Consider the following 144,179-nt stretch of genomic DNA (forward strand, 5'->3'; position numbering starts at 1 on the left):
TCCCAGTTTATCCCTCCCCCCTTTTGCCCCTTGGTAACCATAAGTTTGATTTCTACATCTGTAACTCTATTTTTGTTTTATAAATGAATTCATTATACAATTGTTTTTAGACTCCACATATAAGCGATATCATATGATACTTCTCTTTCCCTGTCTGGCTTAATTCACTTAGTATGATCATCTCTAGGTCTTACTGAGTTCTCACTCTGTACCAACCACTAGGCATGTAAAGATGTATCCAACACACTACAGTCCCGGCTTAAAGAAGTTTACTTAGAGAGGGAGGCAGTCATGTCAGTAACAAGAATGGAAGTTTCACAAGAATGAAGACTTTTGTCTGTTTTGTCCACTACTGAAGCCAGATTGCCTGCAACAGTGCCAAGAACATAGTTGGCACTCAAGAGATGTTTGTTGAATGAATATATAAATAAATAATCTATCAGAAATGTGCATGGATGTACATACACCTATGTGTACACATATGCATATACATGTAGACATGTATAGATAAATATAGACAAATGATATAAACAAAGTCCAATAAGATTTCAGACGAAGGAAGACTTTGCTGAGTTAGGTTCTAAATCATGAATTGCACTTTGCCTGACAAAGATTCTACTTGTTATAGTCAAGGGTTACACCTTAATTTTTATTTCCCCATGTTGCCTGCAGTGAGCTTTACACAGCATGGTAACTCAGTAAATGTTTGTGGCATTGAACTGAAGCTCTGGCCCCTCACTGCTTACCTGATTTGCCTGGCCTGTATAAAAAGACACACTGATCCGAGTACTGATGCCTGATCTCCTGCCCCCCACACCATCTACTTCCTCCCTGGGCTAAGCCCAGGGGATTTGGAAAGGCTCTGCTTATTATAAAGGTGGAACCAGGACTGTCCACACTGCATGGCCTCTGCTGCCAGAGCAGGCTCCAGGGTATTTGTCTGGAATGGTCCAATCTGGCAATGTAGCTTTGCCACATAGCTGCTCAAACTGGTGGAGTTTGATTCTCTTGCATACAGCATTATTTATCCATTTCAGTATACTCAAAATGTGGCTTTTGCTCTTAGAAGTGCCTGGATTTGCTTCTGTGTGAGGTTTGTTAGGCAGTTGAATGGAAATGGTTGGATTGATGGAGCTTCTAGAAGCTTCTCAGTAATTAATTTAACAGTTCTTTCTTTTTTTTTTTAAACATCTTTATTGGAATATAATTGTTTTACAAGGGTGTGTTAGTTTCTGCTTTATAACAAAGTGAATCAGTTATACATATACATATGTCCCCATAGCTCTTCCTTCTTGTGTCTCCAGCCCTCTCACACTCCCTATCCCACCCCTCTAGGTGGTCAAAAAGCACTGAGCTGATCTCCCTGTGCTATGCGGTTTCTTCCCACTAGCTATCTATTTTAGGTGCGGTAGTGTATATATGTCCACGCAACTCTCTCACTTTGTCCCAGCTTACCCTCCCCTGTCCCTGTATCCTTAAGTCCATTCTCTAGTAGGTCTGTGTCTTTATTCCCATCTTCCCCCTAGGTTCTTCATGACATTTTTTTTTTTTACAGATTCCATATATATATGCTAGTACATGGTACTTGTTTTTCTCTTTCTGACTTACTTCACTATGTGTGACAGATTCTAAGTCCATCCACATCACTACAGATAACTCAATTTTGTTTCACTTTATGGCTGAGTAATATTCCATTGTATATATGTGCCACATCTTTTTTATCCATTCATCTGGGTTCTTTTTACATCTTTATTGGAGTATAATTGCTTTACAGTGGTGTGTTAGTTTCTGCTTTATAACAAAGTGAATCAGTTATACATATACATATGTTCCCATATCTCTTCCCTCTTGGCATCTCCCTCCCTCCCACCCTCCCAATCCGACCCCTCCAGGCAGTCACAAAACACAGAGCTGATCTCCCTGTGCTATGCAGCTGCTTCCCACTAGCTATCTACCTTATGTTTGGTAGTGTATATATGTCTATGTCTCTCTCTCGTTTTGTCACAGCTTACCCTTCCCCCTCCCCATATCCTCAAGTCCATTCTCTAGTAGGTCTGTGCCTTTATTCCTGTATTACCCCTAGGTTCTTCATGAAATTTTTTTCCCTTAAATTCCATATATATTTGTTAGCATACAGTATTTGTCTTTTTCTTTCTGACTTACTTCACTCTGTATGACAGACTTTAGGTCTATCCACCTCATTACAAATAGCTCAATTTTGTTTCTTTTTATGGCTGAGTAATATCCCATTGTATATATGTGCCACATCTTCTTTATCCATTCATCCGACGATGGACACTTAGGTTGTTTCCATCTCCGGGCTATTGTAAATAGAGCTGCAATGCACATTTTGGTACATGACTCTTTTTGAGTTATGGTTTTCTCAGGGTATGTGCCCAGTAGTGGGATTGCTGAGTCATATGGTAGTTCTATTTGTAGTTTTTTAAGGAACCTCCATACTGTTCTCCATAGTGGCTGAACCAATTCACATTCCCACCAGCAATGCAAGAGTGTTCCCTTTTCTCCACACCCTCTCCAGCATTTATTGTTTCTAGATTTTTTGGTGATGGCCATTCTGACTGGTGTGACATGATATCTCATTGTAGTTTTGATATGCATTTCTCTAATGATTAATGATGTTGAGCATTCTTTCATGTGTTTGTTGGCAGTCTGTATATCTTCTTTGGAGAAATGTCTATTTAGGTCTTCTGCCCATTTTTGGATTGGGTTTTTTGTTTTCTTGTTATTGAGCTGCATTAACTGCTTGTAAATTTTGGAGATTAATTCTCTGTCAGTTGCTTCATTTGCAAATATTTTCTCCCATTCTGAGTGTTGTCTTTTGGTCTTGATTATGGTTTCTTTTGCAGTGCAAAAGTGTTGCAGTTTCATTTGTTTGTTTTAGTTTTTATTTCCATTTCTCTAGGAGGTGGGTCAAAAAGGATCTTGCTGTGATTTATGTCATAGAGTGTTCTGCCTATGTTTTCCTCTAAGAGTTTGATAGTTTCTAGACTTACATTTAGGTTTTTAATCTATTTTGAGCTTATTTTTGTGTATGGTGTTAGGGAGTGATCTAATCTCATACTTTTACATGTACCCGTTCAGTTTCCCCAGCACCACTTATTGAAGAGACTGTCCTTTCTCCACTGTACATTCCTGCCTCCTTTATCAAAGATAAGGTGACCATATGTGCATGGGTTTATCTCTGGGCTTTCTATCCTGTTCCATTGATCTATCTGTTTTTGTCCCAGTACCATGCTGTCTTGATTACTGTAGTTTTGTAGTATAGTCTGAAGTCTAGGGAGCCTGATTCCTCCAGCTCCATTTCTCATTCTCAACATTGCTTTTGCTAAGTGGGGTCTTTTGTGCTTCCGTACAAATTGTGAAATTTTTTGTTCTAGTTCAGTGAAAAATGCCAGCGGTAGTTTGATAGGGATTGCATTGAATCTGTAGATTGCTTTGGGTAGTAGAGTCATTTCCACAATGCTGAATCTTCCAATCTAGCAACATGGTATATGTCTCTGTCTGTTTGTATCATCTTTAGTTTCTTTCATCAGTGTCTTATAATTTTCTGCATACAGGTCTTTTGTCTCCTTAGGTAAGTTTATTCCTAGATATTTTATTCTTTTTGTTGCAATGATAAATGGGAATGTTTCCTTGATTTCACTTTCAGATTTTTCATCATTAGCATATAGGAATACCAGAGATTTCTGTGCATTAATTTTGTATCCCGCCACTTTCCTGAATTCATTGATTAGCTCTAGTAGTTTTCTGGTAGCATCTTTAGGATGCTCTATGTATAGTATCATGTCATCTGCAAACAGTGACAGCTTTACTTCTTCTTTTCTGATTTGGATTCCTTTTATTTCCTTTTCTCCTCTGATTACTGTGGCTAAAACTTCCAAAACAATGTTGAATAAGAGTGGTGAAAGTGGGCAAACTGGTCCTGTTTCTAATCCTAGTGGAAATGATTTCAGGTTTTCACCATTGAGAACGAAGTTGGCTGTGGGTTTGTCATATATGGCCTTTAGTATGTTGAGGAAAGTTCCCTCTATGCCTACTTTCTGGAGGGTTTTTTATCATAAATGGGTGTTGAATTTTGTTGAAAGTTTTCTCTGCATCTATTGAGATGATCATATGGTTTTTCTCCTTCAATTTGTTAATATGGTGTATCACATTGATTGGTTTGCATTTATTGAAGAATCCTTGCATTCCTGGAATAAACCCCACTTGATCATGGTGTATGATCCTCTTAATGTGCTGTTGGATTCTGTTTGCTAGTATTTTGTTGAGGATTTTTGCATCTATGTTCATCATTGATATTGGCCTGTAGATTTCTTTCTTTTTGACATCTTTGTCTGGTTTTGGTATCAAGGTGATGGTGGCCTTGTAGAATTAGTTTGTGTGTGTTCCTCCCTCTTCTATATTTTGAAGCGTTTGAGAAGGATAGGTGTTAGCTCTTCTCTCAATGTTTGATAGAATTTGCCTGTGAAGTCATCTGGTCCTTGGCTTTTTTTTTTGTTGGAAGATTTTTAATCAGTTTCAATTTCAGTGCTTGTGATTGGTCTGTTCATATTTTCTATTTCTTCCTGATTCAGTCTTGGCAGGTTGTGCTTTTCTAAGAATTTGTCCATTTCTTCCAGGTTGTCCATTTTATTGGCATAGAGTTGCTTGTAGTAATCTCTCATGATCTTTTGTGTTTCTTCAGTGTCAGTTGTTACTTCTCCTTTTTCATTTCCAGTTCTATTGCTTTGAGTCTTCTCCCTTTTTTTCTTGATGAGTCTGCCTAGTGGTTTATCAATTTTGTTTATCTTCTCAAAGAACCAGCTTTTAGTTTTATTGATCTTTGCTATCGTTTCCTTCATTTCTTTTTCATTTATTTCTGATCTGATCTTTATGATGTCTTTCTTCTGCTAACTTTGGGGTTTTTTTGTTCTTCTTTCTCTAATTGCTTTAGGTGCAAAGTTAGGTTGTTTATTCGAGATATTTCCTGTTTCCTAAGGTAGGATTGTATTGCTATAAACTTCCCTCTCAGAACTGCTTTTGCTGCATCCCATAGGTGTTGGGTCAGCGTGTCTCCATTGTAATTTTTTTCTAGGTATTTTTTGATTTCCTCTTTGATTTCTTCAGTGATCACTTCGTTGTTAAGCAGTGTATTGTTTAGTCTCCATGTGTTTGTAATTTTTACAGATCTCTTCCTGTAATTGATATCTAGTCTCATAGCATTGTGGTCGGAAAAGATACTTGATACAATTTCAATTTTCTAAATTTACCAAGGCTTGATTTGTGACGCAAGATATGATCTATCCTGGAGAATGTTCCATGAGCACTTGAGAAAAATGTCTATTCTGTCGTTTTTGGATGGAATGTTCTATAAATATCAATTAAGTCCATCTTGTTTAATGTATCAATTAAAGCTTGTGTTTCCTTATTTATTTTCATTTTGGATGAACTGTCCATGGGTGAAAGTGGGGTGTTAAATTCCACTACTATGAATGTGTTACTGTTGATTTCCCCTTTTATGGCTGTTAGTATTTACCTTACTTATTGAGGTGCTCCTATGTTGGGTGCATAAATATTTACAATTGTTATATCTTCTTCTTGGATCAATCCCTTGATCATTATGTAGTGTCCTTCTTTGTCTCTTCTAATAGTCTTTTTTTTAAAGTCTAATTTGTCTGATATGAGAATTGCTACTCCAGCTTTCTTTTGTTTTCCATTTGCATGGAGTATCTTTTTCCATCCCCTTACTTTCAGTCTGTATGTGTCTCTAGGTCTGAAGTGGGTCTCTTGTAGACAGCATATATATGGGTCTTGTTTTTGTATCCATTCAGCAAGTCTGTGTCTTTTGGTGGGAGCATTTAATCCATTTACATTTAAGGTAATTATCGATATGTATGTTCCTATAGCCATTTTCTTAATTGTTTGGGGTTTGTTATTGCAGGTTTTTTCCTTCTTTTGTGTTTCTTGCCTAGAGAAGATCCTTTAGCATTTGTTGTAAAGCTGGTTTGTTGGTGTGAACTCTCTCAGCTTTTGCTTGTCTGTAAAGGTTTTATTTTCTCCATCAAATGTGAATGAGATCCTTGCTGGGTAGAGTAGTCTTGGTTTCAGGCTATTCTCCTTCATCACTTTCAGTATGTCCTGCCACTCCCTTCTGGCTTGTAGGGTTTCTGCTGAGAGATCAGCTGTTAACCTTATGGGGATTCCCTTGTGTGTTATTTGTTGTTTTTCCCTTGCTGCTTTTAATATGTTTTCTTTGTATTTAATTTTTGATAGTTTGATTAATATGTGTGTTGGCATGTTTCTCCTTGGATTTATCCTGCATGGGACTCCCTGTGCTTCCTGCATTTGATTAACTATTTCCTTTCCCATATTAGGGAAGTTTTCAACTATAGTCTCTTCAAATATTTTCTCAGTCCCTTTCTTTTTCTCTTCTTCTTCTGGAACCCCAATAATTCGAATGTTGGTGTGTTTAGTGTTCTCCCAGAGGTCTCTGAGACTGTCCTCAGTTCTTTTCATTCTTTTTTCTTTATTCTGGCCTGAAGTAGTTATTTCCACTATTTTATCTTCCAGGTCACTTACCCGTTCTTCTGCCTCAGTTATTCTGCTATTGATCCCATCTAGAGTATTTTTAATTTCATTTATTGTGTTGTTCATCGTTGCTTGTTTAATCTTTAGTTCTTCTAGGTCCTTGTTAAATGTTTCTTGCATTTTGTCCATTCTATTTCCAAGATTTTGGATCATCTTTACTATCATTATTCTAAATTCTTTTTCAGGTTGACTGCCTATTTCCTCTTTATTTGTTAGGCATGGTGGGTTTTTACCTTGCTCCTTCATCTTCTGTGTGTTCTTCTGTCTTCTCATTTTGCTTATCTTACTGTGTTTGGGGTCTCCTTTTTGCCGGCTGCAGGTTCGTAGTTCCCGTTGTTTTTGGTGTCTGTCCCCAGTGGCTAAAGTTGGTTCAGTGGGTTGTTTAGGCTTCCTGGTGGAGGGGACTAGTGCCTGTGTTCTGGTGGATGAGGCTGGATCTTGTCTTTCTGTTGGGCAGTTCCACGTCTGGTGGTGTGTTTTGGGGTGTCTGTGGCCTTTTTAAGATTTTAGGCAGCGTCTCTGCTACTGGGTGGTGTTGTTTTCCTGTCTTGCTAGTTGTTTGGCATAGGGTGTCCAGCACTGTAGCTTGCTGGTCGTTGAGTGAAGCTGGGTGTTGGTGTTGAGATTGAAATCTCTGGGAGATTTTCTCCAGTTGATATTATGTGGAGCTGGGAGGTCTCTTGTGGACCAGTGTCCTGACGTTGGCTCTCCCACATCAGAGGCACAGCACTGACTCCTGGCTGCAGCACAAAGAGCATTTCATCCACACGACTCAGAGAAAAAGGGAGAAAAAGTAGAAAGAAAGTATTAGTAGAAGTAGAAAGAAAGAAAGAACGAAAGAAGGGAGGAAGGGACGGAGGTGGGGAGGGAGGGAGGGAGGAAGGAAGGAAGAGGGGAAGGAAGGAAAAAAAGAAAGAAAGAAGGTAAAGTAAAATAAAATAAAGTAAGAAAAAGTATAATAAAGTTATTAAAATAAAAAAAATAATTATTAAGAGAAAAAAAACGGACGGGTAGAACCTTAGGACAAATGGTGGAAGCAAAGCTATGCAGACAAAATCTCACACAGAAGCATACACATACACACTCACAAAAAGAGGAAAAGGGGAAAAAATCATAAATCTTGCTCTCAACGTCCACCTCCTTAATTTGGGATGATTCGTTGTCTATTCATGTAATCCACAGATGCAGAGTACATCTAGTTGATTGTGGAGCTTTAATCCGCTGCTTCTGAGGCTGCTGGGAGAGCTTTCCCTTTCTCTTCTTTGTTATCACAGCTCACAGGGGCTCAGTTTTGGATTTGGCCCCACCTCTGTGTGTAGGTCACAGCAGGGCGTCTGTTCTTCGCTCAGACCGGACGGGGTTAAAGGAGCCGCTGATTCGGGAGCTCTGGCTCACTCAGACCAGGGGGAGGGAGGGGCATGGAGTGCGGGGCGAGCCTGCGGCGGCAGAGGCCAGCATGATGTTGCACCAGCCTGAGGTGCGCCGTGCGTTCTCCCGGGAGAGTTGTCCCTGGATCCCGGGAACCTGGCAGTGGCGGGCCGCACAGGCGCCCCAGAAGGGGGTGTGGATAGTGACCTGTGCTCACACTCAGGCTTCTTGGTGGCAGCAGCAGCAGCCTTAGCATCTCATGCCCATCTCTGGGGTTTGAGCTTTTAGCCGCGGCTTGTGCCCGTCTCTGGAGCTCCTTTAAGCAGCAGTCTTAATCCCCTCTCCTCGCGCACCAGGAAACAAAGAGGGAAGAAAAAGTCGCTTTCCTCTTCGGCAGCTCTAGACTTTTCCCTGGACTCCCTCCCGGCTAGCCGTGGCGCACTAACCCCCTGCAGGCTGTGTTCATGCTGCCAACCTCAGTCCTCTCCCGGCGCTCCGACCGAAGCCCAAGCCTCAACTCCCAGCCCTGCCCGCCCCGGCGGGTGAGCAGACAAGCCTCTCCGACTGGTGAGTGCCGGTCAGCCTTGATCCTCTGTGTGGGAATCTCTCTGCTTTGCCCTCCGCACCCCTGTCGCTGTGCTCTCCCCCGCAGCTCCGAAGCTTTTCCCCTCTGCCACCAACAGTTGCCGCCCGCGAAGGGGTTTCCTAGTGTGTGGAAACCTTTCCTCCTTCACAGCTCCCTCCCACTGGTGCAGGTCCCGTCCCTATCCTTTTGTCTGTGTTTATTCTTTTTTCTTTTGCTGTACCCAGGTACGTGGGGGGGTTTCTTGCCTTTTGGGAGGTCTGAAGTCTTCTGCCAGCGTTCAGTAGGTGTTGTGTAGGAGTTGTTCCATGTGTAGATGTATTTCTGGTGTATCTGTGGGGAGGAAGGTGATCTCCGCATCTTACTCCTCCGCCATCTTCCCGGAAGCCCCCACATTAAATGTTTTGACATCATATTTTACATCTTTTTGTTTTGTGTATCCCTTACCTACTTATTGTGGATATAGATAAATTTATTACTTTTGTCTTTTAACCTTCCTGCTAGCTTCATAAGTGGTTGATCTATTACCTTTACTGTACATTTGCCTTTACAATGAGATTTTTTCCTTTTGTAATTTTTATGTTTCTAGTTGTGGTATTTTCTTTTCTATTGATACTTCGAGATGTCCCTTTAACACTTCTTGTAAAGCAGTTTTAGAGGTGCTGAACTGTTTTAGCTTTCACTTATCTGCAAAACTCTTGATCTGTCATTCAAATCTTAATTATAGCCTTGCCAGGTAGAGTGTTCTTGGTTGTAGGTTTTTTCTTTCATCACTTTAAATATATTGTGCCACTCCCTTGTGGTTTGCATAGTTTCTGCTGAAAAGTCAGCTGAGAGTCTATGGGAGTTCCCTTGTATGTAACTAACTGGTTTTTCCTTGCTTCTTTTAATATTCTCTCTTTATCTTTAAGTTTTGCAATTTCAATTACAATGTGTCTTTGTGTGGATCTCTTTGGGTTCATCTAGTTTTAGACTCTCTGTGCTTCCAAGATCTGTTTGTCTGTTTCCTTTCCTAGGTTAGGGAAGTTTTCAGCTATTATTTATTCAAATAAGCTATCTGTCCCTTTCTCCCTCTCTTTTCCTTTGGAACTTCTATGATACAAATATTAGTATGTGTGATGTTATCACAGAGATCCCTAAAACTAGCCTCATTTTTTAAAAATTCTTTTTTCTTCTTTCTTTTCAGCTTGTGTGATTTCCACCACTGTCTTCCAATTTGCTGATCTGTTCCTCTGGAAGATCATATCTACTGTTGATTCCTTTTAGTGTATTTTTTTTTCAGTTATTTTATTCTTCTCTTTGGTTCTTCTTTACATTTTCTAATTCTTTGTTAAAATTCTTGCTGTGTTCATTTATTCTTCCTGTGAGTTCATTGAGCATCTTTATGATCATTACCTTGAACTCTTTATCAAGTAGACTGCTTATGTCTCTTCACTTAGTTCTTCTTCTGGGGTTTTATCTTGTTCCTTCATTTGGAACATATTTTTCTGTCATTTATTTTGCTTAATTCTGTGTCTTTATTTCTATATATTAGGTAGGTAAGTTACATTTTTGATATTGGAGGAGTGGTCTTATGTAGGAGATGTCTTATGGGGCCCAGCAGCACACTTCCTTCTGGTCACCAGAGCTATGTGCTCTATGGGTGCCCCCTATGTGGGCTGCATGTGTCTTTCTGTTGTGGTGGGGCTTACTACTGGCCACACTGGTAAGAAGGGCTGGACTCCAGGCCAGTTGGTTGCCAGGCTCTGCCTCATGCTTTTGGGCAGGGCTGGGTCCCCAGTGGCTATTTGTGGAGTCTATGGTGTCCAGAGGCTTGTGCCGGCCTGCTGGTGGATAGAGGCCGGTCACAGGTGGCTGGCTGCAGGGTCTCTGTGCCTGGGCCTGGTGTTGACTGTCTGGTGAATGGGTAAGTCCCCTGGCACTAATAGGTTAGACGGAGGAATCTAAAATGGCAGTAACTAGTACCAGTGTCCTTGTGGTAGAATGAACTTCCTAAAATCACTGCTGCTGGGATGCAAATACTATTAATATACTAAAACACATTGAATTGTCCACTTTAAAGGGTAAATTTTGTAGAATGTGAATTATATCTCAATAATAAAATTAATGAATAAGTAAAATATATGATATATTAGAATATGATGAGTATAGATCTGAAAGTCATCGCTAACATGATTCAGCCAATAACTACTGAGGATCCTCGATTTCTTCCTTAGCAAAATAAGGGTTTAGTCTAAATGATCTATAGGGTGACCCCCAAATCTAGTTTCCAGTGATTCCCTCAGTCTTCCCACATGATTAGAAATTTCAAAGTAACCGCTGGAAAGGTCACCTCTAGAATAAAATCCAGTCCTTATACCTTTGGTATCTCATTGAAGGTATCTCTATTTTTGAGTATTGGTTATTTTATCTATTTCCCTATTAATAGAGAACAACTTTGACTTGGTGGAATTTCTGTAAGATTGTAAATTCCCATGAAGATTTCTGATTGTGTGCTCATGGAGAGAAATACTGAAGTTAAAGTAATTTATAAAACTGGGTATAACCAGAAATGAGGGAACAGTTCTTACAAGGGTTTAATGAAGAAAGAAACATGGGTAGCTGTTGGATTTTTGAGCCAAGTTGTGAACATATAAAATAGTCATTGTTGACATGAAAATAGATGGTTAAAAGTAGTGGCTACATAAGTTCTGAGTCCAAAGATTTTGTATAAACCTCATGGCACAGTGGTTAAGAGCTTGGGGTCTGTGATCACCTTGTCTGGGTTAGGATGATGGATCCATCACTTACCAAGTCACCTGTGCCTGTTTCCTTATCTGTCACATGGGTATAGTAGTTGTACCTCCCAGTAAGATGGTTGTGAGGGTTAAATAAGATAATGCTTAAAAAGCACTGAGAAAAGTATCTGAGCCATGGCAAGCACTCAGCAAACATTAGCATTATCTATTGTCAACAAATACTCAAACTCTTGATGAATGTTTTAAACACTACTGGCATTATTGACTAATACAGTGTTTACAGTGTATTGTGCTCTAAACCAACTTTCCCAGTAGTTATTTCTTGTTAGACAATGAGATTTTTTTATATTGTAAATAACATTTTTTACAGAGTAAAAGCAAGAAAACGTCACTAACAAAATGAAGATCCTGTTTATTGTATTTGTTCTCATCCTTTGGACTGAAACACTGACATATCAGAGCCCAGGTACCAGTACATTTTATGCTTATTATTATTAGGAAAATAAATATTTTATGTCTCAACAAATCTTTATTTTAATAAATAGAAACAAGGAATTTATTTCTTTACTAAAAAAATCAAAGCAGACAGCATTTATTTGTAGTTGGCAATATATTCTATCAAGCAAATTTAAGCTCTCGAAGATGATGGAAAGCCATGGGCAAAATGCATGAATTATGCTACACCTGGCTAGAAAAACTTTAATTATTCATTGATTTGCTGAAGTCCTGATGTTCCATGTCTGTATGAATAGAGTCAACCCATATGTTTTGTGGGTCAGTTTGCACCTTGGCTTTAATAAATGAAAGAAAATGATAAAAGGAACACCACAGAGGAAATTTTATATATATATATAATAAGTAATATAAAAGCTTTCATATTCCATATATGCATATATGGAATATGAAAGCTAGGTTTTTCTGTAATTACTGAAAACATCATTCAAAGAAGTATTTTTAACCCTGCACTGTACTACCCTAGGACTTCCTAGTGAATTTCAGGGTCATTTTGAAAGAAATGTCCTGCTTAGTTAAACATTTACCAGTAGATCACTAACTGGGTGGATGGAGGTGGCTGACCATGACTGCTAAAGTCAATGCTCCTGGTGCCTCCCCTTGTCCAGACTCTCTTTATGAGGCAGGTACACACTCCTCCACTCCCAGCTGCTGTGAATATTGCCTGCAATGGTAATAGCTCATGGCTGTACCCCACTTTCTCAGGACATTTTCCCTTGGCTTTCCCAGAACCACCTTACCCGTAACCCTCCACTCCTTCTCTCCAGTTCTTGGGAGAAGTCTGCAGCTGATGACTGACTGATAGGTGGGTACAAAAACTGTCCCTCTTGACCCAAAGGGTTTGTTGTCATTTTATTTTGATAGGGCCAGGCCCTGAGTATGCCGACGTGGTATTTCTGGTGGATAGTTCCAACTACCTGGGAATTAAATCCTTCCCATTTGTGAAGACATTCATCAACAAGATGATCAGCAGCCTCCCCATAGAGGCCCACAAGTACCGTGTGGGCCTGGCCCAGTACAGCAACGTGCTCCACAGAGAATTCCAGCTCAGCACTTTCAAGAGCAGAGGCCCCATGTTGAACCACCTCAAGAAGAAATTCAGGTTCCTGGGCGGTTCCCTGCGGATTGGGAATGCTCTCCGGGAGGTGCACACGACCTACTTCTCAAACGGGAGGGACAGGAGACAGTTTCCTCCGATCCTGGTGGTCTTGGCTTCAGCCGAGTCCGAGGATGCCGTGGAAGAGGCCTCCAAGGCGCTGCGCAGTGACGGGGTGAGGATCATCTCAGTGGGGCTGCAGGGGGCACCTGAGGAAACTCTGAGGGCCATGGCCACAGGCCAGTTCCACTACAGCCTCCGGACGGTCCAAGATCTCAGCATGTTCTCCCAAAACATGACGCAGATTCTCAAGGATGCAGCTCAGTACAAGGAGGTAGCAGCCCACTCTCATACAGTAGGTAAGGAATCCGTTGGTTGAAGAAGTGTCCCATCCCCATGTAATCTGGTCCAGAGAGCCATCTCCTATTATCTCTATGGTGCCACTCACCAGAAATCTCAGTATTTCATGTGGAAATGCAGAAGACCTCCTTCTCATCAACTTTCAGTCTTGATCGCCTAGGCTGAAAAGAGGGCTACTTTTACCCCCATGACTTACAGCTTCTCATTTGAAAAATGCTTTATTTATGTCTTAAGCAGGTTCTCCATGAAGACCTGAAACAGAAGACCCTTGAGTACAAGTAGTTTATGTGGGAGGTAATCCTAGAAAGCATTAGTAAAGAAAGGGTAAAGTGAGACAGGAAGCTACGCATGCACTGTTGATGAACAGACGAAACAGGCCAGTACACAGTCATGGGAGGTGCCCAGTAAGTGTGCTGCACTAATGAGGGGCTCCAGCCATTGTCTCCAGAGTGATGTAGAAAGAGCCCCTAGCAAAATAGAGCTTCCTGGCTGCCTCTGTGCTCTATTGTTGATGAGGGGCTATTCTGAGTGGGTGCTATTTAGTTCTAAGACTTGAGGAAGCCTCCTGGTTTGGTACAAAGTGCCCTGACCACAGGTCAAGAGGTCCAGACAATACCACTAGCTGACTGTGAACTTGAGGAAGTGATTTTATCTCTCTGAGCCTTGCATCAGCATCCTCCTTTGTACGATATGAGAGTTGGAATGATCTTGAAATTTTTTCCTGCTCTATCATTCACCAATTCCTTGGCTATCACTATGGGTTGATTTTGCAGTCAGACCAGCCTAGGCCTTAATAACAAACAGATTTCCTGAATCATAAGAAGTTTATTTATTTCCCTTGTAATGCTATAGGGCCAGTGTTCAAGTTGTCTTCCTTCTATTTAGATAATTATGTTGGTGGTGGCTCTTTCATTTTCAAATATTACTTTCAAGGTGCCTTGGGAATTGGTATAGCGCTGGTGGAAGGGAAAAAAGATGGAACATCACTCAAGATGTGGTTTTATGGGCTAAGCTTGGAAGAGACACACACTACTTCTGCTCACATTTCATTAGCCAGATCTTAGTCCCATGGCCACACCTAATTGCAGGTGAGGCTGAGAAATCAGGTCTAGGCCTATGAGCAAGAAGAGGAAATGGGTTTGGGTAAGTATCTAGAAGTCTCTGTCACAGTTAGTGCTGCCCCTGAAGCATCAGGGAGTACTTTTACCTCCACTCTTCCCATCCCTCACTCTTCCTGCCTTGGGGAAAATAGCAAGTTCTTACAGCACATGTGCTTCTCTTCCCAGAGAAAAAAACTTTCCTGTGACCCGTCACCCTGGGGACCTTGGAAATCTTACAACCCTGTAGGTAGCCTGAGCTCTCCAAGACCATAGGACTTTACCACCTTCTTAGAAGGCTTTGTGTACTGATCTGTGTTTCTCTCACTCCTCCTAATTTATTTCACAGTAGTATACAGTACAACAAGGTTTTGTTTGTCAAGACCCTATCCTTGCCTTTAGAGGTTAAGAGTAAGGGCTTTGGAGCCTGCGTTCAAACCCTGGCTTGGCTGCTAAAGACCTTGAGTAAGTTACTTAACCTCTGAGCTTCAGTTTCCTTACTTATAAAGTGAGGATATTAATATCTACCTTACAATATGGGTGAGATGACTTGTATGGATTTTGGCAGTTTACTGTCATTAATAGTAATAGCTCTTTGCAAATAAATACTGAGTTGAGTGGGCCATGCTGTAAGTTTGTTTTAGCCAACTATGTGAGGTTCAGAGTACATTGGTAGATTTATGAGAATTATTATACTTCCACAAGTATTTCTGAGCTCCCACCAGGTACCAGGTACTGGAGAGATAGAGATAAGTAAGGCATGCCTTCTGGCTTCTAGAGCTCACAATCCTGTGGATAGTTCTTGACAAGATTGAGCTTATCTCTTGGCTACACCCCCCACAGTTTTGGCTCCTCCACCTGTTCCTGGAGGGGGCATTCTGTGCGTGTGGTATACTCTCCTGTGGATTCCAGATTTATACAACCAACTGCTTACCTGGCATCTTCAATAGTATCCCAAACTTAGCGTGTCTGAAATGGAGCTCTTGACTTCTCCCTCCAACCTGTTCTTCCCACTATCTCCCCTATCTTGGAAAAAGATACCACCAGTATCCACTCAGTTGTTCAGGCCAAAAACCCAGGAGTTTTCACCACTTCCTTTTTGTCTCCCAATACTCATATCTAATTTATCATCAAGTCCTCTCTGTTCTGTCTCTAATTCATGCATCAAAACTACTCTTGTCGTTCTGTCTTACCTGCTTTATTCTTGTCCAAGAACCATTATCTCTTTCCTGGACTAGGGCAATTGTTTTTTAATGAATTCATTATCTCCCCTCAGGCACTAGGGTGATATTTAAAAGATTTAAATAAGATCATCTGAGCCCCATATGATTGGGCCCTACTTCCCTCTGACCTCATCCATCACTGTTCCCCTCACTCATTGGCTCCGGCTACTCTGGGCTTTTGCTTGTTTCTATTTCTCGCTTTTCTTTCTGCCAGAATTCTTCTTCCTTTCACACAATGTGTAGGTCAATCTTTCTCTTCATCTTTCTCAACCCAAATGTAATCCTTTCAGAGAGGTCTTCCCTGACTTTTTATGTCTCAGATCAATTAGTTCTCATCCCACATCCCCAACATAGGGTAACTCAATTGATTCACCTATTTTATTTCCTTGTTAGCATTTATTATGGTCTGAAATAGCATAATTTATTTATCTGTCCTCCCCATAGAATGTGAGCTCCCTGAACTCAGGTATATTTCTACTAATTTATGCCTATATTTCAGCATTTGAAAGTGGTGGTGGTGGTTCATACTGGTAGTGGTGGACTTGGAGGTGGTGGTGGTGATAGTGTTGGAAGTTCAGGTGGTGGAGTTGCTGAAAATGAGGGGTAGTGGTGGTAGAGGTGGTGGTGGTGGTGGAGGCGATGGTGGTAGTCATACTGGTGGTGATGGTGGTCATGAAGACCATGGTGGTGGCAGAGGTGGTGGTAGAGGTGGTGCAGGTGGAAGTAGTAGTGGAGGTGGAGGTAGAGGTGGTAGTGGTGGTGATGGTGGATGTGGTGGAGGTGGTTGCTGTTGGTGGTAGTAGTGGTGGTGGTAGTCATACTGGTGGTGATGGTGCTCATGAAGAACATGCTGATGAGATGTGGTAGGAAAATCATAATAAGCATTCTTCAGACAGAGGGAAGAGCATTGCAAATCCTCTGAAGTCAATGGCCAATGTAAATTTTGCTGAGAATTTTTATCCTTTTTTCACTAAAAAAAATGCTAACTGCATCCATCATGACTGCCTCTATTTTCATTAATGCCTTCTGACAATCTGTAGAGTGCCTTTCTCATTCTGGGCCAGAGGTGTGTACTAACATTCCTACTTTTTCTCCCTCCATAGTCCCCTTCCCCAGGGCCTGTCATAAAGATTCGCTTGCCGATGTCATGTTCCTGGTGGATGAGTCTGTTGGGACCAAACAGAATCTAAGGAACCTGCAGAACTTCCTGAAGAATATCACCTCCTCCATGGATGTGAAAGACAAATGCCTGCGGCTTGGTCTTATGAGTTACAGTGACAGAGTTCAGACTTTTTCTCCTCTGAGCTCAAGCACAACCCAATCTGAATTTCAGAAGCAAATCCAGAAGCTTTCTCTGCGGGCTGGGAAATCCAATGCTGGTGCTGCCATTGAGAAGATGAGGAGAGAAGGCTTCTCAGCATCAAGTGGCAGCAGAAGGGCACAGGGAGTGCCCCAGATTGCAGTCCTGGTCACTGACAGACCATCAGATGACAAGGTGCGTGAGGCTGCACTGAATCTCCGCCTGGAGGATGTAACTGTGTTTGCCATGGGCATCCAAGGGGCCAACAAGACCCAGTTAGAAGAAATAGCGTCTTACCCTCCGGAACAGACCATCTCCATGATGAAGTCCCACGCAGACTTGGAAATTTACAGTAAGAAGTTCTTGAAAAAGCTCCAGAATGAAATATGGTCCCAAATTTCAACTCATGCTGAACAAATGGAACTTGATAAAACTGGTATGTCTTTAAAAATCCTTTTCATAGTATAAAAGTAATATGAGCAGTTGTCTAGGGCTGGGGCAGGAGTGAGGACTTGTTGTAACTGGGTAAGGGAACTTTAGGAGTTATGAAAATGTTCTAAAACTAGATTTTGGTGATGGTTGCACAACTTTATGAATTTCCTAAAAATCATTGAATGATTGCAGTGGATGAATGTTTTAAGCACGTAAATCATACCTCAATAAAATATACAAAATGTTAATTATAAAATAATTTGATAGTGTTGATGAACATAAAGAAAATAAAATCACCTGTGATCTTATCTTTCAGATAAAGCCATTCTTATCATTTATTTCTCTTATCTTTTAGTCTATTCTCTGTCTCTACACTCATGTACACACAAACACATGCATACACATTTCTTAAAAAAGATGTAACATTATGTGTATCAGTGCTGTCAAACAGAATTTTCTGTAATGATAGAAATGTTCTTTATCTTCACTGTTCAATAAGGAGACCACTAGCCAATCTTGGCTATTGAGCACTTGGAATGAGACTAATGGAACTGAAGAACTGTGTTTTAATTTTAATTTAATTTAATTTTTATTTTAATAGCTATATGCTGATGGCTGTCATATTAGACAATGCAGGAGCACACTGTTGGGTAACTTGTATCAGTTACAATTACTTCTGAGTGTGACTAACAAAAGAAAAAATAACAACGATTTCAATAGGATAAAACTATTTTTTTTTCTGTTTCACAAATAAGTCCTAAGGTAGGTATAAGGAGCTGGGTAGTACAACACCGTGTCAGGGACCCTGTCTCTTTCTAAGTTATTTTTCTGCTCTTTGTGGTCTCTATTCCCAGCATTATAATCCAAGATAACTGCTCCTGGCCTTACATTCACATCCAGCAACAAGAATTATGAAAGAGAAGGAAAAGGCAGGTTTCCCCCTCTTTTTCTTCAAGGATATTCCCAGGAATTACACTCACCATCTTTGCTTACATCCTATTGGCCAGAACTTAGTAACATGTCACTCTTCATTGTAAAAATGAGAACTAGAAAATGTAGTCTTTACTTGGGGCAGCCAAGTACCTAGGCAAATATTGGGGACTAAATTAGTGTAGAAAAGAGAATAGATATTGGGGATAACCGGTATGATATGCCTTATTCACTTTTCTATCAACCTTATAACATGAACTTTTGTCCATCTCCTTAAATTTTTTTGGCAATATTCTTTTTAGGTTGGGAATAATATTCCGTCCTATGGATATAACATAATTTGTTTAACATATCCTAAATTGTTGGATATAGAAGTCATTGCCAATGTTTTGCTCTTATAAAAGTTTTGCAGGGATCATCATTGTACTTATATCTTTGTACACAACCGAATCTGCTATAGTTTTACCAAGTTCTTTTCAAAGGTACCAGGAAATACTGCCAGAAGATACTTGATGTGACTTTGAGTTTATCAAATTCTGAGATATCTGCTGACATTTCCCTGCAGATAAAATGCTTCCAAACAATAGGAACTCAAATTTGGCAGCACTCACATGGAAAAGAATCCTCCAATGTTGTTAAAGACTAATTTTAAATTCAGATTAGCCGATTGAAAGTTTAAGGATGCAATCCTGGGCCAGCCGTTGATTTCCTCTTGCATATATACATTACAAGGCAGCAGCAAGAAACCAGTCCCCTATTACCTCCTGAGTGATACAGAGAGGAGTCTCTCAGAGTGGCAGCTGCCTTGGTCTAGTAGCAACTTTTAGGGCATAGGAGGGATGTGTAGCGTGGTCTCTCTCAGGGAGTTTGAAATTATGTGACAAAAAACTATTATTGTCATTACAGAATTTCTAAATGGGAAGATATGGGACCAAGACTAGGACAAGGGCCATCCTTATCTTCCATAAGGCCTCAGTAAGTGCCTTCTTATTAATTCAGTGGCTCTCTAATACTGGTACCTGACTTAGATTGAGTTCCTCAGATATAGATGTCAGATAAGGATTCATGTGAAACTGATATATTAAAAATATACCCAGGAAAAACTGGAGATTGGTAGAGAAGGGAGGATATGGGACCAGGAAGGACAGGATGATAAGCCCCATGATAAGTCCCATGGAGGGTCAATTCCACAGGACCATTTGAGAGACAGTGTGGGTTAAACCTTAGATTTGTCCTAGACAGAGGTCAATGTAACTGGAGAATTTATATTCCAGCACACAGAAGGGAATGTACATTTCCAGACACCTCTGGTTTAATACCAAGCAAAAAGGGTTTCAACAACCCGAGAGCAGCCCACCCACCCACAGACACAGGTGCTAGCTATTTGAATGAAAGTGCTGGGAACTTGTTACACAAAAATGGTAAAGGGTTTGAGGGGATACGGGCAGAGCACCAAAAGTGTCTGCTGTAAATTTATCAGGACTTCCTGAGGAGCTTGCTAATAATTCAGTGGCCCAACCCAATGACTCAGCCTCTGTGAGTAGGGCCTAGGCCACCTGGATTTTAGAAAGCTCCCCAGCAAACTCACTCTAGCAATATCTGAGAACCACTGCCTCAGTGAATTTGCCATGGTCTACAGTGGGGTGGCCAGCTTTGTAGTTTCAGAACGGTCAGACACAGAGAACCAGTCTCTACTGACTTAGTCCCTGCTGTATCCACCACCTTCGGCACCACTAGGTATTCAATTTATTAAATAGAACTTCATTAAAGCAAGGAAAGACTCACATTAACCAAACCAAGAGGCTATGCATAAAAAAAGATTGACGATTATCTCTGCAATGGAACTATTAGTGCCCAGGGACCTTGACATTCATGTCCTCTGAGCAACATAGTCTCTCCCTGTAGACATATAGACAAGTCAGAAGCTAAAATGTGATCAAAAGACTGCTGGATGATGTGGAATCAGAGCAAGGGAGTTAGTTTTATGACTGAAATCTCTAGTGGTATTTAATCAGTGGAATGACTATTTTAAAATCAAATATATAGATCTACATCTCTGTCTATCTCTCTGTAAAACTGCAGGTGAGGCCTTGTGCCAGGAGACACCTTTCTCTTCAACCCTGTCCACTTGAACTTTTTAGATGGATATATTCTGTAATTACACTGTCCAATATAATAGCCACTAGCCACATGGGACTTTTAAGCACCTGAAATGTGGCTTTTGCAACTGAGGAGCTGACTTTTAAATTTTATTTAATTTTAATCAGTTTAAGTTCACATTTTAATAGCAACATGTGACTCACAGCCCCAGGCAGAGTTGGATGGGTATTGCCATGGTTACCCCCGACTCGAATTTTTCTCTTCCACATTACTGACCACCATTCTTCTTTATTACATATATAAGTCAATTCATTCTGGTTGCTGTCAAGTTTTTGTGGCCTGGCATCACCCCTGTCTTTTACAGATAACTGCTTACCTTTGCCCTAATATTTTTTTAAAAAATAAATTTATTTATTTATTTTTGGCTGTGTTGGCTCTTTGGGGTTTCTCTAGTTGCAGGAAGTGGGGGCTACTCTTCGTTGTGGTGCATGGGCTTCTCATTGCAGTGGCTTCTCTTGCTGCGGAGCACAGGCTCTAGGTGCACAGGCTTCAGTAATTGTGGCTCGTGAGCTCTAGAGTGCAGGCTCAGTAGTTGTGGCGCACGGGCTCAGTAGTTGTGGCGCACGGGCTCAGTAGTTGTGGCACACGGGCTCAGTAGTTGTGGCGCACGGGCTTAGCTGCTTAGCGGCATGTGGGATCTCCCCGGACCAGGGTTCAAACCCGTGTCCCCTGCATTGACAGGCAGATTCTTAACCACTGTGCCACCAGGGTAGTCCCTGCCCTAATACTTTATATGTAGATTTTATAGTTTAATTCTCAGGGTCAAGCTTATTTCCAGTATTTCTGATTTCTTAAGGACCAACTCTTCATAGCCTGAAGTAGTGTCAATAGCCATATATTGCCAACAAGCTATCAAGAAAGAAAATATTTCTGAAATGACTAAATTGTGTTGTATTTTAAAGACCTTTTCACATACTCAACCAGGTAATTGTGCACATAAATAAATTTTAAAGGTATGCTTTTCCTTCTACCCAATTTCAAAAATGGTTAAATAGAGTTGTAAATAGACTATTATGAAAGTTAAAGCACTTTTTCAAAGAAGCTGCTCAACAAAGGAAGGAACAGTTAGAGCTCCTTTATTTACAATTTTCTGTTGAAATCCTGTGATATACCAGGCCTACCGGGCAGAAGCAGAAAACTAGGCAAAGTCTCACCCTCATGGAGCTGACATTCTGTGACAGGAGACAGGCTGTGTCTGTCTGAATAGGTAATTTCAGAAAGTAATGGGCATCATAAGGAAAATAGGTTAATAGAATACACAGTGATTGATGTGCTTTAGCTGGAAGGGAAGCCCTTCTAAAGAGCCGACATTTGAATTGGCATGTCCAGGAGGTGGGAAGGAACCAGCCATGAAGATTTTGGGGGAAAAATATTCCAGGAAAGAGGATAGGTGCAAAAGCCCTGGGGCACATTTAGAGTACAGTAGAAGCCCAGTGTCGCTGGAACACAGTGAGGAAGATGAAGAATTGCTGGAAATAGGGTCAGAGAGAAAAGAAGGGGGAAAGATCAGCTGATTTTTCATTTTTAAATTCTAAATACAATGATAAATCGTTTAAGCAGAAGAGTAATATGATCTGGTTCTAGTTTTAAATACATTATTCTAGTTGTTCTGGACAGAAAAGGTTATTGGGGAAGTAAGAACAGAAGGTCATTTCTCAGGAAATGTTAAGGCATAAACTAAAAAGCTAGGTGTCAATACGAGAAAAACGATTTTAACTAAAAGCCTGGAGACTTGGGAATCTTGTCCTTACTCTTTAATTCACTGGCTGTGTGACCTCAGACAAACCACTAGGCCTCATTCAGTTTCAATTTCCTCAGAAGGCTGTGGTAAATTTCAAAGGAGAAAATGGGTATGAATGTGCGCAGCGAAGTGTCCAGGCTCCGTGCAAACCTGAAGTGTTCTCATTCTTTAGAACCTTCGCAGTCTCATCCTCCTCTCCAAACCCTCCTGCAATGTTCTCTCCAGATTCTCTATAGTTAACAGAGAATGCAATTTCTGCTTTCCATTTTTCTTCAGGCTGTGTAGATACAAAAGAAGCTGATCTCTATTTCCTCATTGATGGCTCAAGCAGCATTCAGAATAAACACTTTGAGCAAATCAAGGAATTTATGCTGGCGGTGACAGAGATGTTTAGCATCGGCCCAGACAAAGTCCGAGTTGGAGCTGTGCAGTATTCCCACAAGAAGGAGGTGGAATTTGATATCAATGACTATCCTAATGATGTGACATTAAGAAAGGCTCTTTCTAACATCAAGCAACTTGGAGGCAGAACTCTTACTGGAGCAGCCCTGGATTTCATTCTGCCACTAATAAGGAAGGGAAGGAAGCAGAGGATGAATGAGGTACCCTGTTACCTCATTGTGTTGACTGATGGGAAGTTCATGGACGATGTCCTGGGACCTGCTGAGAGACTAAGGGCTGAACACATCACCATCCACGTGGTCGGCATTGGTGAGGCTGACAGAACACAACTGCAACAAATTGCTGGGGCAGAGGAAAGGGTTCACTTTGGGCAGAACTTTGATTCTTTAAAAGGAATCAAAAATGAAGTTGTTCGCAGCATCTGCACTGAGAAAGGTAAGCAAAAGTAAAAGGCTTTATTCTCTGTACTTCGTTGGTTGCTTCAGGCAGATTAATAGGCCGAAACAAGGAATGACGTGACCAGTTGTCTGGCTCACATTTTGCTAACTTCCTTTATAACTGTGGAGGGATTCAGCCCCTCATTTTAAGCCAATTGCCAAGGTTGGAGAATCCCTATATAGACAGCTGCCCTAAGGCCATCTCGAAAGCCATAAGTGTGAAGGTTGCTAAGAATGTTGTTGCTTTGACAAAGCCCACTGCTGTGGAGGATAAGAAACTTTTATTTGTGTATGCGTGTGTTTGTGTGTGTGTACACACTAATTCAGGCAGATGAGGACAGTGGAAAGAAAATGGGCGCTGGCTTTAAGTAGATTAGGGTTCAACTCACTTCACTGCTTGAACCTTGAACTTCCTTGTCTGGAAAATGAGGATAATACCTACATCAGAGTATCTGTATAGGTTTAGCATAATAAACACCAACCATTATTTCTCTATTATGAATGCACACCTAGGACATATGTAACCCTTGCTTATTTTTATTTATAACAGAAACACGTATTTGCATTTTTGTTCTGACCAAAAATTAAGTAACAGAAGTAAGGAAGAACAATGTGCAAATTCCTGCACCTGATTGTTATTTCTCTTATTAGTAATAGCCACTTATCTAAAAAAAAGATACAAATGAACTTATTTACAAAACAGAAATAGACCCACAGACATAGAAAACAAACTTATGGTTACCAAGGGGAAAAGGGGAGGAGGGATAATTTAGGAGGTTAGGTTTAACACATACACACTACTATATATAAAATAAACAACAAGAACCTACTACTGTATAGCGCAGGGGACTTTTACTCAATATTTTGTAATAACCTATAAGGGAAAAGAATCTGAAAAAGTATATATATATATATATATATATATATATATATATATATCTCTGAATCACTGTGCTGTACACCTGAAACTAACATGACATTTTTAATCAACTATACTTCAATAAAATTTTAAAAAATAACAATAGCCACTTACTAATTGAAGATGGGTGTGTGTTGACTGTGAGTATTAGCACCTGAAAATATCGTCTGCCAAGAGTCATGTTACTTACTGATTAAGATAAAGGATGATGGAGTCAAAGCATCAAAGTACACAACCCAGATTTATCAATTATTGGCTGTGGACCTTGAATGGGTTACTTACTGTCTACCTGCCTTTGTCCCATATGTGTAGGCATATTGTGAAGCCTAAATGTACTAATACATGCAGGCACTTAAAAGAGGGCTTAGCCCATGGTAAGCACTACATAAAACGTGGCTATTTTAAAAGTTGGTCAAGGTGTTCACTGATGTGGAAAGGAAAAGAATTCTAACTTACTTGAACTTACAAAAGTGAAAATGTGTTAGAATTTTTTCTAAGTCACTAAAAATCCAAAGAAAAATAAACCAGCAAATAAGTAGCATTAACAGTAAAATCCTAAATCACAACTTTATTGATTTTTTTCTTCCTTCCACAGTAGTGGAGTAGGGTTTTCAGGATGTCTTAGAATGAGTGTAAGAGTACAGATTCCCTGACGTTTCCTGGAGTTTATGCCAAGGAAAGTAAAAGGGTTTCAGGAAACCTAAAATAGATTGTACTTCAGGTCTTCTCAAGGGAGAAAGTCATGGACCAATCTGAAGAAAGACAGTACGTTTTTTTTGTTGATCAGGTAGTTGCAGTTCAGGTGCCAAAACCCTGGCACACCTGAGGGAGGAGACAAACTGTGGACAAGGAAATGAGCCATAATATGGTGAATAGAGAGGCAGGAAAACTAAGGACCCTATGCTGGAGGGCCTGGAAACCACTGACTGGTCTCAGAGCACATGTGGATGGAATGACACTGTGTATTGGTTCAGGAGCAGGTTAAGTGGTTCTAGCAAAAAGACCCTAAACTACACAACATAGAATATTGTTTCTCTTTTCTGTAATAGTCCAGGGTAAGCAGTCCAGGTCTAGCAAAGAGGCTGGTTCATTACCCTGCATTTGTGGAAAGGGAGATAGGGCCAGGGGAGCCCACCATGCTCAATTGTTTTATTGTTAAGTCCCAGAAGTGGCCAAATCAGTCCTGCTAATATCTACTAGCAAGAACTTAGTCACAGGGCCACATCTAGCTTCAAGGAAGCCTGGGGAATATAGTCTTTACCTGGGCAACCATCTGCCTAGTTGAAACTCTTTTATTGACGTGGAAGAGTGGGAGATGGTAGAGGGCCAGAGTGGCTTCCATGACAAATTGAGACGAGGAGGTAGATCCTGTGAATACTGAACCACAGGTAAAAGTCTCCTCTTTTGACATGTGTTTATGGAAAAGAACCTTCCACACTTCGCAGAGCTGGGGCTTTGCCAAGGCCACAAACGTCTTCGGGAACTTCCCTATTTACAACTTTCAAAATGGGTCCAGGGCAGCATGGATCTCAAATGATGGTTTTAATACCCTCTGGTGAGCCTTATACAAGTTATTAGAAAACAGATAGCATCTTTTAATTCTTCTATGGCTGATACTGTATCATCGTTTTCAAATGTATCATCATTTGAAAATGATGATACATTTTCAAATACTATGGGATAGATTCTGTGAGTATTGAGGGAGGGGCTGGTAAAAGAATGGCAGTGATAGCAGATAGACAAAAGGGTTAAGACTAAGGAGATACATGCTAAAGAAAATATATTTACACTATATATAGAATATGTAATATAAATATATACTATGGTACATATATATGTATATATATACACACACAACTCCTGCACCATGAATTAATAACACTTTTTTATGGCTGATAGAAATTGGTCTTCTATGTGTGTATATATGTACAGATACATATATATGCATATAAATGTCCACTTCCAGTCAGTAGGGTATCTACAAATTTTATGTATAAATAAAGGAACAGTCCATGTTGAATGGATATGTGCTTACTAATGTACTTATTATCTCTAGTAAAAGCTTTTCACCTAAATTTCTAATATTGATTTGTAGAGTTTATCAAATCACTTTATTTTTTTTAACATCTTTATTGGAGTATAATTGCTTTACAATGTTGGGTTAGTTTCTGCTGTATAACAAAGTGAATCAGCTATATATATACATATCCCCATATTCCCTCCCTCTTGCATCTCCCTCCCACACTCCTTATCCCACCCCTTCAACTGGTCAAAAAGCACTGAGCTGATCTCCCTGTACTAGGCAGCTAATTCCCATTAGCTATCTATTTTACATTTGGTAATATATATATGTCAATGCTACTCTTTCACTTCTTCCCAGCTTACCCTTCCCCCTCCCAACATCCTCAAGTCCATTCTCAGTGTCTGCATGTTTATTCCTGTCCTGCCCCTAGGTTAGTCAGAAACTTTTTTTTTTTTAGATTCCATATATATGTGCCAGCATACGGTATTTGTTTTTCTCTTTCTGACTTACTTCATTCTGTATGACAGACTCTAGGTCCATCCACCACACTACAAATAACTCAATTTCGTTTCTTTTTATGGCTGAGTAATATTTCATTGTATATATGTGCCATGTTTTCTTTATCCATTCATCTATCGATGGGCACTTAGGTTGCTTCCATGTCCTGACTATTGTAAATAGAGCTGCAATGAACATTGTGGTACATGACTCTTTTTGGATTATGGTTTGCTCAGGGTATATGCCCTGTAGTGGGATTGCTGGGTCGTATGGTAGTTCTATTTTTAGTTTTTTAAGGAACCTCCATACTGTTCTCCATAGTGGCTGTATCAATTTACATTTCCACCAACAGTGCAAGAGGGTTTGGTGGTACTGAATTCTCTTAACTTTTGCTTGTCTCTAAAGGTTTTATTTTCTCCATTCGAATCTGAATGAGATCCTTGCTGGGTAGAGCAATCTTGGTTGTAGTTTTTGTTCTCATCACTTTAAATATGTCCTGCTACTCCCTTCTGGCTTGCAGAGTTTCTGCTGAAAGATTAGCCATTAACCTTATGGGGATTCCCTTGTATGTTATTTGTTGCTTTTCCCTTGCTGCTTTTAATATTTTTTCTTTGTATTTAATTTTTGATAGCTTGCTTAATATGTGTCTTGGCATGTTTCTCCTTGGCTCTGGACACGCAGGCTCAGTTGCCATGGCTCACGGGCCTAGTCACTCCACGGCATGTGGGATCTTCCCAGACCGGGGCATGAACCCATGCCCCCTGCATCGTCAGGTGGACTCTCAACCACTGCACCACCAGGGAAGCCCCCCATATTAGTGAAGTTTTCAAGTTTTCAAGTATAATCTCTTCAAGTTATCTTCTCAGACCCTTTCTTTTCCTCTTCTTCTTCTGAGACCACTGTAATTCAAATGTTAGTACATTTAATGTTGTCCCAGAGATCTCTGAGACTGTCCTCAATTCTTTTCATTCTTTTTACTTTATTCTGCTCTGCAGTAGTTATTTCCACTATTTTATCTTCCAGGTCACTTATCCATTCTTCTGCCTCAGTTATTCTGCTATTGGTTCCCTGTAGAGAATTTTTACTTTCATTTATTATATTATTCATCGTTGTTTGTTTGCTCTTTAGTTCTTCTAGGTCCTTCTTAAATGTTTCTTGTATTTTCTCCCTTGTAATTCTAAAATTTTGGATCATCTTTACCATCATTACTCTGAATTCTTTGTCAGGTAGACTGCCTATTTCCTCTTCATTTGTTTGGTCTGGTGGGTTTTTACCTTGCTCCCTCATCTGCTGCATATTTGTCTGTCTTCTCATTTTGTTTAACTTACTGTGTTTGGGGTCTCCTTTTCACAAGCTGCAGGTTCATAGTTCCCGTTGTTTTTGGTGTCTGTCCCCAGTGGGTGAGGTTGGTTCAGTGGCTTGTGTAGGCTTCCTGGTGGAGGGGACTGGTGCCAATCTTCTGGTGGGTGGGGCTGGATCCTGTCTTTCTGGTGGTCATGGCTGCATCCAGTGGTGTGTTTTTAGGTGTCTGTGAACTTAGTATGATTTTAGGCAGACTCTCTGCTAATGGGTGGAGTTGTTTTCCTGTCTTGCTAGTTGTTTGGCGTGGGGCATCGAGCACTGGAGCTTGCTGACCGTTGGGTGGAACTGGGTCTTACCATTGAGATGGCGATATCTGGGAGAGCTCTCGCATATTGATATTATGTGGGGCCTGGAGGCCTCTGATCGTCCAATGTCCTGCACTCAACTCTGCCACCACAGTGGTCCATGCCTGACACCAGGCGGGAGCACCAAGATCTTGTCAGCCACATGGCTCAGAAGAAAAGGGAGAAAAAGTAAAAGAAAAAAATTTTTTAAATAATTTTAAAAATTATTCAAATAAAATAATAATAAAAAGAAGAGAGAAATAAAACCAATAAACCAATCCACCAATGATAACAAGTGCTGAAAACTATACTAAGATAAACATAAAAATCAGAAACCAGTCAGTTGCAGACAGCAAACCCAAGTCTACATTTGCTCCCAAAGTCCACTGCCTCATTTTTGGGATGATTCATTGTCTATTCAGATATTCCACAGATGCAGGGTACATTAAGTTGATTGTGGGGATTTAATCCACTGCTCCTGATGCTGAATGGACAGATTTCCCTTTGTCTTCTTTGTTCGCATAGCTCCTGGGGTTCAGCTTTGGTTTTGGCCCCACCTCTACATGTAGGTCACCCTCAGGAATCTGTTCCCACCCAGACAGGACAGGGTTAAAGCAGCAGCTGATTATATGTCTCTGGCTGATTCAGGCTGGGGGGTGGGGGCGGTACGGTAGTTATAATTGGAACGCAGGGCGAGCCTGCAGTGGCAGAGGCTGCCATGACATTGAAACAGCCTGAGGCGCACCATGTGTTCTCCCAGGGAAGTTGTCCCTGGGTCATGGGACCCTGGCAGTGGCAGGCTGCACAGGCTCCTGGGGGGCTGTGGACAGTGACCTGTGCTTGCACACAGGATTCTTGGTGGCTGCAGCAGCAGCATTAGCATTTCATGCCCAGCTCTGTGGTCCGAGCTGATATCTACAGCTCGCACCCATCTCTGGAGCTCATTTAGGTGGTGCTCTGCCTTCTGTGGGCAGACAGGGAAGGAATCCTCTCTCCTCGTGCACCCCAAAACAATTATCTCTTGCCTGTTAGGCAGGTCCAAACTTTTTCCCAGACTCCCTCCCGGCTAACTGTGGCACACTAGCCCCCTTCAGGCTGTGTTCATGCAGCTAACCCCAGTCCTCTCCCTGGGATCTGACCTCCGAAGCTGAAACCTCAGCTCTCAGCCCCCACTCATCCTGGTGGGTCAGCAGACAACCCTCTCAGTTTGGTGAGTGCTGGTCAGCACTGATCCTCTTTGAGGCGATCTCTCCTCTTTGTCCTCTGCACCCCTGTTGCTGTGCTCTCCTCCGTGGCTCCAAAGCTTCCCCCTTCCACTCCCCATCTCTGCCAGTGAAGGGACTTCCTAGTGTGTGGAAACTTTTCCTCCTTCACAGCTCCCTCCCAGAGGTGCAGGTCCCGTCCCTATTCTTTTGTCTCTGTTTTTTTCTTTTGTCAGCATTCAATAGGAGTTGTTCCACATGTAGATATATTTTTGATGTATTTGTGGAGAGCAAGGTGATCTCCACATCTTACTCCTCTGCCATCTTGAAGGTCCCCCCTCAAATCACTTTAAATTATCCCAGAAAATAATGCTATATAAGGATTACCTGGAAATTTGTGTTTCAAGAATATACATAAAACCCTGGAATATTAGTGCCAAAAATTGCTTACTTTTCTCTGTCCTTTTTTGATCACCATTGCATCCTTAATGTATAGCCTGATGCTTTCTATTTCATAAACTTCAAGAATTATGAATGAATAAATGCATAATGCATATATGCATAAGTGAGTGAATGAATATATACTTTTGAAGTTGTATTTCTTCTCTAAAACTTCTTAGGTAATCTTCAATGAATTTCTGATTTAGAGTTCTAGTCAGCAGGCTTCTACAAAAGAAGCAGATAAAATTTTCAAATGCAATGGAAGTTGCTTGAGTTAATTTTAGATATTTTCTGATTAAAGGATTTATTTCTGCTTTACTGTCTTTTATACATTCTGAGAACAATTCCAACCTGGTTTATTTCTGGTCTTTTTGATTACATGCAGGATGTGAATACATGAAGGTCGATATCATGTTTCTGGTGGATGGTTCTAGCAGTATAGGATATGAAAATTTTGGGAAAATGAAAACCTTCATGAAAAACCTGGTAGCTAAGGTTCAGATTGGCCCAGACAAAACCCGAGTTGGTGTCATTCAATTCAGTGATGATAATAGGGAAGAATTCCAGCTTGATAAATACTATACACAAAAAGAAATTTCTGATGCAATAAACAGAATGTCTCCCATCAACAAAAACACTTTGACTGGAAGAGCACTAACCTTTGTGGATCCATACTTCACTGAGCCCAAGGGGGGCCGTTCAATGGTCAAAAAGTTTCTCATCCTCATCACTGATGGTGAAGCCCAAGATGATGTGATAGACCCTGCAAAAGCTCTTCGGGACAAAGGTGTGGTCATCTTCTCTGTGGGGGTGTACGGGGCCAATAGATCTCAGCTGGAGGAGATCAGTGGGGACGGCAGCCTTGTCTTCCAAGTTGAGAACTTTGATGATCTAAAGGCAATAGAGAGTAAACTCATCTTCCGCGTGTGTGCTCTTCATGGTAAGTGACCCTGTTATCCTCCAGGACTCAAGGGTGTGAGCTGTTGACTTTATAATGGGGTGAACAGTGACTTGGACACTGGGCTTGGCCTCCAACTGGACTTTGATATTAAATTTTGATCTTATCTATGCTATGTTAATATACCCATGACCTCAGGAACATATATACGAAATACCAAGACATATTCTAGAATAACAGTTTTGTCAGCTAATTTGGCAAAATGTACTCTGATTTTGATGACTTTAAATATATTCCAAGAAGGTCTCAGAATTTTACATTAAATTTCCAACTCTTTAATACCTACATACCTAGATTTTCCAGAGCCAATTTTTAATCCCAAATGATTCCCCAAATTGTTTCTTGGCTACCTATAACCATTGTTAAGCAGTAAATAGAAATACAAATTCATCTTCCTCTTAGTTAAATTAAAACCAATATCCTAAGCACAGCATTGCCCCAACAAAAACCCTCTGTATTTTAAAGTTATAGTGTATATTTTCATTACTTCACATTATTCTCTTACCCTCTATCAGCTAAGTATCATGTATCAGCTGTTTGTGTGTCTATCCCTTTGGAAAATTTTAATTTGCTACTTTTTTTAAAAACAATTGCTTGGAGTCATCACTTTTATCTGACAAACTGTAATCCTTTTCAAATTGAATTGAACAACCTTCAGTTTGAGCCCATCAATTTTAATGACTCGAGTAAGAGCTTGCTATAAATCCACATGTAAGGTTAACAGCACCTGTGCTTTTAAATCTACCATGTGCTGTTGTTATCTGTGTTTTGGATACAACTAAGGGAACAAACCAAAGCATTAGTAATTGTATATTGTTCCTCTGGCAGCAGAGGCCTCCTCTGGACTTCGTTCTTCAGGATTATGTGTTTCAAAATTTCAGAAAGTTAACAAATAAGATGTCTTAGTATAAACTCTGAGCTTTAGGCAGTAACTCTAAGATTTCTCTTGGAACAGCTTAACTGGAATTTTTTTTCTTCCTCCAAGAATGGCAGTGATTCCCAAACCCTTGGGATTGTAGACACATTCTAAGTAAGGCTTACCTTAAGGCCACGGCCCCACCTTTGAAATCCAAAGGGCTCTTTCCGGCCTTTCTTCATTTTGAGAAATGTAATGTTTGTGGAGACCTTCTCTATAGCATGAGGTGAAGTTTTAGCTGACTCATACATTAGATCAATTCATAAATATTTATCAAGTTATGACTAGTCACCAAATCACACTGAGTTGTTTTTCTGACGTAGCCTGGGCTCATCCACAGTGGATGAGACTTGAAATTTTGAGGCCTCATTGCTAGAAATAAGTATTGGAGGTAAGATAGGCAGGTGGAGGTTGAACCTTTAGGAAACATGTGCTTAAGTTACTTAGGGAAGGAAAAGAGTGGAAACAAGCTCACACTTTGGAGACTGAGCCAGAGTGGTTGCTTGGCTTCTAATGTGGAAGAGGGCTTGGGGCTGGGGTGAGGTGAAAGGAGACTTAGCTCTCCCCCTACATGGGCTTTTCTGGGTTCCAATTTGAGAAGTCAGGGGAAGGAATACATGTAAATTCAAAGAGGCATGGTGCACATGGGAAAGTTTATCTACTAGAAGATGAGGAGACAGCTGGAGTCTGAAGGAACAGGATGAAACTCCCAGTTTATCCACTGAGCCCCTGACCCTTTCAAAACTACAGGCCAGTCTGGCAAACATTGGTCGTGTCTCGCCACTGAACTACATTGAATTACCTTCTGACATTCCCTTCCAGTTGAAAGCCTGCTTAGCAAAAGGGGTTACACGACCTGATGAAATTTAGCAGAATAGAGTCGGGAGGCATGAGGAGCACCAATCTGATCACAGAGTTACATAGATAAGGGTGCCAGTGTCCTTGGAATCATGATGTGGGCAAGTTCTACATCTCTAAGCCCTCAGCTTCTTTCTCCTTAAAATGGCAACAGTAACTAAGTGAACTGCAGTATCTGGCACGTGGGAGGGACGTGGCAAACGTAGTTTGCTTCCCTTCTAGTCTGTGCAGAACACACTGCAGGAAGTTTGTGATGCCTACTCTCTTCTCCTTTCAGATTGTAAAAGGATTAGACAGTTAGACATTGTGTTTGTGCTGGACCATTCAGGCAGCATCCTGCCCCAAGACCAAGAAAGCATGATCAATGTCACTCTCCATTTGGTGAAGAAATCGGATGTTGGCCCGGACAGAGTTCAGTTTGGAGCACTCAGATACTCGGATCATCCTGAGGTTCTCTTCTACCTCAATACGTACTCAAACAGGTCAGCCGTCATTGAGCATCTGAGGAGGCCCAGGGACACGGAAGGGAATACCTTCACTGCCAGGGCTCTGCAGCATGCAAACAACCTGTTCATGGAGGAACATGGCAGCCGTCTCAAGCAAAACGTGAAGCAGATGCTGATCATCATCACAGATGGGGTATCCCATGACCGAGATCAGCTCAGTGATGCGGCTTCAAAATTAAGAGCCAAAGGCGTCATCATCTATGCAGTGGGTGTAGGAAAGGCCGACCAAGAAGAACTGGAGACTATGGCGGGGAATAAAAACTATACTATCCACGTCAGTAATTTCGACAAACTGAAAGATATTTACCTGCCTCTGCAAGATAGTATGTGTACTAATGCACAAGAGGGTAAGTTGGGCTGTTAAAGTTTCTACAGGGATAGCAATACAAGTTTACACAAAAAATATATGATGACTTGGCTTCCCATTACCTGGGTGTCACAGGATGAACATTTCTCTGCTCAGGCTACCAGTTTTCTCATCTCTGAAAGAAATGCATTATTGATTAAGCAAGAGTCTAAAGGTCCTTTGTCACCATATTGAAGACATTATACAAGAAGGTTTCAGAAGCAGTCCTTGCTATCTGGCCTCCCTGTTTCCTTTATCTTGTCAGAAAGGACTCTTCTTAGGGCAATATTCACCTTTCCTCATTTCACGGCTGCCTGTGCTGCCCATTTGCTTAATGGCCCCAAGTGCAACTACTCGGTATCAGTTTCAGGCCAAACTCAAGTGGAGAGTTTCATGGTTTAAACAGATAGACTTTTGTCTTCAAAGTTCCATGGGCCTCTAAATGGGATTCTCAGCATCCTGTAGGGCCATTGGAAGTCCAAGTGGTATAGTGAACTTTTCTGGATAAAGGCCAGGAATGGGATAATAGAGACTGGCTGCTAGGAACCAGGAGGGAAGGGATCAAAGCTTATCCATGAGATACCCCAGGGCAGGAGGGGCTGGAGGCATCACATCTGAGGGAGGAAAGGGTGAGATCTGCCACCTGACCTCAAAGCAGCAGATATTGGCAAGTCATCTAGGAGATCTGTGTACCTCCTTGGAAGGCTGGAATCCTGGCCAGATATTAGCCCAGGCCTCCTGACATGGCAGATGCATCAGTCAACCAGCTAACTTCCTTTCTTCTTTCCTCTTCCCTCCCTTCTTCTGACTTCCTTCTCTTTTTCCTTTCCTCCTCCCTTCCTTCCTCTCTACCAGTTTGAAACCTACTTTTGTATCCAACACAAATCATGTTTCTATGACTGACATTTACTCACTCTCATCTCTGTGAAATAGTCCAACCCCAAACAAAACCTCCCCCCATATCCTGTGTCGGACCAGCATTTGCTAGGCTGGGTGAAACTACTTCTGACCTCCACAGCTCTACTTTACTTAAGTAAGCAACAAATTCAGCTTCTTGGTTTCAGATACTGAATAATGGTATTTAAGAAAACATGACTTTTCCCAAGAGAGTGGGGCCAGCTCAATTCTTGCATCTGTCTGGTCCTTCCCTGGACTCCCACCCTTGCCATCTGACCTGCTGCCTTCCAGACCATCCTTAACACGGAGTGATCTTTCTGATACACACTGGGCTGTATCACTGATCTGCTCACAGGTTACAGTTTCTAAACTTCTGAGATCAACTTAGCCCCTGCTGACGTCTCCCACCTCATCTCTTGCCCCCCATTTCATAGCCTTTCCCATCATCCTGAAATTCCTCCATCTTTGTATGCATCATTCCACCCACCACAAGCCTGCCACTTCCCTTGGCTGCACCTAGCTTGTCTGTCACATCCAGCCTTTGTTTGCCAGCTTCCTGACCCAGCACCCAGCAGTGTCCCCACCATGTCCCTCAACTCCCGCACCTTCTATTTCTCCTGGTGGTAGCACTTAACTCATACTTGCTGTTTCATTATCTGTACCCATCACAAGACTACAAACTCCTTGGGCAGGCTTGGGCTTTTGTTTATCACTGGGTCCTCACCAAATCTAGTACATTACTAGGACTACAGTCTTTTCCTAGGAATATGGGGACTGCTTTCTTCTCATCTCCCACACCTGTCTTTTTGGAGGTAGATGCTGAGATGGAGTTTGGGATGCAAGAAGTTTATTAGGGAGGCACAGCTGTGAAAGAAAGGAGGGAAAGAAGAACAGGCAGTAGAAGTCAGTGATGCATGCTCCATCCTCTCAGTTACTTTCAGTGATCACTTTAGTGCTGCCCCATCCCAGCCTTTGCCTTTGAAGGGAACCGAGCATCATCCCTTGGTTATGGACCATTTCACGCTAGACTTCAGGGAGATGACCCTGTACCCTGTTTATTAACACTTGTCCATGAAATTTTAATATTTGGGTTATGATATTATTAAAACAATTTGTAATATAAAAAAGTGCTGGATTTAAGGATAAAAGGGACCTAGGTACCAGCTCCTCTGCATAGTAATTGTGTATTCTGAGGCAACTTACTTAACCTCTGAATTCCATTTCTCTACCTAACAAACAGAATAATTACTCACAAGGTGGTCATGAATATTAACCATTATTGTATGCTAAACAGGTTTTTTAAATGATAACTTTCAACACAGATGTAAAATGGTAACATTAATAGTAACAGGATTACTAATAATAGTACAGTGGTACTTGGCTTGGGTGAACATTCCAGTATGGGTATGTTGAAGAGATTTCAAGCCTTTGTAATGACCTTTTAATGAATATATTCAACCTAGTCAAATGTCTTACTTTCTTTCTCAGAGTAGTGTTCAGTGTCCTTTCAAATGAATCATGTAAATAATTAAAATTTGAAACAAAATCTATTAGCTTTCTCCTCCCCACTACTTTTTCTTCTCTTTGAGGGCCAATCGTGGTTCTCTCATCTGTTACCTTATCTCAATTTGCCATGAATGTGAGGATTTAGTAAAGCAATTTAAATATTTGAGCAAAGGGAAAATTTAGAATGACTCACAAGGACAGTAACTGATTTATCTTTTCAACTGCAGTCTGTAACATTCAAGAAGCCGATGTGATTTTCTTTTGTGATGGCTCTGACATGGTATCTGATTCAGACTTTGTTACCATGACAACTTTCTTGTCAGACTTAATTGATAATTTTGACATTCAGTCTCAAAGGATGAAAATTGGGATAGCACAATTTGGGAGCCGCTACCAAGAAATTATTGAGTTGCAAAACTCTCTGACTAAAACCCAGTGGAAGTCTCGAATCCAAACTATGACGAAGAGCAGCGGGCCTCCACGAATGGACTTGGCGCTGAAACAAGTGAGCGTTATGTTTGAGCAATCCGCTGGTGGGAGAAGGAAGGCTGGTGTCCCTCAGACTTTGGTGGTTATCACATCTGGGGGTCCCCGCTATGATGTGACAGAGGCAGTGAAGACCCTGAGAGAAGATGGCATTTGCATTCTGGCTTTGGGCATAGGAAAGGTTTATAAGGAAGAGCTCTTGTCGATAACGGGCAATTCTGAAAAAATCATCACTTTTAAAGACTTTGATAAACTAAAGAATGTGGATGTGAAAAAAAGAATGGTCCGTGAAATCTGCCAGAGTTGCGGGAAAACCAGTGAGTGCGCCCTTGCTCTTTCTTTGTTATTATTTGATTGCAGCTTCCCAGTTGTCCATTTCCCAAGGTGTCTGTGGGTGAGTCCAGCAGAACACGTGTGTGGTGAGAATAGACATCTCCTCTGTTTCCAGAAATTGAGATTGGTCAGCCTCCCTCAGAGACAGGGGAAAGGGTGCAGAGGCTGGAGGAGGCCCTGGGTTGTGTCCCCTGGTCAGCCCTGCCCCCCAATGTAATCCAGTGGTTATGCTCCTCTAACACCTGGAACTCAGCCTCCTATTTCTACCCTCTCTGCTTCTGGAAGTCCTAGAGCAATGCCCTGCATCCCACAGGAAGTAAGTAAAATAAACATTTGCTGACTGGATGTTTTCCTATTTTAGCTTTGTTAAACCATCTTGTAAGGGATTCAGTGTGCGTGTGGGTGTGTGTGTTATCCACCTGTGTCAGATGTGTCACACATCTGTACATTTTCTTCTTTGAATGATGGCATTCATATAATCATAACATAGTAAAGATTTGAATTGTCCTTGGGGATTATTTAATTTCCAGAGTTCACCAATGCTGTTGGCTACAAAGGCCGAGTGGGTCATGGAAGTGAGTCAAGTGGGCAGGGAGTGAAGAAAATGAATGCAGAGCCATGGCTCACCTGATGAGGATGTCATTCTTTAGCTCCAGCTGCGAGTTGCTGTGTGGGACTCAGGTTCTGTACACCTGGGGCTGGGAGTTGGGAGGACAGAGCAACATTGAAGGATAATATTTTGTGGAATTTGCACAACAGGCAGAAATTCCCCAGAGAGCTTCTGTTTCTAGACTCGTTATGATGAAAGCGACTTCTTTTACAAAACACATTGGTTTTTCCAAGCTCTCTATTGGGGTGCTCACTGGGGGCAGATGACAGTGGTGGAGGAGCCTGGGACTGGAATCAGAACGCCAGGGTTCCCACTCTGGTTCAGCAGCAGCAACCTCCATGCATGACCGTCTCCTCGTGTGTAAAATGAGCAACTGGACAGGGTCAGGGGTGACCAAGTGGCAACTTGTAGCTGAATTGAGGTTGTCCTATTTGGTGTTGACAGCTTCTTAATTAATTGATAACTTTTACAAACTGGAGATATAGCATTAAAATGCAGATTTCAGGTTTCTTTTTGAAAAATCAGACAATGTAACCACATTAAAGCCCCATTTCCCACATGGCTACTCTCAGCTGGAACTGAATGGTGAACAGATGTGTCATTGCTCTGCATTCATTTTCTTATTCCCTGCCCACTTGACTCGTTGACATTACCCTCCTGGCCTTTGCCAGCATCTGAGTTGGTGGCCTCTGGATTAAATAAACTCTAAGGACAATTCAAATATTTAATGTTATAATTATATGAATCATAATATGTCATCATTAAAAGAAGAAAATATGCATGCACACGCACGCACACACACGAGGCCAGCCACTGAGAATAAGACTAAACCATGATTAGACTTCAAACAGTCACTGAAACATGTAACATTTGAACAGGACATGCAAGGGTGGGGAGGGGGAGGGTGAATCTGTGCTACATGTTGACTGAGCAGCCAGTATTTTCCTTCTTGGACACTTTTGGGTCCTAGAGACCCTCCAGCCCTAGACCATGACTGCTTCCCCTTTTCCTGCCCCATCTGCCCTTCCTTGCTCCTGTCTGCTCATTAATTTGGCCTTATTTCCCTTGGTCTCCAGACTGCTTTCTGGACATAGTGGTCAGCTTTGACATTTCCACTCACCTGATGGGGCAGCCATTATTCCATGGCCACCCCCAGCTGGAGTCATACCTCCCAGGCATCTTAGAGGACATTACCTCCCTCAGGGGTGTGAGCTGCGGGGCAGGCACAGAGGTACAGGTGAGCATGGCCTTTAAGGTGAACAGTGACCAGAGTTTCCCTGCCAAGTTCCAAATCTACCAGGAAACAATATTTGACAGCCTACTGCAAGTCACCGTCAATGGGCCAACTCACCTGAATGCACAGTTCGTGCAGTCCATGTGGGACACATTTAAGGATACGTCTGCATCCCGAGGACAGGTATCCATGTCACATTCTAGCTCCCATCTCCATACTCTTGTATTGGTTTCTCCCTCCCAGTTATATGTTTTGTTCTCATGTCATCCCATTCTATGCTTTCCTCTTTCTCTAGGTATTACTCATCTTTTCAGATGGTCTTGGGGGTGAAAGCAAAATAATGCTTGAAGATACATCGGACAGGCTCAGGGAAGCAGGTAAAGTTGAAATTGAAAAAGTAAATGATGAAGCATGGAATCTGCTGAACAAATCTGTACCTACTAGGGAGCTCTGGAACTTGGGATTTGCCTGGCCACTTGAAGCAACTGCTGCTGGTGTCCTGCCCAGACCCCCTTGACCAGCTGCCCACTTATCCCCCAAATGCTGCAAAAGCTACAGCCAAGTTCTTATACCTGTGACCTTCTATAGATGTGTGCCCTTGGCTGAACCCAACAGTGACCTGATGCTTGGAATGGGGGTTGGGGTCACACATCCCACCTGAGGGATGGGAGTAGGGGTAATTATTGCAGAGGGATACAGAAACCCAACACTCTTGGTTGAAGTGGGTCAACTCTGGTATAGCCTACACTCCAGGGACCCTCAGGAATCAGACCCAGGTGAGGACTTTACTGAGACACATCCTTGCTCACAACCTCCCCTTCCCTTTCCTGCTTCTCTCTCTCCCTCTGTAAGCCACTTACACACAGATTCCTGTCTCAGATTCTGCTTCTAGGGAACCTAAGACACTTCCTACTGTGTCTGATTTTCCATGGGAAAGATTGCAACATGGATTTTGAAAAGCACTTCTCACCATACCTCCCCTGTCCATGTCACAGTTTCAGAAGAGCTGGGAGCTAAGTGCAGAAGCGGAGAGTCACATACAGAGATAGGAGGCAGGCAGGTGACCGGCAGGTGGGGCATGTTATCGGAGGCTTCCTTGGTGTAGCCCTTGTGGCTTCCAGTGTTCAGCTTCCATGGAAACTCCCAGGGGCCATAAATGTCCTGGTTGTGTCACCTTCCCTTCTTGAATCCCTACTATACATTCCCACTGTTCTTAGAATATCAAATTCCTTCATATGGCCTGTGAGGCTTTACAGGATCTGGCCCCACTTCCCACTCAGCTTTACATGGCTGCTCACACTCTGTTCCAGCATCAGAACTTTTTCCATTCTCCCTCCAATGTCCTTTTCAACCGCACCCTCCTCACCCTTGCATGTCCTCTTTCCTTCTGCCTGGGACTCTCCCCACTCTCAGCTTCCCCCAAGTTCTTCTCACCACCTCCCTTCTCTGGTTCTTTCCCTTGACCAACTTCCATTCATCCTTTAGGATCAGTCTAGACATCAGTTCTTCGCAGAAACCTTGTGTGACCTTCCAAAACCGAGTTAGGAGCTTCTTCTTCAGACTTTTGTAGCATCCTGACCCTCTCCCTGGTACAATTATTAATACATAATAGGCTCCTAATAAGCAAATATTTGTTTAATGAAAGGAGAGAAAGAGAAAATGGACCAGCGAATGAATTAATGAGTGAGTGAATGGGTGAATAAATGAATAAATGAATTCCTGGGTATGGCCAGGAGTTCAGTTGAGACTGGACTCACCCTGGGCATTCCTCAAGCTTCCAGGGCCCACCCAGCTGCCAAGGTGTTTGGCAGTGGAGATGATTTAAGAGCTATTTACATTCTATTTACAAATTTTGTAATTAATTTACATTCAGAAAAATTCATAGTTCATAGCAGCACTATTTACAATAGCCAAGACATGGAAACAACCTAAATGTCCATCAACAGATGAATGGATAAAGAAGATGTGGTATATATATGCAGTGGAATATTACTCAGCCACAAAAAAGAATGAAATAATGCCATTTGCAGCAACATGGATGGACCTGGAGATTATCATACTAAGTGAAGGAGATCAGACAGAGAAATACAAATATCATATGATATCACTTTTATGCAGAATCTAAAAAAATGATACAAATGAACTTATTTACAAAACACAAATAGACTCACAGACATAGAAAACAAACTTATGGTTATCAAAGGGGATAGTGGTGGGGGAGATAAATTAGGAGTTTGAGATTAACACATACATACAACTATGTATAAAATAGATGAGCAACAAGGACTTACTATATAGCACAGATATTGATCTATATTCAATATCTTATAATAGCCTATAATGGAAAAAAATATATATAACTGAATGACTCTGCTGTGCCCCTGAAACTAACACAACATTGTAAACTAACTATACTTCAATTTTTTAAAATGGTGTAAAAAATAAATTTAAAAAAGTTACTAACTACCATGTTAAAAATAAATTCAGAAGAACTGTGAAGATGAACAATATCCTTTCTTAAAAAATTGCTTTCAAATGCCCCAGAACTGCATTAAGATTGGTGGTAAGGAATTAAACACAGTTTTCTGCTAGTGTTTTTCTGTAAGATTTCTTAGATTTCAGGCTGAGGTCAGGAACCATTGCCTCATGTGTGTACTGAAGATGCAGACAAAGAGCTGTTGGGTTCTTCAGTATCAAGAACACTCCTTTCTCTTATTTTTCACCCCTTTTTGATTCTTTCATTCATGTTCACTGAATGGAAATAAGATGGGCTTTCCTTCTTTTTTGTGTAAAATTCCTGGGGTTTTATATCTGTTGTATTTACTGCCTAGGACTTGACGCTTTGCTGGTGGTTTCCCTAAACTCAACCTCTCATGATGAGTTTTCCAGCTTTGAATTTGGAAAAGGATTTGATTACAGGAATCACCTGACCATTGGAATGAAAGAATTGGGCAATATGTTATCACAGTATCTGGTGAGTTGCTGAAGAAAAAAAAAAAATTATTCAAAATGCCCTGGGAACATTGGAATTGGAATTGGAATCCTGATGAGTATTCCCAAAGATTCCCTCGTTTGCCCTAAATTCAGTTACATGTTCTTTAGCATATGAAAAATTGTGAAAGCCCAGAGCATTGTTTTTTGCTTCGCCATGCCCTTTCATCCCTTGTCATCTCGCCAAATGAATGCAGAGGAAGCTAAAATCCAACCAACCCCTAATCAAATCAAAAGCCCCCAACAGTTTATGCTGCAGAAATCCCAGGAGACAAAAGCTGTCAACTAGGAACCAACCAGTCTTGTGCACACTTGGCCTGTGGCCATCTGTGTAGTGAGTGCCTCTTCTATAAATAGAGGTCATTTCCTTGGAAAAGGTATGTCGCCAGTGCAGTTGCTGATCTGGTGCTCTCTCTTCAGGGTTAAGTCAAAAAGCACCTCTTATTCTCCGCAGCCCCTCACCCAATGAGAGAGGACAGGCTGTAGGTGGTGAATTATGATTTATGTCAATTCAGTTCTTATGTGATGAAGTTCCTCACCATAGTTGCTCACTCATTTTTTCTTTTTCCCAGGGAAACATTGCAGAGAGGACTTGCTGCTGTACGTTTTGCAAATGTTCACAGACTCCAGGACCTCAAGGGATCCCAGGACCAAAAGGCTTAAAGGTGCCATTGAGTTGTGACATGCTTTTATCTAATGGGCTTTGATTTGGTGTAGGTGGAGCTGAGATTGAGTAGTATCAACCTTTGCTTGATACTGATGTAATTACTTTGGGCCATTTGTGTGACTTCTATGGTGTAGGAGCCAGATCAGAAGGGCTCACATTTTTAAAAATATATATTTTATTGAAGTATTAATTTACAATGTTGTGTTAATTTCTACAATACAGCAAAGTGATTCAGTTATACATATATACACATTCTTTTTCATATTCTTTTCTATTATGGTTTTTCATGGGATATTGAATATAGTTCCCTGTACTATATAGTAGGACCTTGTTGTTTCTCTGTGTTATACAGAGTAGTGTGTATAAGCTAATCCCAAACTCTTAATTTATCCCTTCCCTCCTTCCCCTTTGGTAGTATAAGTTTGTTTTCTATGTCTGAGTCTATTTCTGTTTTGTAAATAAGTTCATATGTATCATTTCTTAGATTCCATGTATAAGTGATATCATATGATATTTGTCTTTGAGTTACTTCACTTGGTCTGATAATCTCTGGGTCCGTCCATGTTGCTGCAAATGGCATTATTTCATTTTTTATGGCTGAGTAATGTTCCATTGTATAAATATACCACATATTCTTTATCCACTCCTCTGTTGGTGGGCTTTTAGGTTGCTTCCATGTCTTGACTATTGTGAATAGTACTGCTGTGAACATTGGGGTGCATGTGTCTTTTTGAATTAGAGTATTTTCAAATATATGCCCAGGAGTGAGATTGCAGAATCATATGGCAACTCTATTTTTAGTTTTTTGAGGAACCTCCATGCAGTTTTCCATAGTGGCTGCACCAATTTACATTCCCATCAACCGTGTAGGAGGGTTCAGAAGGCTCACTTTTGTTGCTACTATTAAGAATGATTCCCTTTTCTCTTATGTATCCTTGGTGGTGTTGCTCCTTGGCTTTGCAGTTTACACTTTTGCACATTAGACAGTTTGAAAGGTGTCAAGAGGTGTTAGAAATGGTGGGGAAAGTTGTGCTTCATCAGCAATAATACGTGATTGAACTTCAAAAAGAACATAGCACTGCAGATTAATAGCCCTTAAAAAAAGATTATGAAAGGTCAATTACACAGCAATAACATAGATAAATATATCGTGGTATTTTCATTCAGTAGAATGCTCTAAGGTAGTGAAAGTGAATGAACTACAGCTACACATAACAACAGGGATAAATTTTACAAACACAATAATGGGCAAAAAAAGCAAAACACAGAAAAGTACGTATGGTATGATTTCATTTACAAAAAGTTTGAAAAGAGACAAAACTAACCCATAGTGTCTAGGGATGAATGATTAAGTAGTGAAGTATTTTTTTTTAAGTCCAGGAAATATTATCATAAAAGCAGGAGTGTGTTCCCAGGGGAGGAGTGAGGAGTTGTTTGTGACTGGGGTAGCTGCTGTGTCTGGGTACCAGCCATGTCCTATTTCTTGGCCTGGGCGGTGATGACACAGATGTTCACTTCATAATAATTAAGCTGTACCTTTATATTTTATTTACTTTTATGCACTTTTTAAATGCATTTTAGATATCACAATGAAAAGGAGCCTGGGCTATTTTATTTTAAGAACTCAAACACAATTCTTGCTCCTCAGTGCTGCATTGTCCATCCTTGTGAAAGGATAATTGATCAAGGACCTCCCTTTAGGTCCTTGTTGTTTATCTGCTTTATACACAGTAGTGTGTATATGTTAATCCCAAACTCCTAATTTATCCCTCCCCTTGACTTTTTACTAAGTTACAGTGTTTTGTTTAGCACAGTTTTGTCTCTTATTATGTTGCTTGGTACTAGAATTCTATTCCAAGAGCAAAACTCCCCAGTATACTGAGCAGACAGTGCGGACCTGTGTTAGAGGGTGAGGAAAGCAAACCTTGAAGGAAATCCTTGCCAAAAATAAACCACGAGGCAGTTAAACACAGAAGGAGAGATGATAGCAACTTAAATATGTGTAACCTTGTTGTTGAAGGGCTTATTCTTTTTTAAGCTCTAAAAAAAGCAGAAGAAAGTAAAATGATCTCTTTGGAAATGTTATCAATTTGCCTGCTGAAAGGGTCCCGGTGGCCACCACTGTCCTCCATGCAACCCCCCCTGGCACAGGGCTGACCCTGAAGCCCTGAGCTGCACTGGGTTCCAAACTCAGCCTCCTGTAGGTATCAGGAGGCCACCTCTGCAGAGGGCTTCAGAGCCAATAACAAGGACAAAAGCCAGCCCTAGAACTTGTCCGACTCTCTTCACACTCACAGCCACACCTGCAAAAACCACAAACAGGTTGGAGGGAGGGTCTTGCCTAATGTACCAAGTTTGAGTTGATGGAAGATGACTAAGATTGAATTTTCTCTCTTTCCTCCCAGGGTCTTTCAGGTTTGAAAGGCAGCAGAGGACACAGAGGAGAGGAAGGAGACCCTGTAAGTTTTTGTGACCCACTGCCCACCATACTTACTGATTTCCTTTTTTCATAAAAGAAGCTTTATTTTCCAGAAGGGATAATGGGGTTTTGTTTATATATTTTTTGTAGTTTGGGGGGAGGGGGAATGGGTTACTTTTCTTTTTTTTTTCCTTTTCCTTGTCTTAATCATGAGGCACTTGCTAAACCTACTTTTTGGGAGAAGGAGGGAGCAGGCTCACCTACATTTTGCCTGGCACAGTTTTGTGGGTGGCAGGGAGCTGGGCATCCTCTTTCCTGCCCCTGCGCAGGGTGAAGCTGGATTATTTGCAAGGGGCTCTCTCTGGACCTGCAGCCCAGTGCTTCGGACATGGAAATAGAAGCCGGCAAAGCACCCCCTACACATGGTGTTGTGGTTCCAAGCCACATGTGGTTTCTGAATCTCAATCTTTGGCCCCCAAACCAGAACTCTCACTTGGTTCACCAAATTATAAAAATGGATTTGGAGGAACTGAAACCACTTAGGTGGCTCCATTGGGATAAGAAAAGCTTAGGAGACATCCAGCCTGCATCTCCATCCCCTTAGAATCCTTATCTGCACAGCAATTTGTGATTAAAAGTATAGGCTCTCAGGGCTTCCCTGGTTGCACAGTGGTTGAGAGTCCGCCTGCCAGTGCAGGGGACACGGGTTCGTGCCCCGGTCCGGGAAGATCCCACATGCTGCGGAGCTGCTGGGCCTGTGAGCCATGGCCGCTGAGCCTGTGCATCTGGAGCCTGTGCTCCGCAACGGGAGAGGCCACGACAGTGAGAGGTCCGTGTACCAAAAAAGAATATATATATATATATATATATATATATATATATTCCTAGATTAGCATTGACATACATACACTAATATGTATAAAATGGATAACTAATAAGAACCTGCTGTATAAAAAAATAAATAAAATTCTAAAATTCAAGAAAAAGAATAATAAAATCATTTTTGAGATCTGAAAATAAATAAATAAATAAATGTAAATAAATGTATTTTATTTATTGACTGTCCCAAATCAGACAGTCAAGGGCTGATCTAGACGTGAAACCTTAACAAGATATGTAACTTCTTGACCCTCAGTTTCCTCCTGTAAAGACTTATAAATTCCTCTAAGACTGTAATTTACCCACCCTGTACCTGCAGAGGGGTCATGGAGCCTACTGAGCCAGCTAGGGTTTGAGTGAGGGGAAGTGTCACCCAATGCCTGACTGTGAGCCCACAGCTGGCTCTCAGCAACTGTGGCCATAGGTGAGGCCTCCTGCTTTTACTGGGAACAATCCTCAGAATAAAGAAAGCAAAGCAGCAAAAGGAAAATCACCTCTCCCCTCACCTACCAGGAAAGAAAGAACTAAGTTAATTGCTAGATGAGTATTTATCCACACAGCCAACCATTAGCACCTTCTGTGCACCCAGATCTGAGCCAGGCACCAGGGACACAACGGGAGAAGAGACAGTTGGGGGTTCCTGCTCTCAGGAAACACAACATTGTTCTTCTCTTGAGACTCTTTTATTGTAGCCCTTACCTGTATTTAAATATTTCCTGGGAGAAGGCAGACTAACGGGAGAGGCACATGTCATTGACCTTGAGTGCTCTTCCCTGTGTGGATGATCTAACTTTGGGGATCTTTAACCTGGTGGTCCTTCCCGTGAGCGCTGGCTTGGGGCAATGTCATTTCCTATCAACTGCTTCTGCTCAGTTCTGGTCCCCTGACACAAACTTTCTTCTCTGCCGTGAGCAATTTTGAGTTTTTCAGGCCAGCATTAGGGCCTGGGCAAGATGTTAGGGCCAAGATGTATCAGTGGAGCATTGGGAATGTGGCTGCAAAGTGAAGTGACTTTAAACCTTTGGCTGTGCTTTCTGATAAGGGCAGGGAAGCAACTGAGCCCATCCCGCACCTTCGTGTGATCTTGGATCTGTAGGAAAGCCCTGAAGGGAAAATTCTTGAATGGAAGGGAAAACCAGAGTTAATTAATGAATTTGCAGGAGAGTTTGCTTTGTCTAGAGCTCAGAGTGTCCAGCTGCTCTGGCTTCACTCTTGAAAAGTAAACTGCTGGCAGCTTCTGGCAGAAGAGTCACTTTGGATACCTGTTTGGGTACCTTTTCTTAGGGAAGTCAAGGAGACACTGGACCCCAAGGAAATAGAGGGATTGAAGGATGTCTAGGGGAGCGGGGTCAAAAGGTAAGTATTGTATTTTAAATTCTCTATGGCATCCTCTCCGTCTCTCCTCCATCCCCTCCCTCTTCTGTGATCTCTCTTCCATCCCCCCTCCCACTTTCCCTTTCTCCAATTACATGTTAGTTTCCTCTTCTGCAGAGTAAGTCTATTTAATCATCCCAAGAAAATTTGAGCATTATTAAATTCCACCTGTAACCTCTTTGTGGTTGGAAACCCAGAAGCTACTAAAGAAATACAAAATCACTCTCTTAACGGAGGCAGCCCCTTCCTGCCCCAATAGGCTGTGAATCCACATTCTCCTTGACATGCCAGTGAGAGATATTTAATCTTTTACAGGGAGCCAAAGGATTTGATGGATATAAGGTACTGTAGTTACTTCTTCAGTCAAATTTCACTTCCTAATGGGCTTAGTTTACTGATAAGCACGTGGCAGAGATCTCCCTTGACCTGATTGCTGCCCATCTTTGTCTTTCAGGGAGAACATGGAGACGATGGGATTGATGGACTCTATGGGGAAGAGGTAAAGCCATTTTTCCTCAAGTACCATAAAATCGTCATGAGGTTTATGTATTTCTTTAATGGGAATTTTGTTTGCCTTTTCTTCTTTTAGGGCTTTCATGGACTTCCTGGGAAAAAGGGAGAAAAGGGTGATCCAGGGTCCCAGGTAACACTTTTCAGTACATCAAAGAAGGAGAATTTGGTGTTAGAGATAGTCTTCATTGTTGTGTGTCACAGGTTATGAGGAATAAAGTTGACAGTAATGAAGCCTATTACCACGGAATAGATGCTACATCCCCATTTGGGGCAAGTGGGTAACTATGCAGTTTTCAAGAATTTCCAGCTAGAAAGATTCAAGACTTGCAAGGATATTCTATGAGCATGTTTTTCAGAAGTCTGCAAATGAATACATTTGCCTGTTAGCAGCTTACTTCTTCTCTTTATTGTATCAGAAAAAAATAAAAAGCAAGAGAAAGAGACAAAATTATTTTGGTGGCCTTGGTGTAGCAAATCACAGAGAAAACCTTTTTTATTTTCAATTCATTTTGACACTCATTAATGTGTGCCTCCTTGGTTTCAAGCGGCTCTCCTTTTATGTTCTGATTCACTTATTTATCAAATACTTCTGAATACCTGGCATGTGTCAGGCACTGAGTTATGTGCTAACGACTCAGAGATGAACCACACTGTCCTTGTCTTCAAGGATCCCCTAGTGTAGTTGGAGAGACAGACATATCAATAGCTAATGATGACACAGTATGTGGTTGGGGGTCATGTTATAGGTAACTAGGTGGGAGCCCAGAGAAGGGCACCTAACTCTGCAGGGTGGGGAGTGAGTGCAGGAAACCTTCCTGGAGGAAATGATCCCTGAGCTGAAGATGGATAGGAATTAGTAAGACGTGGAGAAATGGCAGTCCAGACAGAGGGAATAGCATAAGCAAAGACCTGGAGGCTTGGGGGCCCTGCAAGTTGTTCTGCTTGGTGTGAGCTTTAGGGTACAGGTGGAGGGAGGTGAGGTTCAAGAGCGGGTGGGAAGAGCTGGTGAAGGTACTGGTGAGCCATGGAGGAGGAGTCTGGATTTTAGCCATTAAGGAATGGGGAGCGTTAGAAAAATTGTAAGTAGGGGGGTCACAATCGAATTTGCATTTTAGAAATATTCCGTGACAGTAGTGTGGAGGATGCATTGGGGATGACATAGATGCAAGGCAAATATGAGAGGCAGATCTGTAATAATCAAGGTGAGAAGTGATGAAGCCTTCAAGTAAAGCAAGAGACACAAGACCCATGAAGGTTGTAACAGGGTCCAGGCTGGAGTGAGGACCTAGTGTGCAAAATTTAAGGAAGCACTCATTCTCAGAGTGAAGCAAAGTGTGAGTACCTGCCTAAATTTTGCACCCTAGGTACCTTGTTTGTCTCACCCTAGTTCTGACTCCGGGATATCAGATCTCCAGGTAACCAAAGAAGCAGGGAATGAGAAGCCAGTCAAAATGCCTGCAAGGATCCCAGCTTGGGCAAGTTTAGTTGGGAACAGTTGAGTTTGAGATGACAATGGAACATCCCAGTGGTGGTTTCCAGTGGACAATTTAATTACAGATGTCAGAAGTTGCTAGGCTGGCTGGGATGTCCAATACGATACCCACTAGCAATATGTGACTACTTAAATTCAAATTAACTAAAATGAAAAATTCTGCTCTCAGTTGTATTAGCTGCATTTCGTGTGCTCGACAGCCAACAATGGCCAGTGGTTACCATATTGGACAGTGCAGATGGAGAACATTTCCATCTCTGCAGAAAGTTCTGCTGGGCAGTACTCTGCTAGACCATGAGAAGTTTTCCCTTTTCCCAGCCTTTTTATAAATAATCCTGACTATAGGCTTAAACCTGGACATTGTACTGCTTGAGAGGTCAAAGGGAATCTGGGTGGGATAGAGGAACATGGATCATTTTGTCTGATTGATTTTCTCCCCTCCAAACGCCACGACCCTTGACATTTTAACACTCTCCTACAAGCTAACTCAGAAGCTCATTTTATTTTTTTCAGGGCAGCCCAGGTTCCAGAGGCCCTCCTGGGGGATATGGGCAGAAGGGCTTCCCAGGGGATCCTGTAAGTTACTGGGGCCCAAGTGGCTCTTAATTGTGTAGTTTACTCCACACTTCTTGTGTCTCCTGCTAACCTGTAGGCAAAGGCATGTCTTGGGAAGGGGTGGTAGGTGTTGACTGAGGCTTATTGGTTTGGGGAAAACCTGCATCTGATTTGGGCTGATTATGTCAAAAATTCAGAGATGGGAACTAAAATTCCATCTAATTCATCCTTATGTATCTTGAGACTTTCAAGTTCCTTTGGGAATGAAATTTCCATAATTTTGCTTATTGGGTTTCTAACATTATTGATTCCCTATTTGAAGATTCGATTATAGGGGAATCTTACTACACCTTTGAGAGACTGGCATAAGCATGTTTGGATGAGTGCATCAGTGAAGCTGCCAGTACAGAGAAGGGAAAATTGCCATAGCTTCAGCAAGCACTCTTTTAATTCTTCATTTATCACTAAGCCTCCTTCAGACTTGGAGAAATATTGTTTCTTTTTTTTTTTTTTTTAATTTGTGAGTTTCAAATATGGAGAATTTTCTCACACCTCTCGTTACTTAACCCAAATTAGTTTAGTTCTTAATATTGTACCATTTTGAGAGAAAAAAAAAGCTGATATTTCTTGATTCTAAAGTACTTTTTATTTAAATCTTCCCCTAGGGTAATCCAGGACAAAGCGATAACATCAAAGGACAAAAGGGCTCCAAAGGAACACAAGGAAGACAAGTAACTGGATCTATTTTACATATATGAGTTGATTAATTCTGTTATCGAGCTGAGGCTTTCCTAAAGTCTAAATTATTTAGACAAATACATAACAGTTTTTCTAACTGAACAATCACCCCTAATTTCCCATTTAAGAGAGCCTTATTTTCTTAAAATAAGGTATGCCTGTAGTAGGTTACACCTCAATCGGCAGTTATTAAGTTTCTAGCAGGTGATATTATTATATGGGGAAATTGGTCATTAGCAGTGCGTGTTGCTATACCATTTTCCTCTTTAATGGATATATACCCAATAGGGTTAATATGCAGAAACATTCTGGCATGACACATTTGTTCTTTTTAATAGTGCTTGAGATTTTTATGCTGATGTCTTTGCCATTTACTCAGAATCTTTTGCCTTATGATCTTGGGGGAACAATTGTGTTTCTAGGGTAGAACCGGCCCGAAAGGGACACAAGGCAGTCCTGGTTCCAGAGGGAGCAGTGTAAGTATTTCCGTGGACGTTTATTTCCCCTCCTTATCACCCGGAGATGCCAAGAGGCATTCAGAATATGTGTCGCTGCAGTTAGCTGATCCAGGGCAGATACACTGACACTGTTGTCTTTTGGGGCCAGGTAATTCTTTGTTGTGACGGGCTAGCCTGTGCATTATAGGATGTTTTGCAGCATCCCTGGTCAGTAGCACCCACTCCTCCCCAGTTGTGAGGTCCAAAAATGCCTGCAGATCTTGCCAAATGTCAGTCGGGGGTAATGGGGATGCGGTGGTGAGGCAAATTGCCCCTGATTGAGAACCACTGTGACAGTCTGCCTTTCCCTTTCCACCTTCCAGAGACTTTTAAATGTCTTTGAAGAGAGCCAGTGGTTTTCACATAAAAACCTTCCTCCGGTAGCTTAGCATATTTGAGCTTCTGTAGAATATTAAGAAATAGGTAAATGTGCTCTCTTCCTCCTCATATGTCACCAAAGGGAAAGAAGAATTACAGATAAATTCTTCCTGAATAAACCAAAACATTGGCAATTAGGGTCAAACCAGTGGCAACCTGAAGATGCTGTGGTAATTTTACAGCATCCCATGTGATATTAAGCCTGAAACAGAAATGTTGGATTTCTGCTTCTTTTTAAGGAACAACCAAGAAATCACCTTTCCCTTTGTGGACTACCAAAGTTAGAGAGGATATTAACAATGTGTTAGAAACCCTTTCATCATGCACTCAGAACGGAGATCATCAAAAGAGAATAATGCCCAAATGTAGATTTGGCCCTGAGTTTTGTTCACGAGGACACTGAAAATACATGGCTTCCTTTTCTGTCACAAACTTGGAATCTTCTCTCCACTTTGAAAGCTGTGGCTGATTGCCTCCCCCTCTGGGAGAGATAGTGGATGAATGTTTTGGTTCCTCTTGCCTTTGTTTATCTTGACTCATAGTTCTTAAGGGAAAGGGTCTGCAGTTGGATGACTTAGGCCTCCCAGTGCTTCTGGTGAAATTCTTTGGGACTTTGCCCACCTCTCCATAGAAGAGAATTAAAATTAATCAGAGGAAGTAGGAGAGCAGCAAGATGAACTAAATGCTATAAATTTTAAAGATAAATATGTAGCTTTGTTGGTTTAAGAGAAAATACTTTTAGTTTGAAATAGCTTTATAGCTGTCATCATCCATCAGGCACTTTTTAAAAAGGAGTGGGGTGGGGTAGGGGATTATTACTTGGACAAACCAGCGAATGACTTTAAGTCACTCCATGCACAGGAGGCTCTCAGCCTCCCTCCCCCATCCTCACCCACTTTCCTGCCCATCTCCTCCTTTGTAATTAAACAAATCAATATGGATGGATATAAAACAATGGCTTTTCTACCCCCTCCTTCACCTTTCCAGTGAAGGCTAGAATTCTCTATGATGGTCAGAGGATCTTAAATGGATGACAAATTCTAAAAACACAAGCAAACCTAAGACATCTCCTCCCACATGACAGAATTTCAACCTGTGTAAATTAATTGTTGCCCCAGCTATTGACAAAGCAACGGATCCATGTACTAAGAACCAGAGCATTTCAAACCATGTTCCAGGCCCATTGCCTTTGGCCTGTCAGGCACAAGGAATACATATAAATAATAGTATTTATACTTCTAGAGCACATATTTTGTGCCAGGTCCCAATCAAATCACTTTCAAATATTACTTTGTTTAATCCTCATAACAAATCTATCAGGTAGATACTATTATTATATCCATTTTACAGATGAGAAAAAGCAAGAAACCTTGTTGCCCAGGATCAGGATAGGTAAATGGTAGAGCTGGGGTTTGAACCCAGGGAGTCTCACTCCTAATCAGCCAGGCTTAGACCTATTGTGCAATTGCTCTGTGCCACCCAGGCTTTACAGGGCAGGGGTGAGCTCAAGGCTGTCTGACTTCTGATGACACGTCCCTAACCATTGTGCTACTAAAATAGGAATGCTATTTTGTCCTTGGTTTTTAATGTAGACAGAATTATGACATCATGGAAACAGTGGCTTCAAACTGTACTGTTTCTGCTCTTCTTTCATCTGTCAAGAGTTCTGTGAGTCACATCAATGTACAAACGGCTGACAAGTTACAATGGGTAACTTCTCCCAAAGGGTATTTGCACTTTAAAAGCAAAGAGTACCTGAATCGAGGGGTAGAACCTCCGTGGAAGAATTCTAATCATCAGCCAAACTGGTGGAGGTGATATTTGGTCAGGTGTTTTATTCTAAGGAGGTTCAGAAGCTGGGCAGTTGAAAGAAAACAGCTGCTCTGAAATCATTTCCATGGCTACCTTTCCAAGTGAACGTAGGAAAACGTTTTAAGTATTTGTTTTGTACATAAAATAATCATAGTTGTTTATCACTACACCAAGTAGATCAATGGATGAGGTGTTCTGCGGCTCTCTCAACGAGGCAGAGGTGGGAGGTAAGGGGTGAGAGTAGACTCACCATTGCTATTTAGGGAGAAAGTTAGGATCTGGGGCTTGGATCTTCTTCCCGCTTGGCTACCCTCTGGAAAGCAGAGACAGCCACTAGGTGGAGAGCCTGCACTGGCAATTTGAGGTAGCTTCTGGAGAGGTGCTGACAGATTTTAGCTTCAGACCAGCTTTTCTGGTGGCATTTGGACCAGCACAGAGCTGACCTGACCCCATCAGCCATTTCCTCCTTGGAGAATTCCATGGAGTCTAACCCCAGTGGGCTCATGGGAAGCACTGTGTATAACGAGTTTGTACTCCCCCCTAAGATACGATCAGGGACCCAGGACAGAGAGAGATGGATATGGCACAGCTTGTTCTCACGCAGGAAACCTCTGATCAGCAGACAGTACTTTGTAGGATTTGCTGGAGAGGGGAGGTATCAGACAGGTGCTTCAGGATGATTTCATTCTCCAGACAGCCTCCCGGATAATTGTCAGGGTTGTCAGACTGGAGCTAGGTCTGTAATGAATTTTGGATTGGTTTGCGATCAATCCTCCAAATGTTAGTTGGTAATTAAATGCCCAGTGTGTAAACTTGTCTTTGGAGAGCGATTCAGGGAAACCATTTCTGCGAGCTGCTCGTTACTCTGTCTGTCAGGGACAAGACAGGTCGGGTTGCCTCTAAGGAGTCTCCATCCAGACACTCACACACTAACAGTTTGTCTTTTCTGATCCAGGAAAGAGAAGGCCAGAGGGGGGTCCAGGGTGCCTCGGTGAGTATCCTTTCCTCCACGTCCTCTGTGGGAGGTGAGGCCAAGGAGATGTCCCACAGGCAGATGGTACTGCCAATGAGTTAACGTTTGATGCGGCTGCTGTAGGAAGGACTGAGCACTGGACATGAGCCCCACTGACTGGGGGATCAGTTAGACTGCCAGACACAGGACAGGCCTGACCTAAGGCAAGCCTCCTTCACAGACATTTCAGAGACAGGGGACCTGTGCAGCCCTGAAGGCTGTGCTATTCACACACCCTGGGCATTGACTGCAAGAGAGTGAAATTCTGTCTTAGAGTAAGAAATTACCTGGAGTTCAATTCTCAGACAGTTTGGAAGAGTACAATCCTAGGCCAAGTAGGGCATGAGCCAAGAGTCAGACAAGATAGTTCCTGGGTACCATGCCCTGAAGCTCTGAAGCACTAGGTACTATGAAGAGGAAATGTATATGGAAACCATGTGAAGAGAATCTTAACACTGAAAACTCATCCATCAGGGGGAACCAGGGAACCCTGGACTTAAAGGTGCATCAGGAGCCGAAGGATTACAAGGCTCACAGGTATGTTGGAATATTTGTAATACTGATAATGTTGTTATTCTGATGGGAAGATGTAGTTCTGTATAAAAACAAATAACGGAGACAATTTGAAGCTGCCCCCGTCCTCCTCCATGGTACATTTCTCTGGGATTCTACATTTCCCATTGAGGGTGGGTGATTTTGCTCTGTCAAAATTTGCAGCTCACTGATAGAAGAAAGGCTTGCTCTTGTGTATACCTGGCATCGTGTCTGCCTTTTAGTCATAGTGAATTATTGAGACCTTAATACTATGTTAGTAATCAGTATCCAGATCAACAAATTGATTTTTCTTAAGTGAGGTTCTGCACGCAGACTCCAATGAAGGAAAGTTAGGAATTGGCAACTATTACTCACCTCTTCCAAAGCTGACTCTATAGGGGGTGACAGTGCTCTGGAATATCACCGATAGGGCTCTATGTGAGTCATCTGCATTTTTTCTTGGTCATATCATTAGTGAGATGGGCACTGGAATTAGGACATCTCTGTTTCTTTTCCATGTCAGAAATATGCCAGGGTCATCCTAGAGAATGGCTTGCAACACATGGGTACATAGTTACCTGACGGAGTATACTTTAAGCCTGAACTTGTCTGGAAGGACCTGCCTACATAGATGTGTCCATCCTAAGACCTTTCCAGGAGTTCATTTTTCTTCTAGAAAGTTCTAGATTCTTCATACTAAGCCTGAATTTGGAATTCTCTTGAGTGGTTCTGGTGTCCTCTAGAATGAGTAACCATGGGACCAACCTAAATCCATGCACAGACTTTGTCAGGAGAGGGGTGACATTACTTCAGCCCCTCCAGGGTCCCTTTGATGCTCAGGCTGTGAAACAAGGCCAGCCCAGGGGCTGTAACCACCATTTGCACTGGGCAACCAGGACATCTTACAGCTGCTGCTTTGGTGATGAGAAACAATACCAGCACCTCTAGCTTTTCTTTCTGTGTGAGAGAACCATATGAGAACCATGCATTTGATGGGAAATATGACAAAAAATTATATGCTTTAATTCCTCTCATAGGGATCTGCTGCTAAAATGTCCTTTTGTGCTAACTTGCTTTCTCTTTTACACATTGATGCACTTTGGCCCAGGTAACCTGCCCCATCAAAGGAATCCATCTGCCTATTGTTTATGTCTCACTTCCTTCTTCTATGGGCTTTATTTCTCCTTTTAGTCTCTTTTCCATTTCTCCCTGCCACAGAGGGATGAGGTCTTACACCCAGGCAGGATATTCCTTCATAAGAGCTGCTCCACTGAGTCTGGGTCTCCTTTCAACTCCTCTTCTGAGACATGCTTAATCGCGGTGTTAAAGCTGCTTGAAGGGCTGGATAGATGCTTTTCCGTGCAGGTGTTTCAAAAGCACTAATGAAGAAAGTCAGTTTTTGGGCTTCCCTGGTGGCGCAGTGGTTGAGAGTCTGCCTGCTAATGCAGGGGACACGGGTTCGTGCCCCGGTCTGGGAAGATCCCACATGCCGCGGAGCGGCTGGGCCCGTGAGCCATGGCCGCTGAGCCTGTGTGCCTGGAGCCTGTGCTCCACAACAGGAGAGGCCACAACAGTGAGAGGCCCAAAAAGAAAGTCAGTTGTCATTTACTTCATTGCATTGTGTTTCTTTTGTTACCACCAAAGGGGTCAAATGGACTTCGCGGCAGGAAAGGAGAGAAGGGAAACGAGGGGCACAAAGGACCTCAGGTGCGTGACTCAGATGGGACCTCAATGGTCTCCAACCTCCATTTTCCTCTTGCTTCAAAGATGTCTTCACGTAGAGTTTATTTTATATTATCTAGTATGGAGTATTTCATTTGGGGATTAACTTGGGACCAATCTTTAGCACAGCTCAGATTCCTTGTACATTCGCCTTTCTCCTTCCCAGGGGTTTGACTTGGAAAGCACAAACCCACTTTATCCGCCTGAAGGAAGCCTTTAGAAGAATGCACATCTTGCTGACTCATGAACATTTCAAAACCTGATACATTATTCTGCTTTTTCTAACTTTTAAAAATTATCGGTGCCATGCCTATCTCCATTGACTGTAGATATTTGAAATGGACTCTGCAAAGATCCCTCGCTACCCAAATTTATTTGATTCTTAAGTTCAGCTTTGAATTCACCATCTGAAACTACTTGATTCCCAAGTTTCTGACAGTAAGTAATGAGAGTTTGGATGGTGAGAGATTCATATTAAAAATGTTCTGAATCTTGGGCTTCCCTGGTAGCGCAGTTGTTGAGAGCCCGCCTGCCGATGCAGGGGACATGGGTTCGTGCCCTGGTCCAGGAAGATTCCACATGTCACAGAGTGGCTGGGCCCGTGAGCCATGGCCGCTGAGCCTGCACATCCGGAGCCTGTGCTCCGCAACAGGAGAGGCCTCAACAGTGAGAGGCCCCAACAGTGAGAGGCCCGCGTACTGCAAAAAAAAAAAAAGTTCTGAATCTATTCAGTTTTTCAGCTCAGATAGTGAGAGTTTAGAAGGCAAGCGATACCCATGTTTGCTCAGTTATCTTCCCAGCATATTTGTGAAAGACCGTTTTGCCCCTTTGCAGATCGAGAAACTGAAACACATTTGACATCCCATGTTATATGTGTGGATGACACAGAGCACAAAAGTGACAATGACAGCACAATGTCTTGTTCTAATGAAATAACATGTGTTGTGTCAAGAGTGCCTTTTTTATTTCTCACTATGTCCCCATTTGGACTAGCGATGTCCCTGCCAATGAAGACGTGGGGTCCTCTAACCAGGACTGTAGCCCGAGTCACCTGGTTTCAGGCTGGGTTTCTTGTTAAGGAGGCATCAAGAAATTGTTACAAATGACACGAAGAAAAGCAAAACTAATCTAACAGGTTTTGTACAAATTGCTGTAGCACCAACATCTGTGTTTCCTATATTCTTTCAGGGTGCTCCTGGGCCAGTGGGAGATAAAGGGAGTGTTGGAAGGCCTGGACTTTTGGGGAAAAAGGTAAGTGTTATCTCTTAAGATTTCAGATACTGAGGAAAGAGTAGCTCCATTTTTTCCCCTTGATTTTCATGTTAATTCTTCACATGATCCAGGCACAATCAACCACTCACCAGCTTTCTGCCAATATTCTTTTCCTTCCTCTCTGAAACTGCCCCATTTCACTGGGAGAGACAAGGTTTATTCACCTATCATGAAACAACTCTGATAAACTCAACTCGCTCGTTTCCTGAATGCGTCAAGGCACTTGGTGGTAGAGTCGGCCAGGGGCATGGGGGATGTCAGAACTCAGATCTGTTCATGCATGCAGTTCTAGGTCTAACTCAACCTACCTTCTCAGAAATGTCCTTATTGGAGATCGTTAGAGAACAGACTGTTGGCCTGTTCAGAATCTCACTGCCCTGCTCAAAACCTTTCAGCAGCTCCCTCCCCCAGGGCCAGCTTCGTGGGCCTGGGACCCGTTCAGTCACACAGGGGCCCTCGCTTAGAAGGCGCCCCTACTTGGCCTCAAGCTCTGCTATCACAGTCTGGAAAGTTTGCTTTTGAGTTAAGGGCCCATGATTTCATTTGAGTCCCACAGATTATGTCACTGGTCTTACCTTTGGATGACCCTTAAGAAAATCTCCAAATTTTCCAGTAGCGTAGAAGACCCTTTGACCCTGTTTAATTCTAAGGCTTCCTAGCTCATCTCCCTCCTGTGTGCCTGCCCAGGCTTCTCACTGTGCCTTCCTCCTCCATTCTCACTCCTCCCTCGGTCCTTCTTCCAGCTCACACAACTTATCCTTTAAGCCTCAGCATCCCTGCTCCCTTCCTTCAGGCAGCCAGCCTGCCTGCCCCACCAAATCTGACTTAAGAGTCCCCTTCTCTCCACTGCCACAGCACCCTGAACTTTATCACACAGTGTAGAATTGCCTAATTGTCTCTCATTCTAACCAGAGTATTGGTGAGGGCAGGACCACATCGGTCATGTTCAACTGTTCCTTTTCCAGGACAATAAATAACTGTTGGATGGGTGAATAAATCAGCAAATGAATCCACTTTCCCTGGAGTAAATTTTCCACTCTTTCTCTTCTCCTTTAGTCCTTCTATAGCACTGAGAAAGCAGTACTGGGTCCAGCTTTGGACTGTGCTAGTATTTCCTGCTTGCCTTTGGGAAGATTGTTATTTGTTTCCTACACTCCCTAGCTTGCTGAGCATTGAACCCTCACTGAGAACGCTGAGTGTCCCCAACTAGTGGACAGAATGTCCTATGGTGGGAGCCAGGTTTGATTTTTACTGATCTGAAGCTCTCCTTGTTTCACTAGGGAGAACCTGGAATTCCTGGAGATCCAGGGCCACTGGGGCAAGCTGGACGGCAAGGAAAGCAAGTATGAGGTTTTAGGACTCTTACCCTTTAGCAGCTCCAAGGGCTCAGTAAAGAGAAGGGGGCTGACACCATTAGCTTAAGCACCTGGGGTCCTGAAGGTATTTTGGGACCTCCTAGGAAGACGTAGGGACATTCCTCCTGCTCCCTGAAGCACTCATTCTATAGCTAGTCTGTCTGCTAAAACAAAGGGAGAACAGCAAGAGGGAAAGGAGAATGCAGAGAGAATAATGGATGAGCTCAGTATTTTAACAACCTATATGGCCATGTCAGTTGAAAATCAGGTGACTTCTTGTAAAACTCCAGAGTGACAAGAGGGTAGTAGGATCAAGAAACAGAGTATCTGTTCTAGTTGCTCTGGCTGTACCAGAGTCTCAGTTCATAAAGCAGTCAATATAGGAAAAAAATAGGAAAAAAATTAATTTCTTTTCAAAAATAATGTTTATTACAAATATTAGGCATAGATATTGTAGAAAATTGACTAAGCATAAAACATGGGAAATGGGAAAGAAAAATTACCCATAATCCCACCATTTTGAAATATTTATTATTAATATCCTGGAGATAGAAAAAAATTATTTTTCCCTATTAACAATGTATCATGGGCATACTTCCATGTCATTACATTTTTCCCTCAAAGTTACTTTCAATAGCTTCAAAATATTCTACTGACTGTATATACCTTAGTTCACTTGACCAACTTCTTATTACTGGATATTTAGTTTGCTTTCAGTTTTTCACTGTCTTAAAATAGCACAGCAATGAATATTCTTGTATGTAACTAAGTTTTTGGATAAAACCATAATTAATTTCTACATAGAAATTTCTAGAAGTAGCATAGCTGGTTCAAGGAATACATACATGTTTAATTAAGGCTTTGAGCTCTATTGCAAAGTGTCCTTAGGAAAATTCCAAGGACGTATGTACCCTTGTGTTGTGCAGGAAGAGTGCTCACTTCAGGGCATATACACCAACAATGGGTATTGTCACTTTCTTTTATTCCATCTTTACCAATTTTACTGACCAAAAATGATGTCTCATTACTGTTTCAAATTGCATTTCTTTGGTTACTAGTGAGGATAACATTTTTCATTATGTTTATTGTCTGTTTACAATTCCTTTTTGGGAAATTCCTCACCCAGTGTTCTTTGGACCAGCTCCTAATTTTCCAGGCAAGTAACTGCCACTGACTCCACTAGTCTTAAATGACCATCCCTCTGCCTCCTGTCATGTCTGCACAGTGGAGCTGAGCAAAGAATTACCAGGGCATATACCAGGAAGTGTGGAAAACTAAACGGCATGAATATTCCCAGAGTTCAAGTTCATCAGGCCCCCTCCACCTGGAAGTCCCCGGTGCTTTTATCCTGACACCATAATCTCCCCAGTATAGGTTACAATTAATTTCCACTCTTGAGAAATTGAAATGAACTGATATATTCACAGGGTGATTATGGCATTCCGGGCTATGGTCCTATGGGACGAAAAGGAGCAAAGGTAAATATGGAAAACAATTATTTCTTTAATTGGTGAATCAATTAAATGGTGTGTTGATTTATTTATGTTCTCTGCTGAAAATTGTAGGGCCACAGAGGATTCCTTGGAGATATGGGTCAAAAGGTATTGTGCATATAACTTGTCAAAGTTACCATGATCTTGACCTTCTACTTGAGAATTAAGATCAGTCTGTGGATCTGAATGAAACAGGAAAAAAAAAAGCAAGACAATCGGTTTGCCTGAGCTTCATGAAGAAAGGACCATACTTAACTCCTATGAACCTTTAAATTGGAAAATTTGTCCTTCACTGCCTGATGTCCCTTGTCTTGAAACCCTACCTCTAGGTACCCTCTCAAGTTTAGTCTTTAGTCCTTTTCTTGATTTCTCTACCCTGGTGATCTCATGCAAAACTCTTGCCTTCTGCTATTGTACCTTGCCCTTCATTATCGTGGCTTTCACTTCCTCTTACCTGAAAGATTACCATATTCTCATTAGTCTCCTACTTGCAACTTTAACCTGCTTCAGTTAATCCCAAACACTACTCTCTTGATTTTTCCCAAAGTATAACTTAATTATGTTACTCTCTTGGTCAAACATCTTCTAGAATTCCTCATTGCCTACCAGCCTGAAATTCACCTCCAAGCTCTACGACAAGACATTCCTTCCATTTCAACCGGAGTAGCTCAGGTTATATCTGTTTTATACACTGGAATTCTGTAATAAGATTTATCTAAAAAAAAAAAGCATCCTTAAAAATGAACTTATTTACAAAACAGAAATAGACCCACAGACATAGAAAACAAACTTATGATTACCAAAGGGGAAAGGGGGAGGGATAAATTAGGAGTTCGAGATTAACATACCTACACTACTATATATAAAATAGATAAACAACAAGGACCTACTGTATATATAGCACAGGGAACTACACTCAATATTTTGTAAAAAACTATAAAAGAAAAGAATTTGAAAAAGAATATATATATATTATACGTGTGTGTGTATAACTGAGTCATTTTGCTGTACACTTGAAACTAACACAACACTGTAAATCAATTATACATCAATAAAAATTAATTACATAAAGTATCTTGTATATCTTCCAATCATTGATGCTCAAACTAAAATAGAAAATATGGAATAAAAAATAGAATGTCTAAGTAAATTGAATCAACTACAGTATAGGAAAATAGCCAATTTTTGATTCCCTTAAGAGTGCTTTTAATTGATGAATTACCAAAAGAGATTCTTTCCTTAGGTGGAGAAGGGTTCAAGAAGGGACTATATAAATAACTGTTAGGATAGGAGTTCTCATTGTAAAGGACCAATTTTCTAATTTGCTGATAAAGAGAGAAAATTAGCATATTTCAATTTACAGATAAATGGTAAATTAGCATATCGATAAGTGTTAAATTAGTTTTCCACCAAAGTCAGAATAAATTTCTTTTTACCTTCAACTTTTTGAGGAATGATTCATGAATTTAGGAAGTAATTCATTAGTTAGTACTTTATGTAGTCAATACCCCATACGTTTTCCTTGATTTTCAAGCATTTGTCTTTAGGTATTTTTAGTAACTGATTGGATAGCCATTGTATTGATATTGATGCATAAATATTTGTATTCTCAAAAAATTAAAATAGTTTGGAGAATATCTAGGTGTATCAATGGCTTAGTTCTAAATGACAAGAAGAAATGACATTTAATATTTAATATATGATATAGTTATAAGATCAATTAGATTTTGGTTTGGAGAGAATTATTTTTATTCTTTCATAGCAAGTATTTTAATATCTTGATTTCTTATATCTGAATCTTTAGGGTGTTGTTGGTGATCCTGGAATTCCTGGGGGGCCTGGACCCAAAGGATTTAGGGGACTAACAGTAAGTGACCTATAATTCCAGAAATAATAAATGTTTCTTTGGAAGATTCTGGCTTTTATGTTGTAATTATTAATGTGGATTCTCAATCCAACCCAGGGTCATCTGAAATGCCACTTCCTAGCTGTGTGAACTTCAACACATCTTTTCAAGGTCTCTATTTCTATAACATGGGAGTTAAACTTAATGACACAAAAGCTACTTTCAGCTCTAAAATTCTATGTTTCCATGAATCTGAACTATTTTAAGTATTTACAGATTGATAACAGGCTATTCTAAAAAGTGTCAGTGTCTTCCAGTCTTTTCTAGGGCACATATTAAAGTGCAGAATATTAACCCTGTGAGTGGAAATGAAGCTGACATCTTCCTACTCTGTCCTGGAGCGTTTTCTGACAGTTCCAGTCCCCAGAACCAAGGTCACCTGGTGTATTCATTTTAAGGAAGGCTGTTGAGATGTTCTAAATAGCAAAGTGCAGAGTAGAGTGTTATACTTATTAAAAAACCAAAATGCCAAGACAAGCATCCTTTCATTTTAAAGTTTCAGTGTAATATCAAAGGTCATTACCAGCATGAAAGAGATGCAATTCAACAGATATTTCACATCTGACTGGACAAATTTCATTAGTATCTATATCCATCACCTTGAGTTATGGGAATGATACAGCCAACCCATGTCCTTATATATGTGGGGAATTATTTTTCTTATTTGATTCTTTGCAGATGGCAGCTTTTTATTAGATCTCCATGTGCTCTAGTGTATCCACTTGTTTAAAGAGCCAGTTCTAGCTTATGACTAATTTAGATTTAAATGCACAGCCAGTGCCAGAGCAAAGGATATCACTAAATGAAGAGGCTAAGAGGGAAATGGATGTTTACCAATAATTAAGAATTACTATTTAGGTTGAAAGATAAAAATCATATGATCATCTCAATAAATGCTGAAAAATCATTTGGCAAAATTCAACATCCTTTCAATATAAAAACTCTTAACAAATTGGGTATAGAAGGAAATTACCTCAACATAATAAAGGCCATATTTGAAAAATCCACAACTAACATCACACTCAACAATGAAAGGCTGAAAGCTTTCCTGTGAAGACCAGGAACAAGACATAGGTGTCCACTCTCACTACTCCTTTTCAACATAATACTGGAAGTCCTAGCTAGAGCAATTAGGCAAGAAAAAGAAATAAAAGTCATCCAAATTGGAAAGGAAGAAGTAAAAGTGTCTGTTTGCAGATGATATGATCTTATAGATAGAAAATCTTAAAGTCTTCATTAAAAACTGTTAGAAGTAATAAACAAATTCAATAAAGTTTCAAGATACAAAATCAATATATAAAAGTCAGTTGTGTTTCTATACACTAACAATGAACTATTGGAAAAATTAATTTTTCTGTGAGTTCTGTGGGAAAAAAGAATGGCTATTTATATTACACATAAGGAATTTGCTTAACTTGAATTAATAGTTGCTTTTGCTAAAAAATTTTTTTTTAATTATAAAGTCACATTAAGGCTGAGGTAGTCTCCATGGATAGAGGATGTGGAAACTCATGTATATTTCTACCTGCAGCTCACTGTAGGTTTGAAAGGTGAGGAAGGCTCTCAAGGACCTCAAGGCCCTCCTGGACGGAGAGTAAGTACACTCATGAGAACTAAGGGTCATGTGCTGCTTCCTAGGGTGCCCACTGGAATGAGCACAGAATTTAAAGTCAGAATCACTGGTTCAAGTCCAGACTCTGCTTCTTGCTACCTGGGTGCACTTGGACTAGTCCCTGGGTCTCTCAATTTCCTTCTAAAATGGGAATGACATGTCCTGTTGGAAACACCTCAAAAGGTAGCTGTGAGGATCAGATAGTCAAATGTGAATGCTCTTCATAAACTATAAAGTTCAATGCAAATATGAGCTGTGACTGTTAATTTTTACTGAAGGAAAAAAATAGGGATGAGAATGCATTAGCTTCATTAAGGTGTCCTGACAGGTCGATAGGATTTCCCAAACCACTATTTTTGCCTTCCTGACCTCACGATATAGACGCTGGGGAGATTTGGAAATAAAATTGCAACTTTCCACTGTGATTCAATTACAAAAGAAATGGCACCTCTAGAAGCATTCCTGGACAGAGACAGGCACATCTCCCACTGACAAGATATCCATATCTCTATTTTAGTGCCTTATGTGTTATTGTGATGACATTAACATGTCTCTCTCCCCTAAAGAGAACAGTCAAATAAGAACCAAATGTTGCCAGCATCTGTGTTTTGTGTGTGAGGTGCAGGAAGCATTGTGTAAGGACAGGAGAAACTGCTTCTCTTGTTTTGTGTATTGTGATTGTTTTCTGACTACCTGGAGGGGTTCTTTAACTTGCAACTTTATAAAGAAAACAAAAACTTGGATGTTTTGTGGAAAACTGAATCTGTAGTAGAATGGTAATCAACTCACTGTGAAGGATACTCTGGTACAATCTTTTCTTTCTTTTGAATTAAGGAACTGGTGACTATTCTTAGTCATGTGGGTGAGAATCTGGTCTCTGAGTCAATCTGGACTGGTCTGGATTTGCCTCCTTTCCAGATTCTGGAGCTCTCCCTGGAGGTCCCATATCCTCCTGCTCTTGTGTTTGGCCATGCTGGTCTGGTATACCATGGTTTCTCTGTCTCATGCCTGTGGTCCTCAGTCTCTCCTTAAGGAGTTGCTCTAAGTTATTCTTAAACTCAGTCTTTTGGAACTTACTCTCCACAGTTCCGATCTTCTGTAGGATATGGGCTGCCTACTCTATTCATTAGCTGGAAACTCTTCCTCTCTCTGTTTAAATGGCTGTGCATTTTTTTTTTCTGTTTTCTGCTGTCACTTGTAAATGGAAAAATAAGACTCTGAATCTTTTAGTGAGATGCATATTTCTTGATTTGGGTCAGGAAGAAAATATGCCCCCAGTGGGTAGAATCATGGATGCCATGACAGTTCTGGTTAATACCAGCAGCACACAGTGGGCCACATCAGCATTCAGCAGACACTTAACTGTTCAATGGATGGATGAATGGATGGATGGATAGATGGATGGATGGACAGATGCCCAGTTGTCATTTAGAACAGAGGTTCTTACACTGACATTCATGGATGAGCTTCTGAGGGGTCAGTGAAATCATACAGCAATCATGAGCATGTGACAGCATTTTCTGAAGCCAGCAAACATCCTAGCTTTCAGTGTTTGATCAATTAAGCTAATGTCTACCTAGACTGAACTGAATGGTTTTTCTAGGACGACAAGAAGGAAAGAAACAAAAGTACTTTTTAAAGATACTTGCACTGCAGATAGAACATTTAGAAGGCATTTCTCATAATAATACTTAAAAGCTGCCCAAAGGGATTCATATGTGCAAACACATTAAGAACCAACTGCCAAGAAGAAGGCTGATCCTGATAAAAAGGAATTAAAAAGAAAATGAGAAAAGCTCACACTTGTCAAGAAAGGGAGCTGACTGTGTTTAGCGCCTTCCCTGACATCTCACCCAATTATCTGTATTCCTTTCCTCCATCACCTTCAGCATTTATGAGCTTAGTGTGTATGCTCTCCTTCTGTGTAATGTCCATTTAGCTATATAATTGTCTTTTTTTTTCACATATGTTGAGGCTGTGTGCTGCTGCCAGTGTTTTAAATATACTTCAGTAAATGTCTCTCCTTCATGCTACTCTTTGGGAAGCCTGCTGTTTATAATTTTAAGTATTATTATGAGAAATGCCTTCTAAATGTTCTATCTGCAGTACAAGTATCTTTAAAAAGTACTTTTGTTTCTTTCCTTCTTGTCGTCCTAGAAAAGTCATTCAGTTCATTCTAGGTAGACATTAGCTTAATTGATCAAACACTGAAACGGAAACGTTTATACTCTCAGTGTGTGGGGGAAAAGCACTGAAGACTCCAATTCACATACCAATAACTTGCTCTGTTTTTGTTTTCCTAGGGCCCTAAAGGCATGGCAGGGCAGCGGGTATATTCTGTATGTATCGCCTTATTCACACACACAAAAATGCAACCTGTTCACTGGGAAATGAATATGGCTACTTGGAATTCACTGCGTTCATGTTTCTTATTTTCTCTCTCCTTTTTCATGTACAGCAATGTGATCTAATCCAGTTCATGCAGGACCATAGTCGTGAGTATCTGTCTCTTGTAGAGCATCATTGATCAGTGAGGGCACTTAGGATGAAGGCAGTGTGGGGATGTGGAATCAGTAGGCTGAACTCACTGGTTGAGAAACCATATGTCCTTGGCAGCAGGCTTGCTGTGAGTGCCTGCTGTGGGAACAGCTCACAACAAAGGAGGAAGGAAAAGGCACATGCCTTAGCTCAGAGGTGTGTTTCCTAGAGGGAGAGAAAACATGCCTGTGGGAAACAATCAGTGACCAACTCAAAAGGTGTGTGACTCAGCTCACACTAGTATAACAATTATGTACAAAGGCCTGGAGGGCATGGTGTTAAAGGGATGGACATGGGGATCTGGGGTTGTTTGGCTACTTAATTAATGAAGGCTGCTTGAATGGAAGTCATTGAATCTGGTTATAGGAAGTGATGGGAAGCAGCAAGAGAATAGTTTCACAGACTCAGAGACATAGAGAACAGACTTGTGTTTGCCAAAGGGGTGGGGGGTGGGGAGGGATTGATTGGGAGTTTGGGATTAGCAGGTGCAAACTATTACATATAGAAAGGGTAAACAACAAGGTCCTACTGTGTAGCACAGGGAAGCATATTCACTATCCTGAGATAAACCATAATGGAAAATAATGTGTATATGTATATATATGAATAACTGAATCACTTATCTGTACAGGAGAATTTAACACAACATTGTAAATCAACTATGCTTCAATAAAATAATTTTTTTAAAAAAAATAGTAGTTTCAGCAAAGGAATAAAGCAGGGTCAACAAAGAGAGAGGTTGTCTTTCGTTATGATCAAAGAGAATATGAGGTAGAAAGAAACCCAGTGAACTCATTTCTGGAAATTTATGCTAAGGAAATAAAGGGGAAAAAAACTATAGGTACAGAGGTTGTTGAAATATTATACATTAGAGAAAAATGACTATATAAGTAGACTGTTTATACTTATAGAATAATTGGGTTATAGTCCATCATGCTCTGACAAAATATTAAGCAGATATGATTTTTATGAAGACTCACACAAATATGAAAAATATTGTCATTAAAAACTAGAAAATTAAATTGACTCTTCATTTTTACATATAGGTAAATATATATACATAGAAACAAATACTAGAAGAGGAATTGGGAAAATGTAACCATGTATTGTGTTAGGGTGGTAGAATTCTAGGTGATTTGACTTTCTTCATGTTTCCATTTCAATTTATAATCATGCCTATACAATCACAATCAGAAGAATGGAAAATGGGAAAATCAGAAAGACTTATTATAAGAGACTGGATAAAAATGTAGTCATTGCAAGTGTATGGCCAGGAAAGACCAACAACAAAAACAAGTTTAAAACAACTGTAAGGACTCCCTCTTGCAAGAGCACCAGAATCACAAGTAACTGCTGAACAATCATTGATAGGAAGACACTGGAACTCACTAAAAAAGATACGTCACATCCAAAGACAAAGGAGAAACTACAATGAGATGGTAGGAGGGGGTGCAATCATGATAAAATCAAATCTCATAACTGGTGAGTGGGTGACTCACAAAATGGAGAACAATTATACCACAGAAGTCCACCCACTGGATTGAAGGTTCTGAGACCCATGTCAGGCTTCCCAGCCTGGGGGTCCAGCAACAGGAGGAGGAATTCCCAGAGAATTAGACTTTGAAGGCTAGCAGGACTTGATTGCAGAACTTAAACAGGACTGGGGGAAACAGAGATTCCACTTTTGGAGGGCAAACACAAAGTAGTGTGTGTATCAGGACCCAGGGAGAAGGAGAGTGACCTCATAGGAGACTGAATGAGACCTACCTGCTAGTGTTGGAGGGTCTCCTGCAGAGGTGGGGGGTGGCTGTGGCTCACTGCAGGGAAATGGACACTGGCAGCAGAAGTTCTGGGATGTACTCCTTGGCATGAGCGCTCCTGGAGTCCATGATTAGCACCACTAAAGAGCCTGTAGCCTCAAGTGCTGGGTCACCTCAGGCCAAACAACGAATAGGGAGGGCACTCACCCCCACCCATCACCAGACAAGTAGATTAAAGTTTTACTGAGCTCTGAGCAACACCCAGCTCTACCCACCACCAGTCCGTCCCATCAGGAAGCTTGCACAAGCCTCTTAGATAGCCTCATCTACCAGAGGGAATACTATAGAAACAAGAACTACAATCCTGAAGCCTGTGGAACAAAAACCACATTCACAGAAAGACAGACAAAATGAAAAGGCAGAGGGCTATGTACCAGATGAAGGAACAAGATAAAACCCCAGGAAAACAATTAAATGAAGTGGAGATAGGCAACCTTCCAGAAAAAGAATTCAGAATATTGATAGTGAAGATGATCCAGGACCTTGGAAAAAGAATGGAGGCAAAGATTGAGAAGATGCAAAAATGTTTAACAAAGACCTAGAAGATTTAAAGAAAAAACAAACAAAGATGAACAATACAATAACTGAAATGAAAAATACACTAGAAGGAATCAATAGCAGAATAACTGAGGCAGAAGAACAGATAACTGACCTGGAAGAAGACAGAATGGTGGAATTCACTGCCATGGAACAGAATAAAGAAAAAAAGAATGAAAATAAATGAAGACACCCTAAGAGACCTCTGGGACAACATTAAACGGACCAATATTTGCATTATACCAGTCCCAGAAGGAGAGAGAGAGAAAGGATCTCAGAAAATATTTGAAGAGATTATAGTTGAAAACTTCCTTAACATGGGAAAGGAAATAGCTGCCCAAGTCCAGGAAGCACAGAGAGTCCCAGACAGGATAAACCCAAGGAGAAACACACCGAGACACATAGTAATCAAATTTACAAAAATTAAAGACAAAGAAAAATTATTAAAAGCAACAAGGGAAAAACAACAAGTAACATATAAGGGAACCCCCATAAGGTTAACAACTGATTGCTCAGCAGAAACTCTACAAGCCAGGGAGGAGTGGCATGATATATTTAGAGTGATGAAAGGGAAAAACCTACAACCAAGATTACTCTACCCAGCAAGGAACTCATTCAGATACAATGGAGAAATCAAAAGCTTTACAGACAAGCAAAAGCTAAAAGAATTCAGCACCACCAAACCAGCTCTACAACAAATGCTAAAGGAACTTCTCTAAGTGGGAAACACAAGAGAAGTAAAGGACCTACAAAAGCAAACCCAAAACAATTAAGAAAATGGTAATAGGAACATACATATTAATAATTACCTCAAATGTTAATGGATTAAATGCTCCAACCAAAAGACACAGGCTTAGTGAATGGATACAAAACCAAGATATATATATATATATATATATATATATATATATATATATATATATATATATATATATATATATATATATATATATATGCTGTCTACAAAAGACCCACTTCAGTCCAAGGGACACATACAGACTGAAAGTGAGGGGATGGAAAAAGATATTCCATGCAAATGGAAATCAAAAGAAAGCTGGAGTAACAATACTCGTATCAGATAAAACAGACTTTAAAATAAAGAATGTTACAAGAGACAAGGAAGGACACTACATAATGATCAAGGGTTCAATCCAAGAAGAAGATATAACAATTATAAATATATATGCACCCAACATAGGAGCACCTCAATACATAAGGCAAATGCTAACAGCTATAAAACAGGAAATCGACAGTAACACAATAATAGTGGGGGACTTTAACACCTCACTTATACCAATGGACATATCATACAGAGAGAAAATTAATAAGGAAACACAAGCTTTAAATGACACAATAGACCAGGTGTATTTAATTGATATTTATAGGACATTCCATTCAAAAACAGCAGATCACACTTTCTTCTCCAGTGCACATGGAACATTCTCCAGGATAAATCATATCTTGGGTCAAAAATCAGCCTTGGTAAACTTAAGAAAACTGAAATCATATCAAACATCTTTTCCAACCACAACTCTGTGAGATTCGAAATGAATTACAGGGAAAAAAAAACGTAAAAAATACAAACCCATGGAGGCTAAACAATGAGTTACTAAATAACTAAGAGATCACTGAAGAAATCAAAGAGGAAATCAAAAAACACCTAGAGACAAATTACAACAAAAACACAGTGATCCAAAACCTATGGATGCAACAAAAGCAGTTCTAAGAGGAAAGTTTATAGCAATACAAGCCTACCTCAAGAAACAAGAAAAATCATAAATAAATAATCTAACCTTACACCTAAAGGGACTAGAGAAAGAAGAACAAACAAAACCCAAAGTTAGCAGAAGGAAAGAAATCATAAAGATCAAGCAGAAATAAATGAAATAGAAACAAAGAAACAAAGAAAATAGTAGCAATAAAAGTGAAAGCTGGCTCTTTGAGAAGATAAACTAAATTGATAAACAATTAGCCAGACTCATTGAGAAAAAGAGGGAGAGGACTCAAATCAATAAAATTAGAAATGAAAAAGGAAAAGTTACAACAGACACCACAGAAATACACAGCACCCTAAGAGACTACTACAAGCAAATCTATGCCAATAAAATGGACAACCAGGAAGAAATGGACAAATTCTTCGAAAGGTATAACCTTCTAAGACTGAGCTAGGAAGAAATAGAAAATATGAACAGACCAATCACAAGTAATGAAATTGAAACTGCGATTAAAAATCTTCCAACAAACAAAAGTCCAGTACCAGATGGCTTCCCAGGTGAATTCTATCAAACATTTAGAGAAGAGCTAACACGCAACCGTCTTGAACTCTTCCAAATAATTGCAGAGGAAGAAACACTCCCAAACTCATTCTATGAGGCCACCATCAGCCTGATACCAAAACCAGACAAAGATACTACAGAAAAAGAAAATTACAGACCAATATCACTGATGAATATAGATGCAAAAGTCCTCAACAAAATGCTAGCAAACAGAATCCAACAACACATTAAAAGGATCATACACCATGATCAAGTGGGATTTATCCAGGGATGCAAGGATTCTTCAATATACACAAATCAATCAATGTGATATACCATATTAACAAACTGAAGGATAAGAACCATATGATAATCTCAGTAGATGCAGAAAAAGCTTTTAACAAAATTCAACACCCATTTATGATAAAAACTCTCCAGAAAGTGGGTATAGAGGGAACCTACCTCAACATGATAAAGGCTATATCCAGCAAACCCACAGCAAACATCATTCTGAATGGTGAAACACGGAAAGCATTTCCTCTAAGACCAGGAACAAGACAAGGATGTACACTCTCACCACTATTATTCAACATAGTTTTGGAGGCCCTACCCACCGCTATCAGAGAAGAAAAAGGAATACATATTGGAAAAGAAGAAGTAAAACTGTCACTGTTTACAGATGACATGATGCTATACATAGATAATCTTAAAGATGCCACCAGAAAACTACTAGAGCTAATCAATGAATTTGATAAAGTTGCAGGATACAAAATTAATGCACAGAAATCTCTGGCATTCCTATACACTAACAATGAAAGATCAGAAAAGGAAGTTATGGAAACAATCCCATTCACCATCACAACAAAAAGAATAAAATACCTAGGAATAAACCTCCTGAAGGAGGTAAAAGACCTGTACTCAGAAAACCATAAGACACTGATGAAAGAAATCAACGATAACACAAACAGATGGAGAGATATACCATGTTCTTGGATTGGAAGAATCAGTATTGTGAAAACGACTGTACTACACAAAGCCATCTATAGATTCAATGCAATCCCTCTCAAATTACCAGTGACATTTTTTTACAGAGCTAGAACAAAAAATCTTAAAATTTGTATGGAGACACAAAAGACCCCAAATAGCCAATACAATCCTGAGGGGAAAAAATAGAGCTGGAGGAATCAGGGTCCCAGACTTCAGACTATACTACAAAGCTACAGTAATCAGACAGTATGGTATTGGCACAAAGACAGACATATAGATCAATGGAACAGGATAGAAAGCCCAGAGATGCACCCACGCACCTATGGTCAATTAACCTGTGACAAAGGAAGCAAGGATAAACAATGGAGAAAAAACAGTGCTGCTGGGAAAACTGAACAGCTACATGTAAAAGAATGAAATTAGAACTCTTCCTAACACCATACACAAAAATAAACTCAAAATGGACTAAAGACCTAAATATAAGGCCATACACTATAAAACTCTTAGAGGAAAACATAGGAAGAACACTCTTTGACATAAATCACAGCAAGGGCTTTTCTGACCCACCTCCTAGAGTAATGGAAATGAAAACAAAAATAAACAAATGGGACCTAATGAAATTTAAAAGCTTTTGCACAATAAAGGAAACTATAAATGAGATGAAAAGAAAACCCTCAGAATGGGAGAAAATATTTGCAAATGAATCAACGGACAAAAGGTTAATCTCCAAATTATATAAACAGCTCATGTAGCTCAATATTAACAAAACAAACAACCCAATCCAAAAATGTGCAGAAGACCTAAATGGACATTTCTCCAAAGAAGACATACAGATGGCCAAGAAGCACATTAAAAGATGCTCAACATAACTAATCATTAGAGAAATGCAAATCAAAACCACAATGAGTTATCACCTCACACCAGTCAGAATGGTCGTCATGGCAAACTCTACAAACTATAAATGCTGGAGAGGGTGTGGAAAAAATGGGACCGTCTTGCACTCTTGGTGGGAATGTAAATTGATACAGCCACTATGGAGAACAGTATGGAGGTTCCTTAAAATACTAAAAATAGAATTACCATATGACCCAGCAATCCCACAACTGGGCATATACCCTGAGAAAACCATAATTCAAAAAGATGCATGCACCCCAATGTTCATTTCAGCACTATTTACAATAACCAGGTCATGGAAGCAACCTAAATGTCCACTGACAGATGAATGGCTAAAGAAGATGTAGTACATATATACAATGGAATATTACTCAGCCATAAACAGGAATGAAATTGGGTCATTTGTAGAGACACGGTTGTACCCAGAGGCTGTCATATGGAGTGAAGTAAGTCAGAAAGAGAAAAACAAATATCGTATATTAGTGCATATATGTGGAATCTGGTAAAATGGTACAGAAGAACCAGTTTGCAAGGCAGAAATAGAGACACAGATGTAGAGAACAAACGTATGGACACCAAGGGAGGAAAGCCGGGGGGAGGAAGTGGGGTGGGATGAATGGGGAGATTGGGATTGACATGTATACACTAATATGTATAAAATAGATAACTAACAACCTGCTGTATAAAAAAATAAATAATTAAAATAAAATAAAAAATAAATTAAAACTCTAAGGCCACAGCGGGAGAGGTTTGGTACCACTGAGGATGAGAAGAGAGAGGAAGAATTGTGAAGAAAATCTATTGGTAGGAAGAAGTGATGAGTTTAAACATTTTAGAGGCAGAGGAATGCTGTGTAGACCCTAAAGTGAAATGATCTACAGGCAGAATGGAAGCTGGAGTTACTAACGTCCTTAGAGCCACAGGGATGAATGAGCTTCCAAAGGATGTGAAACTAGAGAGACAGAAATGGAATTCCAAGGATTGAACCCAGGGAGATCCATTAGCAAAAAGAGTGGGCCCAACACCAGAAAAAATGGCACTGCAGAGATGAGGAAGTCCCAGGTGTGGGCAACTTGGAAAGTGGCAAGAAGCAGCCAGTGGAGAAAACTCCAAGGTTGAGTGGGGGAACCCATGTCAAAGATGTCACTTGAGAGCTGAAAGGCTCTTCAGCACAGGGAGGAGGTGAGAACCAGCCTGGGGCACAGGGAGAGGACAAGGGGAGAGCTATTGTAGGGAGAGGAGTGTGTGATCTAAATCAGGGAAGACCCAAGGGGTGGAAGGGGCAGGGAGGTGAATACCTATCTTGGAGGATTTGGGGTGTGAGGGCATTTTCCAACACTGCATGAAAGGAGTTAGCCAAGAAATTAAGGGGTTGTTGGGGAGTGGGCAGAGTCTATAACCAGACAGGGTGCTGATCAGAGAGCATGGAACTCTAGAATACAGAACTGAGATAGGGGTTTGGGTGACAGGCCTTTGGAGCTAATTCAGATGCCCTGCGAGGTTGGACCCCTTCTGCACCATGTTTGTTCTTCAGCCCTACAGCAGCTCCAGCCACACTGGCATGAGGGCCCTGGGATGGTGGGTGGGAACTTCCCCCAAAATAAAGTAAGAGATCTAGGAAGCTGGGGAGAAAGGAGAGAGAAAGGGAGGTTGGGAATAAAACAGGAGGGCCCAAGTAATTGGAGTCTTAGAAGGAGAGACATAAGAAAGAGAATTTTCAGGAAAAGCTAAATTGAAAAAAAGAAACACCCTAAAGGAGGTCAAGTAGTTTCCCCAGACTGAAACTCAGACAAATGCACCTAATTCTAGAGTTTGTTCTTCTGGCCTCACAGCTGGGCTGGAGGTTAACAAATGGGACTTCTTAGTCAGGAAGAGAGATCTATTTCAGGCCTTGAGATGCAGAGGAGGCCGTGAGTTCTGTGTGCTCTCTGTTGGCAGTCAGCATCTCAGCAACTGTAGGATGAAGACAAACAAAAATGTTCCTAGGGTTGATGTGAGGGTGTCTGTGGGCTGTGGGCCAGCAGGATGGATGACCAATTTGTTGCCAGGGCTAGTAAAATCTTTTATTGTCTCGGAGTGATTCATTTGCTTCCTAGGGATTGAGTAAAATGAACATGGAAATTGTCAGGCCTGTGCTTTCTTCAAGATTTGCCAATATTTCCCCCTGTTACATCTCATGCTTACCAGGTAAATCACTTGGAGAAATCAGATGCTCGGGAGAAAGAAGGGGGTTCCCTCAATCTGGATACAAGTTCACACAAACACAGGAGCTGTATTTTTTTTTAGCAGAGACGAAGTTCATTTGGAAATCTCCACAGCTCTGCAGAAAAATAGAGGTTCCCAAGGTGCTCATCAGGGAAGAAAATAAGACCCCGTATTTTAGTCCTGCCTTGTTGAATGGCTCTCAGAAGGCTGTAAAATAGAGACAAAACAAATTGAATTTTAGCTATCTTACCTTTTAATCAGAGGCTCATCTGTTCTGTTTCTAAAACAAGTGATCAGTGATTCAAATTTCAACCAGAATTCTGCTAATGTCTGCTGGCCACAGCTCACAAGAAGGAAAGGTCAGGAAGATCCACAAAATAATAAACTTCTGTGTCCACCCTCCTCCATCCTTTAACCTTGGCTTCCTGTTACTAGAAACTAGCCCCATTTGCAATTAGAGTTAAACAGAACATTAAACTTTGTTGAAATTTTATTTTTTGGATTAATTTTAGTCAGCATTCCAAAAGTGTAACAGACTCTTTCTCTCTCTCTCCTCTTTATAGCTTGTTGGAAAGGTGAGTATTCTTACCATATTATGCAGCTTGCTGAAATAATTCTTGCATTCTGACAAGACCATATACACACTACTATATATAAAATAGATAACCAACAAGGACCTACTGTATAGCACAAGGAACTATACTCAATAGTTTATAACAACCTATAAGGGAAAAGAATTGGGAAAAATATATATATATATATATATGTATGTCTAACTGAATCACTTTGTTGTAACTAACACAACACTGTAAATCAACTATACTTCAATAAATAAAAAAAATAAAAGTAAATGGGCAAAATATTTGAATAAACACTTCACAAAGAAAAAATAAGAAACTCTCATCCCCATGGGAAAAGAGACTTCTTCCTTCTGTGCAGACACTTATTATGACTATAATTTTAAGTGTCATGTTTGGACTTAACTATAAAATGCTGACTGCCAGCTCCCAGATCTTTCACATTGCTGTTCTTTCCAGGTCCTGCCAGTTTCCAACTAATTTTCTTCACGGGGTAGGTCCTGTGTTGCTGGGCAATTCAGTGCAGGGCTGCTCGCTGCCTGACCCATTCTGTTGTTCCATCTGCTGCTGAGTCCATGGACACTGGCTCCTTGGACGGGCAATGTTTCCTTTCCTCTCTCTGACCTCCATTCACACCTTTCACCTCCATGTGCCCACCACTCGTCAGCCGGACCCAGAGGATGGAGGATCGTCTTCTTGGGGCCTAGACTACAGTCGGTGTTCTGTGTTGCCTTAGACCCCTCGGATGATGTCACCTCTGAGCCGGTTAAGTCAACTCCAAGAGCTCCTGGTCTCCTAGAGGCCTGCTGACATAGATCCACCAGATCTTTGAGCTCATCCCAAAGTTTGGCACCATTCACTTTATTCCAAAAAAAAAAAAAAAAATTCTTAGTAAATCTAAGCACTCAGTAAAACATCAGGGGTTTGAATTAAATTTATCAGGTACCCTACTGGGCACTAAGAAAGGGAGAGATTAAAAATAAATGGAAACTGCTGCTGCCTTCTAGGAAAATCTGTGATGATAAGTCAGCTCTGAAGATGCTATCTACCACTTCATTAATCATTTTTAGTATAGGGCTAAGAAATAAGGCATAGCCCATTTTTCTCATTTTCTTGTTCATTATTGGCTTGCATATTTTAAAAATTTCTTCACAGCAAAATGTCTTGATTCAAAATACATCTCAAAATCAACACTTCCTCTTCTATTTCTGTTACTGGTAACAATGGTGGGGAGATGCTATATTTTGAGTTTTATGCATTTTGATAGTTAGCCAGATTGGGGAGAGTAGATGTAGATGAGGGGGTGCTTAATTTTTAAATAATTTCATTTTCTCTTCCTGTGTTCAGACTTTAACAAGGACTTTGAAAAGTTTGGTTTGATACATAGGGCAGATTACCTATGAAATTCCCAAAGTGCAGTCATCATAAAACTATTAGGATTGAGTTGGAGATTACAGACAGTCCCATCTTTATAATAGCTTGTTGAAAGCCTGCCATGGTCCACTGTGCTGCCCCCTTCCTCCTGCCACCCTCGCTGTCATCCCAAAGCCCCTGAAATCCTCTCTCTCTGGAAACAGCCTCTTTGTCCTCTGAATTCCTGTGAAGAATAATAATCACTCTCTACCTTTCAATATCGTGATCTTCCCCAGACAAGTTCCTCGAGGGCAAACTTGGATTTGTTCATCTTCGTATGTATCTCACAGCACATGTTACCCTGCATTTCACATGGTGGATACTCAATAAATGTTTGCACATAAGTGGATGAAAATCTTCCAGCTGACTTTATCATTATTAGTAGATCATTTCTGAAGTTTTTTGTTTTGTTTTTTTTTTTTTTGTGTGGTACGTGGGCCTCTCACTCTTGTGGCCTCTCCCGTTGCGGAGCACAGGCTCCGGACACGCAGGCTCAGCGGCCATGGCTCATGGGCCCATCCGCTCCGTGGCATGTGGGATCTTCCTGGACTGGTGCACGAACCTGTGACCCCTGCATCAGCAGGCGGACTCTCAACTACTGCGCCACCAGGGAAGCCCCATTTCCGAAGATTTTTGAAGAGAATAAACTTTCAGATTTTTTTTTGAATTTTTTTTTTTTTATACAGCAGGTCCTTATTAGTTATCCATTTTATACATATTAGTATATACATGTCAATCCCAATCCCCCAATTCATCACACCACCACCACCCCCCACCACCACTTTCCCCACTTGGTGTCCATATGTTTGTTCTCTACATCTGTGTCTCTATTTCTGCCCTGCAAACTGGTCATCTGTACCATTTTTCTAGGTTCCACATATATGCGTTAATATACAATATTTATTTTTCTCTTTCTGACTTACTTCACTCTGTATCACAGTCTCCAGATCCATCCACGTCTCTACAAATGACCCAATTTTGTTCCTTTTTATGGCTGAGTAATATTCCAGCATATATATGTACCACAGCTTCTTTATCCATTCATCTGTCGATGGGCATTTAGGTTGCTTGCATGCCCTGGCTATTGTAAATAGAGCTGCAGTGAACATTGTGTTACATGATTCTTTTTGAATTATGGTTTTCTCTGGGTATATTCCCAGTAGTGGGATTTCTGGGTCATATGGTAATTCTATTTTTAGTTTTTTAAGGGACCTCCATACAGTTCTCCATAGTGGCTGTATGAATTTACATTCCCACCAACAGTGCAAGAGGGTTGCCTTACCTTCAGATTTTCTGATAAGCCATAGTTTCCTTTAAAAATTTTCCATGCAGTAAAATTCACTCTTTTGTTCAGTTTTTACACATGCATAGATTCATGTAATCACCACCACAATCAAGATACAGCAAGTTCCATCAGCTCAAATACTCCTACCAATTTCTTTTTAAATAGTAAACTGATGGTGGGCAGTGAAGTCTGAGCATTATATAGCAAAATATCACTGCTCTGTATTTAGGTAACACCTTCAAACTAACAAAGGAGAGTCTTTTCCTCCCTTTACATGTGGGTACCTCTGGTTCTAGGGTTTACGTGACACTTGCATTTTCCCAGACCTCAGTGTCAACCTATCTCGCTGGAGTAAAGGGAATGGGAAAGGCTTTTGACCCAGTGAAATAACTTAATACTTTTGCTTCTCATTTTTGTAGAAAAGTGTCCAGTGTATCCAACAGAGCTAGTATTTGCCCTGGACCAGTCCTACGATATCACAGAGCAGAGATTTAATGAAACGAGGGACATCATCATTTCTATTGTCAATGACCTTCACATCAGGGAAAATAATTGCCCTGTGGGAGCAAGAGTTGTTGTGGTTTCCTTCGACTTAGACACCAACTACCTCATCCGTGGGTCTGACTACCATAGTAAGAAGCAACTCCTTCAGCTTCTTTCCCAAATTAAATATCAAAACTCTGGAGAAGTCCGAGACATTGGTAACTCGATGAAGTTTGTGGCTCGGAACATCTTCAAGCGGACGTTAGCAGGAGCCAATGTGCAGAGAGTCGCTGTGTTTTTTAGCAATGGACAATCTGCCAGTAGGTCATCCATCATCACAGCCACCATGGAGTTTAGTGCCTTGGATATCAGCCCTGCTGTCTTTGCTTTTAATGAAAGAGTTTCCCTTGAGGAGGCTTTTGAGGTAGGTACTTCCCTGGTCAACATATTTATTTTTAAGATATTAGTACTGGCAGGACAGGAATACTGGGGAGTAGGGGGACAGATGTGGCCTCTTGACCCCTTTGCAATTTTCACAGCTGTATTGTTGCCAGGGTCCATGAAATCCAATTTTTAATAAGCACAGTAGCCAATGATAGCAGCCACCTTTGTTCAGGTCCTGCTGGGCACCAGGCACTGTCCCTAGAGCTTTACATACACACTCAGGCATTCGCCAACCCTCTGAAGTAAATGCACGTTATCTCCATTTAAAAATCAGGAAACTGAGGCCCAGAGAGTTTGAGTGACTTCTTCAATTTTGTACAGCTATTAAGTGGCTAAATCAAGATTTGAAATAGGGCTATCAATATAATGCTTTACCAGCCCTCTGCCAACCTGGTGTTTCTCAAATCTGTCATCTGCTAGCTGTATCTCATTGAACAGCTGGTCTTAACCTGTAATAGGTGAAGTTTATGGGGTTTTTGAACCCTTAATGTGTAAAACTTTGATGGGTATGAACCCTTTTTCCCAAGAGAGGTTCCATCACTTTTGGATTCACAGATTCTCATGGGATCTTTGCTTCCCTCTTTCTCCCCGCAAACTGAAGAACTTCTCCATCTACTGTTCAACTATTTTAAAATCTACTCATTATCCATGAAATACATGCTCCTGGACCTGGGTGGAATCATTATGTCATCCAAGAGGCTATAAAGGTCTTTTTTTTTTTTTTTTTTTTTTTTTTGTGGTACGCGGCCTCTCACTGTTGTGGCTTCTCCCGTTGCGGAGCACAGGCTCCGGACGCGCAGGCTCAGCGGCCATGGCTCACGGGCCCAGCCGCTCCGCAGCATGTGGGATCTTCCCGGACCGGGGCACGAACCCGTGTCCCCTGCATTGGCAGGCGGACTCTCAACCACTGCGCCACCAGGGAAGCCCTATAAAGGTCTATTTTTACACAAATACACATGTCTACTATAAAAAGAAAAGCCCTCTATAACATGAAGAGAGTCAATAATCGTAAGATATCCATGAATATTTTGGAAATAGGAGTCATAGGGAGAATAGATCCTGACAGAAAGGATTGTAGGAATTTGAAGTCGTTTCTATAAAAATAATTACTTCCCAACATAGATAATTTATTTATTGGTTTTGTTATGGTATATGTCCCCCCACTAGAATGTAGGATAGAGATTTTATCTGCTTTGTTCATTTCTGTATCTCCAGCACCTAGAATATTACCTATTTAACATTGTAGCCATTCAATAAATATTTGTTGAATGAATGCATGGATGAATGAAGAACATGTGGTTGACTCCTGTGAATAAACTTCCTTGATTACCAAGGTTGCAGTTAATCTTTACATGGGGGACCAACAAGGTCAAACACAAAATGACACCCAAAGTATCCAGTTTCATAAAAACTAGAGAGTAGGAATGTAGTAGCTACTTTCTAACTATAAGGCTGGAATGATAATAAATATTACCAAATGCTCAGTCAGCACTTTACAGAAAAACAGAGGGGGTGGTTTTTCTACCTTTTAATTTCACAAGGGAGAAAGAACAAAAGCATGAGCATCTCTGTTGATTGAGAGATCCCCTCATCACCTGGGAATTGTAGATTTCTATTATTGTAATTAAATTGTCTGTATTGCATGGTGCCTCATACAGAGTAAATGCCCAATATATAGTTATTGAGTCTGAATGAATGAATGCTATATATTGCCCATTTCAGTGAGTATCAAAGCAAAATATAATCAAGAAACAGACAAAATCAGGCAGTGTACTACCAAGAATTTTGAATAGACTTAGTGTCCTCTGTCTACATACTTTTGGAATAGAACTTTTAAAAATTGAAGTATAGTTGATTTACATGCTGTGTTAATTTCTGCTGTACAGAACGTGATTCAGTTATATATATATGTATACACACACACACACACACATATATATATATAGGCATACATATACATTCTCTTTTATATACTTTTCCATTATGGTTTACCACAGGATATTGAATATGGTTCCCTTTGCTATACAGTAGGACCTTGTTGTTTATCCATTCTACATATAATAGTTTACACCTTCTAATCCCAAATTCCCAATCCATCCCTCCCCTCCCACCCCCTTGGCAATCACAAGTCTGTTCTCTATGTCTGGGAGTCTATTTCTGTTTTGTAGATATGTTCATTTGTGTCATATTTTAGATTCCACTAGTGATGTCACATGGTATCTGTCTTTCTCTTTCTGACTTCACTTAGTATGATAATCTCTAGGCCCATCCATGTTGCTGCAAATGGCATTATTTCACTTATTTTATGGCTGAGTAATATGGAATAAACTTTTGATTGGAATTTGTGATTGGAGAAATCCACTTGACATCTGAAAGATATGCCTTCTTCTAGATAGTGTGATTGGTTGGAAATAGTTGGAATCACTACTTAAAGAGGCTAAAGGAAACTTGTGAATGTAAAATTTCTGCAAGACCCAACCCCAGAAACTGATGTATAGTATATAAACAGCTGGTGCATAATCAGAAGTGTGTGAAAATTCAGTGCAGAATTGCAGGTTTGGAGATAAGAATGAGATATTAATATCTACCCCAGTGGGTGAATCTTGTGGTTAACTTGTGGCAGTTTCCTCATCATAAAATTGGGTTGCTCATACCTGTTCTATATGCTTCCTTGGGTTATGTTTAGGATCAAGGGGGGATAGTGTGTGTGTGTGTGTGTGTATGCATAAAGATGCACTGAATAGAGCAATGGGCTACAATGCAAGGTGATGGTCATTAGTTAGGTGTTTTTCAAACTCTTAAAGTGTGTGTACAGTGTATTGCTGATGATGACTAAAGAAAATGAGCAAGTAAGCATATACTTCTTTTTCAATGCAGTTTGACAACACGGGAACATTTCAGGTGCTTCCTGTTCCTCCAAATGGGGAATATGAACCATTAGAAAGACTTCGGCACTGTATTCTTTGCTATGGTAAGACTAATGAGAAGAATTTATTGTGCTGAAACACTTAAATGCCTTCTGGGTGAGTTATTAAATCTACCTTTATCAAAGAATTATATTTTTGATTGTAGATTCTAAGTTTTCCAATCCTTCAACACCAAATGTCAGAGTTTCAATCTCTGTAATGTTTGAAGTTTCCATAGAATGTGAAAATCGGTTTAGAAGATTATCCCAATTGATTCGGCTTTTCCTGGGGACAATTTGATAGTTTGTATCAAAAGCTTCTAAAATATTTAAAATATTTTCTAAAAGAGTTTGGACATGTCTTATAGACTTTAAGTATACATCTTACTTACATCTGCTTTCAACAAAGACATTCCCAAATTGTCTGCTAGTGGCCACAGAAATTATGGGGACGTTGAAAATTCCTTATTAATTTAAATGATGTGAGATTGAAGAGGTATTGATCAGATGATTAATTTTTGGTAATCAGTCCCTTATTCACTTGAAGATCTCAAACAACAGTGTCTTCTTGTGCCAACATTGAACCAATGATAAGTCTCTATGTGTTTTCAGATAAATGTTTTCCAAATACTTGCAAGAAAGAGATTTTCTTACCTGAAAATTCATACATGGATGTCGCCTTCCTCTTAGACAATTCTAGGAATATAACAAGTGATGAGTTTAAGGATGTCAAAGCCTTGGTGAGCTCAATACTTGACAACTTTGATATTGCCTCAGACCCTGTAACCTCAGACTCTGGTGATAGGATTGCCTTGTTGAGCTACTCTCCTTGGGATGGGAGGAAGAAGGATGCGGTAAAAACAGAGTTTGAGTTTACAACTTATGACAATCAAGCTCTAATGAAGAGGCACATTCAGACTTACCTCCAACAGCTAAATGGAGAATCCACCATTGGCCGTGCCCTACTGTGGACTGTGGAGTATCTCTTCCCAGGAACACCCAAACTGAGAAAACATAGAGTCATCTTTGTAGTCTCTGCTGGAAGAAATCATGAGAAAAAGGAATTCTTAAAGAAGATGGCTCTGAGGGCCAAGTGTCAAGGCTATGGCATATTTGTGATTTCTCTGGGCTCTACACATAAGGAGGACATGGAGGAGCTAGCCAGCCACCCACTTGATCACCATCTGATACAGCTTGGGAGAATTCATAAACCAAACCTGGATTACGTTGTGAAGTTTTTAAAGCCATTTGTGTACTCAGTTAGACGTAAGTCACTATTTTATTTTCTCTTTGTTTTAATAAATTAGTGTTTGTTAGTAGTATTGATAACCTAACATACCTCTGTATCTATAGCTAACCAAAATATGTGAATTAGATGGTGAAAAGGGGACAGGAATAGGACACATCTTGGTTATACCCTGTTTATGCTTTGGTCATAATGCGGTGAGACTTTTTTCATGATATAATGTCTCTTAGCCAAAATCTCAGCACTAGAAGGAACAGAGTGACTGGAGATCTCCTGAACTTCACTTGCTCAATGTAAAGAAGTTCTAGCAGCTCTTAGGTGGTCTCCAGGTTGAGCATTTAAATAAAAGTTTTCCCTGCTACACCTGGTTTATTTCCAACCTTGGAGTACCCTGGAGATCTGTGTGAGAGTGCTGCTCCCAAAGAGTCTGAGCATACAGACCACACAGGAATCTTGTTAAAATGGAGGTTCTGATTCAGTATGTGTAGGATGGAGCCTAATATTCTGCATTTCTAACAGGTTCTTCAGTGATGTCAATGCTTTTGGTCACAGATCACACTTTGAGTAGAAAGGTTCTAGGCCAATGGACTACAAATTGTTACCCATTGGACCATGTTAGTCCATAAACTATGAGTAAAGAAAGAAACTGAGAATAAGCATCTAGAAACTTTTAAAGCAATGTGACATTGCCACATTATACAAGTGTATAAACAGTGGACATTGTCTCATTGAACAAGATATAAACCAAAAGTATCAGTCTGCAAAAGGCTAGAAATAAAAATACCTTGCCCTTCACCACAAGTGGTGTGAGAAATGCTCTTTCTATAGAGGTGGTTAACTGGAGATGATTTTGCCCCCCAGATGACATTTGGAAATGTCTGGAGACAATTTTGGTTGTCAGAACTAAGAGAGAGGATACTACTGGTATTTAGTGGGTAGAGACCAAGGATGCTGCTAAATATCCTACAATGCACAGGGCGCCCCCCACAGCAAAGAACAATCCAGCCCAAAATGTCAATAGCATTGAGGTTGAGAAATCCTGCTCTAGAGGATCCCATGGAATCAGAGCTGAACCTTTTCTTTCTGGGAATCTGACAAGTGTAGAGTTAGGTTCTGTTGGAACCAATCCCACCACCGTAGGTATCTTCCACCCTAGGAAGACTCCACCAAGGAATCTTCAATACCACCATAGTGACAACGTCTGGGAAGTTCACTCTTCCAAGTTCACTTGGAAGTTCACTCTTCATTGCAGAAGGAGCTTCCCCTTTCTCCTGTGACTTATATTCAACTGAAGAATCCAGTAATTACCCCTTTGGGAACATCATGTTATTTCTTTAACTCTAAATGCCTTCCATTGTATAATGCACCATTGTATTATGAAAAATGAAAGAAAAAGTGCTTCCAGTTAAATGTTGATACTGACATCCCTGTTAGAGTTTTTTTTATTTTATAGTCTTCAAAAGAGTTCTTTTAGAGAGACTATGATATGTCACTCTTGTGCTTACATAAAAAGGGAATATATGTGAAATAGACTTGGTTAAGGCATTCCTAAAACTTCTTCTAGTCAAAATTTGACTTTTGTGAGCTCTTTCTTGACTCAGAGTCATTGATACCCATCTTTTCCCATGCAATATTTTTCTTTATACCATCAAGATCGATGACGGATTTTTTAAGAAAATCTTTTCTTAATTTAATTTTTGTTGGTGTATAGTTGATTTAAAATGCCGTGCCAGCTCCTGCTGCACAGCAAAGTGAATCAGCCATACATATAATAAATCCACTCTTTTTAAGATTCTTTTCCCATACAGGTCATCAGAGAGTATTGAGAAGAGTTCCCTGTGCTATACAGTAGGTCCTTATTAGTTATCCATTTTATGTACAGTAGTGTGTATATGTCAATGCACCCCAATGAAGCAGTACTTTAAAAAGACTCTATGAAATAACACAAAACTGGTCTTGCTAGGCTCTTAAATTAGGCTTTGCAATTATTAGAGCTAGCTTACTTTTGATTTCCATCTGAGCAATGTTGTTAAGCACATCCAATTCACTGTCTTCCCATAACCACTTGGTTTGTAGAGGTTAAAAGTCTCCTTTACTAATACTTCTGGAAATTTCTTCTAAACTGCTGACCCCAATTCTACAAGTTTTGGTGCTAGCACGTTTGTTGTTCCCACATGTACAGGCGATAACAATGGCATCACTATTCCTTCCTCACCAATAGCAACTGTCAACTGCAATTGATTAGAAGACATAGTCTCATTTCAGAGAAATAGAAAAAAATGCTCATCTTAGAACAAGAGAAATATGATTATTATAAAACCATAAACATTCTGTGAGATATTTTCACAGAGTCTTCGATCATTCAATGGTCAAAGATTTCCTTTCACTAAAACCTATTTATTTTCCTGAATGAGGGGAAAATTATATATTTCTCAGTATTCCACAGTTTATAGAACAACAATAGAAAGAGGTAAAGGAACATATTATTTAGGTCAGTTAGCTAAAATCTTTCCTGTGATTATTTTCCTCCTAGGAAATCAGTGTTAATTGGTGCAGAAGCACAGAAATAGCATGATGTAATAAAATATTACTTTTTCTATTAGCATAAGTCTGAGTGAAAAAGTATTATAGGATCAGAATAAAATTATGTTAGCCTGAACATATGGAAATCGTGTCTCTGCATCACAATTAACCCTTAAATGAACAATTTGAGGAGGTCTGTTTCCATGACCCCAGTAATTTTTTGGCTGCAAAATGTTCTAAAATCAAATTCTGAATGCTATTTCTAGTTGCTACTATTTTCTGTTCTCACCCAAGCCAAATTGTGCTGAAATACTTTAGTGACATTTATTGCTTCAAGAAGATTCCTGTTGGAGTTCTCTTTCCCTAGCAAATACAATTTCTAGTTTAAAAATATAACTATAATTTTCCTCTCTCAATAGGAGGATTCAATCAGTACCCACCACTGATGCTTGAGAACATCTGCAGACTCATCAATTCAAAGGAAGAGGATAATCAAAGTATCAATCTCCTGTGAGTTAGAAAGCTCTGATATTTACAAGTGACTATGGATTGACTGAGGGGTGTGTAACTGCCTGATGGCAGATAAGGTCCCTGAAGGAAAGGCTCTTCATGTATTCCATTTTCTGTAGCAGAAGTTGCACAAAAGCATGCTTTCAGGATTGTTTTTATAACATCCTCATGAGCTTATTACAATTTTGCTTTAAAATTCATGGTTTTCTCAGAAATTTCCATATTGAAATTTACCCCAGAATTCAGTCTCAACCCACCTCAACCTTACTTCTCATCTCTCCCCATCATAAGCTCTGAGTTCCGGCCACACTGGACTCTTGTCTGCCTTGTGTGATCAGAGGTCCAGGAGTTCACCCTCCTGGACCTCTTGTCCCACTGCCTGGGATCCTGTTTCTTCCAGTGAAATCTTACCCATCCTTCATGGCCCTGATTAAAGCTGTTTCCTCTTCAAAGCCCATCTTTACACTCAGTCAAAATCCACAGTTTTTCCTTTTTAAATAACTTTTTACACCTCTGCTGAGGCACTTATTACAGTTTATCCCAATGTCTTGTCTTACTGAAGTATGGGGTTCCATGTGATTCATTGTTTCATTCCCAAAACAGCATGAAAGACCCCACAATATCGTTGCACATGTAAATAAATTTCTTTAAAATTTTATCTTGAGTGAAAATATAAATAATTAATCTGAATGGACTTGAACCTCAAACAGAACGAGAATGGCCCATTTGGTTGCTCTGTGCTTTTCTCTCTATTTCACCAAGCTTGGATCCCTGACTACAGCCTGTGAAAGCCCAGAGTTAGCCCATAATGGCCCTGTCCCGTCAGATTGCAATTAAGCAAAGAGCTTCTCAAAATAGATGCGGTCTTTCCCATAAATCCCATATATCCAAAATGGCAAGATGAAGTGTTCCTCAGAATTCATGCAAATACATGTTCCTCTCATGTCAGCTTTCATTTATACTTAGTAGTTTAACAAGGAAGCATCCAGCAGCTCACACCTTCTGAAGGACAATATGGCACTGATGTCCTGTGAAGCAGTGTTTCCCAACATGGAATAAACAATACTCTTATTTAAAGGAAAATTGATTCTTACAGGACTACATTTTAATATAATATTTTAACATGTACAAACACAAATCTAGCTGCAAATACCATATGTGTATAGTTCCTATGCAACTATCAAACAAAAATAAATTCGTACATCAAACCCAAGGAAACTCAGTAAGGCACAAATTTAAAACAGTAACTTAATGTATTAGATGATTCTGCTTTGCCAAGATAGAATTCCTAAAAACTAAAAAAAGAAATTTTATAGCCAAGCATGTAAACAACCTAAATGTCCATCAACAGATGAATGGTACTCAGCCATAAAAAATGAAATAATGCCATTTGCAGCAACATGGATGGACCTAGAGATTATCATACTAAGTGAAGTAAGTCAGACAGAGAAAGACAAATATCATATGATATCACTTATATGTGTAATCTAAAAAAATGATACAAATGAACTTATTTACAAAAGAGAAATAGACTCACAGACTTAGAAAATAAACTTACAGTTACCAAAGGGGAAAGGTTCAGGGGAGGGGGATAAATTAGGAGTTTGGGATTAACATATACATACTACTATATATAAAATAGGTAAACTACAAGGACTACACAGAGGACTATATTCAATATCTTGTAATAACCTATAGCGGAAAAGAATCTGAAAAATATACATATATATGTGTATATATACACATATATATGTATATATATATACACATAAATATGTATGTATAAATGGATCGCTTTACTGTATACCTGAAGCTAACAGAACATTGTAAATTAACTATGCTTCAATAAAAATTTTTTTAATAATATGGTGCATATTGGTAAAATGTGTAAAACATGATGCATGCTGCAGAGTCACCTCTGCTCTCAGCTTGCCCACTCAGTTCTGTGAGTGCTTGATTCCCCAGCACTTGTTCACCTGCACTATTGCAAAACAATCATTCCCACTCTAGTCATTGTATCATTTGGCTTTCGCTTGGTGTGAATGTATTGTTGATAATATTATGTCTGACTTTATTTCCTTTCCTCATTAATTCTCAACAGTTAAAGTAGTACCGCCAGGTGCCAAACAACAGTATCAATGCAAACATAAACATGGACTTGAAATTGCATAAAGGTGGATTAATAGAATAAGAATAAACTTATATTGAATATGTTTTTTACCATCACCTAAATAAAAACACAATATTTTCAAACTATCATTCTTACTCCAAAGAATACAAATGTAGACACCATTTCAGGAAGCATGGTGTCAATGAGATATATTTTATATAGTTTTATTCTTCTCAGAGAAGTTGATGGTAGATTAAATGACTATTTTCTACATTTTCTGTGGAGATTGATATCAAACTGAGACATTATTTGCTTGTCCCAAGTAACCTATGAGTTTCTTGTCATTTATCTAAAACTCTGTGACAAATCAGACTTGATTTATTCCAAAGTAGTGTTTCATAGGCTATAAGCAGATGGCAAGAAAGGGAAGGATAAATGGGAATTTACACAAATGTATCAGTATATGCTTTTTTTAAAAAATGAAGTATAGTTGATTTACAATATTATATGAGTTTCAGGAGTACAGCAGAATGATTCAGTACTTTTATAGATTATACTCAATTAAAAGTTATTACAAGATAATGGCTATAAGTCCCTGTGCTATACAAAATATCCTTGTTGCTTATCTATTTTATACACAGTAGTTTATATTTCTTAATCCCTTACCCTTAACCTGCTCCTCCTCCCGCACCCTCTCCCCTCTGGTAACCACTAGTCTGTTCTCTGTATCTGTGAGTCTGTTTCTGTTTTGCTATATACATTCATTTGTATTATTTTTTAGATTCCACATATAAGTGATATCATACAGTATTTGTCTTTCTCTCTCTGACTTACTTAACTAAGTGTAATATTCTCTAGGTCCATCCATGTTGCTGCAAATGGCAATAATTCATTCTTTTTTATGGCTGAGTAATATTCTATTGTATATATACCACATCTTCTTAAGCCAGTCATCTGTTCATGGACACTTGGGTTGCTTCCATGTATTGGCTATTGTAAATAGTGCTGCTATGAACATTGGGGTTCATATATTTTTTCAAATTAGTGTTTGTGTTTCTTCGGATGTATGCCCAGGATGCGAATTGCTGGATCATATTGTAGCTCTATTTTTAGTTTTTAAAGGAACATCCATAGTGTTTTCCATAATCGCTGCACCAATTTACATTCGTGCCAACAGTGTACAGGGTTCCCTTTTCTCCACATCCTCACCAACATTTGTTATTTGTAGACTTTTTGATGATAGCCATTCTGACAGGTGTGAGGAGCTATCTCATTGTGGTTTTGGTTTGTATTTCTCTGATAATTAGCAATGCTGAGCATCTTTCCGTGTGCCTGCTGGCCATTTGTATGTCTTCTTTGGAGAACTTTCTATTTAGCTCTTTTGCCCATTTTTTAATTGGTTTTTTTTATATTGAGCTGTATGAGCTATTTATCTCTTTTGAATATTAACCCCTTATCAGTCATATCATTTGCAAATATTTTCTCCCACACCATAGGTTGTCTTTTAGTTTTTTCAATTGTTTCCTTTGCTGTGCAAAAGCTTTTAAGTTTAATAGGTCCCATTTCTTTATTTTTACTTTTATTTCTTTCGCTTTAGGAGGCAGAGACAAAAAAAATATTGCTTGCGATTTATGTCAGAGAATGTTTTGCCTATATTCTCTTGTAGGAATTTTGTGGCTTCTGGTCTTACATTTAGGTCTTTAATCTATTTTGAGTTTATTTGTGTATATGGTGTGAGAAAGTGTTCTAATTTCATTGTTTTACATGTAGCTGTCCAGTTTTCCCAGCACCACTTATTGGAGAGACTGTCTTTTCTCCATTCCATATTCTTGCCTCTTTTGTCATAGCTAGATTAAGTGACCATAAGTGTGTGGGCTTATTTCTGGGCTCTCTATTCTGTTCCATTGATCTCTGTATCTGTTTTTGTGCCAGTACCTTGCTGTTTTGATTACTGTAGCTCTGTAGTATAGTCTGAAGTCTGGGAGGATGGTATCTCCAGCTTTGTTCTTTTTTTCAACCTTGCTTTGGCAATTCAGCGTCTTTTGTGGTTTCATATGAACCTTAGGATTATTTGTTCTAGTTCTGTGAAAAATTTCATGGGTATTTTGTTAGGAATTGCATTAAATCTCCTTTGGGTAGTATGGTCATTTTAGCAATATTAATTCTTTCAATCTAAGGGCACAGGATATCTTTCTATTTCTTTGTATCATCTTTAATTTCCTTTATCAATGTTTTATTGTTTTCAGAGTATGGGTCTTTTACCTCCTTGGTATTTTATTCTTTTCGAAGTGATTTGTTTTTTAATAAATTTATTTATTTATTTACTTTTGGCTGTGTTGGGTCTTCATTTCTGTTTGAGGGCTTTCTCTAGTTGCAGCAAGCAGGGGCCACTCTTTATCGCGGTGGGTGGGCCTCTCACTGTTGTGGCCTCTCTTGTTGCGGAGCACAGGTTCCAGACGCGCAGGCTCAGTAGTTGTGGCTCATGGACCCAGTTGCTCCATGGCATGTGAGATCTTCCCAGACCAGGGCTCGAACCCAATATCCCCTGCATTGGCAGGCAGATTCTCAACCACTGCGCCACCAGGGAAGCCCACGAAGAGATTTTAAATGGGATTGGTTTTTCACTCTCTCTTTCTGATAGTTCATTATTAGTGTAGAGAAAAACAACAGATTTCTGTATATTAATCTTGTGTCCTGTGACTTTGCTTAATTCATTTATTGGTTCTAATAGTTTTTGGGTAGAGACTTTAGGGTATCTATATAAAGTATCATGACATCTGCAAATAGGGACAGTTTTATTTCTTCCCTTCCAATTTGAATGCCTTTTATTTCTTTTTCTTATCTGATTTCTGTGGCTAGGACTTCCAAAACTGTTAAATAGAAGTGGTTAAATAGCCTTATCTTGTCCCTAAATTTAGAGGAAAACCTTTCAGCTTTCCACCACTGCATATGTTAGCTGTGGATTTGCCATAAATTGTCTTTAATTATGTTGAGATATGTTCCTTCTGTACCCACTTTGATGAGAGTTTTTATCATGAATGGAGGTTGAATTTTGTCAAATGCTTTTTCTGCATCTATTGAGATGATCATGTAATTTTTGTCCTTCCTTTTGTTAATGTGGCATATCACACTGATTGATTTGTGTATGTTGAACCATTCTTGTGTCCCTGGAATAAATCCAACTTGACACAGTGTATGATCTTCTTATATACTGTTGGATTCATTTTGCTAATATTTTGTTGAGGATTTTTGCATCTGTACTCATCTAAGATATTGACATGTAATTTTCTTTCTTTGTAGTGTCTTTGTCTGGTTTTGGTTTCAGGGTACTGGTGGCCTTGTAGAATGAATTTGGGAGTGTTCCATCCTCTTGAACTTTTTGGAATAGTTTGAGAAGGATAGGTATTAGTTCTTCTTTACATGTTTAGTAAAATTCTCCTGTAGTATAATAAATTATTTGATTGAAATAAATTTTTATCACCCAATTGTCTTTCTTCTAAGAAATAATTAACTATATTAAATTTTTGTGATATTTTAGTTGTATTTCCCAAAGTTATATAGGTTCACCTAAAACTTTCCCTTTTATCTTCTAGATTTACCCCTGAGCCAGAAGAGATTTCTTCAGGAGAGAACAGCTTCATTGGCCAGGAATTGAGTGTGGGCAGAGATTCATCTTTTGTGTTGGAAGACAGTGGAAGTGACCGTCTGGCTTACATTCCAAGCCAAATGTTTATGCCACAGAAATTAACAACTAAATATGAAAAAGATCAGGATTCTGAAGAAATTGCAAGTCTCACTGCTGGTAAGGAAATGAAAAGTTATAGCGGTGATTTAAAAATAACTGGATCCTCATCTTTTAATTCTAATAGAGAATCAAATAAATAAGGTGGGTATAAAAAGCAACTTTTTTCAAGTTCAAGATGGTGGCTACAACTGCAGCTTTTATTTGATCTGAAGATTTAAATGGTCACAGGTACCACTCTGGAAATCAATGGTAAGCTCTAAGAAATGTCACTGATATGTTCACCAAACTTAAGGTTTCTCTAGAAACCACAATTTAGGTTAGTGTGATGTAGAAGGAGGTACTACAGAGAATAACATAGCAAAGGAGGAACTTTTAAAAGTTGGCCTGACCAGTATCCCAGAACTTGTGATTGCATGAGAAAGTGTAAGGTTTTTTAACTGGAAATAAACTACCCCACTCTATACATTTTAATGGCAAAGCAATCATGCTTTTTGTCAGGATTTAATAGTTTCAAACAAATCAGATCATAGAATTTTGGCTGTATTTTCATTTGAAAGGGTGGGCATTCTAAACAGACTATTCAGCTATTCCATCTATGTATCTAGAGTCTCCCAAAATGCTCATTTGGCCAGAATGCCAGCATTTAAAGCATTATGTCGTAAGTATCATGTGTGATGTTAGAATATGCAAGTTTGAAAGAAAAGGCGGCCAATCTCATAATATTCATTCTTAGTAATTTCCTTGGATAAATAAATGTTCTTTTCCTTGGGTTCAACACTGATGTCCCCGTATTTCCCCCCATTTCTGAAATATACATGTTTGAATTTTGTCTTTAAAGCAGTTAAACTTTCCTTTACAGAAGCTAGACTTGAGAATTAAAGAGTCAATTCATCATTAGTTGAAAAATAAGACTTTTTTTTAGTAAAAAAAAGTAATGAAGTAAACCTGGATGTATGTAGTTCCTTGGCATTAAGGCATTCAAGTGTGTGATTTCTTATTTAAAACAGGTTTTTATCATTATATAGACATAGCTTAAAGAAGAAAATACAAAATTTGTTCTTCTTAATGGATGCAATTAATTTGGAGTATTCATTTTAACGATATGGGAATTACAACAGCCCTCAAGGCATAGGAATTTATTATGGTTTGGTTTTGGAAGAAAAAGAAAAGAAAAAGAGAAGTTATTTTGGCAGAGTTGGAATACCAAATTGTCATTTGTGACAGTATTGTTAGTAGTAAGCATTTTAAAGTCTAATAATTTAGAAGTGTGAAACTTTTCAAGAAAGACTAAATTAATTGGATATTTAAGGGAACAAAGGAGAAACTCATCTTTGCAGCCATCTTTAATGACTGTTGTTCAATAGCAATAGAAATACTTTTCATTTGGTTTTTCAGATGTCTGGATATCAAGATACTCATAACCAGTTTAAGGTTCAGTTTGGCTGCAGAAATAATTGTTGCATGGCTCTATAGGAAAAAAATGTCAATTTGCTGTTACACCCACCACACCCAATTTCTCTTTCAGTGGATTGAAGTGTTGGGAGTTCTGTGGAGGATTATGTTGAGTTGTGATTGCCTGGAAACAGAGTCTCAGATCTAAGGATAATATATATATATTTTTTTATCCTTTACAATAAATCTGAGTCTCAGATCATCAGTGTTGTCTAGGGACTTCATACTATTCCTTTCTTTCTTTTTTTTTCTTTTTAAAATCATTGCTAGCTAGTTGTCAAAAGCCGCTGAGAACTTTCTGTATAATGTGCCATCCTCAAGGAGAGTAAATTGTAGTTCAGATATTTTATCCAGTCGCTAAGAGATGAGCTTTGATACACATTCCAGATGTATTGCACAAATAAAAAGATTGATAACTTCCATAAGAACTTCCACATGCTATGCTTATTATTCATTTATAATGTGATTCTTATGGCCAAGGGCTGATTTTTGTGCCCTTCAATGGAGAGTCCTGGAGAAGTCAAGAATCTTAACCATTTAAGAAATTTTTAGAGTTCCCAGAGTACTGTGGGCTGGCAATGGGTTGTGTATCACTCTCTTTCACAAGAAACACAACCACTATCTCTCTACCTAGGCCTCTCCCTTGCTTCTTCCTCCCTACTCCAGTTTCCAAGTTCATCCTTAATTGCATCACCTTTCCTGGCCCTCTCCACTCCTTACAGCAGCTCAAAGACAATTTGTATCAGGATCACCTGAAGCCCTTCACAAGCATAGATTCCTAAGCCCTTCTCAGTACTACTGCTTCATATTTAGGGGTGTGAGTGGCCAGGAAAAAGCCACAAGCTTTAAAAACACCATAGGTGATTTTTGTAGGTCCTCATTTTTCAGATCCACTATCCCAGTGATTCTCAAAAAGTGTGTCCCTAAACCAGCAGCATCAGCATCACCTGGGAACTCGTTAGAAATGCACTGATCCTGAACCTACTGAAGCAGAAACTGGAGGTGGGGCTCAACCATCTGATTTTTAACAAGCAAAAAATCTGATCCAGGCTGAAGTTTAAGAACTACTGTGCATGCTACCACTTTGGTGTGCTTCCTGATTTGCTCTGTGTTCTCAGCTAAAAGCAATTGAGTAACTAGTATCACAGAAGAATTCCTATTGTCAAAGGGATCCAGGTAAACTGGATTATAATTTTATTTTACTCATCCAAGAACACTGAACATTCATCCACCCATCTATTCATCCAAGATCTATCTAACAAGACATTTTAAGATCCAAATATGTAGGGGTTATCTAGAGATATTATTATGCATTTTGACCACACATCCACAATATAAAAATTCTTTGGAAAATTCAGTTGCTCTTAATTACTCACCAATGGAATACACATAGTTCTTTGGAATTATGTAATAAAAATGGGTGGTTTAATTCTAATTAAATTGCAACTGTTGACCCAATTGTAAGCCTAGCACTTTCGTCAAAGATGCTATGTTAACTAATACTTAAGATACAGTTAGTCTATTGTCAAGATTAAAGCGGGACAGGATAATTTTTAATGAATGTTAAATGCCAACCCAAACTCAGCCTAGGGCACACTCATAGATTTAAACACTCCCTGGCCTTAAGATAATTTCAGCTGATGTTCTTTTCAATGAATTTTGTTAAGAACTAAGAGGCAACACTTCTCTCTTCAAACTAGGCTGGAGTTGTGCTCAAGGGAATTTGCATAGATTTTGTTTTACATTTTAATTTTGATAACTTTGATTGTGATCTACAGTCAGTTTTGTTTGTTTAAGCCAATGTATATTTTGATTTTCAATCAATCATAAGGTATTAGAGCTGGAAAGGTATTTAGTGATTAGCTTTTGCAAATTCACCTGGGATGATTCCACCCTACTCTACCCTAGGAGACATATTGCAATGTCTGGAGACATTTTTAGTTGTCATAACTGGAAGGTACTACTGGCATCTAGAGGCCACAGATGCTGCTAAACATCCTACAGTGCACACAGGACATTCTCTCACAACAAAGAATTATCCAATCAGACTGTCAATAATGAAAGAAACCCTGTTTTAGAAGAAACTTCAAGCCCCCAAGATCAGGGAACTAAAAAATTCAGTATAAGGACTCAAGATTTCTACACCCTGTCCACTGTTTCCCAGTACACCCTCAGGATCCTGCTAATTTTTAAAATATTGTAAAAGTACTATCATACCATATAACATTTTAATACAGAGTCACAAATCACACAATTTAGCAGACTGAGCTATTTGTGGTGTGGAGTACAGTCTTTGGTTTTTCCACAGGCATATAGGTTTACATAGTTTTATTCAATTTTATATCCTGCTTTTCACATATGTTGTACATTTTACATATTGCTGCAAGCTTCATACTGATTTTTTTGTGTTCTTATAATGTTACTTTCAATGAATGAATGTATTTAACTATTTATCTGTTGTTGAACACTTAGCTTGCTTCCAATTTTTGCTGTCATGTGTTGAACTTGAAGACATATATCTTCTGCTACATTTAAATCTGTACTGGAATTAAATGCAGCAGAACTGGCTTCTGAATCACCCAATGGAGCAGTCCCCCAGCTGAATGTCCTACTTTCATATCTGTACACATGCTAAAGAGGTCAGTGATAGAACTGGGATCATGTCTGAATTGTAATGACATGTTTCATGAATGCTTTAGAAAATCCCAACCATCTGGATGCTCTTTGGGGGATAAACTGAGTCTCCTGTTCATTTTAAGCTGTGGACTGAGGTTGTGACATTCACTTTTGCTTGAGAATTTATTGTATAGTTATTATACTTTGGGTGTCTTCCTTGAAGATTTTGCATGCGGCAGAGCTAATGTGAACTGTGAGTTCAGGGGATGTGGATGATTTGACTTCATGGAGGCTGCTTCTGTAGGTCTCATGCAATCATTTGTTGGAATTACTAAAGCAATGTTCTATAGTGTTAGCAACACATTTTTTCATGGGGACCCTTTGCTAATGGAATAAAACATAGATAGTTGAAGTGATAATTGGGTGATGGTGGTGGTGGCAATCGACAAAACAGTGGCAGCCCTCGTTGAGGGCTTCCTATAGGAAAGGACTCTGCCAAGCATTTACATGGATTTTCCCATGAATATCCATGCAGCAAATATGTAATTAACTCCTGTTCTGAATTAAGCCCCATGCTAGTCTTTTGGGGGGTTAGAGAGATTTAAAAAAAAAAAAAGATTCAGACAGAGACCCTGTCTTCAAAGAGCTTGTAGTCTGATAATCAGAGTATACTCTGAGTAAAACAAAGAAAGCTTAATACAAGTAAGAAAGTATTCAGTTTAATAAAAAGTGCAGGGGGATCAGCTCGGCAGTTTGTGACCACCTAGAGGGGTGGGATAGGGAGGGTTGGAGGGAGGGAGACTCAAGAGGGAAGAGATATGGGAACATATGTATATGTATAACTGATTCACTGTGTTATAAAGCAGAAACTAACACACCATTGTAAAGCAATTATACTCCAATAAAGATGTTAAAAAAAAAGTGCAGGTGGAATGCTTTGGGAACCAGTATTCATCTCAGCATTGTATTCACTGTCTCACTTGATGATCAAACAATGCATGAGAAATAATAGTAATCACAGAAGCTACCACGTATTTAGTGCAACTATGCACCAGGCACTTTATATACATGATGTAACTTAATCCTTACCATGAAAATCTATTATTATTATTATAATGACTATTACATATTACAGATGAGGACACTGATGCAAAGGTTAAGATCCTCAAGCAACATCACACAGCTTGTAAGTGGCAGAGCCAGGATTCAAATCCATGCCCATTTCCACAAAAACGTTAACTTAACAATGTAGGCTGTGTTGTCTGGCAAGGGCATTGTCTGCATTTTCAAATGACGAAATATATCCAGCGCCAAATTTGACGAGCATCATGTCATCAGTGGGAAAGTTGGTTTTTTTGTTTTTTTGTTTGTTTTTTTGCGGTACGTGGGCCTCTCACTGTTGTGGCCTCTCCCGTCGTGGAGCACAGGCTCCGGACGTGCAGGAGCAGCTGCCACGGCTCATGGGCCCAGCCACTCTGCGACATGTGGGATCCTCCCGGACCGGGGCACGAACCCGTGTCCCCTGCATCGGCAGGCGGACTCCCAACCACTGTGCCACCAGGGAAGCCCTATTTTTAAAACAATTTTGGTGGTACAATTTAAATTTTAATTTAATTATTTTTCTCTCATGCTTTTTTATAAACCATACATGAATAAAACCATAAATATTTATTAATTCTTTTTATCACATCTTTATTGGAGTATAATTGCCTTAAAATGTTGTGTTAGTTTCTGCTGTATAACAAAGTGAATCAGCTATACGGATACTTATAAACCCATATCCCCTCCCTCTTTCATTTCCCTTCCACCCTCCCTATGTCACCTCCCCATCCCACCCCTCTAGGTGGTCACAAAGCACCGAGCTGATCTCCCTGTGCTATGCAACTACTTCCCACTAGCTATCTATTTTATATTTGGTAGTGTGTATATGTCCATGCCTCTCTCTCACTTCGTCCCAGGTTACCCTTCACCCTCCCTGTGTCCTCAAGTCTATTCTCTGCATCTGCGTCTTTATTCCTGCCCTGCCCACCAGTTCATCAGAACCATTTATTTTTTTTAGATTCCATATACATATGTTAGCATATGGTATTTGTTTTTCTCCTTCTGACGTACTTCACTGTCTATGACAGACTCAAGGTCCAGCCACCTCATTACAAATTAACGCAATTTCATTTCTTTTCATGACTGATATTCCATTGTATATATGTGCCACATCTTTTTTTTTCTTTTAACGTTTTTACTGGAGTATAATTGCTTTACAATGGAGTGTTAGTTTCTGCTTTATAACAAAGTGAATCAGTTATACATATATCCCCATATCTCTTCCCTCTTGAGTCTCCCTCCCTCCCACCCTCCCTATCCCACCCTTCTAGCTAGTCACAAAGCACCAAGCTGATCTCCCTGTGCTATGTGACTGCTTCCCACTAGCTATCTATTTTACATTTGGTAGTGTATATATGTCCATGCCACTCTCTCACTTTGTCACAGCTTACCCTTCCCCCTCCCCATGTCTTCAAGTCCATTCTCTAGTAGGTCTGCATCTTTATTCCTGTCATGCCCCTAGGTTCTTCATGACCAATTTTTCTTTCTTCTTGTTTTTTTAGATTCCATACATATGTGTTAGCATATGGTATTTATTTTTCTCTTTCTGACTTACTTCACTCTGTATGAAAGACTCTAGGTCCATCCACGTTGCTACAAATAACTCAATTTCGTTTCTTTTTATGGCTGAGTAATATTCCATTGTATATATGTGCCATATCTTCTTTATCCATTCATCTGTTGATGGACACTTAGGTTGCTTCCACGTCCTGCTTGTTGCAACTAGTGCTGCAATGAACATTGTGGTACATGTCTTTTTGAATTATGGTTTTCTCAGGGTATATGCCCAGTAGGGGGATTGCTGGGTCATATGGTAGTTCTATTTTTAGTTTCTTGAGGAACCTCCATACTGGCTGTCTCAGTTTACATACCCACCAACAGTGCAAGAGGGTTCCCTTTTCTCTACACCCTCTCCAGCACTTATTCTTTCTAGATTTTTTGATGATGGTCATTCTGTCCGGTGTGAGGTGATACCTCATTGTGGTTTTGATTTGCATTTCTCTCGTGGTTATTGATATTAAGCATCTTTTCATGTTACTGTTAGCCATCTGTATGTCTTCTTTGGAGAAATGTCCATTTAGGTTTTCCACCCATTTTTGAATTGGGTTGTTTGTTTTTCTGATATTGAGCTGCATGAGCTGCTTATAGATTTTGGAGATTAATCCTTTGTCAGTTGCTTCATTTGCAAATATTTTCTCCCCTTCTGATGGTTGTATTTTCATCTTGTTTATGGTTTCCTTTGCTCTGCAAAAGCTTTTAAGTTTCATTAGGTCCCATTTGTTTATTTTTGTTTTTATTTCCATTTCTCTAGGAGGTGGGTCAAAAAGCATCTTGCAGTGATTTGTGCCACAGAGTGTTCTGCCTATGTTTTCCTCTAAGAGTTTTATATTGTCTGGCCTTATATTTAGGTCTTTAATCCATTTTAAGTTTATTTTTGTGTGTAGTGTTATGGAGTATTCTAATTTCTTTCTTTGACATGTAGCTATCCAGTTTTCCCAGCACTGCTTATGGAAGAGACTGTCTTTTCTCCATTGTATATTCTTGCCTCCTTTATCAAAAATAAGGTGACCATATGTGCGTGGGTTTATCTCTGGGCTTTCTATCCTGTTCCATTGATCTATATTTCTGTCTTTGTGCCAGTCTTGATTACTGTAGCTTTGTAGTATAGGAAGTCAGGGAGCCTGATTCTTCCAGCTCCGTTTTTCTTTCTCAAGATTGCTTTGGCTATTTGGGGTCTTTTGTGTTTCTGTAGAAATTGTGAAAATTTTTGTCCCAGTTCTGTGAAAAATGCCATTGGTAGTTTGATAGGGATTGCACTGAATCTGTAGATTGCTTTGGGTAGTATAGTCATTTTCACAATGTTGATTCTCCCAATCCAAGAATATGGTATATCTCTCCATCTGTTTGTATCATCTTTAATTTCTTTCATCAGTGTCATAATTTTTTGCATACAGGTCTTTTGTTTCCTTAGGTAGGTTTATTCGTAGGCATTTTATTCTTTTTGTTGAAATGGTAAATGGGAGGGTTTCCTTAATTTCTCTTTCTGACTTTTCATCATTAATATATAGAAATACAAGATATTTCTGTGCATTAATTTTGTATCCTGCTATTTTACCAAATTCATTGATTAGCTCTAGGAGCTTTCTGGTAGCATCTTTAGGATTCTCTATGTAAAGTATCATGTCATCTGCAAACACTGACAATTTTACTTCTTTTTCCAATTTGGATTCCATTTATTTCTTTTTCTTCTCTAATTACCATGGCTAAAACTTCCAAAGTTGTCTTGAATAATAGTGGTGAGCGTGGACACCCTTGTCTTCTTCCTGATCTTAGAGGAAATGGTTTCAGTTTTTCACCATTGAGAATTATGTTGGCTGTGGGTTTGTCATATATGGCCTTTATTATGTTGAGGTAAGTTCCCACTATGCCTACTTTCTGGAGGGTTTTTATCATAAGTGGGTGTTGAATTTTGTCAAAAGCCTTTTCTGTATCTACTGAGGTTATCATACGGTTCTTATCCTTCAATTTGTTAATATGGTTTATCACATTGATTGATTTGCATACATTGAAGAATCCTTGCATTCCTCGAATAAACCTCACTTGATCATGGTGTATGATCCTTCTAGTGTGCTTTTGGATTCTGTTTGGTAATATTTTGTTGAGGATGTTTGCATCTATGTTCATCAGTGTAGTTTTCTTTCTTTGTGACATCTTTGTCTGGTTTGTTATTAGGGTGATGGTGGCCTTGTAGAATGAGTTTGGGAGTGTTCCTCCCTCTGCTATATTTTGGAAGAGTTTGAGAAGGATAGGTGTTAGCTCTTCTCTAAATATTTCATAAAATTCACCTGTGAAGCCATCTGGTCCTAGGCTTTTGTTTGTTGGAAGATTCTTAATCGCAGTTTCAATTTCATTTCTTGTGATTGGTCTGTTCATATTTTCTATTCCTTCCTGGTTCAGTCTTGGTAGGTTGTACTTTCTATGAATTTGTCCATTTCTTCCAGGTTGTCCATTTTATTTGCATAGTGTTGCTTGAGGTAGTCTCTCTGATCCTTTGTATTTCTGCAGTGTCAGTTGTTACATCTCCGTTTTCATTTCTATTTCTGTTGATTTGAGCCCTCTCCATTTTTTTCTTGATGAGTCTGGCTAATGGCTTGTCAATTTTGTTTATCTTCTCAAAGAACCAGCTTTTAGTTTTATTAAACTTTGCTATTGTTTCCTTCATTTCTTTTTCATTTATATCTGATCTGATCTTTATGATTTCTTTTCTTCTGCCAACTTTGGTTTTTTTGTTGTTGTTCTTCTTCTTCTTCTTTCTCTAATTGCCTTGGGTATAAAGTTAGGTTGTTTATTTGAGGTGTTTCTTGTTTCTTGTGGTAGGATTGTATTGCTAGAAACTTCCCTATTAGAACTGCTTTTGCTGCATTCCATAGGTTTTGGATCATCGTGGCTCCATTGTCATTTGTCTCTAGGTATTTTTTGATTTCCTCTTTGATTTCTTCAGTGATCATCTGGTTATTTAGTAGCATATTGTTTAGTCACCAAGTGTTTGTATTTTTTACAGTTTTTTTTACCTGTACTTGATATCTAGTCTCATAATGTTGTTGTCAAAAAAGATATTTTATACAATTTCAATTTTCTTAAATTTACTGAGGCTTTATTTATGACCCAAGATGTGATCTATCCTGGAGAATGTTCCATGTGCACTTGAGAGGAAAGTGTATTCTGTTGTTTTGGGATGGAATGTCCTTTAAGTATCAATTAAGTCCACCTGGTCTACTGTGTCATTTAAAGCTTGTGTTTCCTTATTTATTTTCATTTTGGATGATCTGTCCATTGGTGAAAGTGGGGTGTTAAAGTCCCCTACTATTCTTGTGTTACTGTTGATTTCCCTTTTTATGGCTCTTAGCATTTGCCTTATGTTGGGTGCGTAAATATTTACAATTGTTATATTTTCTTCTGGTATTGATCCCTTGATCCTTATGTTTTGTCCTTCTTTGTCTCTTGTAATAGTCTTTATTTTAAAGTCTATTTTGTGTTATATGAGAATTGCTACTCCAGCTTTCTTTTGATTTCCATTTTCATGGAATATCTTTTTCCATCCCCTCTCTTTCAATCTGCATGTGTCTCTGGGTCTGAAGTGGGTCTCTTGTAGATAGCATATATACGGCCCTTGTTTTTGTATCCATTCAGCCAGTCTATGTCTTTTGTTTGGGGCATTTAATCCATTTACATTTAAGGTAATTATCGATATGTATGTTCCTATTACCATTTTCTTAATTGTTTTGTTTTTGATTTTGTAGGTATTTTCCTTCTCCTGTGTTTCCCACCTAGAGAACTTCCTTTAGCATTTGTTGTAGAGCTGGTTTGGTGACGCTGAATTCTCTTGGCTTTTGCTTGTCTGTAAAGGTTTTAATTTCTCTGTCAAATCTGAATGAGATCCTTGCTGGGTAAAGTAATCTTTGTTGTAGGTTCTTCCCTTTCATCACTTTTAATATTTCCTGCCACTCCCTTCTGTCTTGCAGAATTTCTGCTGAAAGATCAGCTATTAACCTTATGGGGATTCCTTTGTGTGTTATTTGTTGCTTTTCCCTTGCTGCTTTTAGTATTTTTTCTTTGAGTTTAATTTTTGATAGTTTGATTAATATTACTATTTCTCATATTAGAGAAGTTTTCAACTATAATCTCTTCAAATATTTTCTCGGACCTTTTCTTTTTCTCTTCTTCTCTAGGGATTCCTATAATTCGAATGTTGGTGCATTTAATGTTGTCCCAGAGGTCTCTGAGACTGTCCTCAATTCTTTTCATTCTCTTTCTTTATTCTGCTCTGCGGTGGTTTTTTCGACTCTTCTATCTTCCAGGTCACTTAACCATTCTTTTGCCTCAGTTATTCTGTCACTGATTCCTTCTAGAGTATGTTTAATTTCATTTATTGTGTTGTTCATCATTGTTTGTTTGCTCTATAGTTCTAAGTCCTTGTTAAAAGTTTCTTGTATTTTCTCCATTATATTTCCGAGATTTTGGATCATGTTTACTATCATTATTCTGAATTGTTTTTCAGGTAGACTGCCTATTTCCTCTTCATTTGTTTGGTCTGGTAGGTTTTTACCTTCTTCTTCATCTGCTGCGTATTTCTATGTGTTCTCATTTTGTTTAAGTTAATGTGTTTGGGGTTGCCTTTTCACAGGCTGCAAGTTCATAGTTCATGTTATTTTTGGTGTCTGCCCCCAGTGATTGAGGTTGGTTCAGTGGCTTGTGTAGGCTTCCGTGTTGTGGGGTGGGGGGACTGGTACCTGTGCTCTGGTGGGTGGGGCTGGATCTTGTCCTTCTTGTGGGCAGGACCGAATCTGGTGGTGTGTTTTGGGGTGTCTGTGAACTTAGTATGACTTTAGGCAGCCTCTCTGCTAATGGGTGGGTTTGTGTTCCTATCTTGCTAGTTGTTTCTCATGAGGTGTCTAGCACTGGAGCTTGCTGGACGTTGGGTGGAGCTGGGTCTTAGTGTTGAGACAGATGTCTGGGAGAGCTCTCACTGATTAATATTACATGGGGCCAGGAGGGCTCTGGTGGACCAATATCCTGGATTCGACTCTCCCACCTCAGAGGCCCAGGCCTGACACCCGGCTGGAGCACCAGGAGTCTACCAGCCACACGGCTTGGGAGAAAAGGAAAAAGAAAAAAACAGATAGAACCTCCAAACTAATGGTAAAACAAATTGAAACAGACAAACTCACACAAAGAAACATGCACACACACACTCACAAAAAGAGAAGAAAAGAAAAAAGGAAAAGAACAACCAAACCAATAAATAAACACACCAGTGATGACAAGCACTAAAAACTAAACTAAGATAAACATGAAACCAAAAACAAATCAGACACAGAAAGCAAATCCCAAGTCTACAGTTGCTCCCAAAGTCCACTGACTCAATTTTGGTAACATTCGTTGTCTATTCAGTTATTCCACAGATGTAGAGTTTATCACGTTGATTGCGGGGATTTAATCTGCTCCTCCTGAGGCTGCACAGAGAAATTTCCCTTTCTCTTCTTTGTTTGCACAGCTCCTGGGGTTCAGCTTTGGTTTTGGCCCCACCTCAGCATGTAGGCCACCCTCAAGTGTCTGTTCCCCACCTAGTCAGGGGGGGGGGTCAAAGCAGTGGCTGATTAGGTCTCTTTTGCTCACTCAGGCCAGGGAGAGGAAGGGGCAACATAGCCATAATTGGAATGCGGGGCGAGGCTGCAGCAGCAGAGGCTGGCATGATATTGCAACAGCCTGAGGCACACCATATGTTCTTCTGTGGAAATTGTCCCTGGCTCACAGGTCCCTGGCAGTGGTGTGATGCACAGGCTCCCGAGGGTGTGTGGTAGTGTGACCTGTGCTTGCATATAGGATTTTTGGTGACAGCAGCAGCAGCATTAGCGATCCATGCCCGTCTCTGGGGTCCGAGATGATAGCCGCAGCTCATGTCTGGCTCTGGAGCTCACTTAGGTCGTGCTCTGCCATCTATGGGCACACAGAACAGGAAGTCCCTCTCCTCATGCACCCCAAAACAATGGTCTCTTGCCTATCTAGCAGCTCCAGACTTTTTCCCGGACTCCCTCCTGGATAGCTGTGGCACACTAACCCCCTTCAGGCTGTGTTCACGCAGCCAACCCCAATCCTCTCCCTGGGGTCAGACCTCTGAAGCCTGAGCCTCAGCTCCCAGCCCCCGCCTGCCCTGGCGGGTGAGCAGACAAGCCTCTCAGGCTGGTGAGTGCTGGTCAGCACCAATCCTCTGTGCAGGAATCTCTCCGCTTTGCCCTCCGCACCCCTGTCGCTGCGCTCTCCTCCGTGGCTCTGAAAATTCCCCCCTGCCCACCCCCCATCTCTGCCACACTAGGGTCTTCCTAGTGTGTGGCAACTTTTCCTCCTTCACAGCTCCCTCCCAGAGGTGCAGGTCCCATCCCTATTCTTTTGTCTCTGTTTATTCTTTTTTCTTTTGCCCTACCCAGGTACGTGGGGAGTTTCTTGCCTTTTGCAAGGTCTGAGGTCTTCTGCCAGCATTCAGTAGGTGTTCTGTAGGAGTTGTTCCACATGTAGATGTATTTTTGATGTATTTGTGGGGAGAAAGGTGATCTCCACATCTTACTCCTCTGCCATATTGAAGGTCTCTTTAATTTAATTTTTAGAAATTCCTGCTTATAACTCATTTAGAGGACATAAGACCAGAATAGATTGGCCTTATAAATTGCTTATAAACTCATCCAGAGGCCAGAGCAAAAACTAACACCATTAAAACCAAAATACCACTATTTACAATAGCCAAGACATGGAAACAACCTAAATGTCCATCAACAGATAAATGGATAAAGAAGATGTGATGTATATATACAATGGAATATTGCTCAGCCATAAAAAAATAATGAAATAATGCCATTTGCTGCAACATGGATGGACCTAGAGATTATCATACTAAGTGAAATAAGTCTGAGAAAGACAAATATTATATGATATCACATATATAGACTCTAAAATACAGCACAAATGATATTTATGAAACAGAAACAGACTCACACACATAGATAACAAACTTATGGTTACCAAAGTGGGAGGGGTAAATTAGTAGTTTGTGATTAAAATATACACACTGCTATATATAAAATAGATATACACCAAGGGCTTTCCATATAGTACAAGGAACTGCACTCAATATCTTGTAATAACCTACAATGGAAAAGAATCTAAAAAAGAATATATATATGTATAACTGAATCACTTTGCTGTACACCTGAAATTAACACAACACTGTAAATCATCTACATTTCAATAAAAATTTTAAGAAAACAAAGATCCATGTGGTTTGGGCATAAATAACTCCTAAGGCATGCATTACTTTTCTCAGTGTGCTGGTACCTTTCTGTAGATTGTTGTTTCAGAGTGTGACATAGATGGCAAGAGTGAGTCGTTTGGACCAAGTGCCACCTAGAAAAGTCTAGGCCAAGAAAGATATTTATTCTGTTTTTGGGGAAAATGATGAAGTCGATTTTAAACAGTGACTCCTACTTGTTCAGGCAAGCGGTGGAGAGAGGAACGCATCTAACAAAACAAGAGATTGAAAAATATGTCTCTATTTCCCTTTGGCATAAAATCAATGACACACAGTCAGAGACACATAAGAGACCATAAGAGACTTGTGCTCCAGCCTAGAGCTTGACCAGTGGCCTCACCAGACAGGCCTGGGTTGGCAGTGTGAAATGGAGAAGTGTGTAAGTCATTCCAACTCCTCTGCAGTTAAAGTATGCGTAAATGCAACAGAATGAGCTTGTATGCATGTCCATTGTGTTCCACTAATATCAGCTGACTTTGCATTTTTTGGAAATTCTGGTTTACAGAATATAGTATCATGGGTAGGATTTTCAGATATCTGAGACTTTTCTCAGTTTTTTTCCTTCTAAAAAATATAATTTTAGAGTGCTTAGGATATGCTAGGCACTGTGAAATTTTTATTTAATTCTCTCAGAAATCTTATACGGTTATAGTTTATTATAACAATTTTATAATTTTTTAGATAATGTAACAGAGGCATGGGAGAGACTCAGAATCACAGAGCTAACAAATGGTATAGACTCACCTCAAACTCCTAAGGTTCTGCTTATAACCACTGTTCCATAATGCCTAGAGAAGAAAATACTGCAAATTTTATTTAACTGCCTACTTTTGGAAGAAAACTTTCTTAGTAGCTTCAATTACTAAGAATAGCATTGACTGAGAACCTTGTTCTTCAAACCAGGTCCTGGGCCTTTGGCAAGGTGGCTAATGTGTCCCTTAATATGTCTGTTCCACCCTCAAATCTGATGAGCAGTTCTTCTGAGGGTGTTACACAGAGCTGGGTACAAATCCTGCCTCTACCACTTACAGGCTGTCTTTTCTTGACCAAGTCATTTGCCCCCTCCAAGCCTCAGCTTGCTCATCTGTAAAATGGGCACAATGATAATTTCATCCTTATAGTGCTGTGTGGAATATTAAATGAGAGGAGATAGGCATGGAGCTGAGCACAAGACATGAAACATCCTGGATCCTCAATTCAATACTGAGAAAATGGAAAAATTGAAAAAGAAAGCATTGCGAGACTCATAGGAAGTCTTATAAAAAAGGTTAACTTGAAAAATATCTGCTGCAGTCCTTGTGGACAGAAATGTACATATAAAGTAGCCACATTTGTCCATGTAGCTTGTCTATAGAGAACACATGGCTAATTTTGGCCCCTGTACAAATTCCAAGGCAGACCACAAGATAACTCATGCATATCTTGAGATTTCTCACAAATACCATAGCTCTACAGCATATGCAATCCCAGTCCAGATGGCTCAATCTCCCTCAATTCCCTCTCCACCTCCATTTCTCCCAAAAGTTACTGGAGCACACCTGGCCCTGTGGCTTAAATCTCAGCCAAAATTAGGCTAATCCCTGGGGCACTTCCCTGGAAATCCAGCTGCATCCCTCATTCCCTTCAAGTCATAACAAGTGAGCAAGCCCTTCCTCCTCTGCCATTCTGAGAAAATTCTCCCACAGAGTTGGAGATAAGAATTTGGCATGGTGACATTTCCAGAAAATACACAGCATTGCTCTGAGCTCTGGGTAACCTTTATCCACACTTCTGCCAGATTTTCTTGAAGGAAAATGTTTTTAAAGGCCCAATCTTTCCTAATAAGATAATTTAGACTCAAAGCAGAATGATCATAGGTGATTATTTAGTGTTTGACTGAATTTTAAAGTTTAGCATTTAACTTATTTGATTCTCATGCTAATCCTGTAATAGGTAGAGAACCTATTTTTAGAGATTTTAGAGGTAAAATATACCTCTTTAGAAAATAGTTCTGCTGGGTACTTTGGAAAAGGATTGAGATTTTGCTCATTTATAAAGAGAAAACTGGAAAAAAAAGAGTACTATTTCTGGTGTGGGAAATGTATGAAAAAATATTCTACTAACATGGTAAGTCAACCCTTCCTCTTATTTTAATGAAGTATAGTTTATTTACAATATTATATTAGTTTCAGTTGTACAACAGAGTGGTTCAATATTTTTATAGATTATATTTCATTTAAAGTTATTATAAAATATTTGCTATATTCCCTGTGCTGTACAATCTATCCTTGTAGCTTATTTACTTTATACATAGTAGTTTGTACCTCTTAATCTCCTACCTCTATCTTACCCCTCCCCCCTTCCCTCTCTTCACTGGTAACCACTGGTTTGTTCTCTGTATCTGTGAGTTTGCTTCATTACATTCATTTATTTGTTTTATTATTTAGATTCCACATAAAAGTAAAAACATACAATATTTGTCTTTGTATGACTTATTTCACTAAGCATGGTATCCTCCATGTTCATCTATGTTGTTGCAAATGGCAAAATTTCATTCATTTTTTATGGCTGAGTAATATTTCATTGTGTGTGTGTGTGTGTGTGTGTGTGTGTGTGTGTGTGTGTGTATAATATCTTCTTTATCCATTCATCAGATGGTGGACACTTAAGTTGCTTCCATATCTTGGCTATTGTAAATAATGTTGCTATGAACATTGGGCCAGTGGCCTCACCAGACAGGCCTGGGCTGGCAGTGTGAAATGGAGAGGTGTGTACAAAATCTCATGTATCATACAAAATCTAATGTATCTTTTCAAATTAGTGTCTTCACTTTCCTCAGATACATACCCAGGAGTGGGATTGCTGGATAATATGGTAGTTCAGTTTCTAGTTCTTTTGTGTGTGGAACCTCCATACCATTTTCCATAGTGGCTGCACCAATTTACATTCCCACCAACAATGTAGGAGGGTTCTCTTTTCTTCACATCCTTACCAGCATTTGTTATTTGTGACTTTTTGATGATGGCTATTATGAGAGGTGTGAAGTGATATCTCACTGTGGTTTTGATCTGTATTTCTCTGATGATTAGCAAAGTTGATCATCTTTTCATGTGCCTGTTAGCCATCTGTATGTCTTCTTTGTAAAAAGGTCTCTTCGGGTCTTCTGCTCTTTTTTCGATTGGGTTGTTTTTTTGGTAACAAGTTCTACAAGCCCTTTATATATGTTGAATATTAACCTCTTATCAGTCATATCATTTGCAAATATTTTCTCCCATTCAGTAAGTTGTATTTTTGTTTTGTCAATGGTTTCCTTTGCTGTGCAAAAGCTTTTAAGTTTCATTAGGTTCCATTTCTTTATTTTTGCTTTCTTTTTTCTTTGCCTTAGGAGCCAGATCCAAAAAATTATTGCTACAATTTATGTCAAAGAGTGTTTTGCCTTTGTTCTCTTGTAGGAATTTTGTGGTTTCTGTCTTACATTGAAGTGTTTAATCCATTTTGAGTTTATTTTAGTATATGGTATGAGGAAACTTTCTAATTTCATTGCTTTACATGTAGCTGTCCAGTTTTCCCAGTACCACTTATTGAAGAGGCTCTTTTCTCCATTGTATATTCTTGCCTCCTCTGTTGTAGATTAATTAAACATAAGTATGTGGGCTTATTTCTGGGCTCTCTATTCTGTTCCATTGATCTATGTGTCTGTTTTTGTGCCAGTAGCTTGCTGTTTTAATTATTGTATCTCTGTAGTATAGTCTGAAGTCTGGGATGGTGGTATCTCCAGCTTTGTCCTTTTTTTCTCAATATTGCTTTGGCTCTTCAGGATCTTTTGTGGTTTCACATGAATTTTAGGATTATTTGTTCTAGTTTTGTGAAAAATGTCATAGATATTTTGGTAGAGATTGCATTAAATCCATAGATTGCTTTGGATAGTGTGGACATTTTAACAATATTAATTCTTCTAATCCACAAACATGGGCTATCTTTCCATTTATTTGTATCATCTTTAATTTCCTTCATTCAACAATGTTTTTTTGTTTTTTTTTAACAATGTTTTATAGTTTTCAAGGTATAGGTCTTTCACCTCCATGGTTAAGTTTATTCCTAGGTATTTTATTCTTTTTGATGTGATTTTAAACATGATTGTTTCTTGCTTTCTCTTTCTGATAGTTCATTATTAGTGTATAGAAAAGCAACAGATTTCTGTGTATTAATCTTGTATCATGCAACTTTACTGAATTCATTTATTAGTTCTAATGTTTTTTTGGTGGAGACTTTAGAGTTTTCCATATATAGTATATTGTCATCTACAAACTGAGATAATTTTACTTCTTCCCTTCCAATTTGGATGCCTTTTATTTCTTTTTCTTGTCTGATTACTGTCACTAGGATTTCCAATACTATGTTAAATAGAAGTGGCAAGAGTGGGTATCCTTGTCTTGTTCCTGAATTTAGAGTAAAACCTTTCAGCTTTTCATCGTTGCATATGATGTTAGCTGTGGGTTTGTCATAAATGACCTTTATTATGTTAAGATGTTTCCTGCATATCCACATTTTTTGCTTTGTTTTGTTTTGTTTGCTTTTAATTTATTTTTTTTAATTGAAGTATAGTTGATTTACAATGTTGTGTTATTTTCAGGTGTAGATCAAACTGATTCACTTATGTGTGTGTGTGTGCGTGTGTGTGTGTGTGTGTTGTATACATATATATAGATTTTTTCAGATTCTTTTCCCATATAGGTTATTACAAAATATTGATAGTTCCCTGTGCTATAAAGTTTTTATCATGAGTGTATGTTGAATTTTGTTAAATGCTTTTTCTGCATCTATTGAGGTGATCATGTGATTTTTGTCCTTCTTTTTGTTAATGTGGTGTATCACACTGATTGATTTGTGAATATTGAGCCATTGTTGCAATCCTGGCATAAATTCCACTTGATCATGGTGTATGATCCTTTTTATATATTGTTGAATTAGGTTTGCTACTATTTTGTTGAGGATTTTTGCATGTATATTCATCAGAGATATTGACCTGTACCTCTCTTTTTTTTGTAGTGTCTTTTTCTGGCTTTGGTATCAGGGTAATTTTGGCCTTCTGGAATGAATTTGGGAGTGTTCCCTCCTCTTCAATTTTTTGGAATAGTTTGAGAAGGATAGGTATTAGCACTTTGTTGTATGTTTGGTAGAATTCCCCCATGAACCTAATCAGTTCTGACATTTGTTTGCTGGGAGCTTTTTGATTACTAATTGAATTTTACTACTAGTGACCACTCTGTTCAGACTGTATATTTTTTTCTGATTCTGTCTTGGAAGATTGTATGTTTCTAGAAATTTATCCGTTTCTTCTACGTTGTCTAATTTGTTGACATGTAACTGGGTTTTTTCTTTAATTTTTATAGGAGTATAGTTGATTTACAATGTTGTGTTACTTTCTTTTGTACAGCAAAGTGAATCAGTTATACATATACATATATCCACTCTTTTTTTAGATTCTTTTTCCATATAGGTCATTTCAGAGTATTGAATAGAGTTCCATGTGTGATATAGTAGGTCTTTATTAGTTATCTATTTTATATATAGTAGTATGTATGACATGTAACTATTGATTGTAGAATCTTATGATGTTTTGTATCTCTGTGATATCAGTTGTAATTTCTCTTTTTTCATTTCTACTCCTTCCTCTTCTACCAGAACATTTATGAAATGCTTTTCTTTATGTTTTAACAAAGTATGTTGATCGGCCTTTTTTAAAAAGCCAAAATGGAGATCCTGGTGGCAGAGCAGGTAATGATTAATAAATTCCAGGATTGTAAACCCAAAAGGAAAGAAATGTCCATTTAACTAATCTTCACACATTCTGATACACTATTGCCAAGAACTCTAGAAGAGGTTTGGGCAGTATTTTAGGGCTAAAGTATATTATATAGCACCCATTGCATAGACAAATATATTTATGCTTTTGTCTGCACTTCCAGTTTTATATTTAGCAATTAAGAATCTTGATATTTATCAAAAATTCTAAGAATTTGAAACTAGGTTCTTGGTGGAGGATTGGAGGTGCATAGATTTCAAACAGCTCGTGAAATGTAACATCCTGTTCAATAACTATGAATGTATTGATAAAGGAAAAGTCTGGTACATTAATGACCAGTTCTTAGTCCTTTGTAAGAAGGGAGAGAACATAGGAATATCTCAAACAAGATGGTTAGTTCTCATGTATTAGAAATGCCCAAGGCGAAGTAAGAGGAACTGGATTTACCTACAAATTGAAATAACTGAAAGAAAAAAAAGTATATATATATATGAAATGGAACAACAATTGTCAGGACACTGGACTTCAGGAAATAAAATGATCCCTGAGAGATGAGAAACCAATGAGATGAACCCTGTGATTTCTCCTGCTTACTGCCAAGAGAGAGTTTCCAGGCCATGGTTCAGGAAGGGGAATTCAGGTGGAATCCAGCGCACTCCTTGAGATGAGGAAACAGAGCTGAGAGTCCAGGAAGACCAAGGTGGTAAGAATTCACAGGACAAACACCAGAGAGGAGAGAGCTGTGCAGAGAGAGACACCCAGAGCTCTGAAGAGGATGCCTCTTCATCATTCATCAGAGTGCTGATAGTATGAGCATTGAGAAAATGACCCGAGCATGGGGGAACATTCTTCTGAAAGGATTAGAGGATAATGCCCATTGCTCACAGGGCCAGGGATAGTACCTGTTACCACCAGAGAGACTGGAAAAACTCATAATTCATAGAGTACTGGGAAGAAAATTCAGGAAGATCTTGCTTCAGTAGTGGGGAATAAGTAGGCTTAAATTAAGTAACACTCTGGACATACCTAACAAATCATAACAGCAAGTCCCAAAAAGATCAAACCATTTTCATGTAACTTGACTGCCTCCCCAAACAAATCATATGGATATTTATAAGAATATAAAACTATCCCATATCTAACAAGGTAAATTTCATAATCTCTGGCATAAAAAGCAGAAAGAACCCATCATCAAAAAAGCACAATCACTGAAAACCAAATCAGAACTGATGAAGATGTTAGAATTAACAAAGAAATTAAAAACAGTTATTGTAACTATACTCCATATGTTAAAAAGTTGAGACATGGAAAATGTAAAAAAAAAAAAAAAAAAGAATTTGTAGAGATGAAAGTTGCAGTGCCTAGGATGAACAATACACTGGATGGGATTAATGGGAAATTAGATTTGGTAAAAGAAAAGACTAGTGACCTTGAAGATATAGCCATAGAAATTATCCAAAATAAAACTCAAGGAGAATAAAGACTTAAAAAAAAAAAGACCCTCAGTGAGTTTCAATACCTCTCTCAATAACTGACAAAAGAATAGACAGAAAATCAGCAGGAATATCGTAGGCCTGAACAACAGTATCAGTTAATTTGACCTAATTGATATTAATAGAACACTGCACACAAAATAGCAAATACACATTCTTTTCAAGTACATGTGAAACATTTACCAAGATAGATCATACTGTAGACCATAAAACAATTCTCAAAATTTGAAAGGTTTCAAATCATTCCAAATATATCCTCTGACCAAAAGAGAATTAAGTTAAAATCAATAGTAATAAGATCTTTGAAAAATCCCCAAGTATTTGGAAACTAAATAAAGCACTTCTAAATAATCCATGGTCAAAGAAAAAACCAAAGGGGAAATTAGAAAGTATTTTGAAATGAATGAAAATAAAATCACAATATACTAGAATTTGTAAGATTCCTCTAAAGCAGTACTTAGGACGTCATTCATAGCATTAAATAACTATACTGATAAAGAAGAAAGGTTTCAAATCAATGACCTCAACTTTCATCTTAAGAAATTAGAAAAAGAAGAACAAGTTAAACCTAAGGTAAGGAGAAGAAAGGAAGTAATAAAATTAAAGCAGAACTCAATGAAATAGAAAAGAGAAAATCAATAAAACCAGAAGTGTTTTTTTGGATAAGATCAATTAAATTGATAAACCCATAGTCAAACTCAGCAGTAAAAAAGAGAAAACACAAATTACCAATATCAGGAATGAGAGAGGAGAAATATTCTACAGATATTAAAAGGATAATCAGGGAATATTATAAACAGTTTTTGCCTATAAGTTAGACATTTTAGGTGAAATAGGCAAATTAGTTGCAATGCATGAATTACCAAGCCTCACTCAAGGAGAAGTAACCTAAATATTCCTAAACCTATTAAAGAAATTGAATTTGTAGTTCAAAACTTTCCTTAAAGAAAACTCCAAGCCCAGATGACTTCACTGGTGGCTTCAACAGAACATTTAAGGAAGAAACAATACGAATTCTGCATAAACTCTTCCAGAATATTAAATAGGAAGGAATGCTTCCAAACTCATTCTTTGAGACCAAAACCGGACAAATACATTACAAGAAAAGGAACCTACAGACCAACATTCCTCGAGAACATAAATGCAGAAATTCTAAACAAAATGTTAGCAAATCAAATCCAACAACATTAGCTTGATGTGGCAATCATTATACAAGGTATACTTATATCAGAACATTGTACACTTTGTTATTAATTATTTTATTCAATTTTTAAATTTTTTTATTGGAATATAGTTGATTCACAATGTTGTGTTAGCTTCAGGTGTACATCAAAGTAATTCAGTTATATATACATATATATGTATATCTATATATTCTTTTAAAAATCCTTTTCTAGTATAGGTTATTACAAGATATTGAGTATAGTTCCCTGTGCTGTACAGTAGGCCTTGTTGGTTATCTATTTTACATATAGTAGTGTGTATATGTTAATCCCAAACTCCTAATTTATCCCTCCCCCCTCCCTTTCCCCTTTGGTAACCATAAGTTTCTTTTCTGTGTCTGTGAGTCTATTTCTGTTTTTGTAAATAAGTTCATTTGTATCATTTTTTTAGATTCCACATATAAGCAATATCATATGATGTTTGTCTTTCTCTGTCTGACTTACTTCACTAAGTATGATCATCTCTAGATCCATCCATGTTGCTGCAAGTGGCATTATTTTATTCTTTTTTCATGGCTGATTACTGTTCTATTGTGTATATATAACATATCTTCTTTATCCATCCGTCAATGGACACTTAGGTTGCTTCCATGTCTTGGTTACTGTAAATAGTGCCGCTATGAACATTGGGGTGCATGTATCCTTTTAAATTATAGTTTTCTCCAGATATATGCCCAGGAGTAGGATCACTGGATCATATGGTATTTCTATGTTTAGTTTTTTAAAGAACTTCCATACTGTTCTCCATAATGGCTGCACCCATTTACATTCCCACTGACAATGTAGGAGGGTTCCTTTTTCTCCACACCCTCTCTAGCATTTCTTATTTGTATACTTTTTGAAGAATGTTGTACACTTTAAATATATAAAAATTTTATTTGTCAGAAGAAAATCCTACAATAGGTAAAAAAAGATAATGTGGAGTTGACCCCAGGAATGCAGAGATCATTGAGCATTCAGAAGTCATCTGATAGTATTTGCCTCGTTAATAACATTATCCGTGGTGTTGTTTTTCTGCATTCTATTTCAATATTAAACTTTTGTGACATTTATACAGGTTAATCAATTCATTTGTGAGTGTGGTTGCTGTGAGGATTAAATAAAGTAATAGATGCAAAGCATGAATAATGGGCCAAGCACAATTGGACAGTAATAAGTTTTTGCCAGTTAGGAATCTACTTCTTGCTTGATTAGGTTCACAAACATACTTCTTCCATAGAAAAAAATGAACATTGACCATGTCCTCCTGTCTTTCTGAGCTGGCATTTTCTGTTGTGACCTCACCAACCAGCCATCGTCCCTATGATTGTAGACATGGCTTCATGACCCTTTGGAGCAGAGCCACTTGAAGTGCTGGCCTCCAACAAGATAAGAAGGTAGCATCAGAGTGTAACTGGGGCACTGTTTCCTTCCTTGAGAAGGTCTTAATACAAAAAATAAATAAATAAAATAAAATCAGATGAAATAATTTGTGTGCTTAGTGATGTAGTTGACTTATATCATGGTGCAAGTTTCTTATCTTGTCATGGGCCAATAAGCTGTTTGAGGACTGGTACTTTGAGTACCAAGGTCTTAAAGTATGTCATGTCTTACACAGAATTTGGATTCTAAAGTCAGCATTTATACTACTTCTCATGACATCATACTATGGTGCCTATTTTAAACATGTATATAAAGATGTCATCAATAAATGTGACTTTGACATATTTACTTCTCTCTTGGGGTCATTACATATAATGAAATCTCATGCAGTATGTACTCCAAATTTTGTAACCATGTGGCGTGCACTAAAAATTGCTGTATGTTTTTCACCCTGCATACGAAAATAGCTGGAGGATCCATCAATCCTTTGACAAAGATCAGAGATGGGGTAGCAAATAGGTTTCTTCACATATGAGAATACCTGTCAAGTGGTAATGGCTCTCCGCATACTGTGTAGAGATGTACTTAGAGAATGCATCTGGGAACAAGTACTGATATTGATTAGTAACGTATGTCATGGGTGTGAGAATGAAGTATGACAACACCTCATGCTGTGTGTTGCCATTCTTGGCTAGGAGTTTCAAGGTGTCCCTTCTACTAAAAGTAGTGACTTGAGTTATTCTATTGCAGGACAGGAAAGCCATGGCAGAAAAGAAGAACCAGGTCTTACTTATGAACTCAGAGATGCCTCTCTTCAAGAATATTACATGGATGTGGCTTTTCTCATAGATGCTTCCCAAAGAATAGGAAATGATGAGTTTAAGGAAGTGAAAGCTTTTATAACCTCAGTGCTTGATTACTTTCACTTGGCCCCAGATCCACTGATCTCCACCTTGGGAGACAGGGTGGCAGTCCTGACCTACTCTCCTCCAGGCTATATGCCCAACACAGAAGAAAGCCCCATCTACCTAGAATTTGATTTGGTTACTTATAGCAGTAAACACCAAATGAAACATCATCTCCAAGACTCCCTTCAACAGCTCAATGGAGATGTTTTTATTGGCCATGCCCTACAGTGGACAATTGACAATGTCTTTGTAGGAACCCCCAACCTGAGGAAAAACAAAGTTATCTTTGTTATATCTGCTGGTGAAACCAACCCTTTAGACAAGGGAGTCTTAAGAAATGTATCTCTGAGAGCCAAGTGTCGGGGCTACTCCATATTTGTGTTTTCCTTTGGTCTTCTACACAATGACAAGGAATTAGAAGATTTAGCCAGCCACCCACTGGATCATCACTTAGTCCAGCTTGGCCGAACCCACAAGCCAGATTTTAACTATATCGTCAAATTTGTCAAGCCATTTGTTCATTCAATCAGACGTAAGTCATTAAAGTTTTTCTCTTCTGTTGCTTTTCCAATAGATAACTCTTTGCACAATCCACCAGTTGACTTAGTAACATGATTCTCACTTCAGTCAAGAGTGGTGGAGTCTAGGTGTCAGTAGGAGGCAATGAGAAAACCACAGAGAAAATCCCAGGTCCTAGTGACCTTGAGCTCTGCTGTCCCACTGTCAGGGTCTTTGCCAGAAAGTGAAAAGTATCTTTTAACCCTAATCTGTGTTTACTATGTGCCAAGTTTTTTAAAGGATTGTATCATTTAATCCTCAGGACAGCCCTCTAAGGAAAGTAGTAGTATCCCCATTTTACAAGTGAGAAAACTGAGATTCACAGACATTAAATCAACTGCTCAAAATCTGACAGTTAATAGTTGGCAAATTCTAGACTCAATCCTATGCATTCTGACCCCAGAGCTGTGCTCTTAACCATTAAATGATACATCAATTACTAAAGCTTTAATAAAGTATTACAGTGGTATCACTGTAATAAATAATACCCCACTGCCACCACCCTCCACCCACTCCAAGGACTTCTGTTTCATCTTGTCACTGTAAATCAACTTTGCTTCTGACTTGAGTTCTTAAGAGCCATGGGGACAAATCTCTTCTAGAGCCTCTGTCTCAGACAGCTGGCTCAGGGACAGCCAGGCAAGGGGTTTAAGGGAGTCTTTTCACAGTAGGCTTTTGAGAGAGGCTTCCCAGTCTCTGTCCATGTGCTGTAATTCCAGACATGATTATAGTAGCAAACCTAAGAGCTTGTAGCATCAAGCAAGTCCGGGCCTGTGCCGGGAATTAGGAGTGTGACAGAGGCCACTCTGAATGGTTGTCTATAGCTCCTGCAAGTTTAATGGGGAATCAGAGAGATGCAGATTTTCTGGCACTCATAAAGCCCAGGGCTCATGGAACCGTCAGCATCTTGGCACTCAGGATTTATATTTAGTGGCAAGCTTGTCACTTGCAAAAAAAATGATGCCTTCTTCCAAACTCAAGATAAATAGGGCAGCCAATTTCAATAGTTAATACTGTCCTCTAGAAATATCTTCCTTTTAGAGTGAGAGAGCCAGATGTCATAAGGGATTAAGAGATATCTTTGAATTATATTGCAAGCCTGTGACACACAGAGCATGAAAATTTTTGACTCAATCACTGCTATATTTCACTGACTTTGCCAACAAGGTATTGCAAAGTCAGAAGGTTCATATTTTGCTGAGTCCCTTATAAAATTAACTTGCTCTTGGAAACACCTCCAACCACAGGAAAAGATGAACTGACTTTGGGTGATAGAATGTGGAAGGGTAAAATTTAGACTAACCACCCACTCTTTCTCCAGGTGCCATCAACAAATATCCCCCTGCAGATATGAGACCCAAATGTGTTAACATCACCTCTCCCAACCCAGAGAATGGTGGCACAGAAAACATTGTATTGTGAGTTGACAAATCCACAATTTAGGTAATACTACTACTGGAAACAGTCCTTAAGAAAATAATTTGAAAGAAATGGCATTTTAGTTTTCAGGATACAAGTTTGGTTGTGGGGTGTATGGGTGTGTGTGTGGGGGGGTGTTTTAAATGTTCCTGATTTGTGATAACATCACAGATCTTGTGTTAATAGTACATAGAATATGATCCATATTTGAAAGAACCAAGTTTCCAACTTTGTAGCTTTTATGAAAAAAGAGACCCCTATTAATGCCTTATTAGTAACTATGTACTATCATTCAAATATTGGGTACTGTTAAAACAGAAAACATATAATATCAAAGGTTAGATGTAATAGCTTTAGAGCAGAAGAAAAAGATGAAAAAGAAAAACTCACAAAGCAGCAACAAAAATGTTTGCTGTTTCAAAAACAGAACCCATATGGAGACTGGCAGGAAGAATTCATTTAAGTTTGATTTCGCAAAGTCCAACCCTAAGTACTCAGTAAAAATTCAGTGATGAAAATAATACTGGTTTGGAGCCCTAAACCATGGGCACAAATGTCTAATTTCCCTTTGGAATTAAAAAGTTGCCCCTCAGTCAAATTTCATCCACAAACTGCATTTGGACTATTCCAATAACATGCATAAAATTGATTCCTGTTACATTATCTGTTTGTATCTACACTGAATACTGAAAGGGACTTGGTTAACATATTTTTCATCGTTTTTCTCTGTCACTTCAGCCTTCTTCCTGAGGTATATGAAATAGAGATGGAGAACATCTCCATCTCTATTTGGATGAGCCCAAACAGAGGGCTCACACAGTGAGCCTTTGGGTGAATTAGATTCCCAGCAGCAGCATTTCTTTGAATTATGGAACAGTCAGAGTAACAGTTCTGGGACCACCACTGATTTGATCCAGAGGTTATACATGCTCTTTTCAACTTTTCTGATGATGAAAGACAGGGAAGAGGCACATTCAGAAGAAATTACAGCTCCAGCAAATGTCAGACAAGATGAAAAATGTAACCTGAGTGCATTAGAGTTGACAACTCTGAAATACCCTTGTCTGTTTGGATTTTCCCTGGTAGAAGATGAGCAATGAGAACTCATGGAGACAAATAGAGATTGTAGAATAGAGGGGCTTATTAACTAGGGCTACAAGGATCCCCAAAACAAGGGGGCAAGGGAGATAAAAACTCTAGGAGGGCAAAAAAAGAAACCACTGGCCTTGACAAAACCAGAACTAGATATAAATGCCTGGGGTGGGTCAAGGAATAGAAACATAAGAGGGAGAAGAGTAAGGACCACAGGTTCTGGGGGAGCAGGAGGAACCCTGCATTCTTGTGGAGATGAGATAGGAGAGGAACTGAGCAGCAGGCCTCCAGAATTTGAAGACTAAGGGTCTGCTTTCTCCCTTGATGACCAGGGCTTTCCTTGTCTGAGATCTAGGCTCCTGGCCGAGCCCCAGCACAGTGGAACCTGGAGAGGACAAGGCTTCTATGGTTCTGAGATCTCTGTATGCTTATTAGGCTGTGTGGGGAAGTGGCCGTGGACGTATAGCTAAAGAGAAAATAGGAGATGGAGAAGAGGCAGGCATAGTCAGTTCGAGGGCAGCTGTTCACAGTCTCTGCTATGTATCAAAATCATGGGAGAAGTTATTTTAAAATAAATATTCCTGGGTGTCTACTAACACTGAAAATGTGCATATCCTATGACCCAACAATGTTACCCCAATGTATATAACAGAAAAATATATATTCGCTAAGAGTCAGGTACTAGAATGTTCATAACAGAACTATTTGTAGTGGCCTTAAAGTGGGAACAAAAATGCCCACTGCACATATGATAAATGTTGGTATAATTATGCAATAAAACACTATATATGTATGCAGTATGTATGTAAAATATTATATATGTATGTATACTTCATATATATACATATATATAGTGTATCTTATGTTATATATGGTATATCCTATATTAATATAATATTATATTAATAATATAATCTAATAATCCTTTTGATTCTACTAAGCTTATCATTTTCAGCCAAAAACTGCCTTGAAATATCTAACAGAACTGATTCAATCAGGATTTATAGTAGTGTTTTCCAAACTTGTATGCACATTAGAATCACCTGTGCAGCTTCTAAAAAATATGGATGCCTGTGTCTCAACCCCAGAAAATGTGATTTAATTGATGTGGAGTGTTGGGTGGACTATGGAATTGTCAGCAAATATCCAGCTGATTATAATGTATAGACACGTTTGAGAACTGCAGATTTATAAGGTTCTTTCCTGTGCTTACACTGTTAATTATATCCCCTGCTATGGACTAGATTGTGTGCCCCAAATTCATATGTTGAAGCCCTAACATCCCCCCCCGCCCCACCATGTGGCTGTATTGGAGGTAGGGCCTTTAAGGAGGTGATTAAGGCTAAGTGAAGTCATAAGGGTGGAGGCCTGGTCTGATGGAAGTGGTGTAATTATAAGAGGAAGAGACACCAGGACTCTCCAGCATGTGAGAACACAAAAAGGAGGTGGCTGTCTGCGAGCCAGGAAGAGAGCTCTCACCATGAACCAAATTGGCTGGTTACCTGATCTCAGACTTCCCAGCCTCCGGAACTGTGAGAAAATAAATTACTGCTGTTCAAACCACCCAGTCTATGGTATATGTTATGGCAATCTCAGCTAAGACATTCTCTCTTACACCCACCCACTCTGCCTCTGATTTACCCCGAGTCCTTCCTCCCAGGGTTGGGAAAGCACACTGAATCAGGAGTTGGTAGACCAGGGACATGTCCAAGTACAGCACTAAACCTCTCTAAGCTTCAGTTTCTCCATCTGCATAGGAAGGCTATTAATTCCTGTCTACTGCTTTTGGAGTGGAACCAATGAGGTCATGTTTATGAGATTGCCGTATAAACGTGGAGCTCTGTGCCTGGATGAACTACCACTGCCACTTTCCCCTACTCAACTCAACTTTCCCTTACTCCCTTCCACCCCCCTACTTGATTTCTCACTTGTGTCCCTTCCTCAGTGTCACCTTCCCAGTGCATCCTCTCCCCCATCCAGTCACCAGTCACTTGACCTCACTCCAATTTCCTCCTATCAGAGTTGTCCTTTATAATAGATACGTTGGCAACAAATTCTCTTAGTTTTCCTTTATCTGGAAATGTATTTATTTTGTCTTGACTCTGGACAGCTATTTTCGTTGGGTATAAAATTCTGCATTCACAGTTCTTTTCACTCAGCACTTTAAAGAAAAATGGTGTTCTACTGTTATTTGGCCTCCATGGCTTCTGATAAAAAATCTACAGACATTTCAATAATTGTTCCTTTCTTTTGTAACATGTACTTTTTCTCTAGCTGCTTCCAGATTGTTTCTTTATCTTTTGTTTTCAGCAGTTTGATTATGATATGTCTGAGTGGGTTTTTCTTTGAGCTTTTAAAATCTGTAATATTATGTCTTTTACCAATTTGGGAAGTTTTGGCCATTATTTCCTCAATTTTTTTTTCTGAATGAATCTCTTTCTACTTTCCTTCTAGAATCCCAGTGAAACAAATGCTGGACCCTTTTGATATTGTTCATTAAGTCTCCAAGGCTCTGTTCATTGTTTTCAATTTCCTTTCTCTCTTCAGATCATGTAATTAATCTACCCTGAAATTCACTGACTCTTTCCTCTGTCATCCTCACTCTGCTACTGAGTTCATCCAGGGAATTTAAAAATTTTCAGATACTGTAATTTTTACTTCTAAAACTTCTTTTTGGTTCTTTTTTGTAATCTCTATGTCACTGCTGAGAATATCCTTCTGTTCAAGTTGTTTCCCTTTATCTCATGGAGCACAGTTATAATAGCTTCTTTAATGTCTTTGTCTGATAATTGCAAGATCTGAGTCAATTAGAAAGTTGGCCTCCATTGTCTTATCCTTTGAATACCATTCACATCTACTTGTTCTCTGTTATGTTACATAATTTTGGATTGTATCTTGAAAAAAAAATTTTTTTACATTGAAGCATCTTGGTTTTTAAAACAGACATATAGTTTTTATTGAAGTATAGTTGATTTACAATGTGTTAATTTCAGGTGTACATCACAATGATTCAGTTATATATACATACATAAATATACATATATGCATATATGTATATAAATATATTCTTTTTCAGATTCTTTCCCTTATAGGTTATTACAAAATATTGAGTATATTTCCCTGTTCTATACAGTAGACCCTTGTTGGTTATCTATTTTATATATAGTAGTGTGTATATGTTAATCCCAAACTCCTAATTTATCACTCCCTGTCCGTTTCCCCTTTGGTAGCTGTAAGTTTGTTTTCTATGTCTGTGGGTCTGTTTCTGTTTTGTAAGTAAGTTCACTTGAATTTTTTTTTAAGATTCCACATATAAGTGATATCATATGATATTTGTCTTTCTCGGTCTGGCTTACTTCACTTAGTATAATAATCTCCATGTCCAACCATTTGCTGCAAATGACATTATTTCATTCTTTTTATGGCTGAGTAATATTCCATTGTATATATACTCCACATCTTCTTCAAATATTACATTTTGTATACTCTAAATCTATTATAATTCTCTGTAGAACTTAAATTTTTTCAGCGGACAATCAATGTGCTAGGTTCAGAACTGTCAGTGTCTCACTTTCTGTGGACAGTGGTTCCAATCTCAGTTTTGTGTCCAAAGCCTTTGCTATCCTGTTTTTGAGTCTTTCACATCCATGTATAGCTTAGGGGAGAACCTGGGACTTATGTAGTTCCCATCGTTAAAATTAGAGAACCCCTTTCTCCAGCTCTCGTCTCTGAGGCTACCCCCACATGCTGACCAACAGGTCCTCTTTTCTTGGTTACTCTGCCCCCAAAGATAGGAAACAGAGTAATTTCTCTTTAATTTTAGCTATCTAGCATTCTACTCAGCTTCAAACTGGAGCCCACCTTTAGAGAAAAACCATGAGGGAAAAGAAGAAAAAAATGGAGATATCTTCTATGATCTTTGACACACAGGGAGCCCTTTTCCTAGTTCTTCTGGCCAGAAATATGGGGATTTTATCAAGTTTAAGCCACCTGCTCCATGGCCACCATGGAGCTCCAGGACTGGGGCTCTGCACAAGGCCAGAAAAGAAAATGGAAAACCCATGCTCCTTTACAATATCTGCTTCTATTTACTTTTCAGAGTCCTTAAGTAGTTGCTTTTTGTGTTTTGTCAAGCTTTCAGTTGCAATCAGTGGAAGAGAGAGACAGCATGGGCTCACTCCATCCTGAGGCCAAAGTAAGCTTAGTCCTTCTTGACCAGACCATATGTTTCATCTTATTTATATTTATTTTTCCTTTTCTTACATCTTATCTTCTCTATCCTCCTTGTCTATATTTTTCATATTTCCTCTTTCCTCATCTCTTGTTTTCCATAATTTTGCTGATTTTATTATATTCTATATGCTATCTATATCTACAATTATACCCATATCTAGTATATATAATATATAGCATAAAATATACATTGTAAATATGTATATATACATTATATATAATATACATACATTTTATAGATATATAAAATAATATATGTGGTATATACTATATTGTTATATATGGTATATACTATAATTATTATCAAGTGAGCATTACCAATACTTTTCTTGTTTATTATCATTTCTCATAATTTTCTCCTTCAAAAGGTTTCTCTGTTTTTCTATTTAATTATATGTCATACATATAGAAGTGGATGATATCTTTAATCATTTCCCTCAGAGAGTTCTAGCTGACAGCTTGATTTGGTGACTTGGACAGCCCTGCTCCTTGAAGTCAGTCTGAGTCTTTTCAGAAAATCTCAGTTTGGCTTTCTTCTTAGAATTATGGGAGGTTAGAATTTGAAAATTGGAATGGCTTTAGAAATCTCTCAGTTGTACTGTATCTTTTCACAGATAAGGAAATGGAAGCTGCAGACATCTGAAGTGTCTTACCAAAGAACATTCACAGCACCTAATCCAATACTGTTTGTCACAATGTTTCATACTCTATAATTATGTTTATAGAACACAAGTTCACCTTAAAACTTGAAAACGAGATAATAAAACCTATCTCTGCATTGTTGAAAGGTTGGAAATGCTACCTATGCAGCTCAGAATATACTGTGTTGGGCACATAACCAAAAAGGCTTATCCCTCTATGAATTATCTGTCTGGTAATATGTTTGACAATTAAAAATAAAAATCTATTGTGAAGAATGATCAGCCTTTACACTGCTTTGCTTTTGTTTTCCCAAAGAGAGGGCTTTGAGGTATCTCCTTCATTGTAGATCAATTGACCATACAGGTGTAGATTTGTTACTGGGTTCTCTATTCTGTTCCATTGATCTATATGTCTGTTTTCTGCAAGTATCATACTATTTTTATTACTGTAGCTTTGTAAGATAGTTTGAAATCAGAGAGCATGGTACCTCCAGCTTTGTTCTTCTTTCTCAAGATTGTTTTGCCTATTCAGGGTCTTTTGGGTTTCCATACAAATTTTAGAATTATTTGTTTTCATTCTGTGAAAACTGCCATTGGTATTTTGATAGATATTGCTTTGGATCTGTAGATTGCTTTATGGAATTTGTCATTTTAATAATATTAATTCCTTTAATCTATAAGCGTGGTATATCTTTCCACCTATTTGCATCATCTTCAATTCCTTTCATCAATGTCTTATAGTTTACTGAGTACAAGAATTTTACCTCACTGCTTAAGTTCATTCCTAGGCACTTTTTTTGATGCAATTGTAAATGGGATATTTTTTAAAATTTCTCTTTCTGATAGTTTACTAGTGTATAGAAATGCAACAAATTTCTGAATATTAATTTTGTATCCTGCAACTTTACTGAATTTATTTATTGGTTCAAATAGTTGTTTGTGTGTGTGTGTGGTTTTTTAAGGGTTTCTATATGTCATATCATATCATCTGCAAGTGGTTACAGTTTTACTTTTTCCTTTCCAATTTGGATGCCTTTTATTTATTTTTCTTATCTGATTGCTATGACTAGGATTTCCATTACTATGTTGAATAGAAGTGGCAAGAGTGTGCATCCTTGTGTTTTTCCTGATCTTAGAGGAAAAGTTCTCAGTTTTTGACTGTTGAATATGATGTTGGCTGTAGGTTTATCATATATTTCTTTTATTATGTTGTATATGTTCTCTTTCTGGAGAGTTTTTATCGTAAATGGATGTCAAATTTTGTCAGAAACCTTTTCTGCATTGCTTGAGATGATCATATGATTTTTTTCTTCAGTTGTTAATCTGTTGTATCACATTAATTGATTCACGGATGCTGAACCATCTTTGCATCCCAGGGGTCAATTCCACTTTATCATGGTGTATGATCCTTTTTATGCATTTTTGAATTTGGTTCGCTAGTATTTTGTTGAGGATTTTTGCATCTGTGTTATCAGTGATGTTGGTCTGTAATATCTTTTCTGTGTCATCTTTGTCTGTCTGGTTTTGGTATTCAGGTTATTCTGGTCTCATAGTTGTGAAAAATCTTTTCTGCTAGTCTTCAGGTCATTTTCACAGATAGTCACTCTATAAATAGTTGTAATATTGATGTACCCAGGGGGTAGGTGAGCTCAGGGTCTTCCTACTCCACCATCTTGGCCACACCTCTCTTATTTATTTTATAACTGGAGGTTTGTACCATTTAATCTCCTTCACCTATTTCTCCCACCCTGCCCCAAGAACCACTAGTTTATTCTCTGTATCTATGAGTCTGTTTCTGTTTTATTATGTTTGTTCATTTCTTTGGTTTTTTTTAGATTCCACATATAAGTGAAATCATATGGTATATTTAAATGAATAATGGTGGTATCAGATCACTCTGATGTTTAGATTCCATTGGGTAAATTAAAAGAGGAGAAATGTGGAAGTTTTATTTTTAAATGTCAGTTTTTACAATATGTTACAAATTACATCCTTTCCAACTACTTAAACTCATAAGTTAAAAACAAACAGATGTACACTTTAAAATATGCAAGGCAAGAGTACATGTTTATTTTCCTTTGAGGTGGGTATGTAAGCAAAAGTGTGTGAAGACAAGTAAGTGAGATTGTCTTTCAGATCCTGTTTTGAGCTGGGTTCCCCAGAGCCAACCCTGAGATGTGGATTCACATGAATGTGACTTATGGAGATGGCACTCACTCAGGGGAGAATCAGAAGGAAAGGGAGGCAGCAAGACAGGGAAGGGGTAGAAACAAACAAGGGTGCCATCTCAGGAAAGTGCCACAGAGGGCAGCTTTAGCTCGCTCCTTCCAGTCACTCAGGCGTGTGAGTTGTGCTGCAGAGTCATCCTGACCAAAGGCTTTCTTACTCCTTCATAGATCATTGATTGGTCAAGTGCTGCCTTGGACTCCCAGATACACTCTATGTGGTTAAAGCCACTCTAGTAGCTGGACATCAGCCCTCCAAAGAATAATAGGTGCAGATGTTGGAAGCCAAAGCTCACACGGGGGTGATTGGGGAGGAGTGGGGAATAGGGATAGGAGGGGAAGGAATGTTGTCCTAGAAATTAATGCTAAAAAAAAAGAAAAGTCAGAAGGATTCTGGGCATAGTCTTCCTAGCTCTGCACATTCCTTCTAGCTCTGAATCAGTGATACCAGCCACTAAATATGCTAAGCATCAAATTTCAGATCATCAGTGTACCAGTATTTTCCCAGGAAGAAGTATATCTACAGTTCTACTTACATGTTGTTCATTTATATCTTTTATCACATCACTCTTTTATTATAACTATTGAAAATGACAAAACTATGCATGTTTTTATCTTATGTGGCATAAAAAGGAGTAGTCTCTAAAGGGAACATTTTAAACAAATCCAGTGACATTAAGAGCAACACATATTTTTGTTTTGCAGATGGTGAGGATACAAGATAATCATAGGAGAAAAGAACACAGGTCCAATGGCATGAGTAATTCTATGTGGTTCTAACCAGGAAGCATAAATCATCTATTAGAGGTGGAATGTTAAGTGGCAGGAATTTTTCATGAAAATAGTTGTCTAATAACATGATAAATTTGATCTGTTTCAAATCTGAGGGAAAAACTTCTGAGTGAAGACATCAATGAGCAAACCAAGAAACTAGGAATGATTTCATTTCTCCTGAGAATTGGGACAACTGACCTTGAAGAATTAACTGAATCCTTTCTTTGACAACTCTGCATGAGGCATCAATTGTGATGATGTACCTGCCTAAAGGATATTTTTGCCATAATTTTTTTTATCACATCTATATCTCAAATTGGACTTGAGTAAAAAGAATTTAGAATTAGAATTTCCTAAGAATATCTTCTATCTATTTGGAGAAATAGAAACCCATCATTATAGGCAATGCTTGCTCTTTCCAGGACATTTACAAAACAATGGAATTTGTAAGAAAGAAAAAGTGAGATGAGGCTAATTTTATAAACTGCTATTTTGTGCTGTGATCATCTGTTTTATGCTTTAGCATGCTTTGCTCTGTGTGTACTTGATTTTTGCTTCAAACAAAATAAAACATTATGGAAAAGCATGAATACTCTATCTGACCAGAACTGTTCTTGGGAATTACAATGTTAGCAAGAGACAAGTTCTAAAATAAAGGCAAGTCTGATGTGGGCACTTGTTCTAATCATTTTACTTAACTGTAGTCCAACTCAGACCCATTAGAACAGCAATACAGGAGTAAATATATTTGGAAAAAATACATAAAATGTAAAATAAGCCAATAGTGAGTTGGTTTTAAAAATTATTCAGTTTGGTTAAGACAACAAGTAATTACCAAGTCAATGAATATATGTTGTATATTTTAAAAGTGACTATGTTAAGGGGGTAATACTAAAGGCTTTTTCTATAATTCTCCTTAACATTACTCTTGTGTTTGAATATTTTTAAAATAATCCAATCAACTAATTCTAGGTTGTCAAAATTTTTACGGTAGTCATTTATTGCTCTCTGGGAAGTTCTAAAGCAAACTCTACTCATTTAATAAAGTTTTGTTTTACCCTAAGAGTACATCAGATCCCTAAATCTGAAAGTAACATGGATTATCAAGAATGTGAGGCCAACTCTGGAGAACAGTATAGAGGTTCCTTCAAAAACTAAAAATAAGCTACCATATGATCCAGTAATCCCACTCTTGGCATATATCTGGAGAAAACCATAATTCAAACTGACGCATGCACCCCAATGTTCATAGCAGCACTGTTTACAATAACCAGGACGTGGAATCAACTTACATGTCCATCAACAGATAAATGGATAAAGGAGATGTGATATATAAATACAGTGGAATACTACTCACTTATATATAGAATCTTAAAAAAATGATACACATGAACTTACATACAAAAGAGAAACAGACCCACAGACATAGAAAACAAACTTATGGCTACCAAAGGGGAAAGGGAGAGAGAGGGATAAATTAGGAGTTTGGGATTAACAGGTACACACTACTGTATATAAAATAGTTAACAAACAAGGACCTACTGTATGGCACAGGGAACTATACTCAGTATTTTATAGTAACCTATAAAGGAAAAGAATATGAAAGAGTATATATACATACATAGATACATACATATGTACATATATACATGTATGTATAACTGAATTATTTTGCTATACAACTGAAACTAACGCAACATTGTAACTCAACTATACTTTAACTAAAAAAATATAGAACAAGGCCAGAGAAACTCACACTCTGCTGATGGGAGTGTGAATTGTCCTGCCTCTGAACAGCATCCCTAGCCATGTCTAGTTAGGTCGATGATGCACATGTCCTACAATCCAGCAACTCCACACTAGATCTACATGCCTACAGGAGCTCTCACACAGGTACACAAGGAACCAAATACAAACACATTCACTGCAGCACTGTGTATTTTAGTGAAGACCTGAAACCAACCAAAATGCCCTAAATGTTCATAGAATGGAATACGATACCGCAGTTAAATTGATAAACTAGAGCTGTATCTATAAACATGGACAAATCTCAGAGACAGTACTGAGCCAAAAAGAGTTGCAGAAGGATACATTATGACATCATTCATACAACATTCTAAAATCTGAGAAGCAATACCACACATTGTTTATGAGTACCCAGAAGTGGAGTTAGAGCATATGTGAGAATGATAAACACCAAATTCAAGGCAGTGGTTATCTTTCAGTAGGCAGGGGTAAAGCTGAGGTCCAATTGTCATTATAATGTTTATTTCTTAAGCTGGGTGGTGGAAAGTGGGTGTTCCTTATATTATTTTTTATACATTTTTGGATATCTGACATATTTCATGATTAAAAAAGTGTATACCAAGTCATGGAAATAAATGTAGAATTCAAGTAGAGCCTATGCTACATCTAGAACCATGATAAGATTGTGAGGAATTAATACATATATATAGTCTATATATCTTATATAGAGAATATATACTTATATATATTCTAGCAACCTTGACTTAATGCAAACTCCTCGGGGGCAAGGATAGTTTTTTATATAAAACACAACACACCTTTAACACCAAGCATCAGGGAAACTTGTCTCCTTCATTGGTATGCCACAGAATTTGAATCAATGTATAAAATTAGTTTTTGTTACCATTGAGTATACATTCAATTTTGATGTGAATTTTATATCTGAGTGGTCACAATTTGATGCATATAAGAGGTAAGAAGGGTGATATTAAATGACATTGTTTCATGGGAGGAACAATTACACTGGGAGCTTTTAAATAGACGTGTTATGTGTTTTGGACATTCAAGTCAAAAATATAATACTTGAATGTGTGCTATGGGCACAAAACAGTTGAGAACAAACATCAGAGAATGACCACAGGTTGATAAAAATACCATGCATGAATTCAGAGTAAAGCTGCTAAGTAGAGCCAGTAAATTGCCTTGGAAATCAAAGAAGGAAAAATATCACTTGGAATTTAAATACTGGAGAAACTTCAAAGAAGAAATAGAATTCACACCAGGTCCCTCCTTCCAGTTTTTTAAGATAACAGTACAAACTCCTTCCATGCCTTAAAAGATCCTGCAAAATCACTTTTCCAGCCTAATCTTTCTCCACTGCAAGGAATCTCTTCCACTCCCTACCTCCTATTCATCCTCTAGTTGGCTCTCACCTGCTTGGGAACGCCTTCCATAAATTCCCGAAACTGGGCAGGGTAACCCACCCCAACACCCACCATTTTTTCTCCCAGTCCAGGATCGCTCCTTCTGGGTCCTCACCAGGGAAGGTTATACTGACTCCACCCATTCACTTGTCTATGTCCTCAAGGGACACTGAAGTGAGCATCCCTATTTGTTCATCACTGTATCCCCAACACCCAGGATGGTGCCTGGCACTAAAAAGGCACCCAATAAAGACTGAATGAATGAACAAACTCATCTTGAAAGAGAAATGTGGTTTAGTTTGATGGGGGGAGGAGGTGATTGGCATGAACAATGACAAGGAAATAAAAGCCAAAACAAAACAAAAGTGTGTGTGTTTGTGCACTGAAGTGAGTGGGGAAACTGGGGGTATGTGAACAGAGTTTGTAAGGGAGCCAGTATGGCTGGATTAGAAATCTGGGGACTAGTGGCAGCTGAAGCCACAGCAAGTGTAGTGAATTGCTGAAAAGAGTTTTTTTTAAAGCTTAAAACAAAACCCAGCAAGCCTCTTTAAAAGTTTAGTTTGAACCACTCCCCAGTAGCCAACCTATTTGAATTTGGAGTGTTCTATAAGCAAAATTACATGTCCTCGGAAAGGAGCCATGGCACATGCATTAAGCCCACATTTTCGCAGGGGTTCTGTGCAGAAAAGACCTCTAGCTGAGCCACTGCAGGCTTCCATGTCATGGATCATGCATTGCTGAATAGCTAGTCAGAATTACAGATGACTAAGAATCCTGTGATATTTCTGGAAAACTTCATATATTTTAAATCTGATTCCTAACTCTTATCTGAGCGTGAGCAGTGGGGTTGAGAATTTGAATAGTCATAGTTGAAAATTTGTGCAGCCCCTGTGGGACTCCCTCAATTGGAACCTCTTTCCATCTCTGACCCAGAACTCTGGGATTTCCTTTTAAATTTCTCCTCCAGCCACACGTCATCCACCTTGACCATGCTTGCACCTCTCCCCTTATATGCTAGGATCTTAATATGTGCTCCATAACTATTTTTCTTTGTGCAGGAAGGGATGAATGAATAAGCTGTCTTGCTGAGCCTGGCTAATTTCCTACTGGCCTCCCTCTCTTTTCCCTGGCTTCTACTTCCCAAACTGAATTTGAATTCTGTGTTGAGAAAAAGTCTAATAAGGGCTAGAATCTGTCCTCTACACAAATGCTGCTGAGAAGGAAGCTCTCGCCTCCTGTGATGAGTACAACAGCTGTGTGGGGGCCTGGCTCACAAGATGACTGTTTGCAATCTCTTACAGTAGTGTATCTAAGACTCCAGGCTCACGGATATTATAAGAATAGATGAGTAAACAATGTAAGTCATCTTTTTTTAAATTGAAGTATAGTTGATTTACAATGTTGTGTTAGTTTTAGGTGTACAGCAAAGTGATTCAGTTTTATATATATATATATATATATATATATATATACACATATATATATATTCTTTTTCAGATTATTTTCCCATATAGGTTATTACAAAATATTGAGTAAAGTTCCCCATGCTATACTGTAGGTCTTTGTTGTTTATCTATTTTATATATATAGTAGTGTGTATATGTTAATCCCAAACTCCTAATTTGTCCCTCTCCCCCCCCCCCATAAATTCTTTTAGTTACTAGCACGCCTGCAAAGTAAAACAGCTGTTCCTAGTATGATATAAATTGATCTACAAGTGCCCTGTGTTTCATGGTGTTGGAGGACCACAATCCAAAGTGCTATAAGTATAGTTGATGGCCCACAAACCAGCATCATCAGCATAACCTGGGAGCTTGTTGGAAATGCAGAATTCCTGGGTTTGGCCCAGAGACAATTGTATCAGAATCTACATTTTAAACAACATCTCCAGGTGATTCCTGGGCACATCTAAGTCTGTGAAGTGCTGGCCTAGAATTCACTTGCTTGAAGCTCTGCAAATGAGTAGATGCATTTTGCTAATTTTTCAGTTCAGCTTGTTGACATTGTATTTTGGAGATCTACCATGTAGCATGCATTTTGCCAGAAATAGGGAATGTAAAGGTAAATAAGGGTGATCTTTTGAGCTCATGGTCTAGCTGGAAAGACTGAGTCAAAAAGAGATCACTTTGATTTCATGTAGTAGTACTAAGGTGAAAGTGTGCAGAAAGAACTGTGGGAATATGGAGGACTCCTTACTCCAGACTAGGGACCCAGAGAAGTTTTCATCAAGAAGCTGTCCATTGATATGGAAGAAAATGAATACAACTTAGCCAGGCAAAAATCAGGTAAGTAATCCAACAGAAAGTAAATTGTCTCTCCCAGCTCTTTGTCCTTAAAATAGGTTTTTGTCTAAACCATAAACCCCATTGTGTTCCTGGGGAAGGAGGATTGACTATATGGATTCCATGTTGCTAACTGGGTTTAGGAGTGATGGAGATGAGGATAGAGAGGTGAATACAGGCCAGCCACAGAGAACCATGTGGACCATGTTTAGATTCTGTTCTGGAGGCACCAGAGGAGGGATGTGGTTGAACTTTTATTATGGCTGGTCCTGGCTGCTGAGGGAAGAGGGAATTGGAGGGGAGAAGAACTAGGCATAGCATAATCAGGTAGATATCCAAGCAAGAGTGGACAGTGCTGCTCAGGTTGGAAATGAGTGGGCATGGAAGAAAAATATCTAAAAGGTAAGATGAGCAGGACATGATAATTGTCTAGTTGTAACAGAGAACAAGAGAGAGAGGGCTGAGTATCAAAAACAGTGGTTCTCAGACTTGACTGAGCAGAAGAATCCCCAGAATGTGCCACTCCCCTCCCAGGGTTTTTGATTCAACAAGTCTGGGGTGGGGCCTAAGAATGTGCATTTCTAACAGGTTTTCAGCCCATACTGATGCTGCTTGTCCCGGGACCACACTTTCAGAACCACTGCTCAAGCACAGCTCAATGGTTCTTGCCTTTGCTCCTTGGGAACACCCGCAGAGTTTTTTTAAACTACTGACGCCTGAACCTCACCCCCAGGGATTCTGATTAAGTTGGTACAGGGTGCAGCCTGGACACTGGGCATTTTTAAAGCTCCAGGTGATTCAATTGTGCAGCTGAATACCAGCTAAATACCACTTAATCATATTTGGAACACAGACAACGGAGCTGTTTTGGTGCTTCTTAAATTTATTAAAATTATTTCCTAATATTCTTATTTTCCTGTAAAATCAGGTAAGTAATCCAGCAAAAAGTAATCATCTCTCCTGGCTCTTTGTTCTTAAAATAGGTTTTTGTTTAAACCATACCCCCTATTGTGTGCATGGAGAAGGAGGTTGACTATATGAATTCTGTATTGAAATGCTTCATTATGTGTGTCCTCATTTGTGTGGGAATATATAGTTGATCCATTTGGAAGATCAATATGATATATGGTGATTACTATCCAAAAGGGCATATACTGAAAAGACCAAATAGATACTATTTCCAACCTAAGGCAAGAGGAAGAGGGAAAAGAAAAGAAAAAAATCACACATTTGTTGAGTTCTTACTGTGTACCAGATCAGTGCTTTATATACATTATTTCATTTAATGCTGACAAAAAAAGGAAAAGTAAGACATCATTATCTCCATTGTATAAATGAGGGATCCAGGACTCAGAAAGAAATGGTCACACAGTCAAAGATAAAGAGGGATATAGATCTGGATTTGCCTGGTTCTTCCAAAGACCATATTCTTTTCATGCATTCTCATGGGGAGAGAAATTAGCTATAAGGTACAGAGAAAAATAGTCACCATGAGACATCAGGTGCTTGAATTCTAACCCTAACTCTACCCCTAACTAGTTGTGCCACCTTGAGTGAATCACTGCATCCTTTGGCTTTGATTTCCTCATCAATAAAATGGGGATAAAAACTGTACCTAGTTCTATCAACGGATAGAGCTCCATTGACAGATGAATGAATAAAGAAATGTGGTGTGTATATGTATATATATATATATATGTATATATATATATATATATATATATATATATATACATATACACACACACAGTGGAATATTACTCATCCATAAAAAAGAATAAAATAATGCCATTTGCAGCAACATGGATGAACCTAGAGATTATCATAATACTAAGTGAAGTAAGTCAGAGAAATACAAATAATATACCACTATTTGTGGAATCAAAAAAATTATACAAATGAACTTGTTTACAAAACAGAAATGGATGCACAGACATAGAAAACAAACTTATAGTTGCCAAAGGGGAAGGGGGGGAGATAAATTAGGAGTTTGGGATTAACACACTACTATATATAAAATAGGTAAACAGCAAAGACCTACTGTATAGCACAAAGAACTATACTCAGTATCTTGTAATACCTGGAAAAGAATCTACAAAAGAATATATATATATATATATATATATATATATATATATATATATATATATATGAATTACTTTGCTGTACGCTTGAAACTAACACCACATTGTAAATTAACTATACCTCAGTAAAAGAAAAATTGTAAAGTAGGATTGAGATGCAAAACCTTCTTTAAAAAAAAAAAAAAAACACAGTACCCAGCTCACTGGATTAAATGAAATAATACCTAGCACAATGCCTGGCATATGGGAAATAGATAAAGTTAACTCTTATTCTTTTCCTCCTCTTTATAATTATTTACAGTAAAATGATGGGACTGGGCTCATCTTCCCTAAAATCCCCTCAGTTTATAAATTCTGTGCTAAAGAATTTGCTGGTGTCTTTGGTATTTGCAGCTTCTTTCTGAAACCCTTCAATGAGTGACCTCATCTCAAGAATTGGTATTTGCTAAAATCAGCCAGCCCCTTCCTGTCACCCTCCCACTCCTCCAGCTTCCTCAGGATGTCCAGCCAGCTGTGAGTGTTTCATCCATAGCTGCGATAGACCTGGGTCAGTGTTGTGGTGACTCTCACAGGGGCTCCACTGTGCTGAGTTGCTGTATTCACCTCCCTCTACAGCATGTGTGTGAGAGCTCTGATGCCAGACCAGCGGAATTTCTGTCCTCTGGACACATGTGCAGTGATATATGGACCACACTCCACAGCTTGGATGCTGATGACCTTGTTCTGTTATCTGATATCCTGTAGGCTTGAAGATGATCCAGTATGCAATTTGGAATCGTGGGAAGAGTAAGACTTGTTCTACCACATACTGGTTATGTACGCTGGGCTTGACCTGTGGCTTAACTTCTTGGAACCTCCAATTTTCTCATCTGTGAAACTGGTTTTGTGAGATGTGGTGTGCATACAGTGCATTAGATAGTGTTCAGTTTGCAGTAGCTACTCAATAGCAGTTAGGAACCATCCTAATGACTCTATCTAGAAAGCTGGTGATAGATGTCAGGGTAGAGCAGGGAACAGGGCTGTATAGAACTTTGGAGAGTGCTAATCATAACTTTCTAAGCCTTTTGCAGTACATTTGACTTGCTGTCACTGTGACACTTCTGTCACTGTTTAAGTAGCATATTTCAACAGCAACTTTTACTTCCCCATTCCCACTACATTTCTAAGAATTCTCCTCCACACAGGCTGGGATATGACCTCAGACACCTTCACACTCATGGCTGTTCCATAGCGGTGGGCTAACTGTGTTGGGGCAGAGTCATGGCATTCTTTTTCACACGTGCCTTGTAGTACCCAGCAGGCTGGTTCAGCCCCCTGTAAACATGGGAGGGAATGTCTGCAGGGCTTCTGCCAGTGTTGGCAATCTGCCAGGTTGGAAGACTTTTTCCAACTGCCTGAAAATATGTTCTGACCTTGGTGTCTAGAGCTCTTGTTTCATCACTTACTCCTGGAGTTAGAATAACTTTCAATCAAGTGGGGTTTTACCATGCAACATAGTTTTACCCCAAAACCAATAGGGGATGGACATGACTAACATAGAATCAGATTTGCTTGGTTTCTACCAGAAACCAGCTGGAGCTGATGTCCCAGCAATATTGTGGCTATTTTCCAGACATGTGTTTCTCTAAGTGGGGTCCAGGACCACTCCCATCAGAATTTCATAGGTCTTGTTAAAATAGAGAGTTCCAAGGCTCCCTCAATTCTATTAACTTGGAATCTCTGGGCGTAAACATAGAAGCTGCATTTTAACACATTTTTAGGTGATTCTTATGCATGTTGTATTATACTTTTTAAATTTGAGTTGCTACAAAAGTATTACTAGCTCAAACTTTTAAAAAATCAAATAACACTAAAATATTCATAATTAAAGTCAACCATCACTTTCTTTCCCCTGCCCAGATCCATTTCCCAGAGTTTACAATGTAAACTTTTATTTTTCTTCTTTTATTTTTTACCTATTTCTAGATAATGTGCTAATACTGCAACTGTTTGTCATATTGATTTTAGACATTATCTGCTGACTTCCTATAATGATTGATGAATATTTAGAAATCTATCCAACATAATCATCCATCCTTACCTTCTTCATATAGGCCCTTAAGTTAAACAAAGAGTTAGAATTGTTAGTTTATGACTATGTAAAGATCACTTAGTATTGAGCGAAGAAGGGAGCATGAATATCTCTTTCTTACTCGACTTCCGTTTTATCTTAGACTTTCAGTGTTGTCAAAAAACTGTCAATTTTATTTTACAAATACTCAAATATGTCACATACTTAGCATTTTATTTTCCTTGCCCTGGGAGACATCAACCCCAGAGTACCCCATTCTTCTGCTGTGTGTTGACTCTTAATTCTGCTTTTCTTGTTAGATTTCCTTTTACCAGGTTCCATGCCTTCTACTTTCTTAGTCTACTTACTGATTTTGAAAAAGCACATCCTCCATAACTTCCCTAAGAACCAATGCACTGGAGATACAATTTTTCAGTCCTTACATGACCCCAAATGTCTTTATTCTGCCCTCATACTTGGTTCATGTTTTTTACTGGGTTGAAAAATGTCCCCCTCAAAGTTCATGTCCATGTCCACCTGGAACCTCAGAATGTGACTCTATTTAGAAATAGGGTCTTCACAGATGTCATGTAATTAGTTAAGATGAGGTCATACTGGATTAAAGTGTGCCCTAAACCTAATGACTGGTGTCCTTATAAGAAGGTCATGGGAAGACACAGAAACACACACAGAGGAAAGAAGTCCGTGTGAAGACAGAGGCAGAGACTGGAAAGATGCATCTACAGGCCAAGGAATACTTGCGATTGCTGACAACCATGGAAGCCAGGAAAGAAACATGGAACACACTTCTCTCTCAGAGCCTCCAGAAGAAATCAACCTGCCAACACCTTGATTTTGGACAGCTGGTCTCCATAACTGTGAGAGAATAAATTTCTATTGTTTTAAGATACCCAGTTTGTGGTACTTTGTTATGGAAGTACTAAGAAACTAATCCATGGTTTATCTGGGTGTAAAATTCTATGTTGAGCATAGAATTGAATGCAATTTACCTCCAAATTATGACAGCAGTATTCCATGGCATTATAACTTCTAGTATTGGTTTAAGGAGTCAAGTGCCACTTTAATTCCCATTTCTTTGTATGTGTAAGTGTTCTCTGACCACAAGCTTTTAGGATGTTTCTTTATCCATGGTGTCCTAAAATTCATAAAGATATTTCTTAGGTATTTCTTTTTTTAATTAATTGAGGTAGGTACACGACGAGCCTATCAATCTGGCAAGTCAAGTCCTTCAGTCCTGGGGAATTTTCTTTTGTGATTTCTTTGCAAATTTCCTCTTCTCTATTTGTTGAAGATTAAAATCTTCCAGATTGACCTCCCCAAATTTCTTATCCCATTTCCTAGTCTCTACTTCTCTTAGAGGTTTTCTTGGCTTTATACATCTATAAGCCAAGAAATACTTGGAATTGCTCTACTTTCTTAGAGCAAGTTCTACTTTCTTAGAGATTTCCTTGGCTTTATGTCCTCTATTTTCTCCATGTTGCTTTTTCTGTTTGTTTGAGTCTTTGTCATACTGGGAACTTCCCTCAGATGCTCAGTGATCCTTGGCTGTCTGTTTGTATTTAAGAGTGCAGCAGTAATTAAGTGATTAGAAATTTGCTGTGAGGGAGACTTGTCAACCAACTCTCTCTTTCTCTTTCTCTCTCTCTCTCTCTCTCTCTCTCTCATATAAAGTGTTTGTAAGAACAGAGGTGTGTGTGTGTTCATCCACCATGATGAGCCAGAAGTTCATTTTCTAATGTACAACACACAGCAAATATTTCTGTTATAATATTGTATTTAGTGAGAAACCTCTAGTTAAATTAGAACACTGGCATTGGAATTAGAGAGATATAAATAGACACCAGTTCTGATATTTACTACACACTTAATGTTCCTGAAACTCAGCTTCCTTGTCTTTGAAGAGAAATGGACAAGACCCTCCTATGAGTAGTCAATGCTAGTGCATTGTGTTCATGATTTCCACTTTGGAGATTACTTACAGTTGACGGGATCACCAGTAGGAAGAAAGTCACAATTAGTTTAGGCTAATTCCTGCAATCCCTGCAGACCCCCAGCATTCCCCCCACCCCCCGGTGTGGAATAAAAGAATGACGGGGCTTCCCTGGTGGCACAGTGGTTCAGAGTCCGCCTGCCGATGCAGGGGACACGGGTTCATGTCCCAGTCCAGGAAGATCTCACATGCCGCGGAACGGCTAGGCCTGTGAGCCATGGCCACTGAGCCTGCGTGTCCGGAGCCTGTGCTCCACAACAGGAGAGGCCACAACAGTGAGAGGCCCACGTACCACACACACACAAAAAAAAATGACGATGGGGAGTGATCGTTTAACTAACATAACAAAATCGTCCTGTCTCAGAAATCTTATGATGGAGAGCAATCTTCATAGATAATTCACAAACTGTTACAATGCAAAGGAAAGGAAGAAAAATGTCAATAAAAATTGTAAGCTCTCTCTTCTTTTGGTCCAAATATGACTTCTTCACAAGAATAAGGCTGACTAAAAATTAGTCTTTTACATAGTTTCCAGTGACAGTTTATATTTTTCAAAATGTAACTATAAAATCTCTCAGGAATTAGAAAACATTAACTCAGAGCCGAAATTCAGAAAGATAGTAACAAATTATTCATGGCTCAAGAAAAGAGTTTAGCAACAAAATGTGTTGTGTAGTTGTATTTGAAATATTAACAAATGTTCTCAAATTCCCACATGTACATCCAGACTGATTTCCTCAAAACTTAGGTACTACCTGATGATGTATTACTCCACCAACAGTGTAGAGGCTCTTATTCCTGAAAAGTAGAATATTTGCACTGTGATACAAGCTGCTCATGCAGCTCAATACCAGAAAAAATCAACCCAATCTAAAAATGGGCAGAAAACCTAAATAGACATTTCTCAAAAGAAGATACACAGATTGTCAACAAACACATGAAAGGATACACAACATCACTAATCATTAGAGAAATACAAATCAAAACTGCAATGAAGTATCACCTCACACTGGTCAGATTGGCCATCATCAAAAAATCTACAAACAATAAAGGCTGGAGAGGGTGTGGAGACAAGGGAACCCTCTTGCACTGTTGGTGACAGTATAAATTGATACAGCCACTATGGAGAACACTATGGATGTTCCTTAAAAAACTACAAATAGAACTACCATGCGACCCAGCAATCCCACTATGGAGCATATACCCTGAGAAAACCATAATTCAAAAAGAGTCATGTGCCGCAATGTTCATTGCAGCACTATTTACAATAGCCAGGACATGGAAGTAACCTAAGTGTCCATAGACAGATGAATGGATAAAGAAGATGTGGCAGATATATACAATGGAATATTACTCAGCAATAAAAAGAAATTGAGTTATTTGTAGTGAAGGGGATGGACCTAGAGACTGTTATACAGAGTGAAGTTAAGTCAGAAAGAGAAAAACAAATACTGTATGCCAACACATATATATGGAATCTAAAAAAAAAAAAAAAAGGTTATGAAGAACCTAGGGACTGGACAGGAATAAAGACGCAGACGTAGAGAATGGACTTGAGGACACAGGGAGGGGGAAGGGTAAGCTGGGACAAAGTGAGAGAGTGGCATGGACATATATACACTACCAAATGTAAAATGGATAGCTAGTGGGAAGCAGCTGCATAGCACAGGGAGATCAGCTTGGTGCTTTGTGTCCGCCTGGGAGGGTGGGATAGGGAGGGTTGGGAGGGAGACACAAGAGGGAGGGGATATGGTGATATATGTATACATATAGCTGATTCACTTTATTACACAGCAGGAACTAACATACCATTGTAAAGCAATTATACTCCAATAAAGATGTTAAAAAGAAAAAAGAATATTTGTACTGTGAATGTCTTGAAAGGCACATTGGAAATATTTTCATTATTTCTTGCTGCTAAAGATGACTTTATTTTTTCTTTTTGAACTAATATTTTTCTGATTATAAAAATAATGTGACCGTTATAGAAAATTTTAAAAAACAATTTACACTAAAATCTGCCATTACAGTTAAAGCTTATCTCAATTTGGATGCTCAATTTTCATTAAAAATAGTTATAAGTATTTAAATTTAATAAAATTCAAAGTTAAAAAAAGTATATTGAGTCAGGGAGGGATGAATAGATGGAGAAGAGAGAATTTTTAGGGCAGCGAAAATATTTTGTATGATACCATAATGATGGATACATATTATATATTTGTCCAAACCTATGGAATGTACATTATCAAGAATGAACCCTATATATATATGGAATCTAAATAAAAAAAAGAGTTCGGAAGAACCTAGGGACAGGACAGGAATACAGACGCAGACATAGAGAATGGACTTGAGGACACGGCAGAGGGGAAGGGTAAATTGGGGCGAAGTGAGAGAGTGGCATGGACATATATACACTACCAAGTGTAAAATAGATAGCTAGTGGGAAGCAGCCGCATAGCACAGGGAGATCAGCTCGGTGTTTTGTGTCCGCCTGGGAGGGTGGGATAGGGAGGGTTGGGAGGGAGACACAAGAGGGAGGGGATATGGTGATATATGTATACATATAGCTGATTCACTTTATTACACAGCAGAAACTAACACACCATTGTAAAGCAATTACACTCCATTAAAGATGTTTAAAAATTTTTGAACCCTAATGTAAGTTATGGATTTTAGGGGATTATGATGTGTCAGTGTAGGTTCATCGATTGCCCTTCTAGTGAGGGATGCTGATAATGGGAGAGGCTATGCATGTATGGGGCAGGGCAAATGGGAAATCTCTGTACCTTCCTATTAATTTTGCTGTGAACCTAAAACTACTCTAAAAGATGTCTTAATTTTTTAAAAGGGAGATAGAAATACCCAACTTGTTTCAAACATGTAAAAGTTTTCTAATACCTGGATCAGATTTTTTTATATTTAAATTTAAAGTAATTAAAGTTAAATGAAATTAAAAATTCAGTTTCTCATTCTTGCTAGTCACATATGAAGGTCTTGAAAGCCACATGTGGCTGGTGGTGACTGTATTGGACAACACAGATATGGAAGGATAGGTACATAGATATATAGATATAGGGATAAGGGTAGGGATGTGGATATGTCACAGATGAGCATTTCCCCATATCAATTTCATATCAGTTCTTCCTAACGTGATTTAGGTTCAACACAATTCCAATCAAAATCCCAGCAAGTTGTTTTGTAGATACTGACAAACTGATTCTAAAGTTTATATGGAGAGACAAAAGATCCAGAATAACCAACATAATATTAAATAAGAAGAGCAAAGTTGGTGACTGACACTATCCAACTTCAAGACTATACTTACTATAAAGCTACAATAAGTGAGACAATGTGGTACAGGCACACCTCATAGATATTGTCGGTTTGGTTCTAGACTAACACAATGAAGTGAATATCTCAATAAAGTGAGTCACACAAATTATTTGATTTCCCAGTGCATTTAAAAGTTATGTTTATGCTATACTGTCGCCTAAGTGTGCAATGGCATCATGCCTAAAATATATATCTATATATACCATAATTTAAGAATACCTTGTTGCTAAAATGTGCTAACCATCATCTGAGCCTTTGGCAAGTCATAATTTTCTTGCTGGTGGAGGATCTTGCCTCGATGTTGATGGCTGCCGACTGATCAGTGTCGTGGCTGCTGAGGGCGGGGATGGCTGTGACAGTTTCTTAAAATAAGCCAGCGATGAAGTCTGCCACATCAACTGACTCTTCCTTTCATGAAAAATTCCTCTGTAGCATGCAGTGCTGTCTAATAGCATTTTACCCACAGTAGAACTTCTTTCAAAATTGGAGTCAATCTTCTCAAACCCTGCCACTGCTTTATCAACTAAGTTTAATATTCTAAATCCTTTGTTGCCATTTCAACAAGCTTCACAGCATGTTCACCAGGAGTAGTTTCCATCTCAAGAAATCACCCTCTTTGGTTATCCATAAGAAGCAACTCCTCATCCATTCAAGTTTTATCATGAGATTGCAGCAATTCAGTCACATCTTTAGGCTCCACTTCTAATACTAATTTCCTTGCTATTTCCACCACAACTGCAGTTACTTCCTCCACTGAAGTCTTGAACCCCCCAAGGTCATCCATGAAGGTTGGAATTCAAATTCCTGTTAATGTTGATATTTTGACCTCTTCCCATGAATGACAAATGTGCTTCATGGCATCTAGAATCGTGAATCCTTTCCAGAAGTTTGTCAATTTACTTCACCCAGATCCATCAGAGGAATCACTATCTATGGCAGCTATAGCCTTACAAAATGTATTTCTTAAAGAATAAGACTTGAAAAAAAAAAGAATAAGACTTGAAAGTCAAAATTACTCCTTGGTTCATGGGTTGCAGAATGGATGTTGTGTTGGTAGTCATGAAAACAACATGAATCTTGTACATCTCCATCAGAGCTCTTGGATGATCAGGTGCATTGTCAAAGTACAGTCATATTTTGAAAGGAATCTTTTCTTCTGAGCAATAGGTCTCAACAATGGGATAAAAATATTCAGTAAACCAAATAGATGTGCTATCATCCAAGCTTTATTCTTCCATTTATAGAACATAGGCAGAGTAAATTTGCATAATTCTTAGTGGCCTTAGGATTTTAGGAATGGTAAATTAACACTGGCTTCAACTTCAAGTTACCAGCTGCATTAGCCTCAAACAAGAGAGTCAGCCCATCCTTTGAAGCTTTGAAGTCAAGCATTGACTTCTCCTCTCTAGCTATGAAAGGCCTAGATGGCATCTTCTTCCAATACAAGGCTGTTTCATCTAC

The 144,179-nt window shown here is 39.2% G+C and overlaps 1 protein-coding gene across 1 annotated transcript; it reads left to right on the forward strand.

The window, feature by feature from the left end:
* The first annotated feature begins 11,676 nt into the window (after window positions 1-11,676).
* Window positions 11,677-118,826, forward strand: COL6A5 (collagen type VI alpha 5 chain). The gene is made up of 39 exons (XM_065876871.1): window positions 11,677-11,743; window positions 12,655-13,245; window positions 16,670-17,302; window positions 22,406-22,966; window positions 30,083-30,637; window positions 32,707-33,282; window positions 35,912-36,487; window positions 38,190-38,530; window positions 38,643-38,724; window positions 41,179-41,321; window positions 41,911-42,003; window positions 44,411-44,464; window positions 46,588-46,659; window positions 46,993-47,019; window positions 47,132-47,176; window positions 47,267-47,320; window positions 49,196-49,258; window positions 49,903-49,968; window positions 50,398-50,451; window positions 53,618-53,653; window positions 54,149-54,211; window positions 55,853-55,915; window positions 57,119-57,181; window positions 58,483-58,545; window positions 59,985-60,035; window positions 60,123-60,158; window positions 61,855-61,917; window positions 63,488-63,550; window positions 65,872-65,907; window positions 66,027-66,063; window positions 75,368-75,379; window positions 78,500-78,987; window positions 81,885-81,978; window positions 82,525-83,178; window positions 86,101-86,178; window positions 88,880-88,892; window positions 91,895-92,103; window positions 116,689-117,378; window positions 118,726-118,826. The coding sequence occupies exons 1-39, from the start codon at window positions 11,677-11,679 to the stop codon at window positions 118,824-118,826; spliced, it is 7,566 nt and encodes a 2,521-aa protein (XP_065732943.1).
* Window positions 118,827-144,179: the final 25,353 nt, after the last annotated feature.

Source organism: Phocoena phocoena, chromosome 4 (genome assembly GCF_963924675.1).
Source record: "Phocoena phocoena chromosome 4, mPhoPho1.1, whole genome shotgun sequence".
NCBI classification, from domain to species: domain Eukaryota; kingdom Metazoa; phylum Chordata; class Mammalia; order Artiodactyla; family Phocoenidae; genus Phocoena; species Phocoena phocoena.

Bases quoted from the DNA above. Each gene is read 5' to 3' on its own strand.
- COL6A5 (XM_065876871.1), top strand. From the start codon at position 11,677: ATGAAGATCCTGTTTATTGTATTTGTTCTCATCCTTTGGACTGAAACA. The intron at 47,177-47,266 runs GTAAAGCCATTT...TTCTTCTTTTAG, and splicing joins ATGGACTCTATGGGGAAGAG to GGCTTTCATGGACTTCCTGG. The intron at 53,654-54,148 runs GTGAGTATCCTT...CTCATCCATCAG, and splicing joins GGGGGGTCCAGGGTGCCTCG to GGGGAACCAGGGAACCCTGG.